This window comes from Tripterygium wilfordii, chromosome 8 (genome assembly GCF_013401445.1).
Source record: "Tripterygium wilfordii isolate XIE 37 chromosome 8, ASM1340144v1, whole genome shotgun sequence".
Taxonomy (NCBI): Eukaryota; Viridiplantae; Streptophyta; class Magnoliopsida; order Celastrales; family Celastraceae; genus Tripterygium; species Tripterygium wilfordii.
In genome coordinates this window covers 3,526,660-3,646,382 of record NC_052239.1, presented here as the reverse complement: position 1 = coordinate 3,646,382, position 119,723 = coordinate 3,526,660, and the positions used below count along the sequence as shown (strand labels likewise).

Here is a 119,723-nt window from a genome sequence, read left to right as displayed (position 1 = left end):
GCATCTAACTGCATGAGGTAAAGAAAATGGAATGGTTGTACTTGTCATCCTAACTCATAGTAAGTTGTGCTCATCTTTGAGTTTGGGAAATGTATACAAGTTCAGGAATCATAGAAAGACCGTGCGAGGTGGCGCAACCAGAGCTCATATATTATCATATGGAAGACATCATATGGTCTATGTCCTTCAAAAGCTGGACTTGCATGGAAGTGCCTTTGAACCTGAAAAATATCAGAACAAAAAATAAAACTGAGAATAGAGAACCTTTATGATCTTGCAATGTTTCAAAGTCTCTCTTTTTTATTTTCCTAGCTAAATTGTTGTACAACACTTATTCACCTTGCGTGTGTTGTTATGCAGTTCACTGAATTTTGAATCCGATATGGCTTCAAGGATCTGTTCAACCCGATCTGCATCATCCTTATTGATTATTACAGAAAATTTAGTCCAGTCAAGGATGTCTTCGAATGGCAATTCGTAGTCCTCATACAAGATCACTGTAGAAAGGTGGTGCGCGCCCAAGTAGTTACTAAGTTGATTGAAGACACACTCCAGAAACTAAAAATCAGGGGAAAACCAAAAATAGTTCTACTTAGGAGGAGTTTAGGGTTCCTCTCACCTGGAACACATCCAAAATGGATTGAGTCTGTTATGCAGTTTCTTGTGATATAGGAAGATCCATCACAAATGCAATACTTAGATGCTTTGAATTTCTCTTCGTCTGAGTATTTGTCCCAATCACTTGCACTTGCTCCGGCTGGATAATTTTTGTGACAAGCCCAGAAAGCGAGTTTTGTCCTGCAATATAACCAAGGTAAATTTTTTGTATAGCCCAGATTTGAGTTCCATCCATGGGATGCACGGTTGCTTGCTTTTACTAAAAAAACCATATGAGAGTCTTAGTCCATCAAATGATTTTCTTCATACCTTACCAAGATCAATGAAATTTCCAATTAGTACATGGCAGGCAACTCTGTCTAACAGATATGTCAAGTTTTAAAATGCAAGAAAAACAAAACTCACAGAAAAAAAACATATATCAGCCAAAGAAAATGAATCGTACTGGCTACACAACATTTCAGTCACAATACGAAATTTGTTTTCCCGGAAAACCAAGAATATTAAACCTCTATTATGTTGAAGAAGTTGCACCAGTTAAATTGTAGATAAGAATTTCTACTGAAGATGATAAAAGGAAATCTTAAAGTAAGTCAATCAAGAAGAGGTGGAAAGTTCTGAATAGATGGAGGTACCTGTGGTGTATGTCATTACCACGCACTGGAGGAACATATGGATGTGTGGTCTGGGGGAGGGTAATATGGTGGTACTTGTGGTGTATGTCATGTCCGGAATCATTACGTGCCAAACACGAGACTCTTATTGAATTATTCAGTGGAACTCTCTCAGAGAATATTGCCCCAGCATCAGAGCATGTCACAAAAATGTGATCAACACCTTTACTCCGGTTCCAGTGAGGGTACTCGTTAATCATGTGCCGAACATAATTCTCAGCATTAGCATAACTTCCCTGCATACAAGGAGGGTGAAATTCAGAAATCAATCATGTTGCTGCATTATGTGAACCATTTCTGCAATCTTGAAAGTTTTTCAAAAATGAGGTCTTCATTTCTCTCATCTTCATGACTTAGTTCCGGTAAACCATTCTTGACCAGACAAAGAAAGACAGGAAAGAAATCATTTCCTTCATCTGCATCTGGATTACAAGAATTACTAGAGAAAATGTTTGTCATAGGAATCTACTTAGGATACACAAAGATGTATATAAACACAATCCAAAGAAGAGTAGTCAGGATCAGATATATTAATTTCTTGAACTATCATAATCATAATCATAATCATAATTAGTTAGCATAGCAGAAGAAAAATAAATTTCTTGAAGCAAAGGATGTCATACCGTTTTGTGAATGTGGAACCAAGTAAGTGGAATGAAAAACATATGAGCCTGAGTGTCATGACTTGTATAAAATTCGGAGGACATGAGACGGAGGGAAAAGAGCACTTCAGTATAAAACTCCTTGGGTATGTACCTCTCATTGTAAAAAAAATCCTCGCCATCTTTGTTTAGATATATGAAGATTTTGAAACCCCTCTCCATCAGAGCGTAATTTCTCAAGAAGACATCGGGGTACTGGAAGACTTCCTCAAAAATGCCGAAATCATGAAGTGGGTTGTACACCTTCGTTGACCAGAAAGAATTTTTGAATCAATGAATGATTGAATGAACATGAAAGAAAGTGAAACAGACAAAAAAGAAAAAAGGAAAAAAAAAAAAAAGGCAAACCTGATCATTAGTGGTAGTGGAGGCAATGCGACGTTGAAGAGAAGGGTAGAAGAAAATTGCAGAGATAGCAACAGCAACAGAGAGGATGATGACGAAGAAATTCACACGGGACGGCATTTTCTCGGGAAATTGGGTTTCTCGGAAAACTGGGTTTTGCAGAGGAGAATATTTATGATGCAGATTAGTCCACTGCATCAATTTATGTGTGAGAGGAGTCAAAAGCACTACACATATACACGAGTACTTCCACTCTTTTCCACTCTTATCAAGAGTGAGTTTTTTGATCTTTATCAAGAGTGAGTTGTAAGTTGTTTGTTGGTGAAAAATCAGGATAAAGTGTAGTCTTAACTGTTAAGGATAAACACCATTATTATTATTTGTTGATCTGCAAGTAATCCTATTCCTGATGAGCCCCGGTTGAACTATAGTATCACATATCGTGAGGAAGTCTCACTTGAACCAACATCATTAGAGGATGACTTGGTTGGTTAAGGAAACATGACAATCACATTATGGAACATAAGCTTTCTTACGTTGTCAAAAAAATTATGTCAAAATGAACAAAGAATGGAACAAATTCTATCTACTAACTGAATGGTACAGTTGTACTTGTCATCCTAACTGATACTAAGTTGTGTTCATCTTTGTGTTTGGGAAATGTATACAAGTTCAGGAATCAGAAAGACCGTGCGAAGTGGCGCAACCAGAGCTCATACATTATCATATCGATGACATCATATGGCTTATGTCCTCGTAAATCTCCATGGAAGTGCCTTTGAACCTGAAAATATCAAAAAATAAACTAAGAATAGAGAACATTTATCATCTTGCAATGTTTGAAAGTCTCTCTCTCTTTTTTAATAGCCAAATTTCTGTACAACACCTACTCACCTTGCGTATGTTGTTATGCAGTTCACTGAATTTTGAATCCGAAACGTCTTCAAGGATTTGTTCAACCCGATCTGCATCATCCTTATTGATTATTACAGAAAATTTTGTCCAATCAAGGATGTCACCGAAGGGCAATTCGTAGCCTTCATACAAGATCACTGCAGAAAGGTGCACCAAAGTAGTTACTAAGTTGATTGAAAACATACTCCAGAAACTAAAAATCTGGGGAAAACCTGAAATAGATCCAATTAGGAGGAATCCTCTCTCACCTGGAACACATCCATAATGGATTGAGTCTGTTATACAGATTCTTGTGATATAGGATGCTCCATCACAAATGCAATACTTAGATGCCATGAATTTCTTATGGTCTGCGAATTTTTCAAAAACAATTTCACTTGCTCTAGAATTTTTGTGACAAGCCCAGAAAGCGAGTATTGTCCTGCAATATAACCAAGGTAAATTTAGTGTACCCCAGATTCTAGTGACATGGGATGCACTGTTGCTTGTTTCTTCTAAAACATGGCAGGCAACTCTGTCTATTAGATATGCCATCTCAAAAATGCAAGAAAAACAGAACTCACAGAAAACAAAACTGGCTACACAACATTCAGTCATAATACAAAAAAACTTTCCCAGAAAACCAAGAATATTAAACCCACATTAGATTGAAGACCCCGTTGAAGTGAAAAGGAAAAAAAAAGTTACAGATGTTACATTAGATTAGTCGATCAAGAAGAGGTGGAAAATTTTGATTTTATGGAGGTACCTGTGGTGTATGTAATTACCATGCGGTGGAGGAAAAAATGCCTGTCTCAGCTGGGGAATGGTTATATGGTGGTGCTTGTGGCGTATGTGATGCCTGGCATCATTTCTTGCCTGACACGAGGCTTTTATTGAATTATTCAGTGGAACTCTTTCAGAGAATATTGCTCCATCGTCACAGCAAGTTATAAGAAAGTGATCAAACCCTTTACTCCGATTCCAGTGAGGGTACTCGTTAATTATGCGCCGAACATAATTCTCAGCATAATTATGTTGAGCATTAGAGTCATTTCCCTGCATACAAGGAGGGTGAAAGTCAGAAATCAATCATGATGCATTATGTGAAATTAAAGAAGACTGGGGCACATCCATTTCTCTAATCTTGAAAGTTTTTCATAGGTGACTTGGTTTCGGTAAACCATTCTTGACCGGACAAAGAAAGACAGGAAGGAAATCATTTCCTTCATCTGCATCTGGATTACAAGAATTCTGACAGAACATTCCCTTTTTTCTTTTTGCTTTTTTTTTATCTCTTTTTGTTTGTCATAGGAATCTACTTAGGATACACAAAGATGTATATAAACACAATCCAAAGAAGAGTAGTCAGGATCATACCATTCTGCCAATCTCGAACCAAGTAAGTGGAATGAAAAACATATGAGCCTCAGTGTCATCATTTGTATGAAATCTTTCGGATAAGTTGAGACGGAGGGAGAAGAACACTTCAAAAGTAGTCCCCTGGGGAAGGTACTCACTGTAAAACTGATCCAGTACATCTTTTGGGTATATGAAGATTTTGAAACCCTTCTCCATTAGAGCATAATTTCTCAAGAAGACATCGGGGTACCGGAAGACTTCCTCAAAAATACCAGAATCTTGAACTGGGTAGTGCACCTTCGTTGACCAGAAAGAAAATTCGAATCAATGAATGATTGAATGAAAATGAAAGAAAGGGAAACAGAGAAAAAAAAAGACACCTGAGTATTGGCAATGCGAGGCAGAGGAGAAGGGCAAAAGAAAATTGCAAATATAGCAATAGCACCAGTGAGGATGATGAGGTAGAAGAATAATTTCATACGGGAAGGCATTTTCTCGGGAAATTGGATTTCTTGGAAAACTGGGTTTTGCAGAGGCGGGAAAAGCAGAGAATGTGTGAGAGGAGTCTAAAGCAGGTCAGGGAGTGTGCTGGCGGTTTCGGGGAGAAGAGCACAAATAACGGCTTTTTTGTTAGTTATTTCTGGTATGGAACGCCACGTCACCGTATACTTATACGTACTGTACTGATGTTTGTATATATACGCCCGGCCAAACGCGTCGTATTAGTGATATTTAAATTGTAAACACCTGAATGGAAGAGCAGTTTCCTATCTCTCTTAACATAATCGTTCAAGATTGGAGGAAAAAATTAATAGAAAGAAAAAGAACCTATAGACTATAGTACTTGCCAATAGTAGACGGGAATAATAGTAACACTAAACAACTATGTTTTATACCTCTTTGCACGCTTCAGATCCTTGATGTGCCGAGAATTTACATAACTTTGCGTACCCATTTGCACTATTTTTTGCCTCATTTAAGTTTGATTGAGACTTATCAACTAGAGGTGGTTCGGTTGACAATCAGTTGGGTTAGGTATATGTGTGTTCAAGGTTCAATTCCAACCGCAAACATATTTTTCTGTGCTATTTCAAAAAAAAAAGAAGTTTGATTGAGACTTGATCTTGCCTAATTAGTGCGTAATTACAATTTCATGTATAAAAGGCACAAAGTGGAGAAAAGAGGACAAAAATCATCAAAATCAAGACAAAGAGATTTTTGATCAATAGGCCATTAGCCCAAAATTGAAGTCAAGACCAGAAAGATTTTCGATCGATCGGCCACTATTTTCAACAGTACAATTTCTTGAAAAAGCTCCCAAACTCAAGTGAGCCCAGTCCAAAACGACATCAACTTGTTGTCTAGATGGCATAAGGGTTTAGGGGATATAAAAGGTGTGAGATGGGTTTTATTATAACTTTTGGACCTAGGATTTTGTCGTTCTCATTGGGGTAGTCATTGGAGCTTAGAGAAAATGGGGGTTTCAGGAGTTCACTCTATCTCTCTTTTTCTTGTATTCATGGTTGCTTTTCGTTGTGTTGGTATGTCTTTGAACTCCATGAGTGACTAGATACTCTTACTAGGATCTTAATATAACCCAAATTTGATGATTCAATGAACTTATTTTTCCTTTTCTTTTTTTTATTCCCTATTGAGTATTTATGGCTATGTTTAATGCTTTTGGGTGCTTGATCACCATCTAGATGATATGTTGCCTAGGTTGAGACCGGAAGGGGATTTTAGGGTTTGCTTCTCACCATAGATACCATAAGTTGCATGATACATGGGAATATAGGAGTATGACCTATGCAATTGTTCCATGGTTAGTCCATATATAAATCGTAATGGGTCTATGTTTCTTCAACTCAAATGTTAGGAATAACAGGGGTTAGGGATAGAGACACTTTTCGTGTAACCAAGAATGGAGCATCGAAGAGGTTAGGGAAACCGATTGTCAATAAGAGATAGTAATTAGGGGATTAAAGAGTCAAGGGAGTTGAATCGAATAATTAAAGGACGGTGAAATCAGGTACCTAGTGTTTTTAATACTTGATTTATCTTTTTGTTTGCATTCAATTATCTTGTTTTAATTCACTTGTTTTATGTTAGTTGTTAATCAAATTACCAAACTTAAATAGCGTAGGCCTTAACCATAATCGGTACTCAATTGTTTGTCAATACGTCATCATGGAAACGATACTCAACTCATCACTTTATTACTTATGTGATTTCCATTGGTCTCCATTATCACTACCAGAAACAACGAATTTAGCGACGGAATATTCCGTTGCTAACCGTGGAAATTCCGTCGCTAAATTCTTTTGTGACGGAAAATATTCTGTTGTAAAAACCTTCGTCGAAAAAATTTACTATGAAATTTAGCAGCGGAATGGGCGATGGAAGTTTTGTGACGGAATCTATTATGTAGAATCCATCTCTCCAGGTCCTAAGTTACTCCACATGGAACCTTCCTCAAGGCACATAATTAAGAGAGCTCATGAACTATGTAGGAGATATTCTAGGATATACATCACAAATTCAAAGGAGGGGCTCAAAGAAAAGGGCAGGAGGTCTAAAACCAAGAGAAAGAAAACAAGGAGAGGAACACAAGAAAAGGATGAGGAGGGAGGGAGGAGAGAACAGAACCACCTAAGCAAGAAGCAGAAGCAAAGAAAGCCAAAGCTCGAACAACAGAGAGAGAAGAAAAAAGAATGCCACAAAACAAGAAGAAGGTAGAGCAAGAAACCAACAAAAAAATGGTACTTTTCATCCCTCAATTATTGACCAGGTTTCATTTTCGTCCCTTAACTTTTTTTTCTCCCATTTTCATACCGCAAGTCCGCAACTATGGGAAAGTTCCCAGTTTGTCCCTCGAATAAATTCGACGTTCCCAGTTTGTCCAACGTGACATCCTATTGTTCATCAGATTAGATTTCTCCGCTTGTCATATAGCTGTCACGTAAACATTTTTCGACCCCAATCTCACTTGAAGGACAAAAATGAAACTCGCCTCATAGTTGAGGGACAAAAAGTACCTTTTTGCCCAAAAAAGGGGGAGAAGCCAAAAACACTCCAAAATATAGTAGAGATGGAATTGCGATATATAACTGAGATGTCATTTTAGACCTTGGGCGAGCCCACATTACATGAGCCTACAATTAGGCTTACAAGACAAGTGGATGGGTGACCCATGCTTTCTCAAAAGTCATGACTTATGAGTTGGGTCAATCACTTGCCTTATAAGCCACTTAACACTTGCATGTTTTTCCAATGTGGGACTTCTTGTGTGGGTTCCAACACTCCCCCTCACACAAGAGCCCATCAATATCGGACCTCTCATTAGACTCTTCACCATACGACCACATTGGGCCTTCACCATATGGGTCACATTGAACCCTTCACTATACGACCACTTTAGGCCTTTCACCATACGGGCCACTTTGGGCCTCTCATCCATAGTTTTCAAAACCGACTCGTGCATTGAACTGTCAAGGTTGGTTCAAGGTTTTCGAGATTCAATTATTACGATAAAGGTTGAATTGTAGGTTTTTAATAAATAATAAATATTTAGCTATATAGTATATAGTAATTAGTAATTTAGTATGTACTATATATTATATAAGTTTATAAGTTATATACTACCAGCACCACACACACACATATATATAACATAAGAAAATTGATAACTCTTTTAATAAAATAACATGAGTTTAAAAATGATAAATCACGGGGTCCCACACACCCCAACCAAAGTGTTCTTGCCAAAATTTGCAAAACATGGCAATCCCACATCAGAAAGATAACTTTTCTATAAAACCAGTGAACGGAGGTTAAGCCACTACTGTGTCTTATTGTATGAAACCTTAAATGAGAGAGGCTCATTAACCCGTGCGGGCCTCCCAAATCAATAACACCGGTGTCTCAAAAGGGCCGTGTCTAGGGCCTCTTATTTTTAAAAGAGTCGAGCCTGACCCAGGATTTTTGAAAACAGCGTGTTTGTAGCAAACCGGGCGATTCACGATTCGGCTATTTTTACGAAAATCGTAAATTTCTCAGTTCAATGCTTAAATGGTTAGATACATGAAACAAATCAACAGACCGGTCTAGGTTTAAAAACTATGCTCTCACCATACCCTTTAACCTCGGCTTCGATACAACATCAAAATTAATTGACAAAAATAAAGTCCAAATGAACAAAGAATGGAACAAATTCTATCTACTAATTGATATTCCTTGGCATCCAACTTCATCAGGTAAAGAAAATTATACATTTGTACTTGTCATCCTAACTAATACTAGGTTGTGCTCATCTTTATGTTTGGAAAATGTATACAAGTTTAGGAATCAAAATAATTTTGTGCGAGGTAGCGCAACCAGAGCTCATATATTATCATATGGAAGACATCATATTCATATGGTTTAAGTCCTTCCAAAGCTGAATCCGCATGGAAGTGCCTTTGAACCTGAAAAATATCAGAACAAAAAATAAAACTGAGAACAGACAACCTTCATCATCTTGCAATGTTTGAAAGTTTCTCCTTTTATTTTACCTTGAGTACGTTGTTATGCAATTCTCTGAATTTCGATTTTGATATGGCTTCAAGGATCTGTTCAACCTGATGTGCTTTATCCTTGTTGATTATTACAGAAAATTTTGTCCAGTCGAGAATGTCTGCGAATGGCAATTCGTAGTCCTCATACAAGATCACTGCAAAAGGGCTCACAAAAGTAGTTACAAACTTGATTTGAAGACACACTCCATAAACTGAAAATCTGGGGAAAACCGGAAGTAGTTCCAATTAGGAGGAACCCTCTCTCACCTGGAACACATCCAAAATGGATTGAGTCGGTTATACAGATTCTTGTGATATAGGATGCTCCATCACAAATGCAATACTTGGATGCTTTGAATTTCTCATTGTCCCAAGAACTTTCACTTGTCGTATTTTTTTGACAAGCCCAGAAAGCGAGTATTTTCCTGCAATATAACCAAGGTGAATTAGTGTAGCCCAGATTCTAGTGACATGAGATGCACTGTTGTTTAGTCCATCAGATGATTTTCATACATGGCAAGAAAAACAAAACTCACAGAAAACAAAAAGGAAGCCGATGAATTTTTATTAGCCAAAGAAAATGAACTTTACTTTCATGGCACAAACTGGCTACACAACATTCAGTCATAGACTCATAATACAAGAAAACTTTCTCGGAAAACCAAGAATATTAAACCTACATTAGATTGAAGACCCCGTTAAAGTGAAAAGGACTAAAAAAAAAAAAAGGGTTACCGAAGTTAACTGAAGATGATAAAAGGAATTCTCAAAGTAAGTCAATCAAGAAGAGGTGGAAAGTTTTGAATATACGGAGGTACCTTTGGTGTATGTCATTACCACGAACCGGAGGAAAAAATGGCCGTCTCATCTGGGGAATGGTTATATCGTTGTGCTTGTGGTGTATGTCATGTCTGGAATCATTTCTTGCAGAACACGAGACTTTTATTGAATTATTCAGTGGAACTCTTTCAGAGAATATTGCTCCAGCATCACAGCAAGTCACAAGAAAGCGATCAGCACCTTCACTCCGATTCCAGTGAGGGAACTTGTTAATTATTTTCCGAACATATTTCTCATCATAAGCATAACTTCCCTGCATACAAGGAGGGTGAAATTCAGAAATCAATCATTCTTGACCAGACAAAGAAAGACAGAAAGGAAATCAAGAATTACTACAGAAAATTGTTTTCTTGAAATAAAGAATATATCATACCGTACTGCAAATGTCGAACCAAGTAAGTGGAATGAAAAACATATGAGCTTCAGTGTCATCTTCTGTATAAAATCTTTCGGAGGACAAGAGACGGTAGTAGAAGAAAGCTTCAGTAGAAAACCTCCCGCTAATGCACCTCTCATTGTAAACAAAAACCTCCTCATTTTTATTTGGATATATGAAGATCTTGAAACCCTTCTCCATCAGAGCGGAATTTCTCAAGAAGAAATCGGGGTGTTGGAAGACTTCCTCAAAAATACCAGTATCTTGAACTGGGTTGCTCACCTTCGTTGACCAGAAAGAAAATTCGAATCAATGAATGTTTGAATGAACATGAAAGAAACTGAAACAGAAAAAAAAAACGAAAGAAAAAAGAAGGCACCTGATCATTAGTTGTAGTGAAGCCAATGCGATGAAGACGAGAAGGGTGGAAGAAAATTGCAGAGATAGCAACAGCAACAACGAGGATGAAGAGGAAGAAATACGCGCGGGACGACATTTTCTCGGGAAATTGGGTTTCTTGGAAAATGGGTTTTGCAGAGGGGAGAAAAAAAAACAGAGAAAGTGCAAGTCAAAAGCAGGTCAGAGAGTGTGTGTTTCGTTGGTTAAATAACGGTTTGTGTTAGTTATTTCTGGTCCTTGTGCCACGTCAGCGAATGGACTTCTATTCCCACCTTGAATTTCAATGCTTATACTTTTCCTTCAATAAGGCTAGAAAGAAGTATCTCCTCTTTGCGAAAGATGTAGATATGTAAATCGGGTATATCGTGCCTTGGGGGACAATGTTACTAAAATAACTCGGGCAATTACACATGGCCTTGTGGCACCCCCAAGCCAACTAGGCACAAGTAAAAAATGCACCTCGGGTCCGATCGAGGTAACTTCCTCAATATTGGTTGAACTGTATAAGCGTCACCTAACCAAGGTGTGGGTTCTCATCACCTAGCCGAGGTGGAACTTAATCACCCAACCGAGGTGGGCTTACTCTCATTCGACCGAGGTAGGTTATACACATCTGTGATTCGTCCGAGGTAGGAACACCTTGAACGAATTAGTATCTTGGTAAGATACCAACTCCCAACAAGAGTCTAACTCCCCTTTGAAAAAGAATACTGATAGGATTTATTCTCGAGAATTCCTCTAAGAAACCAATGAGAGAGTCCAACTCCTACTACAAGAAAGACACTTCAACACATATAAAAGAGGAATCTCAAGTGCCAAGTAAGAATTTTGACTTCTGCACGCAAAATTACTTACTAAGTACTAAGTAAGTACTAAACACGAGGCAGAGAACTCCGAGTAACGAGCCACTCTCAGGGCCCTACCATAACTTAGTGTCTGATAGGTCCCCTAGTACACCCTCGGGGCCCTACCGTAGCTTAATTATGTTGGTTCCTTGATTAGGACAGATGAAGGACCGTAGCTTAATTATGTTGGTTCCTTGATTAGGACAGATGAAGGAAGATACTCACTAGCTAGGAAGGCAATCACCAGTTCCAGCTTGGTTTGACTTGACTGATTCGTCTGATAAAGCAGATATATTTACGACATGATGAGGGGCTTATCAAGAAATGCTAAGTATATGTAAAACCCTCTTACCAGGAACAAGTCCAAATGGATTGATTCTGTTACACATAGTCTATTGACTTGAGATATGCCATCGCATATGCAACACCTGGGGGAAAGGAATTTATCTTCATACAATGAATTATTTAGAAAGACGAACATGTGACTTAGTGGTAAGACTAAAATGTCTGGTGCAAAAGTTATAAACAAGTAAATCAGCAGCGGAAATGAATGAGAAAGATCAGAAAATGAAATAACAGATAAAAAAACAACTTATTTAAGGATCTTTATCTAATGAATATTACGGAACAAATAGCCTTATATTGACAAATTAGAGCAAATGTTGTAAGAACTGCCAATCCATACACATACAATTCTGTTTGGAGTTTGGACAGCCTACGTGGAGTTCAATATCGATTCACACAACCCAGGAAGTAACATACCCATTAGAGTAAGAAATCAAATTACTAGTTCCAACAGCAGCAGACGCAAAATGGCTGAATCACTAAAGGGATGGACCCATTCTCATGTGGGTTATATCCAGTATCGAATTGGATTTGTTACCCGAAGATGAACTCCTTCTGGTCATGGAAAAGCAATCGGCAACAGAAGTCCTGACTCCTGTTCCAATTAGGGGTCTAGAACTATAATCTTTAACCTCTGAGTTCATCATTCACCACAACTAATCAAGAGAAAAAACAGCGGGTATCAATGCAAGCCCCAATACAAAAAAACCCAACCCCCGTTCGATTGCAAAGAAATTTAGGAATGAGAAAAAAAAAAAAAAAGAACTAGGTGTTCTTTTCTAAGAGAGTATTGCCGCCTATCAAATACACCAAAAACCCATAATCCAATAGAGGTCAAAATCACACCAGAAATCCAAATCCAAGAACAAAATTTGTTTTTCTGCACATACCAAGTCAACCTTCCCATGTTTGAAATGCGCAAAAATAAACAAGCAACCAGAGAATTCATTTCAAACCCAGAAATTATAAAGAGTTGAAAAAAGAGAGACACTGACCGTTTGTCGAGGGTTTAAAATGGCTTGAAACTAAATTTAAGAAAACAAGAAACCAGAGCCCTAAAATGGCCGAATGGGTCGGTAAGTCATATGGGCCAATACGACGCCCTTTGCAGGGCGTATATATACAAACATCAATTCATATGATGACGTGGCGTTAAATACCAGAAATAACTAACATAAAAACCGTCATTTGGGCTATCCACGAGCACACTCTCTGACCTGCTTTTGACTCTCTCTCACAGTCTCTGCTTTTCCCTCCTCTGCAAAGCCCAGTTTTCCAAGAAATCCAATTTCCCGAGAAAATGCCGTCCTGTGTGAATTTCTTCTTCATCATCTCTGTTTCTGTTGCTATCTCTGCAGTTTTCTTATACTCTTCTCCTCTGTCTGGCATTGCCTCAACTACCACTAATGATCAGGTGTGTCTTCTTTTTTCTCTGTTTCACTTTCTTTCATTTTCATTAAATCATTCATTGATTCGAATTTTCTTTCTGGTCAATCAAGGTGAACACCCCAGTTCAAGATTCTGGAATTTTTGAGGAAGTCTTCCAATACCCCGATGTCTTCTTGAGAAATTACGCTCTAATGGAGAAGGGTTTCAAAATCTTCATATACGAAAAAACCGAAGATGAGGCTTTCGTTTATAATGAGAAGTACATGCCCAAGGGGGTTCCTACTGAAGTTGTCTTCACCCACCTTCTCAGTGTATCCAAAAGATTTCGTACATATGATGACACTCAGGCTCATATGTTTTTCATTCAACTTACTTGGTTGGATCTTCGCAGCAGTATGGTAAGATATCCATTATTTTGAGAAATTGATTTTTCTTTTGTTATGGTAACTAATTACGATAGTTCAAGAAGTGAATGTATCTGATCCTGAGTACTCTTGTTTGGATTGTGCTTTCATCCATCTTTGTGTATCCTAAGTAGATTCCTATCAAAAACAAAAGAGAAAAAAAGAGGAATGTTCTGTCATCTGTGCTCGTTACGGTTGAAAAAATTACTTCTTCAAACATTTTCTGTAGTAATTCTTGCAATAGAGATGCAAGAATTACAATGTTTACTGTAAAAGAATCTGGAAAACTAGATATCCACACAAGAAATATTTAGAGGATCATGAATTATGAAGACGTCGTGCTTGACAAAATGTCAAGGTGAAGGAAATGATTTCCTGTCTTTTTTTTGTCTGGTCAAGAATGGTGTACCATGATATAGGGTAGGAACTAAGTAATCAAGATGAGAGAAATGACGACCTCATATTTGAAAAAATTTCAAGATTAGAGAAATGAATCTTTAATTTCACATAATGCAACATGATTGATTTCTGATATGCAGGGAAGTTATGCTAGTGCTGAGAATTTTATTCGGCAAATAATGAACGAGTACCCTCACTGGAATCGGAGTAAAGGTGTTGATCACTTTCTTGTGACTTGCTGTTACGCTGGGGCAAAATTCTCAGAAATAGTTCCACTAAATAATTCAATAAGAGTCTCTTGTTTGGCAAGAAATGATTCCAGACATGACATACACCACAAGCACCACCATATAACCATCCCCCAGATGAGACGGCCACATGCTCCTCCAGCGCTTGGTATTGACATTGACGACAGGTACCTCCATGTATTCAAAACTTTCCACATATTTTTGATTGACATATCATAAGCATTCCTTTTATCAACTTCAGTACAAATTCTTATCTACAATTTAACTTCTGCAACTTCTTCTTTTTTCCTTTTCATTTCAACGGCGTCTTCAACATGATATAGGTTTAATATTCTTGGTTTTCCAAGAAAAAAATTCATATTATGACTTGAATGTTGTGTAGGCAGTTTTTGCCATGAAAGTAAGGTTGATTTTCTTTGTCTGACATGTTTTATCTGTAACATGATTTCCTCACCCAAACAATAAAAATTCATCGGCTTACTTTTTGTTTACTGTGAGTTTTGTTTTTCTTGCATTTTGACTTGGCATATATATTAGACAGAGTTGCCTGCCATGTTTTTCTTGCCATGTATGAAAATTATCTGATGGACTAAGACTCTCTTATCATTTTTTTTTTGCAGGACAATACTCGCTTTCTGGGCTGGTCCCAAAATTTCTCCAGCAAGTGAAAGTGATTGGTACGAATACATTAATAAATTCATGACATCTAAGTATTGCATTTGTGATGGAGCATCATATGTCACAAGAATCTGTATAACAGACTCAATCCATTTTGGATGTGTTCCAGGTGAGAGGGTTCCTCCTAAGGGGAACTATTTCTTGTTTTCTTCAAATTTTTAGTTTCTGGAGTGCGTCTTCAATCAACTTTGTACTTACTTTGGTGCGCCTTTCTGCAGTTATCTTGAATGAGGACTACGAATTGCCATTCGGTGACATCCTTCATTGGAGAAAATTTTCTGTAATAATCAATAAGGATAACGCACATCAGGTTGAACAGATCCTTGAAGCCATATCGGATTCAAAATTCAGTGAACTGCATAGCAACTTACTCAAGGTGAATATGTGTTGTGTAGTAAAATAAAAAGAGAAAGACTATCAAACATTGCAAGATGATAAAAGTTCTCTATTCTCAGTTTTATTTTTATTTTTTGTTGGATATTTCAGGTTCAAAGGCATTTCTATTCGGATTTAAAAGGACATAAGCCATATGATGCCTTCCATATGATAATGTATGAGCTCTGGTTGCGTCACCTTGCACGGTCTTTTTCTGATTCCTGAAATTGTATACATTTTCCAAATATAAAGACGAGCAAAACTTAGAATTAGTTAGGATGACAAGTACAAATGTACCATTTTCTTGACCTGATGAAGTTGGATGCCAAGGAATATCAGTTGGTATAGATAGAATTTGTTCCATTCTTTGTTCATTTTGACATTATTTTTTTTGATAGCTTAAGAAAGCTTATGTTCCATAACGTGATTGTCATTTTTCCTTAACCAACCAAGTCTCCTTTTTTCCATTAGTTTTTGTTTTTACCGGTGAAAGCTCTCCATTGCGTTAATTAGACATATACGTGCTTAATGGAAGAAGATGTACAGTTAATAGGCCAACCTCATTGCTTTGTAATCTAATTTTGACCTTGATGTATGAGTAAATTAGTAGATGTTTATAGATAAACCCACATATTATCAAGGTTCATGGACTAAAAAATCCCTTTACTCAAAAACGAGTTCATCTTGACTAGTTTCAGAATTAACCGCAATGTTAAATCACTCAAGACCGACTAATTAAGTGATCACAGTCACAGATCAAGCATATTGGCCAACTGCCATATAGACCAATATAAACCTTCTTGTTGTTCTTCAATGGTCCCTTGGGAATCTTGCTGAGAAGCTTTGCACCAAGGACTGCATACTGCTTCTTGATCTGGGCCATAAGTTTCTCATTAACTCATTCATTGATTCGAATTTTCTTTCTGGCCAACGAAGGTGAACTACCCAGTTCAAGATTCTGGTATTTTTGAGGAAGTCTTCCTGTACCCAGATGTCTTCTTGAGAAATTACGCTCTAATGGAGAAAGGTTTCAAAATCTTCGGCTACCCAGTAACCGCTGCTGATATTTTGTTTACAATAAGACGTACATTCCCGGGTACATACAGGCTTAATTCCTCCTCATATCGTTTCCAAGTTTTTGGCAGTTTGAAACCATGTCCCACATCAGATTTTCTGGGATCACTTGTCTTCTGCAGACCTGAGTCCGGTCATGGAAAAGCAATGAGCACCAGAAGTAGTTGTGTTCCAATAACAGTCATCCTCTAATATACTAGATAATGATGTTATTATGGAGAGATAAGGTCAGGTCAGCTAGAATATAGTTAGTGGATAATTAATGATGTTGGTTCAAGTGAGGCTTCCTCACTCTTGATAAGAGTAGTGGAAGAAGTAAATAGATGTCTGCTTTTCTCTCCTCTGCAAAACCACCCAGTTTCCGAGAAAACCCCAATTTCCAGAGAAAATGCCGTCCCGTGTGAAATTCTCTCTCATTATCATCTTCTCCGTTGCTGTTGCTATCTCTACAATTTTCTTCTACACTACTACTAATGGTCAGGTGCCTTCTTTTTTTCTTTCTCTGTTTCAATTTCATTCAATCATTCATTGATTCGAATTTTCTTTCCGGTCAATGAAGGTGAACAGCCCAGTTGAAGATTCTGGTACTTTTGAGGAAGTCTTCCAGTACCCAGATGTCTTCTTGAGAAATTATGCTCTAATGGAGAAGGGTTTCAAGATCTTCATGTACCCAAACAAAGATGTTGACGCTTTTTTTTTTCAATGACAAGCACATTCACAGGGGGTTTTCTACTGAAGCGTTCTTCACCCGCCGTCTCATGTTCTCCGAAGGATTTATTACAAATGATCCCACTCAGGCTCATATGTTTTTCATTTCAATTACTTGGTTACAACTTGAGGAAAAGGTATGATATGCTTTGCCTCAAGAAATTTATTTTTCTAAATATCCACACACAAGAAAGATTCATGAGTTATGAAGACCTCGTGCTTGACAAAATGTCAACATGAAAGAAATGATTTACGATATAGGGTAGGAACTAAGTCATCAAGATGAGAGAAATGAATGTGCCAGTCTCCTTTAATTTCACATAATGCAACATGATAGGTTTATATATGACTTTCCCCCTCCTTGTATGCCAGGGAATTTTTGCTAATGCTGATGATTATGTTCGGAGTATAATTAAGGAGTACCCTCACTGGAATCGGAGTAAAGGTGTCACGCCCGTCCCAGAAACTTGACTTATTGGCAACACATGTGTGCACCCACGTGTCGCCACTTAAAACGGAGACTCAAATACCATTAACTCACCATTATACCAACACAATTTTAAACAAAAATTCGGCAACACCTCCCCGTATATCGGAGAATGTCTCATGCATAAAATATAGCAATTAAAATCAACCAATTCTCATACCACCAAACTAATCATCCAGGACCTCAGGCCATATCCATCATCAAACTGATACACATATATATACTAAGGCCTTCGGCCAAACCTTCCCAAATTATCGTTCATTCATAACAACATGTACCTATGCGTATCACAATACACAACTAAGCCTAAGCCAAAGACTAGTCGAACGTCAAAACATAAACACTACACAAAAATAATAAAAAAAAAAACCATCACACCAACACTAGTCCAGGCCATCCACATCACGCGTCTCCCCCTTCTGATCTGTAGTCGGAGCACTAGCGCTAGTACCTATATCACTTGAGGAGGGGAAAAAATAAAACAGTGAGTAGGAGGCCCAGTAGGGATATCGAATAGGAGTCTAAAACAAGGAATAAGGCCGGAATATTATAAAGAAATAACGCAATGCAACAATATGTCATGTCATCAAACCAATGCAATCTGCACATCTAACCGAGCCATGTCGCTAGAGCCAATTAACCGGAATCACTAGCACATACTCTCACAAATATTTCATACCATGCCACTAGAGCCAATTAACCGGAACCACTAGTGCATGTTCATACAAGTACCATCAACCATGTCACTAGAGCCAAATAACCGGAACCACTAGTACACGTTGACGTACGTACCAAAATCCAATCCACCACTTCTACCATGCAATAAATGCAATATCACACATGAATGTTATGCAATTAAATTTATTGCGCGAAAATTTATTAAAACATATGATCAAGAGCATCGACTACTCGATAGATGACCGAGTGTCCAAGGGTAATGCATACAACATCAAACACACCATATAATAAATTGAGTTCACAATAGCACACAATCCAAGATTTGTTTCCCCTTGAACAAAGAGCCGGAAATGAATGAATAGAACACAATTCGGGTAGTCAATAGTGTTTTGAGATTGAGGGTTAAGAAAATCCCTACCTCGTTTAGTCCAAACAACCCGACTCTTCCAAGCTCAATCAACCTAAACCATACACACATTTACAATTCAATTTCCATCCCAAAATTGTTATTTTTCAAACCAATTACTTGCATTTATCTCATAATTTCAAGGTAAATTACTCACCTTGCCCAAATCCTCAAACTCTAGCTCAACCACCTCTCCTCCAACCTCCACACTTCAATCCAAGCTCAAATCTAACAACAATGTGCATAAACTTTGGTTAATCAACAAACTTTTACCCGTTTCTTGCGGAACAAGAGAGTCATATTGAATTATTCAATGGAACATTTTCCGAGAACATTGCTCCAGCGTAACAGCAAGTCACAAGAAAGTGATCAACACCTTTTGTGATAACTCAACCAATTGTGAAAGTGTCCGGACACTTTCAATAGGTGTCCGGACACCTAGAGCAGATATACAATCTGTCTCATTTTCTTCACAAAGTGTCCGGACACTTTTTGAGCCGTCCGGACACTCGACGATAAATTTCGTTTAAAAATACATTGAGACAGTTCTGGGTTTATTATTTTCACTGATTTGACAGAGAAATAGCAGAGAGAGAGAATGACAGAGAAATAGCAGAGAGAGAACCAGAGAGAGAAGAAGGATTTTGGTGTGAATCAAGGAGGAAGGAGCTTGAATTGAAAAGAATGTCAAAATGAACAAAGAATGGAATAAATTCAATTTAGTAACTGATATTCCTTGGCATCCAACTTCATCAAGTGACGAAAATGGTAAAGTTGGTTCTTGTCATCCTAACTGATTCTAAGTTGTGCTCATCTTAATGTTTGGTAAATGTATACAAGTTCAGGAATCAGAAAAAGAACGTGCGAGGTTACGCAACCAGAGCTCATACATTATCATATGGAAGACATCATAAGGCTTATCATGTCCTCTAAAAGCTGAATTTGCATGCAAGTGCCATTGGTGTAAGACATCATATTGTTTATGTCGTCCTCCAAAAGATGAATTTCCATGGAAGTGTCTTTGAACCTGAAAATATCAGAACAAAAAATAAAACTGAGAATAGAGAACCTTTATAATCTTGCATGTGTTTGAAAGTCTTCTCTTTTTTATTTTACGAGCTAAATTTAAATTGCTACACAACACTTATTCACCTTGAAGTCTTTCTCTCGTTTTTAATAGCCAAATTTTTGTACAACACCTACTCACCTTTTTTTTTGAATTGAAAACTTTTATTAAAAGAAGCAACACAGGGGAGCAACCCCCAAATCACAAAGAAGAACAGTTTAAAAGATCAAATACACTTCCAGGGAGATAATGAGTCCAGAACTTAAGACAATCAAACCAGGTATCAATGAAACAATCTAAGGAGGATTCCTTGTTGTTGAATATTCTGTTGTTTCTTTCCTTCCAGATCTGCCACATCACTGACAAAGGAATAAGCTGGATGAATTTCCTTTGTTGCTTGTCTTTGCCAATCGAGCCCCAAGAAAGCAACTCTTTGCCTACTGTATAGTTTGTGACCCAGGATATGCCCATCATCTTCCACGCCGTCTCCCAGACCTTTTTGGACCAAAAACAGTGCAAAAATAGATGATTAATAGACTCTGGAGCAACTTTACACAAATAGCATCTATTCACAAGAGAAAAGCCTCTCCTTTGTAGGTTATCCAGAGTTAATATTCTCTCCCAAACTACCTCCCAGCAGAAGAACGCAACTTTAGGGGGAGCCATAGTCTTCCATATCCAAAGCCACGGAAAATTAGTGTTTCCCAAGTATAGCTTGTCCCTTAGCAGCTCTTTATAGAAGGAGCTCACTGAGAACAAGTTGTTATTTTCTAGCTTCCAGCAGATTTTGTCCTCTTTGGTGGGATTACTTTTTGAGCCATAAACCAGGCACCAAAATTCTGCAAACATATCCACTTCCCAATCTTGAGCTTCCCGAATAAAAGAGATGTTCCAAGTGATGCCTCCCTCATAAACCTGAAGCACCTGCTGAATGGATGCCTCCTTTTGAGAAGCTATGCTATATAAGTTTGGGAAAGAAACCCTAATTGGTGTGTCTCCCGTCCAGACATCATTCCAGAAACTTATTGAATTGCCTCTACCAGCTTGGTAATTAGTTAAGTCGAACCAGGCATCCCAACCCTTTCTGATGAATCTCCAAAGACTGCACCCATAAGTATCTCTATTCTGCTTGGTACACCAACCATTCTTCTCTGTGCCATATTTGCAAGCAATGATTTTCCTCCATAGATGATCTTTACTGATGGCAAATCTCCATAACCATTTCCCAAGTAAGGCTTTGTTAAAAGTGGTCAGGCATTTAATTCCTAGGCCTCCAGCTTCTCTAGGCAGCTTGACACAATTCCAGTTAACCAGATGCACCTTCTTGTTCTCTAGAGAGTCACCCCATAAAAACCTACACATGATCTTCTCGATTCTGCTAGCAATGGGGGGTGGTAAGGGAAGGATAGACATCATATAAACAGGGAGGTTTGAGAGAGTACTTTTAATTAGCATTAGCCTCCCTGCCTTTGATAAGCTATTTCTTTTCCACCCTGACAGCTTCTTGTCAAAACTAGCAACCAGTGGACTCCACGTATTATGGTCTTTGTGCTTAGCGCCTAGGGGGAGCCCAAGATTACTTGTAGGTAAGCTGCAAACATTGCACCCGAGAGCTTCTGCTAAGACTTCAATACTCTCTACATTTCCCAGGGGGATGATGTAACTTTTACTTAGGTTGACCTTCAGTCCTGAGATAGCTTCAAAGCCTAAGAGGGTGGCCCGAAGATTGATAACTTGCTCAACACTTCCTCCACAAAAGCATAAAGCATCATCTGCATACAATAGGTTAGAAATGGTGACAGAATCAGATCTATTGTTGATTTTGGCTCCTTCGAGGATGTCATGAGAGACTGCTCTATCCAACATGCAGCTCAGGATATCCATTCCTAGAATGAAAAGGAGAGGCGACAAAGGATCACCCTGCCTAACTCCTTTATAAGAATGAAAGAATTCTGTCGCAGCCCCATTCACCAAGATCGAGAAGGAAGCCGAAGAAACACACTTTTTGATCCAAGAGATCCATTTCCTCCCAAAACCCTTTCTTTCTAGAACTTTGTACAAGAAGTTCCAGCTTACATTATCAAAAGCTTTCTCCATATCAAGCTTGCACATGAGGCCAGATTTCTTGTGCCTTGTGTAATGGTCCACAATCTCATTTGCTGCCATAGAAGCGTCGATAATCTGCCTACCTTCTACGTAAGCATGCTGCGCCTCATTGATAACACTTCCCAAAACTCTCCTTAATCTCTTCGCGAGAAGCTTTGCCAACCATTTGTAGATGCTACCTACTCACCTTGCGTATGTTGTTATGCAGTTCACTGAATTTTGAATCCGGTATGGCTTCAAGGATCTGTTCAACCCGATATGCATCATCCTTATTGATTATTACAGAAAATTTTGTCCAGTCAAGGATGTCACCGAATGGCAATTCGTAGTCCTCATACAAGATCACTGCAGAAAGGTGCACCCAAGTAGTTACTAAGTTGATTGAAAACACACTCCAGAAAGTAAAAATCAGGGGAAAACCATAAATATATAGTTCCACATAGGAGGAACCGTCTCACCTGGAACACATCCAAAATGGATGGACTCTGTTATGCACATTCTTGTGATATGGGATGATCCATCACAAATGCAATACTTAGATGCTTTGAATTTCTCTTGGCCTGGGCATTCATCCCAAAAGTCCCAATCATTTAAACTTGCTGGATAATTTTCGTGACAAGCCCAGAAAGCAAGTATTGTCCTGCAATATAACCAAGGTAAATTTCGTATAGCCCAGATTTGAGTTCCATGGGATGCACTGTTGCTTGTTTCTACTGAAAAATTATATGAGTCTTAGTCCCTCAGATGATTTTCATACCTTACCAAGATCAATGAAATTTCCAATTAGCACATGGCAGGCAACTCTGCCTAATAGGTATGTCAAGAATTTCATAGCTTACCAAGATCAATGAAATTTCCAAAGAAAAAGTTGCAGAAGTTGAATTGTAGATACGAATTTGTACTGAAGATGATAAAAGGAATGCTTATAGTAAGACAACCAAGAAGATGTGGAAAGTTTTGAATAAATGGAGGCACCGTACCGGTTTTGTATCTCATAACCACCACGCACTGGAGGAAAAAATGGCAGTCTCATCTGGGGGATGCTTATAAGGTGGTGCTTGTGGTGCATGTCATCATTTCTTGCAGAACACGAGAGTCTCATATAATTATTCAGTGGAACTCTTTCCGAGAACATTTTCCCAGCGTCACAGCAAGTCACAAGAAAGTGATCAACACCTTTACTCCGATTCCAGTGAGGGTACTCCTTAATTATATGCCGAACATAATCATCAGCATTAGCATAAATTCCCTGGCATACAAGGAGGGGGAAAGTCATAAACCAATCATGTTGCATTAAGTGAAATTAAAGGAGACTGGCACATTCATTTCTCTGATCTTGATGACTTAGTTCCTACCCTATATGGTAAACCATTCGTGACCAGACTATGAAAGACAGGAAATCATTTCTTTCATTTTGACATTTTGTCAAGCACGAGGTCTTCATAACTCATGACACTCCCTCTAAATCTTTCTTGTGTGTGGAACTGTGGATATTTAGAAAAATAAATTTCTTGAAGCAAAGGATATCATACCATTTCCTCAAGTTGTAACCAAGTAATTGGAATGAAAAACATATGAGCCTGAGTGGGATCATTTGTAATAAATCTTTCGGAGAACATGAGACAGCGGGAGAAGAACACTTCAGTAGAAAACCCCCGGGAATGTCCATGTCATTGTAAAAAAAAGCCTCAACATCTTTGTTTGGATACATGAAGATTTTGAAACCCTTCTCCATTAGAGCGTAATTTCTCAAGAAGACATCTGGGTACTGGAAGACTTCCTCAAAAATACCATAATCTTGAACTGGGCTGTTCACCTTCATTGACGAGAAAGAAAATTCTACTCAATGAATGATTTAATGAAAATGAAAGAAAGTGAAACAGAGAAAAAAGAAGCACCTGATCATTAGTGGTAGTGTAGAAGGAAATTGCAGGGATAGCAACAGCAACAGAGAGGATGATGATGAGGAAGAAATTCACACGGGACGGCATTTTCTCGAGAAATTGGGTTTCTCGGAAAACTGGGTGGTTTTGCAGCGGAGAGAAAAGCAGAGATTTATTTATATAGAAACAAGGCCTTAACTATTTTGAACTATACACGACTTCTTCCACTACTATTATCAAGAGAGTGAGGAAGTCTCACTTGAACCAACATCATTAATTATCCACTAACTATATTCTAGCTGACACCTTCTCTCCACAACAACTCCATCTCCAACTCCTTGTGCAACCTTATCTCTCCATAACAACATCATTATCATTATCTAGCAGTATATTACAGGATGACTATTACTGCCAACAAGATTATATATAGTTAAAGATCCCTAATTGGAACACAACTTCTTCTGGTGCTCATTGCTTTTCCATGACCGGACTGGACCTGATGTTGGTATCAGGTCTACAGAAGGAGTTCCTCTTCCGGTAATGAATCCAATTTAGTTAAACTGGGTGAAGCTAGTGGCCTGAAAATAAAAGAAACAATCCACCATCTCTAAGTCCTCAACCAAAGCTGAATACAGGGCCATGGCGTCTGCAACCACTGAACTGGCTTGGATGCATAGTCTTTTCAAAGAATTGCGGATCAAACCTCATTATCCAGTGATCCTTCATTGTGATAATCAGGCTGCAATTCATATAGCTTCAAACCCAGTTTTTCACTAAAGAACAAACACTCCTGCTCCCCTATCCCGGCATGTTGAGAGCAAACAATCCTGCTCTGTACCATACTTCAAGAGCTGTTATTCCAGTGATGTGGGAATTGCAAAAACAAATATATGATACTACAATATAGCCAATGAGAAAGTATGTGCAGCAGAGGATAATATCTCTGCCATCAACACAACAATACACCCACCAACTAATGTTACCAACATGGGTATCAGGGGAAGTAATTCAAACATCAAATATATATACATATTCTTTTTAAGAAAAGGCATTAGAAGAAAAGTAGTTACCAATAAAGTGTTGATGTATTATTGAAAGCTTGTTACCTGCACTATTATTGACTTTTTCACTGAATCAAAGTCATTTTTTATTCAAATAATTGAGCACCAAAAATATTTACTACATAAACAAAAGTCGTTAGTCAAACCAATCAGCCAAGCAAAAATAACCAACAGAACCTTAATATCAAAGAATTGATTACATAATACCTGTATCGCAACCAAACAATAGTCCTCCAAGGGTTGCAGTGAGTGCAAGCTTCATGATATAAGGACTCTTCCATACTGTCTTAGTGAATTGTGTCTTGTCAAATATTGAAATTACAACAGAGTTAGTGGCTTAGTGCCAATTGCATGAAAAGTATTTTGCGTAAAGATAGTTTTTTGATTAGAAATAGTATAATTCTTATTCATGGTAGCTTGCTGAGGTGAAGAAGATGTTCACATGATAAGATGAACAGAAGATACTCAGATGTGTAGAGGCCGGAGAAAAACCGTCAAGGGAACTTTAAAACACAGATGAATATATTATTTGACTCTACAAATTACTATAGGAATGTGAAAATTAGACTTATCAAAGTTGCACATGTTAAAAGATTTGAGAAAAGAGAGAGTAATGGTACCTGATTGGAGTGACTATTCCCCATCCTTTCATTCTTCAGTTCTCTAACTGTCTATATAGTAACCATTATCCACGAATGCAAATCTAAGGTATTTCTGTTAATGCTTAGTTCCCAAATCCCAAGTTACATAATTAAGGAACCCCGCAAGCACTAAAGAGTAACATATGTAGACATTCAAGTTCACATACATCCATTAATAGAAATTCTTGACGATGACAGATACAAAGCAACAATCAAATTGCCACAGTATGAGTACAAGTGATCAATAAAAGACAGCATCAACGCACTTGGACACCGCTGTGAGGCAATAAAGGAAACAGAAGAGAGAGTAGCACAATATATGCTAAACTATTGGACAAATCTTGTAAAGAAAGATTGAGGTAAATGACTAACTATAATATTTATTGTCAGTACAAGAACTTAATTGGCAATGGAAATGAAGGATACTTATGAGAAGGGAAAAAATAAAAAACAAAGAGATGGAGAAAGATAGCATATAGAGAACATGCCAAAAGGATGAGGATTAACTCTAATGTAAGCAGTCAAGAAATAAAAGAATAGAGAATTACGGAACAGAGAATCTTATATTGACATATCAAAGAAAATATTTGCAAGAACTGCTAAACCATACACATACAAATGCAATTATGTTTGGAACTCCTTCTGTAGACTTGATACCAACCATCAGGCCCAGTCCGGTCATGCAAAAGCAATCAGCACCAGAAGAAGTTGTGTTCCAAATAGGGATCTTGAAGTATAATCTTGTTGGCAGTAACAGTCATCCTCTAATGAGAAATCCCCTTCTACAGCTACAATACAAATCCCAGCAGTCAAACCACTGGTAGCCCCATTCCCAGTGCATTCTCTATATCTTTTTCTTTCCCTCTTTAACTTCTGAATTCATCATTTACCATAACTAATCAAGAGAAAGAAAGAAAAAACAGCGGATATCAATTCAAAACCCCAATACTAAAAATAATTGAAACCCCCGTTTGGTTGCAAATAAATTCAGGAATGTGTAAGAAAAATAAATGAGATTGGACTCTAATTGATAAAATAAGCACCAACGATGTGAAACCATTACCAGGAAAAAGAAAGCATCAACCATCTGAAGTTTCAATCACCTAATAAGCAGCATGTTCATGATACCTTGGCCATATGAGTAATAGGGTTACAACATCCTTTTTTCTTCTCTACCGTTTTTTTTCACCTAAACCATCTCTGCAAATGGCATAAACACTTATAAATCTCACCATATAAAGGCCAAAAAAACCATAATCCAATAGAGGCAAAACAAACACCAGAAATCCTCATTCAGGAACAAAATTTGTTTGGCTGCAGGTACCCAGTCAACCTTCCAATTTTTGAAATGCGCACAAACAAACAAGAAAAAGTAGAATTCATTTCGATCCCAGAAATTACAATACTCGAATCTATCAGAAAAAATCCGTAACCAATCAAATTAAGCGTTGCAAAAAGAGAGACACTGACCGTTTGCCGAGGGTTGATGGATGCTCATATACAAAGAAGTCGAAGAGAAGAAGAAATCAGAGCCCTAATTATCGCAACAATTGAGTCGGTGAGTGAGAGAACCCGAGGATCAGTAAGTAAAGCCACGGAGGGAGAGGTCAGTCAGTTACAGAGGACAATACGACGCGTTTCGCGGGGCGTATATATACGAACATCAATACACTATATAAGTATACGATGATGTGGCACTTAATACCAGAAATAACTAACATAAAAACCGTCATTTGTGCTCTTCACCACCAAACTGCAAGCACACTCCCTGACCTGCTTTTGACTCCTCTCACACATTCTCCGCTTTCCCCTCCTCTGCAAAACCCAGTTTTCTGAGAAACCCAATTTCCCGAGAAAATGCCGTCTTTCGTCATCATCCTGTCTGTTGCTGTTGCTATCTCTGTGATTTTCTTCTACCCTTCTCTTCTGCCTCGCATTGCCTTCACTACCACTAATGATCAGGTGCCTTCTTTTTGTCACTTTCTTTCATTTTAATTCAATCATTCATTGATTCGAATTTTCTTTATGGTCAACGAAGGTGAACAACCCAGTTCAAGATTCTGGTATTTTTGAGGAAGTCTTCCAGTACCCAGATGTCTTCTTGAGAAATTACGCTCTAATGGAGAAAGGTTTCAAAATCTTCATGTACCCAATAACCGCTGATGATTTTTTGTTTTACAATGAGACGTACATTCCCGGGGACCATACTACTGAACTGATCTTCTACTACAGTTTCATTTCATCCGAAAGATTTCATACAAATGATGGCACTAAGGCTCATATGTTTTTCATTCCAATTAATTGGTCCCAAATTCGCAAAACGGTATGACATCCTTTATTTCAAAATTTTTTTTTTTTTTTGTTATGGTAATTAATTATGATAGTTCAGGAAATGAATGTATTTGATCCTGTGTATTGTTCTTTGGATTGTGTTTTCATACATGTTTGTGTATCCTAAGTCGATTCAGATGAAAAACAAAAGACAAAAGAAAAAAGGAATGTTCTTGTCACGCCCCATTCTGGGTGGGGTCGTGGGATAGAAACTACACATACAAAAATTCGATAAACATGGCGCAACATTGTAGTACAATGAGCACCAACCTGCACACAAATTAACAATTGTCCTAAAGAGGACTCAATTGCCACTAAGCCTCCAGAAAACTACGTTTTCATACTATCAAATAATTAAAGACCTCAATGGTCAATCTCAAATAAAGTAGCAAAACATTCAACAGAATCAGAATACCAGACCTCAGTGGTCGATATCGCGGCGGAACCCAAATAGCTCAAGTCAAAAAGGGTGACTGAGAAATTATGTCAAAATTTCAATAGTTTAACTAGACTAAATTCTAATACGAATAATAAATGTAAATCTAATAGACCCGGACTACACTGCACTGTCACGCCTCCGGCAGCCGACCCTGAACATTCTCCTGACCTGGGGGGGGAAAAAGAAGGAAAAGAAAAGAAAGGGATGAGCAGAAGGCCCAGTAGAGAAATAAAATTAGAATGATAAACAACGAGAAATAGAACTACAATACCAGAAGGAACCGTACTAGATTCGGGCCCCTATAAAGATTCACAGCGCTCAAAGTGCCAAGAGAGTATAAACATGACACATAACAACAATGAATATGGATAATTGGTTACAAGATACAATATCCAATATGCATCAATGAATGCAATTTACAACATATATATACATTTAAAATATTGTATATACTTAAAACAACAAGTGGAACAATTGAGGCACACCGAATGCCGAAGCACTCGTTGACCAAGTGTATACAAGTACACTTAAGGTCACAATCACACACAAGGGAGGATCCATTTAAGGAAAGTGTACTCCCAAACAACAAGGATATCCGGACACCTAAACCGGTAGTGGGTTGTACACCCCACACCGAACAATGTGATACAACAATACAACCAACAATTGTCCACAAAACTTGGCTCAATATATGCCACATTTAAATACAATTCAAAACTTTTATAATTCAACAAATGATATAGTTTCTATATCATTACAATAACTTACTTTAACCACAAATTATATCTCAAACACTTTACTATAAATTAGTGACTTTGAATGAAATCACAATTTCCTCTTTAATGCATCAAAAGAATTTAATACAATTAAAATCCTTTATGCAATATCTTTGTTTCAAAAACTCATTGTAAAATATGATAAGTGCAAGATGGTCTAGAGCCACAATAACGGACTAGGCCACAAAAACACATCCATGGAGGAAGACAAAGAATAATAGAGGCCAACAATTATCCATGGGCAACAATCAAACAATTGTAGGAACAAGGAATTTAAGAATTTAGGAGGTTCCTACAATGATTCAAACAAGCATGAAAGGAAATTATCAATGAGGATAAAAGTTTTTCCTACAATGAATTAACACAAGTCATAGAAGGAATTATCAAGGAGGGTAGAAATTCCCCTACCTCTTGTAGATACCAACTTAATGTCAAGTAATATCCAATGAGCCAACCTAATGACAAGTAACATATCTTAACTTAATTTATCAACCCTAGTATCAATTTGAGAAAAACCCCAAATTGGTTCAAATACCCTAAAATTGTAATCTAATAAATTTTCAATTAAACTTGTATCTAATGGGATCATAGCTCTTACCAACTTGTAGAGACCTTCAAAGATAGTTCCTAATAGACAAAAAGAAAGAGATTTAAGTGTCAAATTAGCCTCTTGTTGTAAACCCAAAACATATCAAAGAAAGTCTCTTGGTTTGGAATCATTGAAATAAACAAGGTTTATGGGTGGCTTTCTTACCGGAAGAAGTGGTTGCTGGTGACTAGAGGTAGCTGTAAGAGGTGATTGGTGATGGAAGCAAGTTTTGATGCTAGTGGAAAGAATAGGACACGGCAGAGGTAGTAAAGAAGAAAGCAATATTGAGGGAGGGAAGGGTCTCTTTCGTGGTTTTTAGTTTAGGGTTTTTATTTATATATTTATTTTTATTATTATTTTTTTAATTACTTTGTCCCTACCGATTGCAGAATTCATTATTTTGCCATATTTACCTCTTTGCCACCATACATCTAATTGAATATTCTTATGATATATATTTCCTTTATGATATTTTTTTAACTTCATGTAACTCTAAAATTCCATACGGCTCAATGAACAATATAATACTACTAACCAAAATACGGGATATTACAGTTCTGTCCTCTGTGCTTTTTAGGGTTGAAAAAAAATACTACTTGAAACATTTTCTGTAGTAATTCTTGTAATAGATATGCAAGAATTACACTGTAACTGCAGTTACTGTAAAAGCGTCTGAAAAACTAAATATCCACACGAAAGATTTAGAGGGTCATGAATTATGAAGACCTCGTGCTTGACAAAATGTCAAGCACGAACGGTGTACCATGATAGGGTAGGAACTAAGTAATCAAGATGAGAGAAATGAAGACCTCATATTCGAAAAAATTTCAAGATTAGAGAAATGGATGTGCCAGTCTCCTTTTCACATAATGAAACATTATGGATTTCTGACTTTCACCCTTCTTGTATGCAGGGAAATTATTCTTATGCTGAGAATTATGTTCGGCGCATAATTAACAAGTACCCTTACTGGAATCGGAGTGAAGGTGTTGATCACTTTCTTGTGACTTCCTGTGACGCTGGAGCAATATTCTCTGAAAGAGTTCCACTGAATAATTCAATAAAAGTCTCGTGTTCCGCAAGTAACGATTCCAGACACCACAAGCACCACCATATAACCCTCCCCCAGCTTAGATATCCATTTGTTTCTCCTTTGAGTGGTTATGACATACACCACAGGTAACTCCATATATTCAAAACTTTCCACATCTTCTTGATTGACTTCCTATAAGCATTCCTTTTATCATCTTCAGTACAAATTTTTATCTACAATTCAACTTCTGTGACTTTTTTTTTTCCCCCTTTTCACTTCAACGGGATCTTCAATCTAAAGTAGGTTTAATATTCTTGGTTTTCCGGGTAAGTTTTTTTGTATTATGACTGAATGTTGTGTAGCCAGCTTGTGCCAGGAAAGTAAAGTTCATTTTCTTTGGCTGATATAAGTTTTGTCTGTAACATATACAAAAAAATTCATCAGCTTCCTTTTTGTTTTCTGTGAGTTTTGTTTTTATTGCATTTTGACTTGGCATATATATTAGACAGAGTTGCCTGCCATGTTTTTCTTGCCATGTATGAAAATTATCTGATGGACTAAGACTCTCATATCATTTTTTTAGAAGAAACAACAACAGTGCATCCCATGTCACTAGAATCTGGGCTACACTAAATTTACCTTGGTTATATTACAGGACAATACTCATTTTCTGGGCTTGTAAAAATTCTCCAGCAAGTGAAAGTGATTGGGTCGAATACTTTGAGAAATTCAAAGAATCTAAGTATTGTATTTGTGATGGAGCATCCTATGTCACAAGAATCTGCATAACAGACTCAATCCATTTTGGATGTGTTCCAGGTGAGAGAAAGTTTCTGGAGTTTGTTTTCAATCAACTTAGTAACTACTTTGGTGCACCTTTCTGCAGTGATCTTGTGTGAGGACTATGAATTGCCATTCGGTGATATCCTTGACTGGACAAAATTTTCTGTAATAATCAATAAGGATGATGCAGATCGGGTTGAACAGATCCTTGAAGCCATATCGGATTCAAAATTCAGTGAACTGCATAACAACATACTCAAGGTGAATAAGTGTTGCAAAGCAATTTACCTAGTAAAAAAAACACAGAGAAAGACTTTCAGACATTGCAAGAAGATAAAAGTTCTCTATTCTCATTTTTTTGTTGCTGATATTTTCAGGTTGAAAGGCACTTCCATGGAGATTTAGATTTAGAAGAGCCATATGATGTCTTCCATATGATAATGTATGAGCTCTGGTTGCGCCACCTTGAACAGTTAGTAGATAGAATTTGTTTACCATACACAAAGATGAGCACAACTTTACCATTTTCTTTACCTGATGAAGAAAATGGTATCAGTTAGGATGACAAGTATAATTGTACAATTTTCTTTACCTAATGAAGTTTGATGCCAAGGTATATCAGTTAGCAGATAGAATTTGTTCCATTCTTTGTTCATTTTGACATTATTATTTTTGACAGGTTAAGAAAGCTTATGTTCCACAACGTGATTGTCATGTTTCCTTAACCAACCAAGTCTTAACGCAGAACAGAAAACAGATAAACGGCAAGATCTTTGTCGATGCCGTACGACACAAGATGGTCCAGAGAAATAACTCTGCAAACGGCGTGTTTGTTTTATTATAAAAAAAAACTACTCCACCTAGGAGGTTACAAAGACTTATATAGTAGATCCAACCCTAATTGCAACACACTAACTTAAAGGAAATAATAGAGAGTAATAAAGTTCCAAACTTCTAAATACGTCAAACACCCTTACGTAAACCAAAATAATTAAGTAAACAAATTACGACTAAACACACGCCAAAGATTCCTGCTTGTGGTCCCACATCTCATAGAAATCATCTACTGCTTGTTCGGCTGCTTGTGCTTGTTCTACATCAAGTCTCTAGTTCCATTATGTTTCATTTTTACCGGTGAAAGCTCTCCACTGCATTAATAGGCACATACATGCTTAATGGAAGTAATGCACTGTTAGTAGGCAAAAATCCAACAGCATCTCCCCGTATATCGGAGAATGCCCCCTGCATCAAAATAGGAATTTAAACCAAACAATTCCCATACCACAAAGCCAATCAATCAGGGCCTCAGGCCATATCCATCATCACACCGATACGCATATATATATATATATACTAAGGTCTCTGGCCAAACCATCCAAAATCATCGCTCATTTATAACAATATGTACTCGTATGTATCCCAATACACAACTAAGCCAAAGACTAATCAAACACCCCAACATTAACACTACACAAAAATAATAATAAAAAAAACCATCACACCAACATTATTCCAGGCCATCCACATCACACGCCTCCCTGCTGATCCGCAGTCGGAGCACTAGCGCTAGTACCTATATCACCTGAGGAGAGGGAAAAAATAAAACAGTGAGCAGGAGGGCCCAGTAGGGATATCGAATAGGAGTCTAAAATAAGGAATAAGGCGGGAATAGTATAAAGAAATAACGCGATGCAACAATATGCCATGTTGTCAAACAAATGCAATCCATACATCTCACCGAGCCATGTCGCTAGAGTCAATTATCCGGAACCACTAGCACATGCTCTCACAAATATTTCATACCATGCCACTCGAGCCAATTAACCGGAACCACTAGTGCATGTTCATACAAGTATCATCAACCATGTCACTAGAGCCAAATAACCGGAACCACTAGTGCACGTTGACGTACATACCAAAATCCAACCCACTACTTCCACCATGCAATAAATGCAACATCACACATGAATGTTATTGTCACGCCCCGTCCCAGGAACGTGACTTATTGGCAAGACATGTGTGCGCCCACATGCCGCCACCTAAAACAGAGACTCAAATCCCATTAACTCACAATTAAACCCAATAAATTTAAGTAAAAATCGGGCAGCACCTCCCCTTATATCGGAGAATGCCCCCTGCATCAATACAACAATTTAAACCAACCAAATCAAATACCACCAAGCCACTCAGCCAGGGCCTCAGGCCACATCCACCAACAATTTCATATGCATATACATACCAAGGCTTCAGGCCAAACCTGTATCCCAATATACAATTAAGCCAAAGACTAATCAAACACCACACAAAAATAAAAACAACAAACCATCACTTCAACACTAGTCCAGGCCATCCACATCACGCGCCTCTCTGCTGATCCGTAATCGGAGCACTAGCGCTAGTACCTTTATCACCTGAGGAGGGAAAAATATAACACGGTGAGCAGGAGGCTCAATAGGGATATCAAATAGGAGTCTAAAATAAGGAATAAGGCCGGAATAGTATAAAGAAATAATGCAATGCAACAATATGCCATGTCGTCAAACAAATATAATCCGTACATCTAACCGAGCCATGTCGCCAGAGCCAATTATCCGGAACCACTAGCACACGCTCTCACAAATATTTCATACCATGCCACTAGAGTCAATTAACCAGAACCACTAGTGCATGTTCACATAAGTACCATCAACCGTGTCACTAGAGCCAAATAACCGGAACCACTAGTACACGTTGACGTACATACCAAAATCCAATCCACCCCTTCCACCATGCAACAAATGCAATATCACACATTAATGTTATGCACTAAATTTATTGCGCACAATTTCATTCAACCATATGATCAAGAGCATCGACTACTCGATAGGTGATCGAGTGTCCAAGGGTAATGCATCAAACACAACCATCTAACAACAAGGGTATTTCACACACAATAGTATACATACAAAGGTTTGTTTCCCCTTGAACAATAAGGCGAAAACGAATGAATTTAATCACATTCCGGGTAGTCAAGAGTGTTTCGAAATTGAGGGTTAACGAAAATCCCTACCTCGTTTGAGCATAACCTCACCAACTCCTCCAAGTTTAATCAACCTTGCTCAACTCTTCAATCTTCAATCCAATCCCTTCTTGTCAACCCCACCTCTCCAATTCAAGTTCAAATCTTAATCCATTCTCTTTGTAGGCAAATGAAGTATGGGTGTAGGTAGCACCCTTGCTGGCCGGAAATCTCTCTCGAAACTGGGTTTTATTCAACGCAATTTGAGTGGGTGGCTTGACTGGCTTCTCTTGTTTTTATTTTTCTTTTTACAATTGGTTTTCGGGTGAAGGCTGCAACTCCTTCACCCTTTCAAATTTTATTTTTTTAATTTTATTCTACTCCTTTTTGTTTTTGTTTTTGTTTTTAAAAAAATATTTAATTTTTTTGTTCTTTTACTTATTTGACCCCCAACTTCATTTCGAATATTCTTTAAACCCTTATAACATTTTCACTTCATCCCCCAACTTTTATTTTTCCCGACTAAGTACCACTTATTCATTTTATTTTATTATTTTATATTTTTCTTTCATTTTCATTAGGACGCAGTATTACAGTTATGCAACTATATTGCGCGCAAATTCATTAAAACATATGATCAAGAGCATCGACCACTCGATAGATGATCGAGTGTCCAAGAGTAATGCATCCAACATCACACACACCATATAACAAATTGAGTTCACAATAGCACACAATTTAAGGTTTCCCCTTGAACAAAGAGGCGGAAACGAATGAATTTAACACAATTCGGGTAGCCAATAGTGTTTTGAGGTTAAGGGTTAAGAAAATCCCTTCCTCGTTTGAGCAAAACCTCACAACAATTCTAGCCACCAATCCTCCAAGTTCCAAATAACCTAATTCATAGCATTTACAACTCATTTCCCTTCCAACAATATCAATTCAACACACGAATTCATAATAAGGCACTTACCTTAGCCAATTCGTCAAACTCTTGCTTAATCAATTCTTAGCCAACACCCAACCTCCAACCAAGCTCAAATCTAACAACAACGTGTATAAACTTTGGTTAATCAACAAACTTTTACCCCAAAACCTCCAATTTCACGAAATCAACTCAAACCCATAAACTGTAGTTTCAAATCCATGGAAATCTTACCTCAATCTTGAAGAAAAATCTTGAGGACCAAGATTTACAAGTTCCAAACTCTTGATTCAAGCTTTCTTCTCCTTGATCTCCTTCAAAATCGTCATTCTCTCTCTATCTCTCTCGGCCTTTCTTCTGTCAAACAAACGAGAATAAATCAAAATTTTGCCCATTCGTGTCTTTTTAAAAACCTAGTTTCCCGATAGGTGTCCAGACGGCTCCAAAGGGTGTAACGGCCCATCCCGCAGGATCCAGCCGGGCCCATGGGCCGCTACCCCCAACCCTTCACCACACTGGGCCGAACGCATCGCCACCCAGTACCATGGCTTAGCTGGTAGCAGAGTGTGCCTGCGGGACTCTATTAAAGGGTGGGGGAGGTCGTGTGGTCGACTCTCACCAACAACCTACCAGGTACTGGGTGGCGATGCGTTCGGCCCAGTGTGGTGATGGGTTGGGCTGTCTGGACCATGGATCCTGGTGAGTACCCTGAGGCCCGTGTCTGGCAGGGGAAAATTATAAAAAGGCAGTTTTTATGTAACGGCCCATCCCGCAGGATCCAGCCGGGCCCTTGGGCCGCTACCCCCAACCCTTCACCACACTGGGCCGAACGCATCGCCACCCAGTACCTGGTAGGTTGTTGGTGAGAGTCGACCACACGACCTCCCCCACCCTTTAACAGAGTCCCGCAGGCACACTCTGCTACCAGCTAAGCCATGGCTTAGCTGGTAGCAGAGTGTGGTGAAGGGTTGGGGGTAGCGGCCCATGGGCCCGGCTGGATCCTGCGGGATGGGCCGTTACAAAGGGTGTCCGGACACTTTGTGAAGAAAATGTGACAGAGTGTAAAACTGCTCAAAAATTGCTCGAGGTGTCCGGACGCTTCATTTTTTATTTTATTTTTTTCAATTGCGTTTTCACAGCTTTTGTAATCTAATTTTCTCCATATCATATGATGTAAGAGTAAATTAGTAGATTGTATAGATAGATATATATCTGCATACAACATTTCAGGTTATATGGAAGTCAGAAATGAATCAGTAAAATACAACCAACCAATCCGTGATCACGCAAAGAAAATTAGAAAAATAATTCATTCTTATGCTTCTTACTCAAGCACCTAATGCTACGCACACAAACGTCTGTTTTCAACACATAAAATCCCTTACCTTTAACTGAAAATTGGCATGGAAAGTTATATCGCCGACTAGCGTTCTTCAAGTGCTGAGGGGAAGAAAAATATGTGGGGTGTGTAGCTGCCCCTGGATTTCTGATCTTCATCTTCCAACTCTGAGAGAGGGGGTTTGTTCTGCTGGTACAACTAAACACATCTTGTCAATAACCATTATAGATGGCATTATATATTTTGCAGGAGATATATTTTATCAGTTCATTCAAAAAAGCAAAGTAAGCCCAAAAAAAAAACACACCAGCACACTCGAACAACAATATGACAAAATTCGCAAGGAAGCATATTAACTATAGACATGACAAAGCAATTAATGGTTTCTAAGCTCACAAAAACCAACAGTGATGCCAAAATTGAGGCACACATGCAACAGCAGGGAAAAAAAATAGCAAGGAAACACAAAAATTGGAAGGAAGCATACAACTTACAGAGAGTATCGAAGATGGACTACAGAAGTCCAGCAGCAGCTGCAGAAGAAAGACAGGAAGAAAGCTCAATCAATACTACCTCCAGTGATACGACGTCCAGTTTGAGAAAAACTTTGGCTTCGAGAAAGAAAATCAGTATTTTCGACGATGAAAACAATGCTGTAGACCGATGATTTCGGCACCGAGTTCTGATTGTAGAATGGCAGGGAATAGCATCTTAAATAATTTTTGTGTTAACAAAAAATAGACAAACACGCAAGAAGCACATACCTTAAGAGTGTTAAAATTATGATATTGATCAAACCTAATCGAACACATTGTCAATTCAAAGAGCAAATGAGCCGGTTAATTTGGAACATGGTCGTCATCGGAAGGTCATACTAATATTGAGGAAGATTACCTATATCTGCTGGTATGGACCTATTGAGAGGAACTTGCAACACGGCAGCACGCATCCAACGCCACACACTCAATCGTCGATAGAAGCTACAAAACGTAACAGACCCAAATAAAAAATAAAACTCACAGGGAAAGGATTATTTGCTTCTTCTTCGTCAAAGGGATTCTTGTCAGAATACCCAGCCATTAGAAGCAAAGCTCATACCAAAGTCAGTTGCCGAATCTGAGATTTCATGGGTGCATAGAAAGAGAGAGCTTGTCGGGGACAGAGCTTGAAGACCAACATATAAAATGGCATTTGGGGCCAGATAACAAAATGAAATCATAACCTCAAAGAGAAACACAAATATAAGAAAACAAATCTAAAATCACAACCTGAAAGATCACGGTCACCTCTCTGGATTTTTGTTTGCCGATCGGCCGAGAAGCGACGTTGGTCAGAGAAGACAGAGAGATGGGGAAGGAGAGGATAGAGGTTGAAGAAAAGTGGAAACCACGACGAACACAATTTAGAACCCGCCTAACACCCGCAACCAAATCCCGCAGAAACAACCAAAACACGGCTCTATCAACACGGCCGTAATAGGGTTTATGAACCCAGCACTTTGTCGCCTTCCAACGCTGTCTGAAACAGCCTCTCACAACACCACAGTTGTCCCCAGAACAGGACAAATGGAAGTCTCTAGTGAGAACGACGAAAGATTTCCTATTACAGGCACTCAACAGACAAATCCCAGCAATCAAACCACTGGTTCATGAATGATACTTGGGCCCATGGGAAAAAGCCCCATTCCCAGTGCATTCTCCAACTCTTTTTCTTGCCCTCTTTAACTTCTGAGTTCATCATTTACCATAACTAATCAAGAGGAGAGAAAAAAAAACAGCAAATATCAATTCAAAACCCCAATACTAAAAATCGAAACACCCGTTTGATTGCAAATAAATTCAGGAATGTGTAAGGAAAATAAATGAGATTGGACTGCTGTGAAGCACGGACACGGGTGTCGGACATTGTACGGATAAGTCGACATGCAATTCTCAAAATGGGGGTTTCGATTAAGAACCAACTATGTGAAACCATTATCGGGAAAAAGAAAGCATCAACCATCTGAAGTTTTAATCACCTAATAAGCCATGTTCATGATACCTTGGCCATAGGAGTAATAGGGTTACTACATCCTTTTTTCTTCTCTGCCATTTTTTTTTCACCTAAACCATCTCTGCAAATGGCATAAACACATATAAATCTCACCATATAACCAGAAATCCTGGTCCAGGAACAAAATTTGTTTGGCAGCAGGTACCCAGTCAACCTTACAATTTTTGAAATGCGCACAAACAAACAAGCAACAGTAGAATTCATTTCGAACCCAAAAATTACAATACTCGAATCTATCAGAAAAAATCCGTAACCAATCAAATTAAGCGTTGAAAAAAAAGAGACACTAACCGTTTGTCGAGGATTGATGGATGCTCTCATGCTCATATACAAAGTCGAAGAGGACAAGAAACCAGAACCATAGTTACCGGGAACGGTCATTACCCCCTCGTTCCCCGAATTGGGACGAACGTCCCAATTCGGGGTACACTAGCAACTTGGGACGCTCGGGAACGTGACCTGGGACGCCTAAAGTAGCGTCCCAAAATTCTGCCATGAAAAGACCCAAAAATCAATTGAGATGTGAGAATAAAGAAGAGTACTAGAAGACAGCGTACAGACTGACAGTTCCCAAACCAGAAAAGACCCAAAAATCATACTTGGTAGATGCTTCACGATGTTGGAGAGAAGCGAAAGGCGTGGGAGAGGAGTACTCAAACAAGAGAGAAGTCTTCACGGCGTTGGGATTGGGAAAGAAGTATCTGAACCCTAAATTTGTAATTATTAAAGCCCACAACTAAAGCCTAGAAAATTGACCTAAAAATAGCAAAGCCCTTTAAAATTTATTACCTGTCTCCAAAAATAATAGAGAAGCATTGAAATTGTTCTTTTCTTATACTTTAGATTGTAAAACATGTTATATTTAATTTTGTATTTCATTCAATATTTAGAAGTGACCCCAATAACTCTTCAAACCGTATCACGTTCCCAACTAGCGTACCAATTAAGTCTACCCCCAAACGTACCACAAATTAATCAAGTGGCGTACCCCGTTCCCGTACCCATACCACAACTCGGAGTGTACCGAGTTCCTGGTAACTATGACCAGAACCCTAATTATCGCAACAATTGAGTCGGTGAGTAAGAGAAGCCGAGGGTCAGTGAGTAAAGCCACGGAGGGAGAAGTCAAGTCAGTCACAGAGGACAATATGACGCGTTTCGCAGGGCATATATATACAAACATCAATACAGTATATAAGTATACGATGACGTGGCGCTCAATAACAGAAATAACGAACATAAAAACCCTCATTTGTGCTCTTCACCAGCAAACCACACGCAAACTCTCTGACTTGCTTTTGACTCCTCTCACATACACATTCCTCTGCTTTTCCCTCCACTGAAAACCCAGTTTTCCAAGAAATCCAATTTCCCGAGAAAATGCCGTCCCGTGTGAAATTCTTCCTCATCCTCTCTGTTGCTGTTGCTATCTCCGCAATTTTCTTATACCCTTATCTTCTTCCTCGCATTGCCAATGATCAGGTGCCTTCTTTTTTCTCTGTTTCACTTTCTTTCATTTTCATTCAATCATTCATTGATTCGAATTTTCTTTCTGGTCAACGAAGGTGAACAATCCAGTTCAAGATTCTGGTATTTTTGAGCAAGTCTTCCAGAACCCAGATGTCTTCTTGAGAAATTACGCTCTAATGGAGAAGGATTTCAAAATCTTCATGTACCCAAAAAGCGATCAAGTGGTTCCGTTTTACAGGGAGCCCATTCCCCAGGGGATTAATATTGAAGTGATCTTCTCCCACCATCTCAGATTTTCCGAAAGATTTCATACATATGATGACACTAAGGCTCATATGTTTTTCATTCCACTTACTTGGTTTCAAATTCGCGCAATGGTATGATATCCCTTATTTCAAGAAACTGATTTTTTTTTTCTTTTGTGGTGGTAGCTAATTATGATAGTTCAAGAAATTAATGTATCTGATCCTGCGTACTCTTCTTTCGATTGTGTTTATATACATCTTTATGTATCCTAAGTAGATTCCTATGAAAAACAAAAGAGAAAAAAAAAATGGAATGTTCTGTCATCTGTGCTTTTTGGGGTTGAAAAAAATTATTTCTTGAAAAACATTTTCTGTAGTAATTCTTGTAATAGAGGTGCATGAATTACAGTGTAACTGCAGTTACTGTAAAAGCCGTCTGAAAAACTAAATATCCACAGAAGAAATATTTAGAGGGTCACGAGTTATGAAGACCTCGTGCTTGACAAAATGTCAAGATAATATCAGGAATGATTGATTAACATTGTTTGGACATATTTTATGCAGGGAAGTCATGCTAATTCTGAGAATTATGTTCGGCACATAATTGACAAGTACCCTTATTGGAATCGGAGTAAAGGTTTTGATCACTTTCTTCTGACTTGCTGTGACGTTGGAGCAATATTCTCTGAAAGAGTTCCCCTGAATAATTCAATAAAAGTCTCGTGTTCCGTAAGAAATGATTCCAGAAATAAAATACACCACAAGCACCACCACATAACCCTCCCCCAGATTAGACATCCACATGATCCTCCATCGCGTGGTAATGACATACATCTCAGGTATCTCCATATATTCAAAACTTTCCACCTCTTCTTGATTGACTTACTTTAAGAATTCCTTTTATCATCTTCAGTACAAATTCTTATATACAATTTAACTTCTGTAACTTCTTTTTGTTCCTTTTCACGTCATCGGGATCTTCAATCTAATGTAGGTTTCATATTCTTGATTTTCCGGGAAAGTTTTTTTTTGTATTATGACTGAATGTTGTGTACCCAGTTTGTGCCGGGAAAGTAAATCTTTGCTGATATATGTTTTGCCTGTACCATGTTTTCCACACCCAAATAATAAAAATTCATCGGCTTCCTTTTTGTTTTCTTTGAGTTTTGTTTTTGTTGCATTTTGACTTGGCATATCTATTAGACAGAGTTGCCTGCCATGTTTTTCTTGCCATGTATGAAAATCATCTGATGGACTAAGACTCTCATAGCATTTGTTATATTGCAGGACAATACCCGCTTTCTGGGCTTGTCACAAACATCCAGTAAGTGTCAGTGATTGGGACAGATACTTTAAGAAATTTAAAGCATCTAAGTATTGCATTTGTGATGGAGCATCCTATGTCACAAGAATCTGTATAACAGACTCAATCCATTTTGGATGTGTTCCAGGTGAGAGAATGTTACTCCTAATTAGTTTCTGGAGTGTGTTTTTTCAAACAACTTAGTAACTGCTTTGGTGCACCTTTCTGCAGTGATTTTGTATGAAGGCTACGAATTGCCATTCGGTGACATCCTTGATTGGACAAAATTTTCTGTAATAATCAATAAGGATAATGCACTTCGGGTTAAAAAGATTCTTGAAGCCATATCGGATTCAAAATTCAGTGGACTGCACAACAACATACTCAAGGCGAATAAGTGTTGCATAGCAATTTAGCCGGTGAAAAAAAAAACACAGAGAGACTTTCAAACATTACAAGATGATAAAAGTTTTCTATTCTCAGCTTTTTTTTTTTTTTTTTTTGATATTTTCAGGTTCAAAGGCACTTCTATGTGGATGAACCTGCAGAAGGAGATAACCCATATGATCTCTTTCATATGATAATGTATGAGCTCTGGTTGCGTCACCATGAACGGTTTTCTGATTCCTAAACTTGTATACGTTTTCCAAACACAAAGATGAACACAACTTAGTATCAGTTAGGATGACAAGTACAAATGTACCATTTTCTTTACCTGATGAAGTTGGATGCCAAGGAATATCAGTTAGTAGATAGATTTTGTTCCATTCTTTGTTCATTTTGACAACAATTTTTTGACAGCTTAAGAAAGCTTCTGTTCCATAACGTGATAATCATGTTTCCTTAACCAACCAAGTCTCCAGTTCTGTTATATTTCATTTTTACCGGTGAAAGCTCTCCATTGCGTTAATAGGCACATACATGCTTAATGGAAGTAAATGTACAGTTAGTAGTGCATGTTTAGGTGCAAGAAAACTGCATATCTTATAGTGAATAGAAGGATGGTTCTGTTGGTTTAAGTTAAGAAAAGAAAAAATTAGAAAAGACATAAGGTTTTCAAACTATCAAACATCATGTGAAATTACAAATGAATCAAAGAAATTGAGTCCAGCAATAATAGTCCTGAATGCCTAACGTTTTCTGTCAAGAAACTGATCCTTTTCTTCATAGGAAGTGGTTTAGCAGTTTCTGACATGGCGCTGCAAGAGATAGAGATAGGAATTATGTTCAGATTCAAATCTCTTCCTAGGTACTCTACCGGAAGCACTTGGTTCTGAACATAATTCCTTTGATGCCTATCCAGGGGAAGATTGCATGCTGATATCATTTTGTGTATTTCTTATGTTCTTCATATAAACATATCAGCTTTAATTCCTTCTGATATCGTTTCCAAGTTTTTGGCAGTTTGGAACCATGCCTTCAATACCTGCAATGCTGCTTTTGGGTTTCTATAATATGACTTAATATGGCCGGTGGGAACTATTTACACTCCCCATTTTCCCATTCACACCCCCTTTCCTCCAACCACCAAACACGTCCTTAACAAACCCATTCACACCCCATTTCCCTCTCTCCTCTCACGCTCACCATCACCGGCCACCACTGCCATTGCCTATTCCGGCCACCGTTTCAAGCCACTGACATACCGAAAAGCTTCTCTCTACCCTCACGAGCATAACCCAACCAACCTCATCTCAAACCATCGCCTGTAGCCTCCGGAATCATCCTTGGAAGCTCGCGGCCATCGTGAAGAAAAAGCTCCGATTTGGCTGAATCCGACAACAAAACGACGAACCACCACCACCAACGAGTTCACCGACTAGAGACGAACCCGACCCAGCTCTTGGCCGACTGAAACTGACACCGTAATGGTCGACTGGAGTTCACCGGCTAGATACTCAGGTGGCTAAGGGGCGTGTTTGGTGGTTGGGGGAAAGGGGGTGTGAATGGGAAAATGGGGAGTGCAAATACTCCCCACCAATATGGCCAGCCTCATTGCATTCTAAGTTAATTTTTACCATGACGTATGAGTAAATTTTAGTAGATGATTTTGATAAATTTTCTGCTATGGCGTTATATTGAACAAAAACATACTATAGCAAGCTTAAGGAACATTTAGATCCGTTGAAAGTGCAAGTCGAATCCCACCCGAAAGGCTGACAAATGTATTGATGTACCATTTTCTTTGCCTGATGTAGTTGGATGTCAAGGAAAATCATTTAGTAGATAGAATTTGTTCCATTCTTTGTTCATTTTGACATTATTTTTTATTTTTTTTCACATCATATTTTTTTTAATAGAAAGAGAATATTATTAAACTGAACAAAATCTGGGGTGGTATATCCCTACAATATCATCCCCTAAAAAGGAAATAGCTACAGCAGGAGGACAAGAAAAGGAATGAACTCCCTAGGCCAAGTCGAACCCAAGGTTGGTTAAACTATCCACACAGAAATTAAGCTCACGATAAACATGCCTCACATGAATGATCCAATCTTGACAAAGAAGACGTTTAATGCGTATGAGCAAATGAGAGTGAGCATTTGTAGTGACAATCTCTTTATTTAAAAGAGTAACCACTACTTGAGAATCCACCTCCAACATGATCTTGCGAAACCCGAGCTCCCAAGCTTTTTGCAGGTCAACTAGAACAACCCATAGCTCCGCACGCAGAACCGAACAACTCCCAATATTAACTGAGAACCCACTTAGCCACTTCCCAGCAGAATCTCTAATAACACCACCAGTCGCTACCCAGCCTTCATTAGAACGCACTGCTCCATCTGTATTAAGTTTAGTCCAAGAGCTATCAGGTGGCACCCAATGAATAAACTGTTTGACTTTATCAGGTGGCACCCAAGGAATAAATTGTTCAGCTTTATCTCTTGCCTTCCTTTTCATTCTAGAAATAATCGGCCCTGTCTGATGAATAAGCTGAAGAGGACATGAAGGAAAAATAAAATCTTCATCAAACAAAAGTTTATTACGCCAATGCCATAGCATCCAACAAGTAGTTCCAAAGATAGTACTCCATTTCTCTCCATCTTGCGGCTTATACAACACAGAAATATTATGGCCTAACCAATCATGGAGATTCAGAGTAAAAAACTCAGCAACATGTTGTGTAGCCCCCAAAGAACTCCAGATAATACAAGCCTCAACACAATCCTGAAGAGTATGCAAGGCAGTTTCCTCCATATTTGTGCTTCGAAAACAACCAGCTGAAGTTGACATCTTTCTCTTAACTCGAAATGAGTTAGTAAGTAAACTGTCATGAGCCGCCAACCACAAGAAACTTCTCAATCTCTCAGGACCATCCCAACTCCAGATTTTAGACCACAGCGTACGGGTCCTCCATATGGCTAGTAGAATTAGATAACATAGTGTATCCTGACTTGCAAGAATAGATACCATGTTGTTCAAGACTCCAAAAAATAGTGTCTCCACCAGCTTCCACACTTGGAGGGCTGATTGCAGCAACTTTACTACACATTGCTGGAGATAGGTATTGCATAAAATATATATGCAATAGACAAAATCGAAGTCAGGAGTGTATTATTTAACAATGCAGTCGAATATCTAAAGCTACATATATAATATAACCAACTTTCTTGGCTATTTTAGTTCTAAATCTTTGAAGCATGTTTTGATATATATAAGAAAACACAGTTGCTCATTCCCTGGCTAACCAGATTTCCTTGCTTGGTTTTTTAATGTCCAACTCAAGCTGAGCTGTTGTATTGCAAAGGAAAGTGAGACACCAACCTCAACTACATATCCATTTCTGACTTCCATAGATATAACCTGAAAAGTTGTATGCAGATATATCTATACATACACATCTACTAATTTACTCTTACATCATATGATATGGTCAAAATTAGATTACAAAAGCAGTGAGGCTGCCCTAGTAACAGTACATCTCACTTCCCATTAGGCATGTATACGCCTAATTAACGCAAGCAATGAAGAGCTTTCAGCATCCATCGCATAAAAAACGAAAAAATAATGGAACAGGAGACTTGGTTGGTTAAGGAAAAATGACAATCACTTATTACTTATGGAACATACGCTGTCAAAAATTAAAGAATGTAAAAAATGAACAAAGAATGGAACAAATTCAATTTACTAACTGATATTCCTTGGCATCCAACTTTATCAAGTAACGAAAATGGTAAACTTGTACTTGCCATCCTAACTGATACTAAGTTGTGCTCATCTTCATGTTTGGGAAATGTATACAAGTTCAGGAATCAGAAAAAGATCGTGCGAGGTGGCGCATCCAGAGCTCATACATTATCATATGGAAGACATCATATGGCTTATCATGTCCTCTAAAAGCTGAATTTCCATGCAAGTGCCATTGGCGTAAGACATCATATGGTTTATAATGTCCTCCAAAAGATGGATTTCCATGGAAGTGCCTTTGAACCTGGAAAATATCAGAACAAAAAAATAAAACTGAGAATAGAGAACCTTTATAATCTTGCAATGTTTCAAAGTCTTCTCTCTTTTTATTTTACTAGCTAAATTTAAATTGCTACACAACACTTATTCACCTTGAGTATGTTGTTATGCAGTTCACTGAGTTTTGAATCCGATATGGCCTCAAGGATCTGTTCAACCCGATCTGCATCATCCTTATTGATTATTACAGAAAATTTTGTCCAGTCAAGGATGTCACCGAATGGCAATTCGTAGTCCTCATACAAGATCACTGCAGAAAGGTGCACCCAAGTAGTTACTAAGTTGATTGAAAACACACTCCAGAAACTAAAAAATCAGGGGGAAACCAAAAATATATAGTTCCACTTAGGAGGAATCGTCTCACCTGGAACACATCCAAAATGGATCGACTCTGTTATGCACATTCTTGTGATATGGGATGATCCATCACAAATGCAATACTTAGATGCTTTGAATTTCTCTTGGTCTGGATATTTGTCCCAATCCTTTAAACTTGCTGGAGAATTTTCGTGACAAGCCCAGAAAGCGAGTATTGTCCTGCAATATAACCAAGGTCAATTTTGTATAGCCCAGATTCTAGTGACATGAGATGCACTGTTGCTTGTTTCTACTGAAAAATCATATGAGAGTCTTAGTCCATCAGATGAGATGATTTTCATACCTTACCAAGATCAATGAAATTTCCAATTAACATGCAACTCTGTCTAATCGATATGTCAAGTTAAATTACAAGAAACAACAAAACTCACAGTAAAAACAAAAAAAGGAAAGCGATGAATTTTTATTGTTTGGGTGAGGAAAACATGTTACAGACAAAACATATATCAGCCAAAGAAAATGAATTCTACTTTCACGGCACAAGACTATTAAACCTATGTTATGTTGCAATGAAAAGGAAAAAAGAATATTAAACTTATGTTATGTTGCGGAAGTTGAATTGTAGATACGAATTTATATTGAAGATGATAAAAGGAATGCTTATAGTAAGTCAATCAAGAAGATGTGGAAAGTTTTGAATATATGGTGTACCGTACCTGTTGTGTATGTCATAATCACCACGCACTGGAGGAAAAAATGGCAGTCTCATCTGGGGATGCTTATAAGGTGGTGCTTGTGGTGTAAGTCATCATTTCTTGCGGAACACGAGAGTCTTATTGAATTATTCAATGGAACGCTTTCCGTGAACATTGCTCCAGCGTAACAGCAAGTCACAAGAAAGTGATCAACACCTTTACTCCGATTCCAGTGAGGGTACTCGTTAATTATACGCCCAACATAATCATCAGCATTAGCAAAAATTCCCTGGCCGGCATACAAGGCATACAAGGAGGGGGAAAGTCACAAAACTATCATGTTGCATTATGTGAAATTAAAGGAGACTGGCACATTCATTCCTCTCATCTTGATGACTTAGTTCCTACCCTATGTGGTAAATCATTTCTTTCAATGTTGACATTTTGTCAAGCACGAGGTCTGAATCTTTCTTGTGTGTGGATATTTAGAAAAATAAATTTCTTGAGGCAAAGGATATCATACCGTTCCCTCAAGTTGTAACCAAGTAATTGGAATGAAAAACATATGAGCCTGAGTGGGATCATTTGTAATAAATCTTTCCGAGAACATGAGACGGCGGCTGAAGAACACTTCAGTAGAAAACCCCCTGTGAATGTGCTCGTCATTGAAAAAAAAAGCGTCAGCATCTTTGTTTGGGTACATGAAGATTTTGAAACCCTTCTCCATTAGAGCGTAATTTCTCAAGAAGACATCTGGGCACTGGAAGACTTCCTCAAAAATACCAGAATCTTCAACTGGGCTGTTCACCTACATTGACCAGAAAGAAAATTCGAATCAATGAATGATTGAATGAAATTGAAAAAAAAAAGAAAAAAAAGAGACACCTGATCATTAGTAGTAGTGTAGAAGAAAATTGCACAGATAGCAACAGCAACAGAGAAGATGATAATGAGGAAGAAATTCACACGGGACGGCATTTTCTCGAGAAATTGGGGTTTCTCGGAAAACTGGGTGGTTTTGCAGAGGAGAGAAAAGCAGACATCTATTTATATAGAAACAAGGCTTTGAACTATACACGACTTCTTCCACTACTCTTATCAAGAGTGAGGAAGTCTCACTTGAACCAACTTCTTTAATTATCCACTAACAATATTCTAGCTGACACCGTATCTCACCATAACAACATCATTATGTAGTATATTAGAGGATGACTGTTATTGCCAAGATTATAGTTGAAGATCCCTAATTGGAACACAACTTCTTCTGGTGCTCATTAAAGAGAAATCTCTCCATTACAACATTATCTAGTATATTAGAGGATGACTGTTGTTGGAACACAACTTCCTTTGGTAAAAATTAGCTTAGAAAGCAATGAGGCTGGCTGATGTGGGGCATGGTTTGAAACTGCCAAAAACTTGGAAACGATATGAGGAGGAATTAAGCATGTATGTCCCTATTAGCGCAGTGGAGAGCTTTCACCAATGTAAATGAAAAATAACGGAACTGGAGACTTGGTTGGTTAAGGAAACATGACAATCACCACAAGCTTTCTTAAGCTGTCAAAAATATAATGTCAAAATGAACAAAGAATGGAACAAATTCTATCTACTAACTGATATTCCTTGGCATCCAACTTCATCAGGTAAAGCAAATTGTACATTTGTACTTTTAACCCTAACTGATACTAAGTTCAGAAATCAGAAAGACCGTGCAAGGTGGCGCAACCAAAGCTCGTACATTATCATATGGAAGACATCATATGGCTTAGGTCTTGGTGCAGCCATATTGAAGTGCCTTTGAACCTGAAAATATCAACAACAAAAAAAAAAAAAAAACTGAGAATAGAGAACATTTATCATCTTGCAATGTTTGAAAGCATTTCTCTGTTTTTTTTACTAGCTAAATTGCTTTGCAACATTTATTAACCTTGCGTATGTTGTTATGTAGTTCACTGAATTTCGAATCCGATATGGCTTCAAGGATCTGTTCAACCCGATCTGCATCATCCTAATTGATTATTACAGAAAATTTTGTCCAGTCGAGGATGTCACCGAATGGCAATTCGTAGTCCTCATACAAGATCACTGCAGAGAGGTGCACCAAAGTAGTTACCAAGTTGATTGAAAACACACTCCATAAACTAAAAATATGGGGAAAACCAGAAATATTGCCAACAAGGAGTGACCTTGTCTCACCTGGAACACATCCAAAATAGATTGAGTCTGTTATACAGATTCTTGTGACATAGGATGCTCCATCACAAATGCAATACTTAGATGCTAGGAATTTCTCAATGTAATCGTTCCAATCACTTTCACTTGCGCTTGCTGGAGAATTTTTGGGACAAGTAAGTATTGTCCTGCAGTATAACCAAGGTAGATTTAGTGTTTCTTCTAAAAAATGATATGAGAGTCTTAGGTCCGTCAGATAATTTTCATACATGGCAAGAAAAACATTGCAGGAAACTGTGTCTAATAGATATGCCAAGTCAAAATGCAATAAAAACAAAACTCACAGAAAACAAAAAGGAAGCTGATGAATTTTTTATTATTTGGGTGAGGAAAACATGTTACAGACAAAACATATATCAGCCAAAGAAAATGAACTCTACTTTCCTGGCACAAACTGGCTACACAACATTCAGTCATAATAGAAAAAAACTTACCCGGAAAACCAAGAATATTAAACCTACATTAGATTGAAGATCCCGTTGAAGTGAAAAGGAAAAAAAAAGAAAAGAAAAATTACAGAAGTTGAATTGTAGATAAAAATTTCTACTGAAGATGATAAAAGGAATGCTTATAGGAAGTCAATCAAGAAGATGTGGAAAGTTTTGAATACATGGAGGTACCTGTGGTGTATGTCATAACCACGCATTGGAGGAAGAGTTGGATGTCTCATCTGGGGGAGGGTTATATGATGGTACTTGTTGTGTCTGGAATCTTTACTTGCGGAACACGAGACTTTTATTGAATTATTCAGTGGAAATCTTTCAGAGAATATTGCTCCAGCGTCACTGCAAGCCACAACAAAGTGATCAACTCCTTCACTCGGATTCCAGTGAGGGTACTCGTTAATCATGCGCCAAACATAATTCTCAGCAGTAGCATAATTTCCCTGCATACAAGGCGGGTGACAGTCAGAAATCAATCATGTCGCATTATGTGAAATTAAAGGAGACTGGCACATCCATTTCTCTGATCTTGAAATTTTCTTCAAATATGGAGTCTTCATTTCTCTCATCTTGATCACTTAGTTCCCACCCTATATGTCATAACCATAAAAGACTTGTTGAGATTGTTTGTATTTTGTCTTTTTATTGACTTGTGCTAAAACTTTACAGAGACATTTATATATATATACACAAGCTATATGACCGTTGAACTAACGGTAACATTGTAACAATTATAGAGAAAGGTTTGCTTTGACCATTGAACTAACGGTAACATTGTAATAATTATAGAGCAATGGTTGTACATCAGAGATAGACTAAGTAGATAGAGATACGTGTCATGAGAGCTTGGACTTGTCATTGTCTGAGTTAGGTTTGCTTTGACCATTGGTTTTTATACGCCCCTGCAAGATCAGGGTCCCATCGTGGAGATTGATCTTGGCACGTAAATCAAGAAAGCGTTGACGAGGTAATGATTTGGTGAGAATATCAGCAAGTTGATGCACAGTGGAGAGGTGACGAACTGCAAGGATACCTTTTTGAACAAGGTCTCTAATAAAGTGTATATCAATGGCGATATGCTTCATTTTGGAGTGAAGAACAGGATTGTGACTTAAATGAGTTGCACCCAAATTATCACAAAGCAGCAGCGGTCTGTGAATAAGAGAGATATGCAATTCACGCAGAAGATGAGTGATCCATACAACCTCAGAAGCAGTGGCGGCAAGTGAGCGATATTCAGCCTCAGTGGAAGACCTGGCTATGGCTTTTTGTTTTCGAGATCTCCAAGAAATGGGATTGCAACCTAGAAAGATAATGTAGGAAGTGACAGATGATCGATCGTCGGGGTTCCCAGCCCAATCAGAGTCGGAGTAGCCACGTAGACTGTGGGAAGTATTGGCACGAAGAAGAATGCCGTGATGAATGGTTCCTTTGAGATAGCGAAGTAGACGTTTGAGAGTGTGCCAATGGCTTGTTGTGGGATGCTGAAGATACTGAGCTAAACGATTGACAGCGAAACTGAGGTCTGGACGTGTAAGAGATAGATACTGGAGACTGCCCACAAGTTGACGGTAGAGAGTGATGTCAGAGAGCTTAGAGCCACTGTGCTGAGACAGATTGAACGAGGATGGAAGAGGAGTATCAACAGGTTTAGAGGCAGCCATAGTCGCACGTTCTAGAAGTTCCCGAATATACTTATGTTGACAGAGAAATAAGGTGTCTTTGGTGCGGATAGCTTCTATACCAAGGAAATAGGAGAGGTCACATAAGTCTTTAAGTGAAAACTTGGACCCCAAGGCAGCGGTGATCCTGTGTATAAAGGAGAGATCAGAGCCAGTTAATATAAGATCATCAACATATACAAGAACATAAGCAATTACAGTAGGGGATTTGTAAATAAACAAAGAAGTGTCAGCTCTAGAGTTAATAAACCCAAGGTGAAGAAGAGCAGCGCGAAGGGTGGTGAACCATGCCCGAGGGGCTTGCTTGAGCCCATATATAGATTTGTGAAGCAGACACAAGTGTTTAGGATGTTGTTGATCAATGAAGCCAGGGGGCTGTTTCATAAGAACTGTTTCAGCGAGAGAACCATGTAGAAAGGCATTGTTAACGTCGAGTTGCTTCAGCGGCCAGTAATGCATGACAGCCAAGGAGAGAACAAGCCTAATGGTGGTAGGTTTTACTACCGGACTAAATGTTTGTTGGTAGTCTAAGCCAGGCTTTTGAAGATAACCTTGAGCGACAAGACGGGCTTTGTAGCGGTGGATAGTGCCATCAGGATTGCGTTTGATTCGAAAGATCCATTTAGAACCAATGGGTTTGTGAGATGGAGAGGGTGGTACGAGTGTCCAGGTGGAGTGATGGTGAAGAGCATTGAGTTCTTCGACCATGGCTTGATGCCAATGAGGAGACTTAAGGGCTTCATAAACTGTGTGAGGTGCAGGGGAAGCAAGTAGCGGATGTAAAGTAGTGTGATTAAGGGTTTTTAGGCTTGTAAATATTGTTCATAGACCTTGTGACCATTTTGTGTGTGCGAGGAGGAGTGTCCGAGGAAAGAGAGGGTGTAAGCGAAGGGAGTTGTGAGGAATCTGATATGTTGGAATTGGGAGATATGGGAGTTGGACACATGTCATGTTGAGGTGAAGGATTGGTGGAATGAGATGGGTGAGACGCAACAGGTAAGTCAAGGGTAGGTGAAATAGAGACGTTAGGAGTAGAAAAAGAGACATTGGGAGGAGTAGGTAAAGGACCTTGCACTGGGTCAGAATTGGTGGCTGTAGGGATGGGCTGGTCAAAAGTAGGATAAGACAATCCAGGAAAAAGATGTTCTCTAAAAAACACATGTCTAGAAAGATAGAGTTTGCCAGTACTTGGGTCATAACATTTAAAGGAACTTTGGGAGGTTGTGTATCCAAGAAAGATGCAAGGAGAGGATTTGGGATCAAGTTTACTATTGGTATAAGGTTTTAACCAAGGATAGCATAGGCAACCAAAAGGCCTAAGTTTTAAATAGTTAGGTGGGGTTTGAAAAAGTAACTGAAAAGGAGAGTATGGTTTGGTAGTAGTTAAAGGAAGACGGTTTAAGAGATACACAGCTGTCTCAAAGGCAAAAGACCAAAATTGGGGAGGAAGGTGGGCATGTGCAAGTAAGGTCTTCCCAGTCTCCACAATATGTCGGTGCTTCCTCTCTGCCAGGCCTACATGTTGCGGAGTATAGGGTGGTGATTGTTTCCAGGAGATGCCTAGCTGGTTCAAAGTTGTTTGAAGTTTGACGTATTCTCCTCCATTGTCTGTATATAATGTTTTGATCTTTGCATCAAATTGTCTTTCAACTAGTCTTTGGAACTGTAAAAATATATTCAGAACATCAGACTTATGGAACAAAGGATAGAACCAGGTGTAACGTGTAAAGTGGTCTATAAATATCACATAATATTTGTGTCCTAATATGGATGCTGGAGAACTAGGCCCCCATACATCTGAATATATAACTTGTAGTGGATGAGTGGTATGAACTGAAGACATACCAAATGGAAATTTGTGAACTTTATTAATGTCACAAGAGTTGCATAAAACAGGAGTAGAAGTAGAAACAAGAGGGCATAAGTTTGCAGATTTTAACAAATAAGATAGTAGTACTGAGTTGGGATGGCCCAATCGTTGATGCCAAGTATCAAGACTGGACTTGTGAGCCACCATGGCTGACTTGTGCTGCACTGAACCAAACTGATAGGTGCCTTCAACGCATGGACCCCGAGCCAGAACATTTCCCGACTTCAAATCCTTAATGACAAAACAGTTAGGATGAAATTCAATTAACACATTGTTAGTTTTAGTAAACTGATGAACAGAGAGCAGATTACGTTGAATATGAGGAACACATAATGTATTTTCAAGAGTGAATGTCTTAGTGGGTGTGTGTAAGTGACAAGTGCCGTGATGTGTGACTTGCAAACCTGAGCCATCTCCTATCTTGACTTCATCTGTGCCTCCATATTCAGAGTTGAGGGAGAGATTGCCAAGATCTGAGGTCATATGATGACTGGCTCCTGAGTCAACAAGCCAAGGTTGAACATTGGTGTTGTTGGATCCGTGGTGACTGGAAGCATAGTTGGCTTGGGGTGGATTTTCAGATGCATAAGCCTTGAGCTTCCTGCATGTACGGGCTGAGTGTCCTGGCTTTTCACAGATTTGACAGAAAATCCTTGGCCTTGGACTGTTGCCAGCATAGTTGGAGTATCCAGATGGTCCATTGGTTGAGTAATGGTTGTTCTGATATGAGGAAGAAGGTGGACGATTTCCTCTATTACTGAATCTGTAGTGACCTTGAGACCTGGAGTTGGGCCCTCTTTGATTGTTTCCATAGTTCCTATACTGTTGAGGAGTTTGGTTTTGAGCAAAGTTAGCAGTGGCTAGCAGTTGTGATTGTTGTTGTTCAAGTCGCTGCTGATAAGCTTCTTGACTTAGGAGCAACGATCTGAGGGCCTCATAGGAAATGGGATTTTCTCTCCCATTTACAGATTCAACTGTTCCTTTGTATTCAGCTCCTAGGCCATTGAGGATGAAAATGACGAGATCTTCCTCCTCGATTGGATTTCCAGTTAAGGCAAGCTCATCAGCTATTTGTTTTACCTCACTTAAGTATTCTTCAATCTTCTTGCTACCTCTGTGCATATTGACCAGATTTTGTTTGAGTTGAATGATTCTAGATCTTGACTTGTTAGCAAAAAGACTATGAAGTTTTGTCCATGCTTGATGACTGGACGTAACATCCCCCAATAGTGGAAGAGTAGTTTCATGTAGTGAAGCAACTATTGCATTCACCAACATGCTGTCTTGGCATTTCCAGTGTTCCTTTTGTTCATCTTCAGTGTCGGGTGGACAGGTAAGACTTCCATCCACATATCCCAAGAGCTTGTATCCTCTCAGAACACTTACAAGCTGCAATCGCCAGGCTGTGAAGTTAGTAGTCTTGAGCTTCACCGCTAGTTGTGAGCTCGCATTAATGGCGATGATTGGTTTCTCTGTAGCTACCTGAGCTGTAGATGCACCATCCCCATTAAGCCCAGATGTGACTGTAGCCATGGAGGTAGAAGATGATTCAGTTGTTTGGAGTAGTTCTCGAACCTGCTCCGATACCATAAAAGACTTGTTGAGATTGTTTGTATTTTGTCTTTTTATTGACTTGTGATAAAACTTTACAGAGACATTTATATATATATACACAAGCTATATGACCGTTGAACTAACGGTAACATTGTAACAATTATAGAGAAAGGTTTGCTTTGACCATTGAACTAACGGTAACATTGTAATAATTATAGAGCAATGGTTGTACATCAGAGATAGACTAAGTAGATAGAGATACGTGTCATGAGAGCTTGGACTTGTCATTGTCTGAGTTAGGTTTGCTTTGACCATTGGTTTTTATAAACCACGCATTGGAGGAGGGAAAAGCAGAGAATGTGTGAGAGAGAGAGAGAGAGAGAGAGAGAGAGAGAGAGAGAGAGAGAGAGAGAGTCAAAAGCAGGTCAGAGAGTGTGCGTGTTGAAGAGCCCAAATGACGGTTTTTATGTTAGTTATTTCTGGTATTTAACGCCACGTCATCGTATACTCATACATGAGAAGAGTTGAGCTTGGGGTCTTGAATTTGGCGGCTAAATCAGTTATTTCTGGTACTTCTGCAACGTTATTTGCTATCATGCCACTATGGCCCAATATTTGTCTTTATTTACCTGATTACCCAGAAATTTTGAAACCTTTTAACAGTCTTCCGGTAAGATATTATGCTTGGACTTCATTAGGCCCAGTACCATGAACTGACGTGGGCTTTAGAGTTTGGACAGCTACAAGATAGGCCCAATACAAAAGGCCCAGAAAAATAAAGCCCAATTTTCTATAGTCTAAGCTAATTTTCAATAATCATCTGAACATATATAACAAAATTAACAGCTGTACGTGAATTGTCATTCTAAATAAAGAATCGTAGACAACAGTGCTTGCACTGAACATTTGATAAGAAATTTAAGCTGCAATTATAGCATAAACTAAGAAGGATTTTAAGGTGAAAAAGTATTAATAAGCTGTAAGTAGTGTATTAAAAAAAATTCATTTAGGGTGGTCGAGTTGATTGGAAATGAATTCTTCCAATTATGGAAATCCAAGTTTAACGCTATCTACACCCTACAACTTAGATCACTCAAATTGATATATGTAAAAGAGATCTGATAGGTATAATAGAGAACTTATTGTACAAATTGGCTTGAAAACCGCACTACAATGGTATCTTAACGTTCTCTACCTTTGATACTGTTCAAGTGAGTATCTACTGGTAGATAACCAAAAAAATAAGTATGTAAAAGTTTAAAATATTAAAATAATGAATAGTTTTTTTTAATACTAAATAAATGTTGTAAATGTTTGCTCTTTACCTCATATTTTTATTTATCATTAATTAATATTAACTAATAACTATCATATAAAATATTCATTATTTATTATGTTTAACAATTTAATAATTTAATAATTTTTTAGTAATTATTTTTATTTATAATTAATGCTAATTATTTTTTCTAAAGTTAATATATAATCAAACATCTTAGGCTCCGTTTGGTACGTCGGATAAGACTCCGTATAGTATAAAATTATCCTTTAATGAAGTTATCGGGTGTTTGGATGTTTTTTAAAAATCTCTGGATAGTATAATTTTATACAAAAGTGGCTCTTATACGATGCAGACCGTATAATATTAAAACGCTTCCAACTCGTTTTTATTTTATACGGAGCGCTTAGTATAAGAGATAACATGTCAAAAGACAAAAAAGACCTTCACCCTCACTTTTTATCGGAAGAGAGAAAAAGTAAACCCTAAAACTATAATTTTTTCTTGAAATCAGATAATATAGACAAGTAATAAAATAAGAATAAACTAAATTAATATTTTAATGCGGTAGATATTTAGAATAGAGATACTGATGCAGTTGGTACTGAATAGAGAATTTGTAAACCATCAAAAAGTGGTGTTTGAGCAGATAAAATAGAAAAAATTTTAAGAGACCAATGTGAATGCTCTTATTAGGTATCTAGAGAATAAATGATAGAAGTATCCGTGATATACATGGGCCAAAGGCTCATAATTCTTCATTTAAAATAAAAAAAAAAGGATTTCAAAAAGGTAATAATTTAACTACAATCACAACCAGTACTAGGAGTTGTAGTACTAGGAGCAGTACGTTTAACTAGAGTAGTAGCACTAGCTAGAAGCACTATGCTTAACCAACCCACCCTGGGATCGATCGGAGCCTGAAACCTGACCCATGCCCAACTCGGGATCTATCCGGGCTCGTGGATCAGCTCGAGGCCGACCCAAGCCCAAAGCAGGCTTTGGACCGATCTGAGCCCGAAGCAGGCACGGGACCAACCTGAGCCCGAAGTTTGACCCGGGACTGATCTACGCGCAAGCCCTAATCGGACCCAATTCAAAAAAGAGAGAAAATGGTCGACACGCCTATCAATGCGAGAGTGAAAAGGGGGTTGTCGTGTGTGTTATGTTTTAAAAACTTTTGAAAACCTCTTTTTTTTGTTTTTAAAGATTTCGAAAATCTATTATAGGTTTTCATAAAAACGAAAACAGAAAAATACGAACGCTATTTTTTATTTTTTTATTTTGAAAATCAAAAACTAAAAATTAAAAACAATAGTGTTAGCAAACAGGGCCCAAGCCCTCCTCTTTCTGTCAATAACTTGCATAAAAAATTCTGAGCCATCCTTAATCCACATTTACAGTTCCTCCATCTTCAAAGTTTCCTTGGCCAAACAATGGGCGAATATGAGAATTGAGATACATGCCGCCGTGCCAGGAAGTAAAAAAGAGTAATCTCCGCTTGATCTCCTTAATAACTAACATAAAAACCGTCAAGGACGAACATCAATACTGTGTGTATATATATATATATATATATATATATATATATATATGTAAACATACGATGACGTGGCGCTCAATACCAGAAATAACTAACGTAAAAACAGTCATTTGGGCTCTTCACCACCGAACCACACGCTGACCTGCTTTTGACTCCTCTCACACACACATCATCTGCTTTTCTCTCCTCTGCAAAACCCAGTTTTCCCAGAAACCCACTTTCCCGAGAAAATGCAGTCCCGTGTGAAATTCGTCGTCGTCATCCTCTATGCCGTTGTTGCTATCTCTGCAATTTTCTTATTCCCTTCTCTTCTGCCTCGCAATCCCTCAACTACGGCTAATGATCAGGTGCCTTCTTTTTTCTCTGTTTCACTTTCTTTCATTTTCATTCAATCATTCATTGATTCTAATTTTCTTTCTGGTTAACGAAGGTGAACAACCGAGTTCAAGGTTCTGGTATTTTTGAGGAAGTCTTCCAGTACCCAGACGTCTTCTTGAGAAATTACGCTCTGATGGAGAAGGGTTTCAAGATCTTCATATATCCAAATAAACTTGATGATGAGGCTATGTATTACAATGATGAGACTGAGGGGTTTTCTACTGAAATGTTCTTCTACTACCATCTCAATTTCTCCGAAAGATTTTATACAGATGATGACGCTGAGGCTCATATGTTTTTCATTCCACTTACTTGCTTCCAAATTGGCAGAACGGTATGATATCCTTTACTTCAAGAAATTGATTTTCCTTTTGTGATCCTGAGTACTCTTCTTTGGATTGTGTCTTTTGTGTATCCTAAGTATATTCCTATGAAAAACAAAAGAGAAGAAAAGGATTTTAGTGTAACTGAAGTTACAGTAAAAGCAAATGAAAAATCCACACAAGAAAGATTCATGAAGACCTCATGCTTGACAAAATGTCAAGATGAAAGAAATGATTTCCTAGCCTTCTTTGTCTGGTCAAGAATGGTTTACCATATCGGGTAGGAACTAAGTATTCTATATGAGAGAAATGAAGACCTTAAATTTGAAAAAATTTCGAGATTAGAGAAATAGATGTACCAGTCTCCTTTTCACATAATGCAGCAACATGATTGATTTCTGACTTTCACCCTTCTTGTATGCAGAGAAATTATACTAATGCTGAGAATTATGTTCGGCACATAATTAACGAGTACCCTCACTGGAATCGGAGTAAAGGTGTTGATCACTTTCTTCTGACTTGCTGTGACGCTGGGGAAAAATTCTCTGAAAGAGTTCCACTGAATAATTCAATAAGAGTCTCGTGTTTCACAAGTAATGATTCCAGACATGACATACACCACAAGCACCATCATACAACCATCCCACAGATGGGACTGACATTTGGGCCTCCAGTGCGTGGTAATGACATACACCAAAGGTACCTCCATATATTCAAAACTTTCCACCTCTTCTTGATTGACTGACTTTAAGAATTCATTTTATCATCTTCAGTACAAATTCTTATCTACAATTTAACTTCTGTAACTCTTTTTTTTTTTCCTTTTCACTTCAACCGTGCATCCCATGTCACTAGAATCTGGGCTATATTGCAGGACAAAACTCGCTTTCTGGGCTTGTCACAAAAATTATCCAGCAAGAGCAAGTGCAAGTGATTGGGACAAATACTCAGACGAAGAGAAATTCAAAGCATCTAAGTATTGCATTTGTGATGGAGCATCCTATGTCACAAGAATATGTATAACAGACTCAATCCATTTTGGATGTGTTCCAGGTGAGAGGATTCCTCCGAATTGGAACTATTTCCAGTTTTCCCCAGAGTCTTAGTTTTTGGAGTGTGTCTTCAATCAAGTTTGTAATTACTTTGGTGTGCCTTTCTTCAGTGATCTTGTATGAGGACTATGAATTGCCATTCAGTGACATTCTTGACTGGGCAAAATTTTCTGTGATAATCACTAAGGATGATCCACTTCGAGTCGAACAGATCCTTGAAGCCATGTCACATTCGAAATTCAGTGAACTGCATAACAACGTACTCAAGGTAAATAAATGTTGTTTAGCCATTTAAAAGTTCTCTTTTCTCTTTTTTTTTTATTTTTTTTGATATTTTCAGGTTCAAAGGCACTTCCATGCAAATTCTGCTTTAGAAGGAGATAAGCCATATGATATCTTCCATATGATAATGTATGAGCTCTGGTTGCGCCACCTTGCACGGTCTTTTTTTGATTTCTGAACTTGTATACATTTCCCAAACACAAAGATGAGCAGAACTTAGTATCAGTTAGGATGACCAGTACAACTGTACAATTTTCTTTACCTGATGAAGTTTGATGCTAAGTAATATCAGTTAGCAGATAGAATTTGTTCCATTCTTTGTTCATTTTGACATTATTATTTTTGACAGCTAAAGAAAGCTTATGTTCCATAACGTGATTGTTATTTTTCCTTAACCAACCAAGTCTCCAGATCCGTTATTTTTTGTTTTTACCGGCGAAAGCTCTTCATTGTATTAATAGGCACATACCTGCTTAATGGAAGTTGAAGCACTGTTAATCAGCCAACCTCATTGCTTTGTAATCTAATTTTGAGCATGATGTATGAGTAAATTAGTACATGTTTAGGTTCAAGAAAAACTGCATACTACTACTCTGTGTGATAAGTCAGATGGAGACCCTTATATACCAGTTGCCTTCTATCAAGGATCACCACAGGAACCTTAATAGTATTATTATTTTTTTGATGAGTAAAAAATGTAATATCTTATAGTATACAAAAAATTAAGGATACATAAAGCTTCTCAAACAATCAAACATCATGTGAAATTACAAATGAATAGAACAAACTGAGTCCAGCAATAATAGTCCTGAACGCCTAAGGTTTTCTGCCAAGAAACTGATCCTTTTCTTCATAGGAAGTGATGGAAGTGAGAGATGAAGCAGGATCATAGTGCTGCCAGAGATAGAGATCCATGCATTACCTCATGTAATGCATCAAATCTCTTCCTCGGTATTTCACTGGAAGCGGTTGGTTCTGAACATATTTCCTTCGATGCTTTTCCAGAGGAAGATTGCATGCTGATATCGCTTTTGGGTATTTCTCATGTTCTTCATATAAACATACCAGCTTTAATTCCTCCTGATATAGTTTCCAAGTTTTTGGCACCTCCAATGCTGCTTTTGGGTATGTCTATATATATATGACATACCCCACATCAGATTTTCTAAGGCCAGCCTCATTGTATGAGTAAATTAGTAGATAATTTTGATAAATTTTCTGCACAGGCATTATATTGAACAAAAATAGGAATGCTCAAAAATCTTGCTGACATACAATTAATCTCTCTCGTGAAGTCGCAAAGAGCTTCACATTCAACTCATAAATGGCAAATCTATATATCTTCAAAAGTCAGTAACAACAAGTGAGTTTTATTGGCTGAGGAAAGAAAACAACTAGTAAATGAGACATAAGCTTCCCAAGGCTTTATCAAACATCATGTCAAATTGCACATGAATGGAACAAATTTAGTCCGGCACTAATACTCCTAAACTTCTAAAAGGTTTTCTGTCAAGAAAATCATCCTCTTCTTCTTAAGCAGGTAAGGGAACTGAGAGCTGAAGCAGGATCATATTCGCCTACTTCTCACTGTGACGCTGCCAGATACCGTACATTATCTTATGAAACTTCCCGGGGGATTCAACTGGGAGTGCTTGCTTCTGAACCTAATTCACAGAAATTAAGACAAACATCACCACAACTTTAAAGTTTAAACATTTCAGGAAGTTTAAATTTTTTAATACAGCATCACATTTTTTTCATGGTAAGAATGTAAATTTACCTCAGCTGTGTTCTCCTGCAGTCCTTCAGATGCAGTAGCCATGCCTGATATAAGTGCTGAAAATAAAGAGAAAAAATTGTTACTGATTTTCAGCTTACCATTCTGGATAATATGTTAGTATCATGTTAACAGATAGAAAATGTATTTACCTGGAACAGGTCGATGGTGCATCGATTCTTCTCCGCGAGGGTCAATGGTTTCTGTTCCAGTAGGAATGCTTCCATAGATACCATACTTGGACATATAGGATTTCTCTTGATATTCTTCTATTTCAGTTGTCTGGATGTTATAGATCAAATTAAAGTATCACAAAAAAAATCCAATACTTGAATTTTGCCTAATAGAAAGCAAAAGCATTATTTGTAACAAGAATTATGATATAACGAAGAGATGAACCTTATCACGGGTTTTTCCTGGGTCGATCAGATTGGCTTGCCAGTAAAGAAGGTTTTGAAGGAAACCAGAATCTCTGTGCCGGACACAAATATTAAAACCAAGTAAAATTAGGAAGAATCAGAAAGTGAAATAGTGGATAGAAACAACTTTTATCTAGCAATATAGAGTTCATTATGAAATACTGGGAACAATGAATGAAGTGATCAAATTTATGAACTTACCTAATATCAGTGTCGCGAGTTCCAACAGCAGCAGAAGACGATGATTTTGACACTTTAGGGATGGAGAAGTAATCAGCACCAGAAATTCTGCTCGCATAATCTTTTGGGCTTACTGAATTAAGGAGCTGAAAACATCAAGATTTCATGGAATTTTTAATCCTCAGAACAAACAATCGAATGAAACCCGATTCTTGAATTAATGTTAAAAATGCATAAAGAAGAGGTGAACCTTATTAGCAGGATGAGCAGTCTCAAAATGAGATTGTTTCTTGAGACTCTCAAAAGGGGAAGTTCCCTGTATCAAATTTGTATGAGAAATCCGATTGAATTGATAAATCTATACATTCAATGGACATGATTTAGAAGCTGACTAGTTCAAGAATTCATGGAACTTCCAATCTTCAGAACAAACAATCTCATTACTGAACAAAAATAGATTAACAAAAATCCCAAAGAACATGACCATTGAATCTTTACATATATAGATCAAATGAAACAATCACCAAAAACCCAGTTCTTGAATTATGCCAGAAAGACAACAAATAACAATCACCAAAAACCCAGTTCTTGAATTATGCCAGAAACACAGCAAATAACAATCACCAAAAACCCAGTTCTTGAACTATGCCAAAAAACGCAGCAAAGGCATTTTGTGTAACAAGAAAACAGGGTATAGAGAAGAGATGAACCTTGTCAGCAGTTACAAATTCAGAACTCTGAGTATCAGGGAGTTTTTCTTGAACTTTGTTAGCAGTTACAGATTCAGAACTCTGAGTATCAGGGAGTTTTTCTTGAACCTTATCAGCAATCACAGATTCAGAACTCTGAGTATCAGGGAGTTTTTCTTGAACTTTGTCAGCAGTTACAGATTCAGAACTCTGAGTATCAGGGAGTTTCTCTTGAACCTTATCAGCAATCACAGATTCAGAACTCTGAGTATCAGGGAGTTTCTCTTGTTGAACTTTCTTATTAGGGTCTTTCTCTGGATTGATCATAATGTCATCAAAGAAACCATCATTGATTGCTTCCCTAAGGTCTTTAAAGAAACCAGGCCAATCATGATACTCATTCCAGTCCACATAATAAGTCTTTTCTTCTTCAGTCACTACTTCTTGCTGGTCAAACAGAACAGGAGGGGGAGGAGAAGGAAGAGGAGGAGGAGGAGGAGGAGGAGTTGAAGTAGAACTATTTGGGTCGTTGTGGGTTGTAAACAAATCTTGGAATCGTTCCACCCGAGTGGTCTTGGTCCTTCTGGTGTAGAACTTGGATATTGTTCTTGAATCCCTGTGAATGCCCATGGATGGTGACGATGGTGTCGACTTGGGCACCCCTTCTTCTTTCTTGCCAACATTTTCCATTGCAAATAGTTTCACCGAGAGAGAGAGAGAGAGAGAGAGAGAGTTGAAAATTGATGAATGAGAATAGCAGAGAAGAGTCGAGCTTTGGGTCTTGAATTTGGAAGTTATAAGTCAGTTATTTCTGGTACTTCTGCAAGTCTGCAAAATTACATATAGAGTGAGAATATTTTCTTTTATGACACTATGGCCCAATACTTGTCTGTATTTACTTGATAAAAAAATTTACCTAGAAATTGTTAAACCTTTTTTACAGAACAGTCTTCCAGTAAGAAATTATGCTTGGACTTCATTAGGCCCAGTGACATGAACTGATGTGGCCTTTGGAGTTTGGATAGCTACAAGATAGGCCCTAACACATAAGGCCCAAATCAATAAAGCCCAACTTTCTATAGTCCAAACTAATTTTCAATAATCTCAAAATCTCAAGTTAAATGAGGAATAGAAGAGAATTTAATCAACTGAACATATATATAACAAATTAACAGTTGTAAATAAATTGGTATTTTAATTGGTGAGAAATTTAAGGTAAAAAAGTATTTAATGAGTCGTAAATAGTGTTTCAAAAGAACCATTCAGGGGTGATCGAGTTGATTGGGAATGAATCTTTTCAATTGAGAGATTCAAGTTGAACTCTCCACATCAACATTCTACGACTTATTAGGTCCTGGGGAACTCGAAATATGTGAGATTTACATGAGTCAAAAAAGCTCATGGTTTCTCTTTTCCTTTTTCTTTGTTATAAAAAAAAGTTAGTGTTTCAAGAAGTAATAATTAGTTAGAAGTTACAACCACAACCAATATTAGAAATGGTGACACCAAAAGCACTACGCTTAACTGCTGCAGCCTCAAGCTTTCTTGCTTTAACGTCATTGGGTACATCTCTTGCCCATTTAGAAAGGAAAAAAAAAAAAAAAAAACTCTCATTGAATCCAATTCCGTCACTTTTGTATATCCATATGCATTGGCGATCAATATGAATAATATTATATCCTTCCAAAATAATACTCCCATTTTAACCCTAAATTTATGTGACATATAAAATAATCATTGATTATAAATACACATGTAAAACTCATTTAACATCCAACACTCCATATTAATTGAGGGTTAAATGAGAATCACATTTTGTGATCTCAAATATTATTCTTTTTATAAATTATTAGATTTTTATTTATATAAATTAAATAAAATATTATTTGGAATTGCTACTTTCGAGTAGGAGTATTCACGATCAATTTTGGTCTTTTTTTTTTATTTTTTGACATAAATTTTACCGACCATTCGAGTGGTTATTGTTGATTCTCACTAACATATATTTAACTGATAATACCAAAATACCCCTACACTAAGACATCAACACGTGTCTATTCTACAAAGTTCTAAGTCAGGGATCACCTCAGTAAACGATAGCCTGGTAATAGGTCGATCGATAGGAATAGGTCAGTAAATCATCCTACCATAAATACCAAGCGTAATTTTAGCTCCCACATTCATGAAAGAATGGCTATAACCACAAAAGAGCGGTTACATCATAGGCACATAAAAAAGTGGACCTCTACTCAGGTAAAACACTCACTTTTCACCTTCTACTATCAACTAAGGAGAAAGCTCTTGTTATCGAGCAGTCTTCTTAGCCTTTCCACATTACTAAACTAACCCCCGTAGTTCACGTCTGTTACCTGTGCATCGAAGAACACCGACCAAAGATTCCTTGTTTGATCAATTGAGACATACGCAGACTCCGAGAAATAAACTACCAATCAGTCATCCAATTTTGTACGTCATCATCAACAATAACCGATCAATCAGTCGTTTTAACGATCGATTCGATTTGGTACGGGTTTTTTTAGATAGCCCTACTTTCAAGTTTAACCTGCCAAAATACTTCAAGGAGGCGAAAAAAAAAAGATTTCTTTGCCCTACTTCCAAGTTTATCCATTCTAGAATTCGTATTAGAAATACGTCATGTGAGATTTCTTTGCCACAAGACAACAAAAGGCGAGAACAAATCAGGTGATTATATTATTAATTTTTTGAAAAGAAAAAAAAAACAATCGAAAGTTGCACCTGATACAAATTACACAAGCTCACAACAGCCCTCCTCAATTAATCATATACTAAGATCAGCTAGTTTATTGTTTCTTGCTTTACCAACAACCTAAAAAAAACACATGCACTCTCACTATTAACATTTCCTTGCTCATAAAAATTTGAGCAGAGATCAAACCAAGGAGGGTGACTCTTACCTGTCTGCCTATCCCCATAAGGCTACTGCATAATGTATTCCCACCAGTTCATTCTGGAGATCGATGATTCTTCTTTCTCTAGGATCTAGCTGTAAAAGTATGAAATGAAGCCCAACAGAGATAAAGCAAGAGCAATCCCTTTTCCTACTTGACATTTTTCATGGAAGATCAACACAGCTAAAATCTCTGTTACGGGCGGGCAGCGAAGCAGCAATTAGAACACCAGAGAGTAGTGAGGATGCACAGGAAATGACACCAACTGCACCCATAAAGAAACATATAATAACGTGCAGCCTACAATCACCCCATAATAATTTAATTCCCCAAGCTGGACCTCATTTGCTTCACTCAGATTTTCTATAACAAGAAAGCAGAATTTTTTCATCGTTATATGTCAATAGGACAAACCAGAAAAATTCCATAATGCTAAGCAATCCCCTGAGTAGTCAGAGTTAACAGATTCAAAGGTAACTGGAATGCTAAGCAATCATACACCATGTGAGCGAGTTTGGTGCTGCTCATTTCTACCAGTATAGATTTCACACCACTTTGCAAAAAGACGTGCACAACTATGTACACATAAGCAACCCCAACCTCAGCCGTTGTGGATTTGTGTGCATGAATGCATGTAGTGCATAATATAGCGAGAGGAACAGACCGGGAATTCATGGTTTGCAAGCATCCCATCCGCACAGAAAGCAGTGGCAAAAAACGACATAATCATCTGCATCTCCATAACTAAAATATAAGTAATTGTCTGCTTCGCTTTCTTATGTGTTAGCTCAATTGCTGGTAGCACAAATTCATAAAGAGCTGAAGCTCTCAGTGTCAAAAAAACCCCATGAAATACCATGTTTTGGACACGTTATTAGGGTGATCACTGATCACTACTAGTATGAAGTGCTGGCACTATTCCTCCAAGTGTCATCAAGAAAAATTCATTGATCCCGAAAGAAAAACTTTTGCCTGACCAAGAGAAAGGCAAATCCAGCAGTGAAGGCCATTGGGTATAAATCAAGCGAGCTGAGGTAGTCAGGTAGAGACAGGAAGGCGAGCAACACCAAACGCATACAGATAATCATCCAAGCCAGTGAGAATACCAAGAATGGCACAAGGCAGGTTGTATATAAAATATAATGGTCCCTGCACCTTTCTTGCTTCAGCGATACAAAAAGGAAACAAAGAGAGGAAATAATATAAATGGCCAATCAGCAGTTTTCAGAAAGCTTGATAACCAAACTCGTTTACTACCTTAGTACCTTCCAATAAGTAGAGCCGTGACATCAGTGGAACACAACAATCGCCCAGTCCCAACAATCTGCAGTTCAGTAAGAGCAGGGATCTCTTCATGGTTTTCCGCATCTACTGCTCTTCCCATGGTACCTGGTTCTTACTGGTAGCAGTTTCCATCCTTGTGAAACTAATGTCTACCCTCTCACAAGAACTGCAAATAAAAAAAATGAAACTTTGAGGCTTTTAATGTATCATGAATTCTGCAGAATTAAACACATTGATTTAAGGTGTCCAACTCCAAACACATAAGTTACTAAGTTAGTCAAAATGTCAAATAATAAAAAGACATCACCAAAGCTACAGGAAAAACTTCAATGCAGAAAATCTTCTTCCTACTTACCTTTTCCTGTCCTTTCTTGAGTATCTCTTCCATCCACCAGGTGAACCAATAAATGTGCAATTAAATGTTAACCTCAAACCAACAAAAATGATATTTGCTTATAGATTATTATTGCTATGGTATTCAAATCTAGTTTTGCTGCAAAAGTCATGATGGTTGAAGCCTTGAAGGAGTCTTACTCAATGGATAAGTTGAATTTTTTGAATTTTGGCATCAACAGATTCTCAACTCGCTCTAGGTTGAACTTTGTTGCCTTGAACAATGTAAGATATCTTGTTTTTCCTCTTACAGGCAAGTTTTTGGGGGAAGACGGATTTGAACTTATGTCCTCACGGTCATGTTGATGGAAGACCAACCACTTAGACTAATTGTGGTTCCACTAATACAAAATATCTAGTATCCAGCTCTTCTGCTCAACTAAATGAGGAAAATATCCTCAAATGAAGTGTTACAAGGGTGGTGCCTATACTAATTTCGGCTGTGTGCCAAGAACCATGGATGCTAAATTGACTGTTGTGGTTATCAAGGTTTTCAAAGACAAAGATGCTGACATAGCAAGGAGTCTAGCACTGAAATAAGGCTTGCTGGCGCTCCACTACAGGTTCTGCAGCCTACTATTTATTCACAAGGAAAAGAAAAATGCCATGGTGCTGCCCTATGTAGCACGGATACTGACATGGGACACGGATACGACACGACACGGATACGCGGATACGTGATTTTTCAAAAAAGTAGGATACGGATACGTTAGGGACACGTTGAATAAATAAATAAATAAATATATATATATATATTATATAACAATACTGTTAAAATAATTAGGTTCGGCCCAAGTCAGACTTGTTCAACCCATTCCAAGAAAAGCCCAGCCCCACACTGTAGAAGAGGAGTCCTATGTGGGGAAAAAAATAAAAAAACAATGAGTGAAAAGAGAGAGAAGGCTCTAGAGCATAGATCTCCAGACCGAAGAGACTTCATTCTCCTCTTTCTATCAAAATGGAATGTTCTGATCAAGTAAATAGAATCAAAGTTTTCTCCCTTCACTTGTTCTTCTTCCTCCAGCTTCTTCTTTTCTCACTCTATTTCTAATCTCTGCTTAAAGTTCTTCCCTTTTCTTCGAAAATAGGCAAAATCTTACCTTTAATGGGTTGATCAATCTTTGTATATCAAATCATCCTTGTTCTATGGTCGTCAATCTCTGTAGAACAACAATCCTTGGTCGTCTTTGTGGTTGTCATCTATGTGGTTGTTGATCTCTGTGGTTGTTGATCTCTATGGTCGAAGTCGAACGAAGCAAGAGACTCAAATCGAGGCCTTACCAGAGGAAGCCGATGTCGAAGTCGCAGCAAGAAGTCAATGTCACAATTTATAAAATAAAAAAAAATTGTGAATAAAAAAATACGTCTTGTAGACGTATGTTAAACGTATTTTGACATATCCGTATCCAATAAGTATCGGATACATATACTGCAACCTCACAGCCGTATCCATGCTTTCTAGGTGCTGCCAGGCTTTGTCTTATTGCTGCAAAATGCGTCAACTAAAGCTAGGTGTCTTTCTCTCCACCTTTCCTACAAATGTCAAGAAGTAATATGTCCATTGCTGTCGCCATTAATGTGGTTCTTCTAACAGAATATTTGTTTCCATGTAAACACTTTTAACTCATGCAGAATCAGGGGATTTGTAAATATGAATGTCCCCTTTGTTTGTACTTCTTTTAACAATTAATGAAATCTTACCAGCCTTATCCAGAGAAGAAACCTACAAGAAAATTATGTAAACTTGTACTTGAAATATCTAATCAAACTTGAAAATAAATTATGAAAACAAAAAATGTGGAGAATCTCGCCTTTTAAAATGTGAAAATACTTTTCCTTAAATAAATCCTCAAGTTAGAGACAAACCTTCTAAGGCCACTAGAAGAAAATATACCCATCTCAAACCACTTCCACAACGCACTGGTAAACAAAGAACATAACAATTCAAAAAAAAATTCTGCAACACAACCAGATTGGCGTGCTCACATTCATTGGTTTAGTACTTCTGAGATCAATCGATAACCACTCCAAGAAAATATTTAAATAACATTGCATTTTAGTCTAATGTAACCAGCATTCTGTAGTGCAAATTGCATATTGTAGGTCAAACAATAAAAAAATCTGAGCTTGAATTTTGGCTTAATTAAAAATCTTTCTGTTACAGATAAATTTATATTAGTGTAATTTAATAAAAGTGAAAAATATCAAAACAATAATTATAAGATTTCTCATCCTAGATTAACATGTTAGTTTCAGATGCAGGAAATCTATTCATACAAGATAATATACTAAACAAAACTCAGTAATGTATATATAATTATGATACAAAAATAATGTAAACGTAAGAAATTTCAAGTAGAATATAACTATATAATATATTTGAGATTAGTATGCAATAAAGCATAGGTATCGTAACCAAATCCAACATTGAACTTGTGAGCCTCTCAGTTAAAAGAAAACCTAAATATTTCAATAAAATAAATAATACTTAATTTTCAGAATGTTTCACCAATTTGTTGGTTTTTAAAATTCGGCCGGTTTTTTAAAAAATTTTCTAATTTCTTACATATTCAGAATTTTTTCATACCAAACCGAAACCATGGGCTGTTTACAACCAATCCGTACAGATTGGAATGTTGTATCAGGCCGAAACTATGACTGGTTTACCACCGATCTGAGCTGATTTTAGTAACAATTCCATAAAAGGAGTGCTATTGAATTTCCCAAATTAAACTTTCATTTAATCTTTCTTATCCTCAATGACATTTTCATGTCATTTTTTCCTTAAGGAACAAAATATGATCAAATGCAGTACATAATTAAAAAAAGTTGCTTATCTTAAGTAAGACATTTAACATTTTTTGGTAGGTGAGTTTTCCAAACAATTCTCTATAAGAAATTTCCTTTAAAGAATTTATAATAAATTTTATTGCCGTTTATTATACTCTCCTTAATTTTATTGGAGCATATAACTATATACTTTAGATTGATTTCTAATTATATTTTGATTCCTACAACTGAATCTCTACATCTATAAATTAAGAATACCAAAATGAACCAAATGTACCTCTCAAGAAGCTTCTATTGATCTTTCATATCATCCTCTCACCATGCCAATGAACTACAATTCTTCCAATACTAATCTCTCTCCTAGTTCTGGTTTCAGTTCATCTCTGATGCATGGCGACACCATTAATCGTCTAAACTCAAATTTAATGTTGAACCCTATGAATCAAATGAGGCACACATCTCCTCCGGTTCAGGCCACTGTTCCAACCATGTGGCTTAACCAACAAGTCATCATTCCCCAAAGACACAACCTATCTTTTGGCACTCTTGGCCCAACAATGACAGAGGTGAGAAGTCATGTTACTCCTCCTATAGTGCAAATGCAGAGTATGGCAAACTATTTTCCATGTCAAAACCTGCTTGATCCTTTCTCTGAAACTGAGGTTAGAGTTGTTAAGGTCAAAACAACTCAATTTCTGACCACAACATCAACTAGAGGGCTTCTTGACCATCTAAATCATAGAGCCTATGCACAAGGACAACCAAGCTACTACCCAAACCAAGCAATCACTACATCTAGCCAAGTGAACGACATCTTCACCAACATCATACCCTTTGATGGTCAATCAGGACCTGCAACAGAAGATGATGGTATGATTCACAGTATTCAAACCTGGGCTGGTTCCTATATGTGTCCTATATGCATGCATGTGTTTCAAAAGCCACAATCGTTTGCAGCTCATGCGAGATCTCATTACAAGTATGAAACTGAAGAAGAAAGGAATGAAAGGTATGCCAAGCATAAAAGGAAAAAGCCAAGCATTTCAGTGTCAGGTGATGGGGTACCTACAATGCTCGAGTCTTCCATGACACCGATCAACCTTTTTTCAACTGTAAGGAATGGGAAGATAGCACAACTTGGGAACACAATTGAAGAGATCAGTAAGGCCAAGGAGAAAGGCTTTATAAACTTTCTCTAGATAATTACTAAGGATATAGGTATGCTTATGTTACTAATGATATAATTTGGGAGATGAACTAAACAATCCTGTTTTGCAGCTATTCAAATATTCAATAAATGGTTTATTTTGTATCTTTTCAAGTAATTCTATCCTTAAATTGCAAAAGAGCAAATGAGAACCAGCAAGGAGGTGTCATCCTTTATAACAGAGAAAAAGAAAACACACATTATAAAAAACAAAACCAAAATCATATAACGTCTCATTTAAGTCAATATGTCATTATCTCTAAAGGGCAAATTGTTAATCATCTTTGCATCAGATGATTCTCCATCAAAGATGTGTATTCTTCTCTATCATCAAATACATAACAGTTCTCTTTTCTCCAAGCATTATTTATAAAACTCAAACAACTATTTGCACACACACCATGTCCAAAGATCTTATTAAGATGTCATGTACTTACATTAGCATTTGGTATGCGACAGGATCAGCATAGAGAAACAGTCTCTTCCCTAAACTTTCATATCAAATTCTTTGACAGTCCAAGTTGGATTTCCCATCAGATTTCCCTCTGCTGCAGTTGAAAGTAATCCTTATATTTCATCCCAATGTAAGCTGGCTGCAGATTTTCTGCATTCAATAGCAACTTTGTCACTGGGCTAACGACTGCATCAAGACATGGTCCATATGTCAGCTTTGTACTGTTGTCATTCACAAATGCTCAATGCAGAACACTTTTGTATTTTCCATTACTGAGGATCTTGCAAGATCAATGAACAAAATACTAATAGTTATACATCCCAAGTTCATACATCCAAATGAAGCGGGAAAAAAAAGAAAAAAAAAAAGAAAGAAGCAATCCTGAAGGTTAAACAATAAAGTAACGTAGGCAAAAGTAATACTGCAAAGGAAATAAATGAATTGCACCTCAAGATGATCGCCAGTGTTAAAAGAAAAGGTTGGGAACACCATTCACATTAATCCACCTTTCCTTGTGTTTCACTTGAAGGCCATCAATTTTATTCTGTACTAAGAGGATCAAGAGACCATGGTCAGAATGAGGTACCAAGCCCATTGCAAGTTCAGGTTGTTGAGAAGGTGGATAAAAATTTGCTGCAATGACTTGTGAACCTGATTCCAATTTCAGGGCCTCATCTATTTTATTCTTTTCTGGCCTAAGCTCTCTGGTATTCCTCTCACTAACTCTCTTGCTACTCTCGGACTCTTTTCTTCATCATCTCATCCGAGCCTTTATCCCAAAAGAAATAAATTTCTCATGTAATCTAAATAAATTTCTCAGCAATAAGAAATTTAAAAGCAACTCCTTAGCTTTTCAGTTTGTTGATATAGCTAGTAGAGCTTGTAAAAGTACCCTGGGGAAAAATGAAGGAAAGTAACAAAACAAGCCCCATCCATTGTGTCCCTCACTAAGAACAAAACAAATTAAGTGATTTGTCTTGAACAAGTAAACACTAGGTTTCTAGTTTGTTTTTGTATCCACAATTCCCTGTCTCTAAAACTGATTAATACAATGAGAATCTGACAAGAATTCAAGTATGCTTTCCATCTTATATTTAGAAACAGTGAAACATCACATATAACAATGGGGTGGTTCCGAAGCACTTGCATATTTCATCTTATACCAGGTTAAATACAATACTCATACGTACGACGGTACAAGTCCAATGCTTCCGCTTAATGCAAACCAAAGGAATATATAGTCCAAATACTTTGAAATACTGAGTATATATTTGGAAACACATTCATGAGTCATGACATATATCCAACTTCCTTGACCCGTGTTAATTCTATATGATACACTATCCTGTGTCCATAATTGTTCTTTATAGCTTACTAATCATTGTAACTTCATATATTCAGAAAGAGAAAGTTATAAACATGCTTTTGTGAGCTTGTCCTTACGGTATATTTAAAGAAAGGGGCAATACCTGAACTCTGGGGGGTTTGTTGGGTGAGTGAAGTTCCGGATGTACAACCACCTTAAGGAAATCTCTCCAAAACAAGACTTTGTCCATGGATGCGTTAAAGCTGGTTCCACACCTGATTGGATCCAATCCAACACATGCTTATTTGTGAACTCCTGTTTTTCTTCCTTCGTCAGGTTGAAAAACTATCCACACACATCAATCATCCTCCTCATCAAGCTACCTCGCAGTCCAGGAATTGTATTTTCATGGTCAGAAGCCACTTGATCACTAAAATTGTAAGTGTCGATATATGGAGTGACAATTAAGTGTTTATAAATGTAAAGATGAGCAAACACTATGAATTTAAATTCCAAAACAAACCCTCATTGGTATGATTCCTCGGCCATCACGGACACCGGAATAATGAGCACCCAGAATTGTTGCAGGCCAGAGTGATCGAGAGAGCAAAGATTGCGGTGCCAGATCGTGTTTTGTCAATCTATCTATGTACACGTACATTGCGTAAACTAACAATCAAAGAAAGAATGGAAAAATGAATTTATTTAACAGGAATGCCAAGTTCAAAGAAACGAATTTGAAGAAAACCTTGGAGCATTGAGAGTACCGTTGCTGGATTTCGGGTTATAGGGGGAGAAACCCCACGAACTGGAATGATTTTCTCTTCCATTTTTCGTCGCCGATTTTCCCGAGAAAAAAAAAAATGCTTGGGGTTTGGGGCTAGTGGAACGAGGGGTGAAGGCTAAAAGGCTTTGGGTTTCGGGGCTAGAATACGACGGCGTATGCCATATGTATTTTCTCTCTCAAATGTGTTACCAAATATATCAATCATGCTTACGGTGGCATCATACCATGTTGGAAAAAGAATATGGACACTTTGTTAGAGAGGAGAGTTATGGATTTTTTTTTATTAGCAAGAAGAGTTATAGATAGGGGTGGTAAAAAATTAGTTCCAAATTCGTTTTGAGTCTAATAACATCACGTATTTATGAAAGTTTTACATGTCTGGACTTCAACCTCCATTGGATTTTAGACATACTTAAATGACTAAACCCGGATTATTTTTTAAATTCGGACAAATAAACCAGACAATAACCTAATCTGGCTTAAAATCCGAGCATATAAATCGGACAAGATTTCTCAGCTTGGATCGGGACACGATTTTAAACCGAACAAAAATTTTGTGTTTAAATCCAGATTTCAGACATATAACTTATGTTTAAAACTTATTTTAATATGGATCGGACAAATTCAAACATCAAGATCAGATAGAATTTTGCTACTCCTAGTTGTAAACAAACAGGAATTTATTAGTCCTAGTGAGCTTTCATACTTCATAGATGATGAAAAACCTATCAGCTACTTTAAAGGCATGAAAAGCAAAAACAGATATAAAAGATCACTTCATTAGAACAAAAGTCTTACAATTGCATTGTATTATTTAGCATTTCTGCAACTATATGAAATCTTGAAGACTTATTATGCATTTCTGTAACCATATGTAATCTTGAAGACTTTCAGTGGAATAAGCAAAATGTAACTCTCAGCTTGTAGAGAGTTCACAGGCTGTATCAAGCTTTGCAGACATGTAACCTCAAAGTATAGGACAGAAAATTTATGAAGGAAGAATCGAATTCTGGTTCTGGTTCCGGTTCCGGCTCCGGCTACCTGTAGGTAACAAGAGCTTCCCATAGCAAGAAAGTGACCTTTGCATCAAACTAGACCCATCTTGACAAGACCTCACACTAGAAGAAGCACCCATCACTCTGAATAAGCTCAGATCTCCAACGATCCTCTGAGAGAAACTACCCCTACCAGATTTATTCGCTTTCACCATTCTTGCATCTGAATTGCCATTACTTTCCATTGAATGAACATTAGCAAGAATTTGAGTGATCTTCAAGGCTGATAAGGAATCCATAGAAAATGATCTTCTTATTGGCTGTAACTCTTCTCCCACATCTTCCTCCAAAATTTCACCTCTTTTTCTTCCATTCTCAACAGCTAACTCATTTTCTAAAGTCTCATCTTCCATTTCTGTATTGGTTTCTTCGTTGGCTTCCAAGATTCTGTTATCTAAAGCATCATCTTCTCCGGTGCTAGAATTATCGACGTTTGCAATCGATGATGATGATGATGCTTCAGCCGCGTTATTGACAATCGGGGCACGACACATGGGGCAATTAGTATGAGATCTTAGCCAAGTATCAATACAAGGGATGTGAAAAGCATGGCTGCACTTAGGTAAAAGCCTAAGAGTCTCATCTTCTTCAAACTCATTCAAGCAAACAGAGCAATCTGTTCCTTCAACAAGTCCTTCACCTCTCTTATACTTACAAACCGCGATCGAGCTGATGACGGATGGCTGCAACCCGATTGTGTTTATATACCAAACATGATGATCAACCACAGGGCCATGATCTTCGTCAAGAAACTCATCATGGGTCTGTTGATTCCCCTCAGGTGGTTGCAATCTCCTCCGATTAGTACCAAAGTACCTTACATAGACAGTATAACAGAAAACACAAAGAAAAGCAGCAGATATCACAACAATCAACGCGATCAAGAACTTGTTTAAAGGCAGTGATCTATGAAACTCTTTACGGCAGATGTCTGGACAGAAAGTTTCACATGAAGAGAGACAATATCCAGACTTATTTAATTTGTCACAAGATGATTCACAGACTTCTGGTATGGGATTGGTATCGGTGGCGTTGACTGCTTTTGCCATTAACTTTCTATGCCTAAACTCCATTAGAGAGTTAGCAATACGTCAAACAGAGACAAGAGAGAGAGGCAAAGACAGAGATCAGGGGTGTTACCTGGTTGTTGGTGAACAGGAGAAGGCCAAGGGAGAGGGTAAGTCGAAGATCTCCATTCATTTGGACAAAGAAGAGAGTTTGACAAGAAAGATGATTTGAAGCTATTGTTTGGTTTATGGGTTTGGTCAAAGCAGCAATTGATTTTAGTGGACAGGCTAATTGTGTTTTCAAATATAATTTTTGACAAAAGTTTATATTTTATTATTCCACCATTTTCTAACAAAGATAAGAAGCAAATCTGTTTAAATGTAGATTTCTAAGACTTTGCAAAAAAATTACATGAAGGAAGTTTCATGCCTATAGCATGGCTAAAATATTATATATATCCTTAGACTATCATATTTTTCTCTATTATGTCCTTAAACTATTTTTTTTCTTTATTCTATCCTCGAATTATTATTTGGCACATCGTTTCTATCCTGAGTCAACTTTCAGGTGTTGACTCCGGCGAAAAAGCTGACATGGCATTCAAACTCCAACGGAAATTACACATAGATCGCTGATGTGGAAAAAAAAAATTAAATCAAATTATTTACAACTATGAAATTAACAAAGGAAAAAAAAACAAAAAAACTTCCTATCATCTTCTTCCCAGATCTCCCTTCAAGAAAGAAAAGTAATTGTTATCCATCGAACTTGAGTGGATGCATCAGAGCGGCGAAGATTCATGCAAAGGGATGGAAATTGCTAAGCTTTAAGCGGCCCTCTCTCGTCTCTTGCTTAACAACATTATTTAAGACTCTTGATTGCAGTGGTCCGTTTTTTTTCTCCATTGATTTGTAGTTGAAACTTACCCTGTTCTTCTTTTCTATTTGAAGCTTTTCATTTAGACGAACTCAGAAATCAAAGCAAAAACCTGAAACCCAAAAAGGGAACAAAAGAAATCCCTAACCTCTGAGCCAAAAAGGGTAAGGATATGAACTGGAGCAGTGGAGCCTAAGCCAAAATCCCATCTGAGACGAAAACGAAATGGCCTCTAGACCCATAACCTCATGAAAGACGTCCTCCTCTTTAGCCAAAAACAATTGCAGCATGCTCTTTCACTGCGAGATCGGGATTCTTTTGGCTATATTATAGGATTTACGAGATCGGAATGTATAGGATTGCGAGATCGGGTTTTCATTTTGAATTTAATTTTGGTTGGTTTTTTTTTTTTAAATTTCATATCACATGTGGAATTAAATCAATTAAAAAAATTGATCCACATCAGCATTTACGTCAGAGTCAACACTGAAAAATTGACTCGGGATATAAACAATGTGCAAAACAATAGTTTGAGGATAGTATAAAGAAAAAAAATAGTTTAAGGACATAATAGAGAAAAATGTGATAGTCTAAGGATATATATAATATTTTAGCCGCCTATACCATAGTATCATTATCAAAGACTCTGAGACATGGCAACTTAGAATAGGATTCGGCATTGGGCCGGGCTGGCCAGAAAATATGAGGTTTAGGCCCAGACCCTATTTTGATAATCGGGCTTTGCGTCGGGCTTGACTCTCAAAATGAGGCCCAGGTTTGGGTCTTCTTGGGCCCGACTTTTCGACTATATAATATTTATATATATATTTTTTTAGGAAAATGTATTATATATATGTATATATTACATTTACATTTACACATACATATATATACACACAATTAATGTATGTTGCCTAGTCGAACTTGGGTCGGGCTTGGACTGGGTCAAAATTGGCTCAAGGTGTCGAGCTTGGGCTTTGGCCCGACCTCAAAAATGAAGCTCAGACCCACAGGCTAAATGGTAACCCCTAATTAAGAAGAAAAAAAGACGCCTATTTCATAGAAAATGAAGTGCCTGACTACTTTGCCCACTTGGGAATTCATGGCACCTGATGATACAGAAAAATATCTCATATTCCAGACCTAAAGTTAACTTCAAAGTTTAAACCAATTGCATTATCCTACTTAAAATTAACTATAAGCAAAGAGTATAAAAGTATACCTTTTAATTCCAATTTCTACCTTCAATCGCTAGTTTTGCCGTGCCCTCGGACAAAGTTGCAGGAGGAACCATTAAATCTGTCAAACAAGTTAAGAAGATCTCACCATAATAATGGTGGCGGGGTGAAGGGGAAGGCGTGTATGACTGACCTGCAGAAGTCAGTTTCTTTATTTAGATGAAAAACGACGTCGTAGGATTGCCCATATTAAAAGGTTAAAATAACGCAGGTGAGGATAGTGGGTGACGGTCAGGTGAAAGTAATACTCAGGGAACATCAAATAAATCGGCGGCGGCCTTCTTCTTTATTGGCAGGAAGCTACCAGAAACCCTAATTTTTGGTCTTTGATTTTACTCCTTTCAGGTAACGTGATTGCGACCTAATTCTCTCTCTCACTTCACTTGCACAATCATAGCGTCCTCTCTACGATTATTAATTTTTTCCGTTTACTCGTTTCCTTGTCATGAGTTGAACGAGTTTTTGGGTTATCTCTACCAAGCATTGCCGCTCTTTGAGCCTTTACTTTTTGTGGAAACAATTGCTTTGGTTCCGATCTGATTCGAGGAAACTAGTGGAAATTTGGCTATTGATTCGGCGTTTATGTTTAGATATTTCTGATTTCACTCCAAGTGGATTGAGGAGATTATTTTATGTTAATTTGGATTCTCTGATTGTTTCTACCCTTACCCGATTTCTTAGAGGTTTCTGTTTGAGTCCATAAGTAATATGAAAACTTGATTGACGCTGACTTTGGGTGTTGATATGTAATTTTTTCCCCAGGTCCATCCTGCAAACTGCTTTGCGCATTAGTTGTTTGACTGGTCTCTGGAGTGCAATGTGAGCATCTGTTTACTTCTTCTTTGTTTTTATGTTAGTTTTCTCTTGAAGGGTATATTTTTGAACCTAGTCCTGTGCATTAATATATACATGTCTGGCGTTTCTCTGCCTGCTTGTAATAGTCTTTGTGTATTATCTACCCTGCTAATGGACAATACTAAATAGACTACACTATGGTAGAACCCAACAAATGTAATTACCCAGTTGAGAAGTAAATCAATTGCATACTTGTATCTAATATTAGGATGACAACTTCTAAAATCTAAATTTTAATTTCAATAGGACACTTATTTTCTCATGTCAAATCAAGTATTTAATATTCATAACTTACATAGAGAACACATATACTAGTGGAAAAAAATTATGTGCTTGTGAAAGTACGCAATATACCACTCCACTACCATATAGCAATTATTGAGGTGAATATTTAGCCATGCTGATAATATAGAAGAGAACCAATCTTCATTACTATCAAAACCTTATTCCCAAGCAGTTTAGGGTCAGGTACATAAATCCATAAGAAAATTTTGTTGGAATCCTATTGTTTCTTGTATTGCCAATTTGCCATGCGCAACAGTCTCATTCCTTCTGCATTAACTTTTTATGCATGTTTTCACTTGACAACCCAACTCTTCATTGTACTTCATTAGTTCATTTCAAGTCATGCAGACCTATACACATTCCAACCTTTAGCTTCAAAGGTATTTTTGGCCACTCAAAACACCAGATGCACTCTTCCAGTTTATCTGATGAGCTTTAATCTTGCGGGACACATCCTCATATCTCCACTCTTTTGAATTATTGGCTCATGATAATGTATTTTATTTTCACTGATCTGGAGCTTCTCTTTGTCTGAAGTTTTTTAATTAGAATTGTTTCCCTTTCTGAATTTAGGGCAGATGAGGAACCTGTTGACCCGAAGAAGCATCTTGAAGAGGCTTGCAAGCCTAAGTGTGTGAAACCATTGCTTGAATATAAGGTTCGTACTGCGTAGTAGTATAGTATTTATTGAAGTTGACTTGACAAATATGGGAAAGTATAGATAGAATTTTGCTTAAAAATCCATATCGTATGTTAGCATTGTTATACTTTCTGCACCATCACATATAATACAGAAACAATGGAGCAAGGTCACATTCATTGTATGACCACTGACAACAATTATTAATGAAGCTAATTTAACTATTGAGTTGGTCTTTTGTAGTTTTTAGACAGCATGGATTGATAATTATTGCTGAGAGAATTCAATATTTTTGTCGTAATTCAATGCTACAACTTGTTGAGAACACAATATCTTTGAATCTCTCTTGTCAAGAGGGCAATTTTGATGATCTGCCATGCTGCCTTTGGATTAATAATTTGACTTTTGAAGTATTTTATTGTTGACTATCCAAATTACCTGTTTGCTGCATTTGGATTTGCTTGTCATGTGCCATAGAGAAGTCAGGGCCTCTTTCCCTTGTTTTGGTTGGTCCATTGGTAAAAAAAGGATTTCAGGAAATTGCAGCTGTTGGATTCTGATTATGTCCCACTAGTGACCAGCTGACCGCTCCCTGTTGGCATTTAGTTTATTATATTTTACATTTATTTTTTAAAGAGAGAAGGGAAATTATTTGCTAATAGTGACCCCTCTAATATACTTCTTTTCCTTTTCAGTTTTGGGTATAAGATATAACATGGCAACATGAATGGTTCCTATATGGAACACTGTTTCCATCTTTATCCTCTGTCATTTGGCACTCCTTTTTCTGTTCCAGTTTGCTTTCCTCTCAGGCCTTTCATCCTACCAGATTGAAGTGGCATTCTAGTTCTTCATCATGTTTTTGATATTTTTGAATGGAAAAGATAAATATTAAAAAGGAGATTTTTGCAGGAGTCAGGACTACGTTATGAGGTCTTGTGTTTTAATTTGTTTCCTGAATTGACTTTAAAGAATTCGTTGCAATACAAGATACCTCACCCTTACCCAGAAAGCAAGATGTTTCTGGAATATGACAGGACTTTTTCTATAGAGCCAAGATTCTAGAAACAATGGATTCTTAATCTTGTTGTAAAATGCATAACGACAGCCTAAACATCCTTGCAAGTTGTAAATTCTATTGATAAAGTCTTTAAGAATTTGTGACTGACTGCCTGATAAGCTATAATTACTGGACTTGAAGTAGGCATTTACATTTTTAAGGGTCTCATCAATGTTGACTGGTATTTTGCTCCATCAAACAATTTCTTTGGGTCTTAGATTGACTGTGTATTCAGTACATCTGACGAATAGTGTGGCAAGTGATTGCTTGATGTTGGTCTTGAGTAGCTTTAGTGTGGAACCTGGTTCTCCTCTACGTTTGACAAGGAGATCATCTGCAAAATGTGAAACCCTCCCCGTTCTGCATCTTGAATGAAATTTAAACTCGCTGATGCAATCGTAGAAGGCCCAAGAAAGCAGAGTGAAACTTACCTTCAGTTATATTGCTATCTAGAAAAGCAGTGTTCAACACTGGTGTGGTGTTAAATAAATAGACATTTCCTGTGTTCTGTAAGATTTGAAGTTCGCAGCTCTCTCCATTCATTGTTATACTTGGATATTTGCAGAACATCAAGTTTTCTTTCAAAAGATATTTTTTGAAGTATTATGTAGAATTCAAGCAGTCACCAGTAATTCCAGTTTATCATATTAAGTATTTCTAGTTTTGTCACAGGCTTGCGTCAAGAGGATCCAAGGAGATGAGTCAGGGAACAAGCATTGCACGGGACAGTATTTTGATTATTGGTCTTGTATCGACAAATGCGTAAGTATTATACATTAATCCTCCATACCTCATATTGAATTATTTTTATATCATATGCTGAAAGTTATGCTGTATTATTAGGTTGCACCGAAGCTATTTTCAAAAGTGCAGTGACGGGGCATAAATTTTCGTGGTACTTGAAGTGAGAAAACTGTTTCTGATTTTGTTAAACCTTGTACACCAGACTGGTAATGTGTTGTGGTTTCTTGTTTTGAAGCATGATGGAATTTTTGTTTTGTGGAATATTGGGAATAAAAGAGCATCCAGTTATTCTTTTGCTCCAGTTATTACATACAGCTTTTGATGATAAGCTCCAAAAATTCTCATGTTGATGTACATGAAGAAAATTGAAACGGTGCCGGCTAATATGGGTAATGATCCGAATTCAGTCTATGTGGAGTCTTAACTCACAACAAGAGATATCTTCGAGACTTCAAACTCTAAAACTCAAGTAGGTCATGCGCTAATGCAAGCAATATGGCCGACGAGACAACTCAAATTTGTATGCGTGTGCGGTGTGTGCCTATATGTAGATCAAAGTTTGTTGTTTTTCTTCAAACAGAAGTTGTTGCCTTTGTCCGGTTTGGAGGATTGAATTTGTTCGATTTGGATTAAATTAAGTTTAGACATAAATTATAAGTTCAAAATTCGGATATTGTACGATTAAAAACCGGGTATGTTTCATACACATAAATCTCGTCTATTTTACTTGTTCAGATTCTAATTCAAATTAGGTTATTGTCCGATTTAATTGATCCACTTGAAATCAATTTTTTTTTGTCACCTCTGGGTAGGGGCTAGGATCTTATTACTGGACTAGCTAAAACATGGGCCCAAAAAAAAAATCACTGTTCACATCTCTAAAAATAAAATACTCTCTCCGTCCCATTTTAATTGTCCTCTATTCCTTTGTGGGATGTCCCAAAATGAATTGTCCATTTCCATTAATTAAAATTAATTTCATCCATTTTTCTTATTTTACCCTTATTTAGAAGAACTCAACAATCAACTCAATAAATGAGGATATAAATGTCAAATTGAAGAGGAGTAATACATTTTCTTAAACTGTGTGTAAAATTGAAGGTAACAATCAAAACGGGATGGAGGAAGTAATATTTTTTGTTAATTTTATCTGACTCTCTCCTCTCTCTTCAACATATCTCTCAGATTACCGTCATCTTGTTCACCGCTGTGCGTCGATCTTGTTGCAGCTGGTCACCGATTTCACAGCTTTGCGGATTGGTCATCACGGCTTCACAGATTTCAAGCTTCTACTGATTTCATTCTCCAAAACCCACAAAGTAAACAGTCCTCTCTTCTAAATTTGCAAAGAACAATGGTCTGGACTTGAACCAGCTGATAAGATTCTCTTCTGCGTGATGCTCTTCTATGTATTGCTTCCGTCGTGCTGCTTCCGTCTCTTGTCTGTCTTGCAGATATGAGGAAGAAGAAGATCTGAAGTTGTTGGGCTTGAGCCCTATTGTTATTATTAGCTCTCTTGTTCTTTAGTTTGTAAACCCACTGGACTAATTCCACTGGGCTGAATTGATTGGGCCATTGGCCTATTGTTCTCTTTTGTAGTTTCATAACCGTTGGTAGTCTAATCAGACACCAACGGCTATATTTTGTTTGTAAGAGGTTGCTTATTTTAGCTTCCTTTGCATCTGTGTATGGTTTTTCAAGTCAATCAATTTATTGATTGCTAAGCTTCTTCTTTCTTCTTCTTCTTCTGGCAAATTACTTCTATTGCTTTCAGTCAAGGCTTTATATACAAATTATATCATGGTATCGAGCGGTATTGATCCTTCTGCCCTAACAGGGTTAATGAATTCTTCCATCTCAACTGATTCTTCAGCTCAATTTGCCGAGCTCATTCGTAGTGCACAAGCACTTCTCTCAGGCCAAGGCCAAGCACCACCTCCACCGCCATTATCATCACCACCACCCACACCACCTCCACCAACTTCAGTCCCACTACTAAATGATCCTAATACTCTTCTGTCTACTCTTGCTCAACTGCAGAGTCTTCTACAAGGCAGTCATAATACTGCTTCAAATGTGGCAAGCAACCCTTATGTGGTTACAAATGGTGATTTATCCATTCAGAAACTCATCCCCATGGAATTCACAGGAGTTTGCTATCATAGTTGGAGTAATGACTTCAAGGATGCTCTCGAAGCAAGAAATAAAATTGGTTTTATTGATGGCACTCTCTCTATTCCAGATCCACTTGATCCTATTTATCCTCAATGGAAACAAGCAAATGGTTTAGTTAAAACCTGGATTAAATATTCAGTCTCTCTTTCTATTCAAAAGTCCATCTCAGGTGCCAAAACTGCAAGGGAAGTCTAGCTTGATCTTCAGCACAGGTTCTCTGCAACTAATGAAACTAGAGTGTTTGATCTCTTGAAGCAACTATCTTCAATTAAACAAGGTACACTTTCAGTGACAGATTACTATTCTAAGCTCAAGATGATTTGGGATGAGTTACAAGATTGTGAGGGTTCCTGTAAATGTCCTAGTTTAGAGAAACAAAAGCTCATGCAATTCCTCATGGGATTGAATGAGGCTTACAGCAATGTTAGTGGTCAGATTCTACTCATGAAACCTTTTCCAAAAACTGAAGAAGGCTACAATATCATCATTCAAGAGGAATTAAGACAACAGGTTCTGCAAACTGAAAATTCACAAGAGGCTGCTGCAATGTCATTCAAAAGAAAATTTCCTCCTTCCAATCAAGGTGCATACAAGCCTCCCTTTCAGAGAAATAACTCAACCAAAAGCAATGAAAGTTCCAAGAAAGAGGGATTGTATTGCACTTACTGTCATCTAACTAATCACTCAAGGGACAAATGTTGGAGGTTACATGGATTACCAGCAAACTTCACCAAGAAACCAAGACCAGGAAATTCATCTACAGCTTCTTTTCAACCTCAGAACCAGTCTTTTGCTGCAGCTAACATGATACAAGTTGACATACCTCAACAACAATCAACTACTCTTGACCTATCTAGCAATCAGTGTGAGCAGATCATAAATTTTCTAAAATCCAAAGTGACTGCTCCTCAAACTAGTACAGAAAATCATGTTGTGGCATCTACTGCAGCAGGGACAGGTATAAATTTTCTTCTTAACAAGCAAAATTTACATAAATGGATTTTGGATAGTGGAGCCACAGATCATGTAGTGTGTAATACTGCATTATTCACTTCATATCATGTTGTTCATAATGCATTTGTCATCCTGCCTAATGGTCAGCAACATAAAATTACTCATGTAGGAGAAGTTAGGCTCACAGATAAGGTCATCCTTAGGAATGTTTTATGTGTCCCTACGTTTGCTTTTAGTCTAATATCCATTGGTAAACTGACTAGAACAAATAAGTATGATGTGATATTCACAAAGGACAAATGTCTACTGCAGGAAGTAGCCACCTTGAAGAAGATTGGATTGGGTGATTTGCAAAAGGGTTTATACTGGTTTACCAAGAATGAGGCTGCAGAGTCAACCAAGCTAGGACATGTTAATCTGATTATGAACACTAGGGTTTGGCATCAAAGGCTAGGACATCCTTCTGATAATGTATCTAAGTTTTTACCTCAATCTATTTCTTCTAAGATTGGTGAATGTAATGAATGTGTGTTAGGTAAAATGAAAATAAAATCTTTTGTACTGAGCAACACTAGATCCACAGCTTGTTTTGATTTACTACATTTAGATATTTGGGGACCAAATGGTGTTGTTTCCATAGATAGCTATAAATACTTCCTCACCATAGTGGATGACCATTCAAGGATGACATGGACTTTTCTAATGACATCTAAGGCATAGACCAGAGATCACATTAAAAATTTCATAAAATATGTTCACACCCAGTTTAACAAAGTTGTCAAAATTGTGAGAACTGATAATGGTGTGGAATTTGACATGGCTACATTTTACTTATCACAAGGCATCCAGCATCAAAAATCATGCATTTTCACACCCCAACAAAATGGGGTTGTTGAAAGAAAGCATCAGCACATTGTTAGTACTGCAAGAACTCTGAGAATTACTTCTGGTCTACCAGAGGAATTCTGGTCTTACTGCATTTTAACTGCTACTTATCTCATAAATAGGATGCCAAGTAGAATTACTGACAAGAAATCTCCTTACTCTATTGTTTTTGATAAGTCAGTAGATTATAGCTACTTAAAAGTCTTTGGTTGCTACTGCTTAGCTAAGACTAATAGACCAGTTCACAATAAATTTGATCCAAAAGCCAGAGCTTGTATTTTTCTTGGTTATCCTAATGAAGTTAAAGGATACAGACTTCTTGACTTAAAGTCACATGAGATTTTTATTTCTAGAGATGTAATATTTAGGGAACAAGAATTCCCTTTCAGAAATAATGACAAGCCCTTACAAACAACTAGCAGCATTAGTCAAGGACTACTACCACAAAATAGCATATCTAATCAACACATCACAAATACCATACCTATAAAACCACCAGCTTATTTAGCAGATTATGAATGTGCAAATGTTAGTCATGAACATTTTATTGCCAATATATGTCACATCCAAGAACCTAAGACTTATAAACAAGCTTCTGTTAATCCAGAATGGTGTCAAGCAATGGAGACAGAGATGAAGGCACTTATAGAAAACAATACTTGGAGTTTAGTAGAATTACCCCCAGGCAGGAAACCGATAGGTTCAAAATGGATTTACAAAATAAAGTATAATCCAGATGGTACTGTGGAAAGGTTTAAGGCTAGACTTGTTGCTCAAGGGTATAGCCAAACTGAGGGATTTGATTATCAACAAACATTTGCACCAGTGGTTAAAATGACCACTGTTAGGATATTTTTTGCATTGGCTACTATGTATAGATGGTCAATTCATCACTTAGATGTTCACAATGCCTTCCTAAATGGTGATCTAGATGAGGAGGTTTACATGAAACCTCCACCAGGTTATAAATTACAGAATAATAAACATGTTTGCAAATTAAATAAATCACTTTATGGCCTTAAACAGGCCTCTAGACAGTGGAACAAGAAATGCACAGAAGCCTTATTGTATTTTGGTTTCAAACAGAGTAAGGCTGACTATTCTTTATTTCATTATAAGAAAAATGATAGTATTGTGTTTCTTTTGTTATATGTAGATGATATGGCTATAGGAGGAAATGATCACTGTTTAATTCAACAACTTAAAACTTATATAGCTTCATGTTTTAAAATAAAAGATCTAGGTTTATTAAAATATTTCTTAGGTCTTGAAATTGAGCATACTAATATGGGTTTATCCATCACACAAAGAAAGTATACCTTAGATATACTTAAGGACTCAGGATATATGACCTGTAAGGTAAATAATTCTCCTATGGACATCAATACAAAACTAACATTGACAACAGGTACAAAACTTGAAGATCCTTTACAATATAGAAGACTGTTAGGTAAATTAATGTACCTAACCATTACTAGACCAGATATTACCTTTCCAGTTAATACTTTAAGTCAATTTATGCATGCTCCTACAGATTCACATATGTTTGCTGCTCAAAGAATTTTGAAATATCTAAGAGGGACCTATAGCCAAGGTCTCTTCTATCCTATCACTAACACATTGCAGGTAAAAGCATACTGTGATGCTGATTGGGCTGCATGTCAAGATTCTAGACGTTCTGTAACAGGTTTTTGCATCAAACTTGGAGAGGCTCTTATTGCTTGGAAATCCAAGAAACAACCAACCGTCTCCAAGTCTTCTGCCGAAGCTGAATACAGAGCTATAACATCAACAACCAGTGAATTAACATGGATTGATCATTTATTCAAGGAATTGAAGATCAATCTCATGAACCCTATGATACTTCATTGCGACAATCAGGCAGCTATGCACATAGCAAACAATCCAGTGTTTCATGAACGAACTAAACACATTGAACTAGACCTCTACTTTGTTCGTGAAAAGCTGACACAAGGGATGTTGAAGTTGACTTACCTGAAATCTACAGATCAACCAGCTGATTTGTTGACCAAGCCACTCACTGTCCAGCGTCTAAATCACCTACTCGTCAAGCTGAACATGACAAATTGTTAATTCCTCCTGTTCAGCTTGAGGGGGGATGATAAGATTCTCTTCTGCGTGATGCTCTTCTATGTATTGCTTCCGTCGTGCTGCTTCCGTCTCTTGTCTGTCTTGCAGATATGAGGAAGAAGAAGATCTGAAGTTGTTGGGCTTGAGCCCTATTGTTATTATTAGCTCTCTTGTTCTTTAGTTTGTAAACCCATTGGACTAATTCCACTGGGCTGAATTGATTGGGCCATTGGCCTATTGTTCTCTTTTGTAGTTTCGTAACCATTGGTAGTCTAATCAGACACCAACGACTATATTTTGTTTGTAAGAGGTTGCTTATTTTAGCTTCCTCTGCATCTGTGTATGGTTTTTCAAGTCAATCAATTTATTGATCGCTAAGCTTCTTCTTTCTTCTTCTTCTTCTGGCAAATTACTTCTATTGCTTTCAATCAAGGCTTTATATACAAATTATATCACCAGCACTCTAAATTTACATATTCACAATCGAAACTTCTGTTTATATTTGTGAGAATCCATATCATTAGTTTACTTGTTCCTGTATCATTAATTCAGAAATGCCATGTTTACCCAGGTTTATAAATACACTGATACTATGAATTACCATTTGGAGCTAAATGTATGTTTCATCCATTAGAATTTAAACATGGGTCTATGTTCTTGATTTCATCCACTAGAATTTTGGAGGCATATTCTGGGTACATGTTCTTAATTTTGCAAAACAAAACGTTATTTTAGATTTTTTCAATAAAATTAATTTATATTTATAAAATAATAAATGAAAGAGAGAAGTATTATTTTAATGGGATAAAGAACATGATGATAAGTAATATGATGTAGTGATGATTGGATAGAAATTTTGTAAGGAAAAGTGATATTTTGTTTGTATTTTAAGAATTTATAGAAAATCTTATTTTATCTGTATTTTAAAAATTTGTTAAAAGAAACTTATGCAGATGCTGTTAGGGTTTTGGACCATCTGCACCAGCCGGAACTGACGAGCAACTCGAGACGGGCGGCCACTCCACTCTTTTCAGGAAAGTACGTAAATACGATACCTAAATGGAGGTCCCTGGGAACTAGGAAGCTTGCCCATATCTCCCTGAGAAGAGGAAGAGAGGCAAACCAAGTGGGACCCCCGACTGAGCTTCCTATCTCAATCTGCAAACCAGGGGCTCTTGAACATAAAAAAAAAATCTATGATTGCCTTTCTCCTGCTCCAAGTACCGGTTCTGCTCATCCATTTAGGAGTTTGAGACGCCCGTATTCCAGAATCCCAACTTATCTGGTGCGAAACTTTCTGCTTTTTTTTTTTTGTTACTCTTGTTCTGATTTCTGAAGATGTTGTCTTTGTGCTTCCTGCTGCTATTTTCATGGATGGTTTTTGCTTTCTGGACTTGGGTATATATATTTTTGCCCTGCTTGAATAAATTGAATATGCATCTATATGGTATTTTCATCTTACTGTTTCAAAGGGGGCTCCATCCATATGATTGTGTATAGCCTGCTTATGTTGTTGGAGTGCCTTGTATGCTACCTGTTCGATCAAATGCTCAACAAAGGACATGAAGTAAACGCGCGCACGTGTGTGTATACACGTATTCATGATTTTGTTTCTTTTTTGTATTTTGATGTTTAGCATATGTTGAAGCAGCTTGCTGGGATTGTTTTTGTGATTGCAGTCAGTTATAAAAGGGTTGCATAGAAGCAAAAGAGGAGGAATATTAGTAGGTCTGACTAATGCTGCGTGGGAGCTTTGTAGTGCCTTCACTTACCAGAACTTGTCCTTTCTTGTCACTGTTTGTCAAAATCCACTCGAGTCCATGCCACACCAGTCGTGCCCTCCTTGGTTATCGTACTTGCTTCCCTGGAAAACCCATCAACGTTATTAACTGTAACTTCTTGATGAATGGAAGAGCCCATTTATGCAGCTTACCTCTATCTGCAAAATCACCAATTCGGGAATCCTCACCACGTGCTCATGTTTCCAACAAGTCAAAGAAGAAAGAACGCAGGGAAGCCCCTGAGGCTGTGTTGAAATTCAAGTTGGACATGTGCTCCAGGCATCGCAAACTTATTGAAGCCCTTCAACTCTATGATGAGGCGAGGGGTAATGGTGTCCAACTTAATGTACATCATTACAATGTAGTCCTCTATTTGTGCTCTTGTCATGATTCTTCTGCTGAATTGAGTGAAGATCCTTCGGATTTGGGTTTGAAAAGGGGCTTCAAGATTTTCCAGCAAATGCTTAGTGAGAAAGTTGCTCCAAATGAGGCCACGTTTACAAGTGTGGCGAGGCTGGCTGCTGCGATGAATGACCCAGAAATGGCTTTTGATTTGGTGAAGCAAATGAAGCAATGTGGTATTCCACCAAAGTTGAGATCATATGAACCAGCGTTGCTTGGATTCTGTGAGAAGGGAGAGGCGGATAAAGCTTATGCAGTTGATGCGCACATGGCTGGATCTGGTTTAATGGCAGAAGAACCTGAGCTTTGTGCTCTTTTGAAAGTAAGTGTTGAAACAAAGAAGGCAGATAAGGTTTATGAGTTGCTGCATCGGTTGCGTGCTACAGTGAGACAAGTTACAGAATCAACCGTTGGAATTATTGAAGACTGGTTTAAATCTGGGACTGCTTCAGAAATAGGGATGGAAAAATGGGATGTGAACTTGGTAAAAGAAGGAGTTATTAAAGGAGGAGGAGGGTGGCATGGGCAAGGGTGGCTAGGAAGTGGGAGAATGAGGGTCGAAAAGACTGTAATGAATGAGAAGGGTGTGTGTCAATCATGTGGAGAGAAGCTTGTCTGTATTGATATCGATCCAAAAGAAACAGAGAACTTTGCTAGCTCATTAATAAGCTTGGCTTGCAAGAGAGAAGTTAAAGGGGATTTCATTCAGTTCCAGGTTAGACCAACTACCTTATCTCCTCCACATTTAGGCACATTTTCCGCGTAGAAAACAGTTAACATTATTTTATGCAGCACATTTCTAATGACCATTGCACTTCGGACTTTCATAAGAAATGTGTGTTCTCATTATATCAGTTTCACACTCTAAACACAACAATGGCGCCTCTTATTGGCACTAAATTGACTATTTTGTATAAAGTTCGTAATAGCAAAATCCTTGTCGACGTAAAAGTCGATGCCAAATATTCAAGTAATAATATTTTGAGCCGTTGATAATAAAAGGCATATTTGAGGTATGCCATTTTTTTTAAAATAATTCTCACGTGTTAAATGGTGTTTGGAAAATTATGATTTTGGTCAGATTAGCTTATACATTGGCCACTGTCATGTATGCGGTATGCCATATGGCATCCCTTGGAATCGTATGTACAATCTACCTTATGCATTAGTAAATTTACAAACCAGCTTCAACAGAATTAACATTAATTATAAATACAGGTTATAGAGGTCGTGCATTCAAATTATTGATTGTAATAAATGATTCAATGTCTTTTTGTTACCATGGCTAACTTTAATATTGTTGGTACTTAATGATTAAAAATTTCTCCGATTAATAAGTACTTGACAGTGTCACAAATGATACCATCACATGAGCTGCTTTATAAACTTAAATATTCTACTTTGGTTCACTTCCTTGCATATTCATTTTGTTTCTAGAATAATTAAATTGAGTTTTGGCTGTCTTGTGTCAAAGACCATGGCCTAAGGCTAAGGGTTTTTCTATTTTAAGTGAATGATTTATTAAACAGTTAACGGATGATATTTGCAAATGTCACCTGTAAGGTTAGTTTTGCATTAGATTGTTGTTAGTGAGTACCTGACTAACTTGAAAGGAACTCAAACAGAAATGGCTCCAGCAGCATGGTCCATTTGATGCAGTCATAGATGGTGCAAATGTGGGACTAGCTAACCAGAGCACATTCAGTTTTAACCAGGTAAGAGAATGCTGAGGATAACTCCTTTGCCCCAATCACTTAGCTTTTGAAATGAGATATACTGATGCATGCTTAAGGAACCTTGCGATTGTAGATTGAAAATGTAGTAAATCTGATACGTGAAATGATTCCATCAAAGAGATCCCCACTTATTATTTTGCATAGAAGCCGTGTGACTGGTGGTCCTGCTCAGCATCCTAAAAACCAGAGGAGGTTAGAAACTTGGACACGGGCTGGTGCTCTTTATTCTACTCCTCTCGGTTCCAATGATGATTGGTAAGTATGACTTTTTGAAAACTTAAATGCGTAAGATTAAGTTTTCTTATGCAACATGTATTATTTGCTATGCCTCTTGTTGTTTGTTAAGGCACTAGTGGTAGGGGAAGAAAACTTGGATCATTTGTAAATTCGAAGATGTTGGGTTCAACTCCCACCTGCTCAATAACCTTCAGTGTTGCTTTTGCCTGAAAATTTGTTTCCATGTAAATTTGCAGGTATTGGTTGTACGCTGCTGTTAGCTGCAATTGTTTACTGGTGACAAACGATGAGATGCGGGACCACTTGTTTCAGCTTCTGGGGAGTACCATTTTTCCAAGGTGGAAAGAAAAGCATCAGGTATTATCTATTTTTAATGCATATCTTTATTTTTCAGCTTTTTATTGCACTGTGTGGGTGAATTATTGGATTACCCTACTCTAATGTGTGTCCCTGGGATTTGTGTTATATTATGCTTGTAGCAAGAAAACCTTCCTTGTTGATAGTGTTATGTATGGAGGCGTCCTTACTCCTTTACTAGGTTTTTCTCAATATGAACCAAAATTTTATACAATATACCTGAGTGTTTGTAAAGTATAGCACTGAGCATAGTGGATAGTGTACCAAGCAGAGTAGAGACCCTCATGGATGCAGTCCTTGGAAATTCATTAGAAAGGGTTGGGAGGTCTGGTTTGCTTTGACTTATTATCAAGCTGGTAAGGGAAACTCTATAAGCTTCTGGAATGACGTCTGGACTGGAGACACTTCTTTAAGGGATTTGTTCCCAAATCTTTACAGTCTAGCTAGTCAAAAGGGGGCCTCCATTTTTCAATTGCTTCAAACTCATGATAGAGATACCTCTTGGAACATCACCTTTACTCGTGAGGCTCAAGATTGGGAAGTGGAAATGTTTACTAGTTTCTGGCTGTTGGTTTATGGCGCAAAAACCTATCCCACAAAAGAAGACAAAATCTGCTGGAAGTTGGAAAACAGTAAATTGTTCTCGGTGAGTTCCTTTTATAAAGAGCTTCTAAAGGACTACATGCACCTTGGTAACAATCTTTTCCCTTGGCTCTGGTTATGGAAGTCTAAGGCTTCTCCTAGAGTTATTTTCTTTTGCTGGGAGGTTGTTTGGCAGAGAATCTTAACTCAAGACAACCTATAAAGGAGGGGCTTCTCTCTTGTGAATAGATGCTATTTGTGTAAAGCAGATTCGGAGTCTATTAATCACCTGTTCCTGCGCTGCCCCTGGTCCAGAAAGGTCTGGGAAAATGTTTGGAAGATGTTGGGTCTCTGGTGGGTCTCTCACAATACTGTAGACAAAGAGCTGCTCGCTTGGCCTTCTATTGGAAAAGACAAGGACCAAAAGAATTTCTTTCAGCTCATTCCTATGTCAGTTATGTGGCTGATTTGGAAAGAAAGGAACAGCAGAATTTTCGAAAACAAGGATTCCTCCCTAGACTTTTTTTATTGTAAATTGGTTTGATTGCTAAAATTCTGGAGTCTGTCTTTCCCTAGAAATGTTTTTGATCTTATTAACTGCTCGTCCTTGGTGTAGTTGTGGGTTGCGCCCCTTCGGTGCTTGAATAAATTTTTTCTATTCAAAAAAAAAACGTCTATTATAATCAAAAGGCTCAGTTATAAATATTAAAGAACTTTGTGTGGTAAAGTGAATTTCTCTGAACCAACCATGTTTAGGGGTCAATAACAATAATTTAAACCAAAATGCAGAAACCGAAGTTGCCCTGCTCCTGTTAAGTAACTAGTTCGAGGAATGGCAAATAAGTTACAATAGCACAGTGTCTATGATACCACAATGACGCTTTTGTTGTCCAGTGGTGATGGTGATGTTTTAGATTTTCTACTTTCTATATTTATGTGCGTTTCAACTTTGCAATTCTACTATACTTTGTGTAGTCGTAGAAATATGTGAGTTTGATGAATAGGTATTTTGCAAGGAATTGAAAAATGATGGTTTAGGTTAAATTGCACAGTATGTCTTAAAAACTTTAAAATGTTAAGCATAACTATTTTGATTGCTCCACTTCTATTGTTCATACATGTTGACCCTCTGTCAAGAGCAAGAGTTTTCTCTTTTTCTGAACCTTTAACTTTATCTTGTGCAAATATTTGCTTCACAACCTTCATAGCCAGAATAATTGCTATATCTATTGAATCTCCCTTGAATACAAGGCTTTCTGTATCTTCAAACTTCATTTTATGCTATGTACACAGATTTGATTTACTTTGGCTCTCAAAAGCACCCAAGGGACCTGAACTTGGGTTGTCCAAGTTAAAAAACAAAACTGAAAGTGCCTCGGCTACTTAGCTTAACACATTAACTTTTGGCATAGAGAAAAACGGTGGACAATGTAAAAGCGATAATTATGGTATACATTGTCTGTTTCCCTTTCTCAACTTTATGTTCCCAATAATGGGATGTAACACTGACATGCAGTTTTATGGAACTACTGAGTACTGATAGGATTAGCTCATCTTCTCCAAGGGGAAAACTTCTTTGAACGTTTTGTTTTTGTTTGTTAAATCATATTAGCTTTATAAGAATGGATAGGGCATTCATAGCATGGGAACTTTAATGTTTTCGAGAGATGGGTTAAGTATTGATAAAATTGATACCATTACGTTTTCAATACAATCAGGGTTGGTGCTATCTATTTTCATGTTTATATTTCTCTCCTTTTTCTAAACTGAGTTTATTTTCCGGCATATTTGCCTCAGTTCCTTTGACTTGGATAGTTGGATTTTAGTCGGTACAAGCCAATTTTTAGGCACCATATTAACCTTTAGATGAATTTAGATATAAAGGTTTATCTTCTGATTAAAGCACTGTATTGCTCGGTTGCTCGATTTTTTGACGCAGGTTAGACTGTTAAGAGTAAATAAATGATAAACTTTATCCTGCTGTTGGGAATTTTTGCAGGTTCACATGTCTGTCTCAAGAATGGGAGTTTCCCTTCACATGCCGCCCCCATATTCAATTGTTATTCAGGTGAGTTGATCAGCCAGTTGTTTAGACTTAAGGCTTCATTGAACCAACCTAATACAACCACAAGACCTTTTGCTTTCATTAATTAAAGGGTTTTAAGCTATCATTTTATCCCCTGTGCTATCAATTGCAGGAGTCAGAGAACGGCAGTTGGCATGTGCCAACAACAACAGGTGATGATATAGAGAACCCAAGACAATGGCTGTGTGCCAGAAGAACCAGGTCATCGTGACATCCGACTCTAAAGTAGCCATTATTCTTATATATGTAATTGTGCTTGTGTTAGAGAGGGAGAGGAAGAGTCTCCATGTCTCTCCAGATGTAACTTTCATTGTTAACCTTAACCATTCATTAATTTAAACCTATCAATAAAAACTTTGTTCTATTTCTTTCGGTCTTGAGGCTTGTTGGAGCATTGTTCATAAGAAGTGATTTCATTTTAAAGTCCTCTGATTATGTAGAAAGGTTGTCCTTGTCCCAATATGATTAGAATACTGGATGGCTCAATTTATGCAGGATGAAAGAGGGTAGAAGGCTAAAGCCCTTTCCATCAACTTTCATTAATTACAAAAAAGAGAAAGGACAGAGTGTAAAAGGCTATTATTATTCCCAGAATATATGCATTGGGGCCTAAGGGGGCTGAATTTTCCAAATTACAACTTCTTGCTTGCAAATTAATCGACTTCATTGTTCGAGCTCTCAAGTCCCTTAGCATCTGCAATAGAATGCCCACAAATTAGATGTGATGAGGTTTCTTGACATGTAAGTTATAAAGTTAGATCCTAAATTGCACTAATATGCAGAACTTCAGCAGGATGGTTATTAGGGTTCCTGAATCTGACACCTGATGGCGCGCCCATTGCTCCCGCTAAAGTTTGCTAATCCCTATTCTCTCCTACTTAATACATTCTATAGAATTTGAAAATGAAAATTGTGTTGGATATTTCTGCTTGGAATACTTATACCACCAGCATAATGAACAAGCTCAAATAGCACTTTTAGAGTCACCAGAACAATGATTCTACAATAAGATAGCTCTACCTGTGCACCAATGCCATTTTCTCATGAATCTACAGGCCATCCCAACTCCTCACTGGCTTCCACCGTATCACGCCCGGCATCCTGTATGGTATAAGCATGAAGCTTATGGCCTAAACCAATTCCTCTTCCTTCATGCCCGCGGAGATATACCACCACATCCCTTCCTGCAGCCTCAATTTTCTTCATTGCAAGTGCAAGTCGGCTCCCACTGTCACATCAGGCAGTGGCAGATCGAAAAATGTCTCCAGTAAGACATTAATTCTGAATGTACCCTCACTAGAATATCTTGCCCATCTCCAAGATCACCATAGGATTCCCAAATGTGGTCTTCAGCTTTTGGCACTTAATCATGGCAACCACAATTATCATTCTATACATCAATCATGGAAAGAAAACTTCCATAAAAACCAGAAGAAGGAGAATTCAGATGTCCATGATGCTTCTCTCTTAAAAAATAAGGCATGTTTTACCTGATCAAATCTGCAATTGATATAATCTTCAAGTTCTCCCTTTGAGCAAATTCACGAAGCTTTGGTGATCTAGCCATGGAGCATTGGAGCCGCCATCACCATCCACAATTTCACACACAACTCCAACAGGCTTTAAACCAGCTAGTAGGGCAAGATCTGTTAGAAACCAAGTCCCACATCCAAGGATTGTGGGCAAACAAGTTCAACTAGCTTGTAAGCATAGGCCCATTATTTTCTCACCAAAAATGCGTTTGTTCTAATAAAAAGATCAACAGAAGCTTTAGTTTTGAAACAAAATCCTTACCAGTTAAGTGATTTTTGAGATGTAGAAGACATGATAATAAAACAATAACCTTCTCAGTTTTGTTAATATCAAATAATCCCTGAGAAACAAAGTTTATGGGCTTGGTTGTGCATTATGGTTTATGGCCCTGCAAAAGCTCTAAAATGGACTTTTCTCTGAGTCTAGGCCTTGTATTTTCATGGGCTACTGCCTGACCCATGAAGCCCACGAGTCCCTAGATGTTATTAAGGGCCCAATTATCTTGCCCATGTAGAGTGTCTAGTCTGAGATCACAATGACACAGACAACTGTCTTCGGAATTTCCGCTTGGCCGCGAACAACTGTCTCATGTACCGATCTCATTCACTTCCCTCTGTGTCTCTCAACTCTCTCCCTCCCTCCTAACACACACACAGAGTAAAAAACATGGAGAGCTTCGCACTTCACTCTCTCTCCGCCACATCCACAACTTCTTTCCCTCTCTCATCCACAAGCGCCGCCTTCCTCCGCCACAGATCACTACAACCCGTCTCTAAATTCTCTCCATCTCTTTCAATTTCAATCTCGACTCAACGATCATTCTCTTCAAGCTTAATCCCCAAACCCCTTGTCTTCTCTCCCCTCACCAGAAAAACCCACTTCCCAATCCGCGCTTCCTCCTCTTCTCTGCCACCAGCAGAGGTCACCCCACCGACACCGATCTCATCTCCACCGCAAGGAGCTAAAGTTATCCCCTTCATCATCTCAATCGCAATTGGACTCCTTGTCCGATTCTTTGTCCCTAAGCCCGTCGATGTGACTCCGCAAGGATGGCAGTTGCTATCAATTTTCGTGTCAACGATTGCTGGGCTCGTCTTGAGCCCTCTGCCTGTTGGGGCGTGGGCTTTCTTAGGGCTAACAACTTCAATTGTGACCAGGACACTAACCTTCTCCACTGCGTTCAGTGCCTTCACTAACGAGGTCATCTGGTTGATTGTCATTTCTTTCTTTTTTGCTCGTGGGTTTGTGAAAACAGGGCTTGGAGACAGAATTGCCACTTATTTCGTGAAGTGGCTGGGGAAGAGCACTCTCGGGTTGTCCTATGGGCTCACTATCAGTGAGGCCTTGATTGCTCCAGCAATGCCGAGCACCACTGCAAGGGCCGGTGGGGTTTTCCTGCCGATTATCAAGTCGTTGTCGCTGTCTGCTGGGAGTAGACCCGGTGACTCTTCTTCGAGGAAGCTTGGTGCTTACCTCGTTCAATCCCAATTTCAGGTAACTTTTCATTCAGCCATTGCTATCAATCATAGAACTTTAAACGTTTGATCACCCTACTTTGAACACAAATTACTTATATTTCGGAAATTCTTAAAAGAAGATAAATTTTGGATTCTGTTTTATTACCTTCTGAGAAGTTTGTATTAACGAAATAAAAGAGGAAAATGAGATGTACTCTGTTAATTCATGATCTTCACTTTTGCTCCCTGAATGATTAAACCTATTAAGCATCTTATAATGTTAGCCAGCTTCAGCATTTCACGCTTCTGCAACTAGTAATCCCTCCATTTCCTTGGATTTATCGGCAAACCAAAAACTGTGCCAACTATTGAACAACAAAATGGTAGAGTGCAACTGTTGTAAGATGCCATTAGAGAACTGGAATTTGTTTAATAGCAATCAAGTGCGAGACTACCATTTCCCATACACTTTGTGTAGTCTCTTTATAACCCTAAAAAAGCCTTCCACTGTTCTATTGTCACAAAACTGTTCTATTGTTACCATGTGAACAATCAAGGAAGACAATAGATGGCTATCCTTTAGTTGCAATTTTGGCTCTCATAGATGCACGGATGTACCCAATTGTGAAAGCACCACAAGGTTACTTGTGCCTTCCAGCAACAAGTGGAACAGCTTTTGGGTTACTGTCATTCTAGAATGCTTCTTCTTCCGATCTCGAGTATCTTCATTCTTCCTCCTTTTTTTCCTTTTCTTGTGCTTCAATATTATTGTAAATTTTTTAGCAGGTTAGTAAATGTAGAATGAAGCATTTCTTGCTTCCTCACGGGATTACTTATCAGTTTTTCTTATCGGATTGCCATATTGGAGATTCCCAATTTTTTGCTTATTTATGTCTACTGGCCCAGAATGCAGAGTGCCGTTTAAAAGTTCTTTCTCGCATTGACTTGACCGAAAATTTATAGTTGGATTGTGCAAGGTTTATTATTTGTAATTTTGGCATTACATAATGTCCTTCTTGGATGTATCATGATGTATCTATTGTTGACTTTGCCTCAATTTTTCGTGGTACTGCAATTTATGTGTTCGTTGTTTGATGTGTGACAGTCTGCTGGTAACTCCAGTGCCCTTTTCTTAACTGCTGCAGCACAAAATTTGTTATGCCTCAAATTAGCTGAGGAACTTGGGGTGATTATTTCAAGTCCGTGGGTTTCTTGGTTCAAGGCTGCTAGTCTACCTGCAATTGTTTCTCTTCTGCTTACTCCACTTGTCTTGTATAAGCTTTATCCTCCCGAAACCAAAGACACACCAGATGCTCCTGCAATGGCTACAAAGAAGCTGGAGCAAATGGGTCCTGTTACTGGAAATGAATGGGTCATGGTTGGTACAATGCTTCTTGCAGTGTCTTTGTGGGTCTTTGGGTAAGTAAAATCTTAATTTACTGTAAATTGTTTTTTAATAGATGAACTTTGAAATAAGGATATCTAGTGAATTCATGTGTTTTCTCTTGGTAATAAGCTTGTAGATTGTTAAGATGGAGAGAGAGAGAGGGGAGGGAGTGATTTTCCTTTATGCATCCTATTGCTGTTCACTTGTGCTTGTGTTTCTAAGAAGTCGTATGCTCCTCTTAATAAAATTTCTTTTGCATTCAGAAAAAAATTAGGTCATATGCAGTTTGGTGCAGGCTAATCTGGAGCTTTTGTGCTATGCACATATATTTGACTCACAGATATTGAGGATTCCTCGTGTATACCTTAGATTACTTGAATGCTATGAAAATTTCTTCACCAATTCAATTGTTGCAAAATATTGATTAGATACATTCTTGCTTCAATTCCCATGTGTTGCTGACTATGGACTTTTTTCTCTTAGGACTAACAAATCCCACAAGTTCAGAGGTTTAAATTCTACCACTCAAAAACTCTTAGGATTCCTGTTGTGGTGGTATTTATATTTCCAATTTAACATTGCCCCTCAAAATTGATAAATATGTCTCGACTCTTTTGTATTCATTTGCTTGGACCAGTGCAGCTGGTGGGTCTGTAACATTCACTAGATGCTTATCAAAAAAAATCACTAGATTGATGCACTTGATATTATTTGGGTCAATACGATGCGACATTTATAGGCCTCAAAAGAGAGGGCTGAACTTATCGGTCATCATGATTTCTCTCTTAATGCATTCCTGTCTGAGTTTGCTGACTGATATTTCTTGGTCTTTCTGCAGAGAAACTCTTGGCATACCTAGTGTTGTGACTGCAATGATTGGCTTGTCGATTCTCCTTTTGTTGGGAGTCCTTGATTGGGACGATTGCTTAAGTGAAAAATCAGCTTGGGATACTTTGGCTTGGTTTGCTGTTTTAGTGGGCATGGCAGGCCAATTAACAAACCTTGGCATTGTGACCTGGATGTCTGATAGTGTTGCTACGGGTCTTCAATCTCTCTCTTTGAGCTGGCCTGCTGCGTTTGGTGTTCTTCAAGCTGCCTACTTTTTCATCCACTACCTATTTGCTAGCCAAACTGGTCATGTAGGAGCCTTATACTCTGCATTTCTTGCCATGCATTTAGCTGCTGGAGTGCCTGGTGTGTTGGCAGCGCTCACTTTAGCTTACAACACAAATCTCTTTGGTGCTCTTACACATTATAGTAGTGGTCAGGCTGCGGTATACTATGGAGGTATGCACTTCCCCCACCATAATGCAGCCTTTTGTTAAGTCATGTTTATTTATTAGTATTTTCTCTCTTTTAATCTTCATGCAAATGTTGTACATGACCGATCATTTCAACTCGTTCAGACAAAGATAGTTGCTGACAAAGCTCAGCTTTACACTTTACAGATGACCAAGCACACACACAACCCCCGCGATCACACACACACATTGAATCATACATATTTTTAGTTTTTTGTAACCATTAAAAATAAATTTGTGCTTCAGAATTGCACTGTCTACACAACAGTAATGAATAATTGTATAAAATAGAAAATCATTGTAGGAGGGTTAAAATGTAAGTAGTATCTCTGGTTCGCTCCCATAAACTTGTTGGCAGCCATGTATTTTACTGTCTTTTTGTTTACATGTTTATTATCTGTTGCATTACTATGGCTGACATTAGGATTTAAATTCCATCTTTTGACAGCTGGTTATGTAGACCTTCCCGATGTATTCAAAATGGGATTTGTAATGGCAGTGATTAATGCTATCATCTGGGGAGTAGTGGGAACATTCTGGTGGAAATTTCTGGGCCTCTATTGATTTTTGATGTCCTTCTATCTAAATTTTGCGACTCCATTTTGTATGATGTCCTGTTTCAGGAAACAGCAAGCCCATTGATTTAATTTAAAGAAAGGTACAATTTTCTTTTTTTTCTTTTTTTTTGGATTTTCATTTTAATTCATAGGTCTCCATTTTGCGGTTGAAATATGGATACTAGATGTATACTGACTCGGTCACTAATTTTTGGGAAAAGTACGAGTGAAGGAGATAGTTTTAAACATGCCCATTTTATACAATACTCATGTATGTGTGGAAATTTTATTTTATCATTTGTGCCATGAGATGAGTGCGTTGCAGCCGCAGGTTTGTCCTCTATATTGTTCGACAATAAAATATAGTTTATCTTCCTTTTTTATTTTTTTATTTTTCTAAAATGAATAGAATAGATAGAAGAAAGAAATAGTAGGAATTCTGTTAAAAGTCCAATATCTGGAGAATAGGTCTGAAGCAGAGCGAGCTAAACTAGCTGCTTGTGGAAGAATGGCCGTCATTCATATTTAAGGCATATTAATAGTTTCTGGTGAACAAGTCAAAACCAAGCCTGCTGAAGTTGTGGTTGTGGAAGGTCAAGGCCCCAAGAAAAATCTAATTTATGGCAAGATGGTGACCACCCTTGAGAACACTATTCAGAAGAGAATCTATGGTGAAGAATAGTTAAACTACTTGTCAAATGCATGAAGACAAAACATAATAGATCTTGTGAAAAATTCTTCCCACAATGTTTCTATGTGAAAGGGATTATTATATATATTGTCAGCTGGCCCAGTAAGATAAAACACAATTCAAAGAAAGGACTTGACACCATTAGGATAATAATGTCATGGATCACATCCGCTTGCACTCCTTCCTGTCAGTTCCATGGACTTCAGGGGGCCTCTAAACTGCTTGCACTCTTTTAATGTTCTGTTTCCACACATCAATCCTGCCATCTAAATGTAATTCGAATGACCTGAGAGCCTTGAATGGTTTCTCCAGTTGTTTTATTTCCATGCACTATGTCGAGCAATCCTATTCCAGTTATCCAGAAATTACAGTTTCAATGCTGGCTAAATGCCGTTTTCAATGTCAAGTGTTTTGCTAACATTGAAATCACCTATCATGTGGAATAACATGCCCGCCAACTTCATGGCCTCGCTGTAGTGAAAGTCCTGATTAATAATGCAAAAGCTCAGATAACAATAAGCAGTACCCAAAGAATATTAGCCTAATAGGCAGACAGTTTCTGAACAATACTAACAATACCACGGAAACAAAAGACTGAAGATTACCTAATATATCTGCTACTGTGATGTGATGGTATCTTAAACATCAATTCAGATGAACATCATCAGCTCAGGCCTACTATATGAGTTACTCTGCTCATCCTCCAAGATAGGATAAGCCGCCACAAGGGCATCCTGAGCTCCAATGTACAGTGAGTTATAGATCTTCCAGTAAACTTCCCTAACCTTCCGAGCCGGATGGAACAACCCCTGAAGGCAGTAGTTCAGCACAACAGAAGCACCCAAGGCCACTCTCATCCCTTCAATAGCTTCCATAACAGCATTTATGACATGAGGAGATGTCTCAAATATGTTAGGCCACACATAGTTCATTAAGTGGACAAGCGCATCCTCACAACCCAACCCAGCAACCCCCAATGCCATGTGCTTCACTGCAGAAGCTGCAGTCTGCCTGTGAACCAAATCTCTGTCCATAAGAGCGTCCTCCAGTAATGGAGTAACTGCATATATGTAGTCTTTACCCATCTCACCAATGTACTCGAACAAGAAGGAAAGAGATTTCAGAACACCATTCTGCACATTAAGCTCTGGGACACGATACTCATTCATCAGAGCTGGTAAGACGGTGAAAGGAGAACAGGTTTCTGCAACTATAGCAATTGCAACAGTTGTGCAAACACGGTTCTGACGTTCCTGCACCTTCAGGTTATTCAACAGGGTAGCTAAGACATCTTGTGGTCCAATGGCTTTGGCAATATATCCAAAAGTGTTCACTGTTGCTCGTCTAATACCCTTCTTGTGAGCTTTAAGCATCTCAAGAAGCTCAAAACAAATCCTCATCCACTCTCTAGCCGGAACAAACTCAGCACCACGATCTGCAATACGACCAACAAGATCTATACAGTTCTCCTGCACTTTCTCATGCCTGTTCTTCAATATTGGGGTCAACCTAGGAAGCAAGTCTTTTATGGGAGGAGTCATTTTCGTCATACCAATAACATTCACAATTGCCTTGAGAGCTCCCAGAATTGATCCAAGAACTTCTGGGTATTCTTCTCCCAAGTACTCGTACAAGACAACGCCGAGATGACCCATGAGTTGTTCCTCTCCACACTGTTTCATGACAACAGCAATCCTCGAAATAAGGTCTGCAGCCTGCTGCCTCACCTTCGCACTCTTGTTATTCAAGCGCCACTTAATAGTACCACAAATCTGTGGAAGGTAAGGTTTCACTCTCTGCCCAAGAGAATTTACAACAGCGCCAAACCCATTAAGCATCACATTGGCATCATCACTGGTCTGCTCTTGGAAGGCATAAAGGATACCATCAATCAGAAGCTCCTCCAACCTGGCATCAATATCGGATGCACCTAAGTTTGTCACCACCTTCTCAATTGTCTCCATAACCATTCGTCTATAAGGTTCACTCTCATCCTTGAGATCCTCAACTATCCGCCCTACTATGTCAGCTACTCCTACCTTGTTTGCTATCTCCACAGTTGTTTCCACAAGCTGCCTGTAGTTCCTCCGGTCCAAAGCCATCCTTCTGACCCAGAAATTCCTGAAAAATTCAGGAAGGATATCACTACGAATATATGCAGCTTCTACACCCTCCGTACTAACACACTGTTTCACCACTTTGAGCACAATCTTTTTCATTTCTTCATCAGGCGACTGGAACTCTCTAATCAAAATGACCATAACTTCCTTTGTATAGTAGCTTGCATAAATTGCATCCATGAGAGGAATGATAAAACCTATTGCCTTTAAGAAAGCAGCCAAGACCTTTCCACGGTGTGACCTAATACCCTTCCACAATGGTTTCAATACAGAGTCAAAGCTCTCAATACCGTAAGGGGCAGCCGCCTCTGCAAGAGCAGCCAGGGACAAAGCAGTGATCGTCCTCACCTTCTGGTTCTCATCATTTAGACCATGTTCAATTATTTCAACAAGAGACCTTAGATGAGGAAGAACAGCACAACCTATTAAAATTGCAATCTGCTGAACAATCTTGATACCTGTATGACGTGCTTGCCATGATTTCTTACTCTGACACACAGCTTTCAAGAATGGCAACAATGCAGGAATACCAAGGGCAGAAGCAACAACACTGAAAGCTCTAGCAGTTGTGTTCCTAACATACTCATCGATGTTATCAATATCAGGACGCATAGCAGCAATCATAGTAGCCAAACCTGCAGCTTTGCTCAAATTAGAAATGATCTCTCTACCTTCAACACGTGCATAATAATCCTCATCAATCAGCAAAGGCTCAATCACCACAAGAATCTTGTGCACATAAGGCCTAACCAACTCATCCAATTTGTACAGAACCCTATCAATTACCTTCACCAGAAGATGTCTCTCTTGGTCTTCCAAAGTGGGTTGCATGAGCAAAGGCAAAATCCGGTTAAACAAAGGCCCAGCACCAAATTCTCGGGCTTTATCAGTAAGCTGCCTCAAAGCAGTCTTCCTCTGTGAAGGAGTCCCATTCTTAACCTTCAACAAAAGCTTCATGATTTTCCGCTCCTTTTGCTCCTCAGGAGACAATTCCTCTTCATCATCCTCATTCAAAAGTGCCCCAAAATACTGATAATCCTCTGGCTTCATAAACGGCAGCCCACCAGGCGCCTCTTTCGGCACATCAAACTGCTGGCCACGATTTTCCTCTGGAATCGAATAAAGGGGCGTTCCTAAAGGCGTTGGTGTGGCCAGTAGCTTTCTAGCTGGTGTCCTAATTGGCACATAGGAGGCTGGAGGTTCCAGAATCTTGTATCCCTCTTGTGGAAATATTGCATCAAGCTCCTCATCAGTCAAGGGTCTGTTCCTGTCTTCAATATCCTTCTCCCACCTCAATAAATTGTACTGCTCAGGTGTCATAGGACCACGCAGATTAATTGCCCCTGGAGTAGGAGTCGCCAACTCAACTCCCCCGACAGGAGTAACTCCAGGTGTATAAGCAGCAGCTGGTGTAGCACCTGCCATTGGGGTTGCACTTCCCATGGTAGCTGGAGTCTCGTCCCATCTTGATCGCTGTCTTTTTGGTGTTGGAGTCACAAGCCCCTTTGGAGTGGCATCCCAGGTAGTCCCGGCAGGAGTCGCCCCTGGTGTAGCACCACCAGCAGGGGTGGCATCTGAATCTGCCAACCTCCCAGGAGTAGGAGTTTCGTCCCATCTATTCCTCCTGGACAAAGAAGGAGTCGCATCACCTATCCTCCCTGGTGTCGGGGTCGCATCCCATCGCCCAATCCCTGGAGTAGCGTCAGGCAAATCCCAATCAGATTGGGTCTTAGCTTTCTTTGCCGCAGCACCACCCTCATCCTGCGACTGGTCCCACCGATTCCTCCTCTTAGGAACTGGAGCCGCAGCAGCAGTTCCTCCACCTTCCTTAGCCGCTTCCTCCTCTTCCTTCTTCTTCTTCGCAATTGCTCTTATAGTATCTTCTTTCTCCCTCTTCAACGCCTCCTCCCTCATCACCTCCGCATACGTCCTCACCGAGGGGTCAGGAGTCTTCTCCCCAGCAGCAAAGGCATCGTGCCTCTCGGGTGAAATCACTCGCTGCAGCCTTCTCCTTCGATATTCATCCTCTCGATCGATAATCTTGGCCGGCTTCTGAAACCCCAAGTTATTATCATCCTCATCACCGCCACGAGGCATCTCTTTCAGCAACGACCTAGGGGCAGTGTATGAGGCCATTTTGCGAACAACCTCGTTATCCATGGCGTCATTGGCTTCCTCATCATCGTTGACGGCAATCGAAGTGACATAGCCATCGCGGTCACCGCCACCATAGAGGTCGCGGTCAAATGTAAGGGAGGTAAGAGAGGCAAGCTCTTCCTCCATCTTCTTACGCTCCTCCTGTGTCTTTGCAATCTCCGGATCCATGGTTGATGAACTTAGATTCGACAAATAAAAACCCTAGAGAGAATGAAATTAGGGTTTATGATGATTAGATAATCAGAATCAGACTTGAGAAGTAAAAGATAATGACGAATCGAAACAAGAAACAGACCTGAATAGGGTTACTGAATTCTGATGGTTTGGGTTTGGGGAGAGACTGAGATTTGGAGAAAAATCGGCCAAGAAGAAAGGAGTGGTTTCTTTATAGGATTAATGAAAGGTCGGTTTGGGATATGGGCTTGGCCCGGTTAGATCGGTCCACTTAGATTTGGGTTGGCCCAATGAGCTACATTATAAAAAAAAATGAAGCTGCTAATTGATTGAAAAAATTTGGGAGAAGTTTTCAAATGACCCTTGTACTTTAATGAAAGGATTATTTTGGCCCCTGAAGTTTATTTAGGGTCAATTTAAACCCTCAACTTCCACTAATGTAGTTAGTTAGCCCCTGAGCCCATTTTCCATCAACTTTTGCTGATGTAGCAGTTGTTTTCCGTTACTAACATGACATGTGGCTTTCAGACTTGCTGCCACATCAGCTAAATAGATGGAAATTGTAACGAAATACAGTTTTGAAAGTTCATGGGCTAAATTGATTCTAAATGAAGTTCAGGGGTTAAATTGATTCATTCATGAAAGTTCAGGGGTCATGTCAATGTTTATCCCAAAAATTTATATTGGTAATTAATATACTCGTGCCTTGGTGTAAAAAATTGTATTTACTAGTTATACTTTTTTGGATATTAGCCCGCAAACTACACATGTCAGGCAAGCCCATGAAAATCTATATATGTTGAGCCTAAGGCCGAGTTTGCGGGCCTCATGCACCCCAGACACATGTTGTATTGTGTTGAATTCACTGTGTTATATATTTTATGTTCTAGATTATGGTGTTTTTTTCATGATTTCTCATAGCCTAGAACTTCCATGTCAAGGGTGATTGACCATGGAAGTGAAAGTACAAAGAAGAAGGAGAAAGCCTCTCAACTCTCAAGAATAAGCATTTGGTGGATAAAAATGATGTTTTTATAATTTGCATTATGCATTGATTACATCTTTGTGTTTGTGTTATGCATTGATGATGGTGTTTTTTTTTGGGTGTTGTATTGGGTTTGTAATTTCCTAAGCTACTAACGTAGCGTCAGGTATAACTTTTGCTTTCGTGTAATGAATTGTTGGGGTTTATATCATTTTCCGTTCTCCTTATGTAAAGTATAAGGACTTCTTTAATCTTAAAATGACTAGTTCAAGAAATTAAAAAAAAAAATTATCACATATATTTAACTAATGTCAAAGTCACATCTGGGTCATTATAACGGATTCATTATTCATTACAAGGGGCTTGTTTAGCCCGAACACAAAGTAGATGGACGTCTTTAGCCCGAAGAATAGTACAAAGACTTGTTTCGATTTTTTCTGAAAATACATAGGTTTATTCAATACTTATCCCAAAATATTGATATTTGACTTGTTTGTCTTTCATTAGAAATAAAATATTTACCTTTATCATAACTAATAAATGTGATTTCCATTTTTATAAAATAAATCAAATTACAACCAAATCTGGATTTTGGATTTGGATTTTGACTACCCAAATTTCGACCCCTATGCAATTAATTAACACCCTCTATAAATTAAGAGTAGCACACTAAACCCAAATGTGTGTGCAAGAGTTAATTGAAGTTCCTAAAATCTTTCCCTCATACCATTCCTTCTTCCTCCACAATGCAATCCAACACCAACACCAACACCAACACCAACACCCCTTCCAATTCCAATGAAAATATGAACCAAAATGTAACCAAAACTGTTAGGATTTTTGGGAAGGACATCGACCTCCCTCCCCAAAACCAAAACCAGGCTGAGGTAATTATTATTAGGGTAACTATTTTTATTAATTCCTCATAACATGCAATATATATATATATATACACATGTATGTATGTATATATGTATGTATGTATGAGTTTTGTTATTAATTTGAATTGATGTGCAGGGGATGAATAGTGTGGAAGGAAGTTCAAGGAGTGTGTTATATGTATGTCCCAAGTGTGGGGACGGCTTCACTACATCTACACAGTTTGCCTCCCATGTGAGGGGACATTACAAGGACGAAAGTCCAGAAGAAAGGCAGAAGAGGAGGGAGACCAAAACCAAAACCAAAGCCCTAGTAAGGAAGGAAGAAGAGGAGGGAGACAAAAACCAAAACTAAAGCCTTTAGTGATGGATCAATGACTGAATGAATGCATTTTCTGTTTTATTATGTTATTTGCAATGCATGGAATGAGAATGAGGTCTTCAGATTTGCTGGAAATTTCACTATTCCTAATTTTCCATGGATAAAAATTAGGGCAAAAACATGAAGTGGATTGATTAATTATATGATTCAAAATCGAACACCATTGGAAAGAGTTTTGTCTTGAGTAAAATATGTCAAGCTTTATTACATTTTTTTAATACATTAATGCCTAAATAGACGACCCGAGATTTAGAATGATACAACCTAAAAATCACATGTTTAATCCTGAACCAACGCGTTCAAATCCTACAAGAGTCTAGAAGTCACATGAAAGAGTTTATTGGTCTTGTTGATGAATGCCCTGAGGATAATGGTTAAGAATTTCATGTTATATGATGAATACTCCGTCACCTGATTTTTAAACCCTAAAACCATTTTTTTTAATAAAAAAATAAAAATAAAAAATTCAAATACATTTTCTGGTAAATCGACTAATTGATGACAGGCACTTAACTCGCTCTTCCTACATACCCTCGATTCTTCTTCCGCAATCGGAGATCAAATTTCCGATTTCAGCTGCAGTGGTGATACAAATTTTGACTGTAAATCGGGGACCAGCGTGGTGAAAGCCATTGATGTTGTGATTCTGGGAAACCTCTGCGTTTATATTGTTCTCGATGTACCCGACCTTCCTCCGCCTTCCATGGACGCTCGCAAAGCCTACTTGCAGCAGCTTTTCGCTTTCCCTTCTGATAAGGTTTATTTAATTACCTTTCCATTATATGGATACATGTCTCTGTAGGAGTATCTTGCGTTTTGGTTTTGGTTTTAGGGTAGTCGAATGTGACTTGAGTTTTATATTACTAGTTTATATTTGATATCGGCGATAGTCCTAGAGATAAGGTGGGGTAATGCTTAAATGCCCTTTCGCGTCTGTAGATATATCTAGTTTGCAAGAACTTGTTTTGTATAATACAATTTTTGAATTTTGATATGCTTGATAGGCAGTAAAACCATGGAACAAGCAAGGCTTTGCTCTTTGGTTCTTTGATAAGGGTAATCAAGTTTAAAAAAGTCTGAAGTTATGGAAACTGATGTTGGTTGAGAATGGAAGCAAGACAGCGGATTGCCTGTTGGCTTTTTTTGTCTGCGTGAAATTAATCATGAAATCTTGGCTCAGGCTTTGATTTTCCATTTCAAAAATCACTGAATGGAAGCTAGATGGTTGAAGCTGTTAAATACTTGTTTGATTATTCTTTGTTAGTTCTTGATGAGTCAAGTTAGATTAATTGCTCATTTAGAAGATGAACACTAATTCTTAGCAAATGAACATGAATACGTCGCAGAATTTGAAAGAGGAAAAGGAGACCAAAATTAAGGTTTTTGAACTAGGTAAAAATGATATGGTACCTTTTAATTGTAGGATAATATATCCCTTAAATTCATGGAAAAGGACTCTTGGCTGAGCAGAACTAGTTGAGTTTGATCTGATAGACGCTCGAAGATAGAGATTAGGCTCTTAGTTGCTTTAGCTTTGGACACTTGTTTAAAAATGCCTTATATATTCTCTTATCAACCAAGCATCACCATTCAAAGCTGTTCTGAGAGCTTTGGTTGTATTACAGGGGTTTTAACTCTAGTAAGTTATTTATTGAAAGTAGGTTATGTCTAATGGGTGATATCACAATTGCTTTATTGAACTTCTCAAATCTTTGGTGGTCTCGCTTCTGAACGTGCAAATGGCATGGTTATGCATTTTCTTTATTCGTTGTCCTATCTTTTTTGGTAGAACTAATATATTGCCTTTAACAGTTGGTAATTTATACTATATTAATTGTTTGCAACTTTTATTATATTGTTTTGCATGTAGCGATATTGGGAAGCCGGTGGCATTTGCAATATGGCCATAGCAGCTGCAGGATTGGGGCTTCATTACATTGCCACAAGTCACGTGGCTAACGACATTTACGAGCAGTTCCTCCTAGATGTGCTTCGCGATGAGAGAATCAGAATGGTTGGGACGAGTGAAGGCACTGATGTTGTTGACAGTTCTAGTACCCAATATGAAACACTTCTATGCTGGGTTCTAGTAGACCCTTTGCATAGACATGATTTCTTCAGGTAAATTTATTGAACTTACTAATTGTATCTTCCAAGCTGCTCAGAAAATAGTTTCCATCTTACTTCTCCGAAATGTTTGTTACTGTTTTTTTCCCTGTCACTAGCATTTGTGATGGATCTCATAACAAATCGGCTGTGCCTTATATAGCTGTGGGCCACAGGGCCAGTTCGTACAATGTCAATAAAGAAATTACATAATCATGGGGATATATCAATCCCTAGATTAGGACATATATTACGGAAACTAAATCATAAATAACTAACCCGAATAAGACTATCCGGGGGTTTCCTTATTCAACCAAAAATAATGTAGTTAAAGTAGTCCATTCTTTAGCTGACTGCCAGCTACTAGCTTTCTACTCCACTTGGTTGATCTTATTTAGTTATTTCCATAAAAGCCTTCTTCTTTCATTCGTGCCACACACGTCCACTAGACTACCCCACTACTCATTTCATGCATGCCATGCACGTCCATTGCACTACCCTTGTAACATTTATTTCATTTTCCTCAATCGTTTAGTCCACCTTGCGAGGGATGGTGATCTTTTATATGGTTGTTTTGTCTTCTAGTCGAACTGATTTTAGTAAGGAGACTGCATTCATGTGGATGAGCAATCTATCCGAAGACGTAAAAATGGAAATAAAACAGTAAAATATCCTAATATGTGATGGATATGGTTTCGGTGAGTTATCCACTGGATTGATAACCTCAGCCTCAGAGTATGCTGTTGAATATGGGACATTTGTTTTCTTTGATCCTGGACCACATGGAAAGACTTTCTATTGGCTCACCTGAGAACAGAGAGCTTTAAGCCATCTCCTGAGGATGAGTGATTTTTTTTTCCTTCTAACATCTGACGAGGTTTGGCATATGGCTTTTTCACAGAATGTGTGATTACTTATTCGTTGTTGTGGTCCATTATCTCCAAGGGTATGTTTTCCTTGGGGGGTTTGTGTCTTTGCTTTTTTCTTTGTTTGATCATGTTTTGGCTTCTTTTGCTGTGTTGAAGCATTGTACTTGTTTCAATCATCTGCTGTGCTTCATGAATACTCTTTAGAAGGCCAGTGTTCGTGTTTCATAGTTTTCTTAGTCTCTCTTGACTACTTTGACCTGCACCGTCATTGGCTTTCTGATGACCTGCAAGCTCTTTGTTGTGTACAGCCTTCTTATTAGTTCATGGATGGTAGTTATTGCTTTGCAATGTCAAACTCTGAGCAATCTCACGATTTCCAATGTTAGCAACTTTTATTATATTGTTTTGCATGTAGTGATATTGGGAAACCGGTGGCATTTGCATTTGCAATATCACCATAGCAGCTGCAAGATTGGGGCTTCATTGCGTTGTCATAGGCCACGTGGTTAATGACATTTACGGGCAGTTCCTCCTAGATGTGATTCACGATGAGAGAATCGGAATGATTGGGACAAGTGAAGGCACTAATGTTGTTGGCACTTCTAGTACCCCATATGAAACACTTCTATGCTGGGTTCTAGTTGACCCTTTGTATAGACATGATTTCTGCAGGTAAATTTATTGTACTTATTAATTTTATCTTCCAAGTTCCAAGCTGCTCGGAAAATAGTTTCTATCTTGCTTCTCTGAAATTTCTGTTACTGTTTTCGTTTTTTTGTTTTTTTTTATTTTTTTTTCTGTTATTAGCCTTTGCGATGGATCTCATAAAGGATCGGCAGTGCCTTATATGGCTGTGGGCCAGTTCGTACAATGTCAATAAAGAAATTACATAATCATGGGGATATATCAATCCCTAGACTAGGGCATATATTACGGAAAGCAAATCATAAATAACTAACCCGAATAAGACTATCCGGGGGTTTCCTTATTCAACCAAAAATAACGTAATTAAAGTAGTCCATTCTTTAGCTGACTGCCAGCTACTAGCCTACTACTCCACTTAGTTGATCTTATTTCCATAAAAGCCTTCTTCTTTCATGCATGCCACAGCCACACACATCCATTGGACTACCCCATTACTCATTTCATGCATGCCATGCAAGTCCATTATGCATGATTTTCTGAGGATGAGTGATTTTCTTATTCTGACATTTGACGAGGTTTGGCATATGGCTTTTCACAATATGTGTTAGATTACTTATTCATTGATGTAGTCCATTATGCTCTCCAAGGGTATGTTTTCCTTTGGGGATTTGTGTCTTTGTTTGATCATGTTTTGGCTTCTTTTGTTCTGTTGAAGCATTGTAATTGTTTCAATCATCTGTTATTGCTTCATGAGTGCTCTCTAGAAGGTCAATGTTCGTGTTTCATAGTTTGCTTAGTCTCTCTTGACTACTTTGACCTGCACTTTTTTTGGTTTTCTGATGACCTGCAAGCTCTTTGTTGTGTACGGCCTTATTACTTCATGGGTTGTAGTTATTGCTTTGAACACTTGTTTAAAAATGCCTTATGTATTTTCTTATCAACCAAGCAATGCGCATTCAAAACTCTTCTGAGAGCTTCTGTTATATATTACAGGGGTTTTAACTCAGTAAGTTATTTATTGAAAGTAGGTTATGTCAAATGGGTGCTATCACAATTGCTTTATTGAACTTCTCAAATCTTTGGTGGTCTGGCTTTTGAACGTGTGAATGGCATAGTATATGCATTTTCTTTTTTCATTGTCCTATCTTTTTGTGGGCAGAATTAATAGATTTCCTTTAACAAGTTGTAATTCATACCGACTCTTAAGTATTTGCAACTTTTATTATAGTGCTTTGCATAAAGCGAAATTGGAAAGCCAATGGCATTTGTAATATGGCCATAGCAGCTGGAAGATTGGGGCGTCATTGCGTTGTCATTGGTCACGTGGCTAATGACATTTACGGCCAGTTCCTCCTAGATGTGCTTCACGATGAGAGAATCAGAATGGTTCGATGAGTGAAGGCACTGATGTTATTGGCTGTTCTAGTACTCCATATGAAACACTTCTATGCTGGGTACTAGTAGACCCTTTGTATAGACATGATTTCTGCAGGTAAATTTATTGTTCTTATTAATTTTATCTTCCAAGTTCCAAGCTGCTCAGAAAATGGTTTCCATCTTGCTTCTCTGAAATTTCTGTTACTGTTTTTTTCCTTCTGTCACTAGCCTTTGTGATGGATCTCATGACGGATCTGCGGTACCTTATATGGCTGTGGACAATGTCAATAAAGAAATTACATAATCATGGGGATATATCAATCCCTAGATTAGGACATATCTAACGGAAAGTAAATCATAAATAACTAACCCGAATAACACTATCCGGGGGTTTCCTTATTCAACCAAAAATAGTGTAATCAAAGTAGTCCATTCTTTAGCTGACTGCCAGCTACTAGCGTACTACTCCACTTAGTTGATCTTATTTCCATAAAAGCCGCCTTCTTTCATGCATGCCACACACGTCCACTAGACTATCCACTACTCATTTCATGCATGCCATGCACGTCCATTGCACTGCCCTTGTTACATTTATTTCCTTTTCCTCAATAGTTAGGCGACCCTGCGAGGGATGGTGATCTTTTATACGGTTGGTTTGTTTTCCAGTCGAACTGATTTTAATAAGGAGCCTTCATTCATGCAGATGAGCAATCTATCTGAAGATGTAAAAATGGAAATATAACAGTCAAAAATCCTGATGTGATGGATATGGTTTTGATGAGCTATCCCCCAGATTGATAACCTCAGCCTTAGAGTATGCTATTGAATATGGGACATTTGTTTTCTTTGATCCTGGAACATGTGGAAAGACTCTTTCTATTGGCTCACCTGAAAAACAGAGAGCTTTAAGCCATCTCCTGGGGATGAGTGATTATCTTCTTTTAACATCTGATGAGGTTTGGCATATGGCTTTTCACAGAATGTGTGAGATTACTGTTTTCTTTTAATGGAAAAAAGATTTTATTCAAGCGCCAAGGGGCGCAACCCAAACAGATTACAAAGGAGGAGAATAGATGCTCAAACAAGTTCCCAGAAAAGGAGTAACCCCAAAATCTAATTTAATCCAACCAGTTGACTAGGAAAGTGTCTATGGTGGATTCTCTATCGTTGAACACTCTGTTATTCCTTTCCAACCACGGCATCCACATGACAGATATAGGAACCTACCGAAAGAAACACCTTTGCTGTTTGTCATTGCCCATAGCCTTCCAAGCCACTAATTCCTTGTCCACTGAAGAACTAGAGGCCCAAGAAGTGCCCTTCATCATGAAAATATTAGCCCAGATTGTAGAAGACTAAGGGCAGTGCAAGAAGAGATGACTGATAGATTCTATGTCTGCTTTACAGAGGCAGCATCTATTCACAAGGGAAATGCCTCTCCTTTGCAGATTATCGATTGTGAGGATTCTACCCCAAACAGCCTCCCAACAGAAGAAGACACACTTCGGAGGGTTCTTACTTCTTAGACTTCCAAATCCAAAGCCAAGGGAAATGAGAACTCCCTAGGTGAGCCTTATCTTTCATAAGCTCCTTGTAATAAGAGCTCACCAAGAACAACTTGTCTTTGGCACCCTTCCACCAAATTTTATCATCAACTGCAGGACTGATCCTTGCACCGTAGACCATTATTCGTTGTTGTGGTCCATTATGCTCTCAAAGGGTATATTTTCCTTGGGGGGTTTGTGTCTTTGCTTTTGTCTTTGTTTGATCATGTTTTGGCTTCTTTTGTTGCGTTGAAGCATTGTCCTTGTTTCAATCATCTGCTGTTGCTTCATGAGTACTCTTTAGAAGGCCAATGTTTGTGTTTCATAGTTTGCTTAGTCTCTCTTGACTACTTTGACTTGCACTATGTTTGGCTTTCTGATGACCTGTAAACTCTTTGTTGTGTATGGCCTTCTTATTACTTCACGGGTTGTAGTTACCGCTTTGCATGTCAAACTCTGAGCAATCTCGTGATTTGAGATGGAAATGTTAGATTTTTTCAATGCAGCCTTTTTATTACTTCATGGGTTGTAGCTATCCTAGTTTTTTTCAACTATCTAATCTTGTCATATTTACTTAGTTTCTGTTTTATCATATGGAAATGTTGGTTTTTGATATCCAATATTTCATGAACTTAATAATTTGCCACTCTTCTTATTAAAATTGTCATGTGCCGTAATATATGGTTCAGCTCCCCCTTTTGTAGTGTCTACTAGTTGATATTATCTACGATTCTCTTAGTTTAATGTGTCAGGGTTGAACTTCATGCAGGCTGAGTCACTTACAGGCATAGGAAATCCAGTACTGGCTGGGCAGGAGTTGCTTAAAAAAGGGGTCCGCACAAAATGGGTGATTATTAAAATGGGTGGTAGAGGTTCCTTGCTAATCACACTATCCATTATATCTTGGGCTCCTTCTTTCATGATGAAAAATCCACAATCCGATATTCTTCTTGCCTAGAATTAAGTCATTGTTCAAGTGGTTGGTATTGATATTTTTCTTTATCAGCTTGACTCAGTCGATGTAGGACTTTTCAAAAGAAAGGAAAAGGAAAAATTGGACATTTTTTTACATGATGCTATGATGCTACTTTCCATTATTATAATGATGTCCATTAAGTACTAGAATGCCTACTCTGGCATTGTTTTTGGAGATGGTTCATTCCGATGTTTCTAAAAGAATTTAATGTACACTTTCTTGACTTTTTTTCATTCTAAAATTTTGCTTCAATGAATTAAAATTAGCAAAACCCTAAACCATCAAATTCATTAGTACTTTTTTCTAGGAAATTCATTAGTACTTTTTTTAGGAAATTCATTAATACTTACTTTCTCTTTCTTCAACTTATATTTTTAATGAAGTTTAGAGGACCAGATATTCTTTAAACAGTTGAAGAAAGAAGACATTGAGATGGGAGGGAAACTACTTAACTTCTTTTAGCATAACCTTTGTGGTATCTTTTCATTAGTATATCTTAAATCATGTAACGTGGTGTTCTTTTGATATGTGATCAGGTGAAAGTCATTGACACCATTGGTTGTGGGGATACTTTTGTAGCTGCAATTGCATTTGGTTTTATACATGACATTGGTAAACAACACCCACCCGTGCACAAGATTTCTACAGTGGACTGGGTCGAGGACAAGCAGGATATACGCAAACTTACTCCACATAATATGTGGAGAGGTTGTTTCCAAGATTGAACTTGTTGTGACCTCGAGGTTTTATACATAATATTCCTGCAGTGAATACACGTAGTGGATTTCTAACTTTCTGTTAATTTTCTTATAGACTCGTGTAGCCGATCCCATACTTTTAGAATAAAGAATCGGATGATAATGAACCTTGGAGCAAGTGGTAGAAATCATGAGAGCATCAAACCTGAGTGAGGATGACGACGACTTTTGGAACGAACTGCTCAGGGAAACAAGTACTCTGGAAATTAATTTCATTTGATTTGAAAAAGGGTACTAAATGGACTCAGTAGTCAGCTGAACCATATGCTGCCCTGCTCCTGCTCCTGAGTATACAGGTTTATGTTTTTCTTTTCTTTTCTTTCTTCTTTTGAGTTTACTAGCTTAGTGGCAGTAATGAATTCAGAATGAGGTAAGAAACTTGTAAATAACATTCACATTCGCCATTATATATTTTGCATGAGATAAAGATTGGAGTCTCCTCTGAAAGGAGACACTTGAATGTGGGAGTAGGACTTGTATCTCTGGTATTAAAGGGAAAACTTCTTGTTATTTCTTTACACCCTTGACTGGTCTTCTGATGTTCTATACTGATGAAATTCTTCACATTTTCGTCTTCTCTTACATCTGATTATGTTATTTCATTTAAGGTTGTCTGAAGTAGTTTGTTAAAAATACATGCTAATATTCTTTTTCTCTCAACTTGAAGCAAGACGTAACTTGTGTTGTTTGGTAAGTGAAACAAGCTATAATTTGCACTAAGTTAGGTATTAATATTGCAGGCCATTTCATGTATTTTTAGCCATTGTCTTTGCAATTTTGCATGAAACTTAGGTTTGAATGCGAGTTAGCCTTGTGTCTGCGTCCACTATTTCTGTCAATAAGTGTAGAATTTTTTTTTCCAAAATGATATGTATTCATAATTTCGGTGTCCATAAGTGTCCATAATCTAGGTGGCATGAGGAGAAATGTGGGGATCATTTTGTATTAGATGGTCCCCTCTCCTCATGCCACCTAGATTATGGACACTTATGGACATCAAAATTATAGACATGTAGTACTTCCGTTTTCTTTTAATCAACTCATCTAAATCCATTGCACACATGCATTCACCGCTTTATTATTTACCACTTATCATATACTTTCTGTTTTCATGATAATACACATTTTTGTCTTAAGAAAGAGAATAAGAGTGATTTTCACAAGACGAATAATTTCCCAACTTTTTGTTCATTCATACAATAATTTCTCAACTTGTTCCTTGTGGGGCTAATTTTACAATCAAGGATTATCTTCCAGATGACTATCAATGATTTGCGAAGTAAAAAGACAAAGTGATTGTCAGGGAACCAGGACACCGGTGGGGTGTCAGCCAAAGGTTCTCCAACAATCAAATCAGTAAGGATCTACAAGATGATAATCACAAATGGGGGGTCCCTGCAGTAGAAAATCTACTGCAGGACTGCAGTAGGCTCATTTGAGCCATCAATTGTTTTTAAAAAAAATCTAAAAATAATAAATGTAATGTTTTTAGTGTTTAGATCATAATGATGTAAGTTTTTAGGGGAAAAAAATTAAGTTGGTTGACTAAAGATTGATACAAACGTGAAGCATTTTCTACCGTTTGATCAAATACTTATTTAATTTGTTATCATTTCTCAATGAATTTAGTTTTTTTGCCTTGAAAAAAAAACATGATCTTAATCTATACACTAAATACTTTACATTTATAATTTTTTGATAATTTTTAAAAAATTATTAAGGCCTCTAATGGCCTTAATGCAGGCCGTGCAGTAGAACATCTACTGCAGGGCCCCGTAACTCATGATAATCAAGGAATAAAGCGGATATGAAAACAAATAATAAATGCAAGTAAATGTGGAACTGATTGAAGATTATTTGAACACTGGGATTCTCAAGAAATGGAGGATACTGTTTGAAGATGATCTCTTCCAGAGAGTCCTTGGTCCTTTTATAGCCTTCTCTCCAGGGACACGTGCTCTTAGTGCAATTGTAATGGTAACATTTTGTTGGTCAGCAAAAATCAATAATGGATCTCACCTTTATTACATAAAAAGTCAAGTTAAACACTTTTCTCAATACAGTCACATCAACAAAACACACCTCTCAATATAATCACATTAGCAAAATACAAATTCCTATACATTGTTCCTTCCCACCCAATATGGAGACCAATAAATTCTCATACCCTCTATATTGTCCACAATAAAACTACACCAAAACACAATTTTTCAATACAGCCACATCAGCAAAACACATCTCCCAATACAGTCACATCAGCAAAACACAAAACTCAATACAATCACATCAACAAAACATAAAACCCCATACATATTTATTGATCCAAACAAAATAACAACATTACAAATGCTCTTAGATCCACGAGGGATATTTGGTTCAAGTTTTCGTTAGAGAGACCTATCTACCTTTTGGTTGGCAGATGTGAATATGGAGGCATGTTCTGTAAAATTTGACACAACGGCATTTAGAGAGTTTTTTTTTAATTTTAATTTTTATATATGACATTTCTGTAGCTTTTTATGATGCATCTAACACCAAAATTTAATTTTTTTAGAGGTTTGACACCATATTATTGCATTGTCACTAAAATAATTTGATGGATGAACATGCATTACATTTGTGAGTAGTAGTAGCTGCTACCACACAGTC

At 37.9% G+C, this 119,723-nt stretch overlaps 16 protein-coding genes, 1 long non-coding RNA gene and 1 pseudogene across 44 annotated transcripts; 8 read left to right on the top strand and 10 right to left on the bottom strand.

Moving 5' to 3' along the window:
- Nucleotides 1-2,978: 2,978 nt before the first annotated feature.
- LOC120003547 (probable glycosyltransferase At3g42180) lies at nucleotides 2,979-5,046 on the bottom strand. The gene is made up of 8 exons (XM_038852565.1): nucleotides 4,936-5,046; nucleotides 4,574-4,852; nucleotides 4,378-4,431; nucleotides 3,982-4,252; nucleotides 3,667-3,792; nucleotides 3,400-3,462; nucleotides 3,194-3,351; nucleotides 2,979-3,083 (listed from the first exon to the last, which is right to left on the bottom strand). The coding sequence occupies exons 1-8, from the start codon at nucleotides 5,044-5,046 to the stop codon at nucleotides 2,979-2,981; spliced, it is 1,167 nt and encodes a 388-aa protein (XP_038708493.1).
- Nucleotides 5,047-8,703: 3,657 nt separating this feature from the next.
- LOC120003546 (probable glycosyltransferase At5g03795) lies at nucleotides 8,704-10,820 on the bottom strand. The gene is made up of 6 exons (XM_038852564.1): nucleotides 10,704-10,820; nucleotides 10,322-10,606; nucleotides 9,927-10,201; nucleotides 9,376-9,533; nucleotides 9,106-9,263; nucleotides 8,704-9,018 (listed from the first exon to the last, which is right to left on the bottom strand). Exons 1-6 carry the CDS (start codon nucleotides 10,818-10,820, stop codon nucleotides 8,893-8,895), a joined length of 1,119 nt encoding a protein of 372 aa, XP_038708492.1. The 3' UTR covers nucleotides 8,704-8,892.
- Nucleotides 10,821-13,196: 2,376 nt separating this feature from the next.
- LOC120003545 (probable glycosyltransferase At5g03795) lies at nucleotides 13,197-15,631 on the top strand. The gene is made up of 6 exons (XM_038852562.1): nucleotides 13,197-13,327; nucleotides 13,413-13,700; nucleotides 14,246-14,520; nucleotides 14,974-15,140; nucleotides 15,250-15,407; nucleotides 15,518-15,631. Exons 1-6 carry the CDS (start codon nucleotides 13,214-13,216, stop codon nucleotides 15,629-15,631), a joined length of 1,116 nt encoding a protein of 371 aa, XP_038708490.1. The 5' UTR covers nucleotides 13,197-13,213.
- Nucleotides 15,632-17,872: 2,241 nt separating this feature from the next.
- LOC120004250 (probable glycosyltransferase At3g42180) lies at nucleotides 17,873-27,129 on the bottom strand. Of its 9 annotated transcripts, none has more exons than XR_005469471.1 (12): nucleotides 26,987-27,129; nucleotides 26,580-26,716; nucleotides 25,083-26,411; nucleotides 23,830-24,646; nucleotides 23,464-23,747; nucleotides 22,912-23,180; nucleotides 22,390-22,571; nucleotides 22,119-22,276; nucleotides 19,650-19,786; nucleotides 18,917-18,987; nucleotides 18,772-18,814; nucleotides 17,873-18,134 (listed from the first exon to the last, which is right to left on the bottom strand). XR_005469471.1 is itself a non-coding variant. In XM_038853541.1 (11 exons), exons 5-10 carry the CDS (start codon nucleotides 23,548-23,550, stop codon nucleotides 18,942-18,944), a joined length of 879 nt encoding a protein of 292 aa, XP_038709469.1. In that variant the 5' UTR covers nucleotides 23,551-23,747; nucleotides 23,830-24,646; nucleotides 25,083-26,411; nucleotides 26,580-26,716; nucleotides 26,987-27,129; the 3' UTR covers nucleotides 17,873-18,814; nucleotides 18,917-18,941. The 9 variants fall into 9 exon arrangements, 7 of the variants coding, with proteins under 7 accessions (XP_038709469.1, XP_038709464.1, XP_038709463.1 ...); XR_005469472.1 differs by having other exon boundaries at nucleotides 17,873-18,126; XM_038853541.1 differs by having other exon boundaries at nucleotides 17,873-18,814.
- A 63-nt stretch (nucleotides 27,130-27,192) lies between these two features.
- Nucleotides 27,193-42,601, top strand: LOC120004249 (probable glycosyltransferase At5g03795). Of its 2 annotated transcripts, none has more exons than XM_038853534.1 (5): nucleotides 27,193-27,478; nucleotides 27,555-27,839; nucleotides 30,565-30,830; nucleotides 31,340-31,728; nucleotides 42,314-42,601. In XM_038853534.1, the coding sequence occupies exons 1-4, from the start codon at nucleotides 27,374-27,376 to the stop codon at nucleotides 31,581-31,583; spliced, it is 900 nt and encodes a 299-aa protein (XP_038709462.1). In that variant the 5' UTR covers nucleotides 27,193-27,373; the 3' UTR covers nucleotides 31,584-31,728; nucleotides 42,314-42,601. The 2 variants fall into 2 exon arrangements, with proteins under 2 accessions (XP_038709462.1, XP_038709461.1); XM_038853533.1 differs by lacking the exon at nucleotides 42,314-42,601 and adding an exon at nucleotides 31,845-32,091.
- LOC120004253 lies at nucleotides 32,517-37,540 on the bottom strand. Of its 2 annotated transcripts, XR_005469474.1 has the most exons (5): nucleotides 37,494-37,540; nucleotides 37,224-37,262; nucleotides 36,776-36,927; nucleotides 33,791-33,878; nucleotides 32,517-33,049 (listed from the first exon to the last, which is right to left on the bottom strand). It is a non-coding gene; the product is annotated as an uncharacterized LOC120004253 (long non-coding RNA). The 2 variants fall into 2 exon arrangements; XR_005469473.1 differs by lacking the exons at nucleotides 36,776-36,927; nucleotides 37,224-37,262; nucleotides 37,494-37,540 and adding exons at nucleotides 35,439-35,508; nucleotides 35,625-35,737 and having other exon boundaries at nucleotides 32,522-33,049.
- On the top strand, nucleotides 40,074-42,430 carry LOC120003544 (probable glycosyltransferase At5g03795). The gene is made up of 6 exons (XM_038852561.1): nucleotides 40,074-40,263; nucleotides 40,347-40,628; nucleotides 41,061-41,335; nucleotides 41,784-41,947; nucleotides 42,031-42,188; nucleotides 42,314-42,430. Exons 1-6 carry the CDS (start codon nucleotides 40,162-40,164, stop codon nucleotides 42,428-42,430), a joined length of 1,098 nt encoding a protein of 365 aa, XP_038708489.1. The 5' UTR covers nucleotides 40,074-40,161.
- Nucleotides 42,602-46,041: 3,440 nt separating the features above from the next.
- On the bottom strand, nucleotides 46,042-46,743 carry LOC120004252 (probable glycosyltransferase At3g42180). Its single transcript, XM_038853542.1, has 3 exons — nucleotides 46,631-46,743; nucleotides 46,359-46,516; nucleotides 46,042-46,231 (listed from the first exon to the last, which is right to left on the bottom strand). The coding sequence occupies exons 1-3, from the start codon at nucleotides 46,668-46,670 to the stop codon at nucleotides 46,046-46,048; spliced, it is 384 nt and encodes a 127-aa protein (XP_038709470.1). The 5' UTR covers nucleotides 46,671-46,743; the 3' UTR covers nucleotides 46,042-46,045.
- Nucleotides 46,744-47,349: 606 nt separating this feature from the next.
- Nucleotides 47,350-48,257, bottom strand: LOC120003543 (probable glycosyltransferase At5g03795). The gene is made up of 3 exons (XM_038852560.1): nucleotides 48,165-48,257; nucleotides 47,803-48,087; nucleotides 47,350-47,568 (listed from the first exon to the last, which is right to left on the bottom strand). The coding sequence occupies exons 1-3, from the start codon at nucleotides 48,255-48,257 to the stop codon at nucleotides 47,350-47,352; spliced, it is 597 nt and encodes a 198-aa protein (XP_038708488.1).
- Nucleotides 48,258-58,020: 9,763 nt separating this feature from the next.
- LOC120004595 (probable glycosyltransferase At5g03795) lies at nucleotides 58,021-60,228 on the top strand. The gene is made up of 6 exons (XM_038853961.1): nucleotides 58,021-58,226; nucleotides 58,310-58,591; nucleotides 59,005-59,279; nucleotides 59,455-59,633; nucleotides 59,743-59,900; nucleotides 59,973-60,228. Exons 1-6 carry the CDS (start codon nucleotides 58,110-58,112, stop codon nucleotides 60,090-60,092), a joined length of 1,131 nt encoding a protein of 376 aa, XP_038709889.1. The 5' UTR covers nucleotides 58,021-58,109; the 3' UTR covers nucleotides 60,093-60,228.
- A 1,263-nt stretch (nucleotides 60,229-61,491) lies between these two features.
- On the bottom strand, nucleotides 61,492-66,042 carry LOC120003542. The gene is made up of 9 exons (XM_038852559.1): nucleotides 65,916-66,042; nucleotides 63,896-64,018; nucleotides 63,001-63,807; nucleotides 62,541-62,606; nucleotides 62,312-62,436; nucleotides 62,091-62,163; nucleotides 61,844-61,973; nucleotides 61,695-61,750; nucleotides 61,492-61,578 (listed from the first exon to the last, which is right to left on the bottom strand). Exons 3-9 carry the CDS (start codon nucleotides 63,667-63,669, stop codon nucleotides 61,492-61,494), a joined length of 1,206 nt encoding a protein of 401 aa, XP_038708487.1. The 5' UTR covers nucleotides 63,670-63,807; nucleotides 63,896-64,018; nucleotides 65,916-66,042.
- On the bottom strand, nucleotides 65,671-67,293 carry LOC120003541 (annotated as a pseudogene).
- A 7,598-nt stretch (nucleotides 67,294-74,891) lies between these two features.
- On the bottom strand, nucleotides 74,892-76,449 carry LOC120004587 (RING-H2 finger protein ATL52-like). The gene has a single exon (XM_038853955.1). The coding sequence runs from the start codon at nucleotides 76,256-76,258 to the stop codon at nucleotides 75,119-75,121; it is 1,140 nt and encodes a 379-aa protein (XP_038709883.1). The 5' UTR covers nucleotides 76,259-76,449; the 3' UTR covers nucleotides 74,892-75,118.
- Nucleotides 76,450-78,413: 1,964 nt separating this feature from the next.
- Nucleotides 78,414-82,197, top strand: LOC120003485 (cytochrome b-c1 complex subunit 6-like). The gene is made up of 5 exons (XM_038852488.1): nucleotides 78,414-78,652; nucleotides 79,070-79,127; nucleotides 80,022-80,105; nucleotides 81,820-81,909; nucleotides 81,991-82,197. The coding sequence occupies exons 2-5, from the start codon at nucleotides 79,125-79,127 to the stop codon at nucleotides 82,021-82,023; spliced, it is 210 nt and encodes a 69-aa protein (XP_038708416.1). The 5' UTR covers nucleotides 78,414-78,652; nucleotides 79,070-79,124; the 3' UTR covers nucleotides 82,024-82,197.
- An 848-nt stretch (nucleotides 82,198-83,045) lies between these two features.
- LOC120004409 (proteinaceous RNase P 1, chloroplastic/mitochondrial) lies at nucleotides 83,046-95,541 on the top strand. Of its 3 annotated transcripts, XR_005469528.1 has the most exons (9): nucleotides 83,046-83,210; nucleotides 88,950-89,281; nucleotides 89,676-90,894; nucleotides 91,805-91,894; nucleotides 91,989-92,170; nucleotides 92,389-92,509; nucleotides 94,385-94,539; nucleotides 95,091-95,159; nucleotides 95,290-95,323. XR_005469528.1 is itself a non-coding variant. In XM_038853761.1 (8 exons), exons 3-8 carry the CDS (start codon nucleotides 89,734-89,736, stop codon nucleotides 95,386-95,388), a joined length of 1,722 nt encoding a protein of 573 aa, XP_038709689.1. In that variant the 5' UTR covers nucleotides 83,048-83,210; nucleotides 88,960-89,281; nucleotides 89,676-89,733; the 3' UTR covers nucleotides 95,389-95,426. The 3 variants fall into 3 exon arrangements, 2 of the variants coding, with proteins under 2 accessions (XP_038709689.1, XP_038709690.1); XM_038853761.1 differs by lacking the exon at nucleotides 94,385-94,539 and having other exon boundaries at nucleotides 83,048-83,210; nucleotides 88,960-89,281; nucleotides 95,290-95,426; XM_038853762.1 differs by lacking the exon at nucleotides 94,385-94,539 and having other exon boundaries at nucleotides 83,049-83,210; nucleotides 95,290-95,541.
- Nucleotides 95,542-97,319: 1,778 nt separating this feature from the next.
- LOC120004585 (dicarboxylate transporter 2.1, chloroplastic-like) lies at nucleotides 97,320-101,527 on the top strand. The gene is made up of 4 exons (XM_038853953.1): nucleotides 97,320-98,204; nucleotides 99,273-99,586; nucleotides 100,393-100,841; nucleotides 101,304-101,527. Exons 1-4 carry the CDS (start codon nucleotides 97,377-97,379, stop codon nucleotides 101,417-101,419), a joined length of 1,707 nt encoding a protein of 568 aa, XP_038709881.1. The 5' UTR covers nucleotides 97,320-97,376; the 3' UTR covers nucleotides 101,420-101,527.
- Nucleotides 101,528-102,137: 610 nt separating this feature from the next.
- On the bottom strand, nucleotides 102,138-106,742 carry LOC120003684 (splicing factor 3B subunit 1-like). The gene is made up of 3 exons (XM_038852705.1): nucleotides 106,676-106,742; nucleotides 102,709-106,581; nucleotides 102,138-102,588 (listed from the first exon to the last, which is right to left on the bottom strand). The coding sequence occupies exon 2, from the start codon at nucleotides 106,546-106,548 to the stop codon at nucleotides 102,754-102,756; it is 3,795 nt and encodes a 1,264-aa protein (XP_038708633.1). The 5' UTR covers nucleotides 106,549-106,581; nucleotides 106,676-106,742; the 3' UTR covers nucleotides 102,138-102,588; nucleotides 102,709-102,753.
- A 2,400-nt stretch (nucleotides 106,743-109,142) lies between these two features.
- Nucleotides 109,143-117,638, top strand: LOC120004274. 16 transcript variants are annotated; one of them, XM_038853572.1, is made up of 5 exons: nucleotides 109,143-109,556; nucleotides 110,670-110,920; nucleotides 112,190-112,446; nucleotides 116,110-116,187; nucleotides 117,130-117,638. In XM_038853572.1, the coding sequence occupies exons 1-3, from the start codon at nucleotides 109,503-109,505 to the stop codon at nucleotides 112,233-112,235; spliced, it is 351 nt and encodes a 116-aa protein (XP_038709500.1). In that variant the 5' UTR covers nucleotides 109,143-109,502; the 3' UTR covers nucleotides 112,236-112,446; nucleotides 116,110-116,187; nucleotides 117,130-117,638. The 16 variants fall into 16 exon arrangements, with proteins under 16 accessions (XP_038709500.1, XP_038709497.1, XP_038709498.1 ...); XM_038853569.1 differs by having other exon boundaries at nucleotides 116,853-117,638; XM_038853570.1 differs by having other exon boundaries at nucleotides 116,110-116,206; nucleotides 116,853-117,638.
- The last annotated feature ends 2,085 nt before the right edge of the window (nucleotides 117,639-119,723 follow it).

What these genes read in the sequence shown, in the direction of transcription:
- LOC120003543 (XM_038852560.1), bottom strand. Translation starts at nt 48,257, where the DNA reads ATGCCGTCCCGTGTGAATTTCTTCCTCATTATCATCTTCTCTGTTGCT. An exon ending in ACACTACTACTAATGATCAG is followed by an intron (nt 48,088 to 48,164) that starts GTGTCTCTTTTT and finishes TGGTCAATGTAG; the next exon opens with GTGAACAGCCCAGTTGAAGA. An exon ending in GGTTACAACTTGAGGGAACG is followed by an intron (nt 47,569 to 47,802) that starts GTATGATATCCT and finishes TATGCCGGCCAG; the next exon opens with GGAATTTTTGCTAATGCTGA.
- LOC120004252 (XM_038853542.1), bottom strand. Translation starts at nt 46,670, where the DNA reads ATGTGCATAACAGAGTCGATCCATTTTGGATGTGTTCCAG. An exon ending in CCATTTTGGATGTGTTCCAG is followed by an intron (nt 46,517 to 46,630) that starts GTGAGACGATTC and finishes ACCTTTCTGCAG; the next exon opens with TGATCTTGTATGAGGACTAC. An exon ending in TGCATAACAACATACTCAAG is followed by an intron (nt 46,232 to 46,358) that starts GTGAATAAGTGT and finishes GATATTTTCCAG; the next exon opens with GTTCAAAGGCACTTCCATGG.
- LOC120004274 (XM_038853564.1), top strand. An exon ending in AAGGGGTCCGCACAAAATGG is followed by an intron (nt 116,188 to 116,852) that starts GTGATTATTAAA and finishes ATATGTGATCAG; the next exon opens with GTGAAAGTCATTGACACCAT. An exon ending in TCCACATAATATGTGGAGAG is followed by an intron (nt 117,025 to 117,129) that starts GTTGTTTCCAAG and finishes ATTTTCTTATAG; the next exon opens with ACTCGTGTAGCCGATCCCAT.
- LOC120003684 (XM_038852705.1), bottom strand. Translation starts at nt 106,548, where the DNA reads ATGGATCCGGAGATTGCAAAGACACAGGAGGAGCGTAAGAAGATGGAG.
- LOC120004595 (XM_038853961.1), top strand. Translation starts at nt 58,110, where the DNA reads ATGCAGTCCCGTGTGAAATTCGTCGTCGTCATCCTCTATGCCGTTGTT. An exon ending in CAACTACGGCTAATGATCAG is followed by an intron (nt 58,227 to 58,309) that starts GTGCCTTCTTTT and finishes TGGTTAACGAAG; the next exon opens with GTGAACAACCGAGTTCAAGG. An exon ending in GCTTCCAAATTGGCAGAACG is followed by an intron (nt 58,592 to 59,004) that starts GTATGATATCCT and finishes TCTTGTATGCAG; the next exon opens with AGAAATTATACTAATGCTGA.
- LOC120004585 (XM_038853953.1), top strand. Translation starts at nt 97,377, where the DNA reads ATGGAGAGCTTCGCACTTCACTCTCTCTCCGCCACATCCACAACTTCT. An exon ending in TCGTTCAATCCCAATTTCAG is followed by an intron (nt 98,205 to 99,272) that starts GTAACTTTTCAT and finishes GATGTGTGACAG; the next exon opens with TCTGCTGGTAACTCCAGTGC. An exon ending in GTGTCTTTGTGGGTCTTTGG is followed by an intron (nt 99,587 to 100,392) that starts GTAAGTAAAATC and finishes GTCTTTCTGCAG; the next exon opens with AGAAACTCTTGGCATACCTA.
- LOC120004587 (XM_038853955.1), bottom strand. Translation starts at nt 76,258, where the DNA reads ATGGAGTTTAGGCATAGAAAGTTAATGGCAAAAGCAGTCAACGCCACC.
- LOC120003545 (XM_038852562.1), top strand. Translation starts at nt 13,214, where the DNA reads ATGCCGTCCTGTGTGAATTTCTTCTTCATCATCTCTGTTTCTGTTGCT. An exon ending in CAACTACCACTAATGATCAG is followed by an intron (nt 13,328 to 13,412) that starts GTGTGTCTTCTT and finishes TGGTCAATCAAG; the next exon opens with GTGAACACCCCAGTTCAAGA. An exon ending in CCATTTTGGATGTGTTCCAG is followed by an intron (nt 15,141 to 15,249) that starts GTGAGAGGGTTC and finishes GCCTTTCTGCAG; the next exon opens with TTATCTTGAATGAGGACTAC.
- LOC120003485 (XM_038852488.1), top strand. An exon ending in AACCATTGCTTGAATATAAG is followed by an intron (nt 80,106 to 81,819) that starts GTTCGTACTGCG and finishes GTTTTGTCACAG; the next exon opens with GCTTGCGTCAAGAGGATCCA. An exon ending in GGTCTTGTATCGACAAATGC is followed by an intron (nt 81,910 to 81,990) that starts GTAAGTATTATA and finishes CTGTATTATTAG; the next exon opens with GTTGCACCGAAGCTATTTTC.
- LOC120003542 (XM_038852559.1), bottom strand. Translation starts at nt 63,669, where the DNA reads ATGGAAAATGTTGGCAAGAAAGAAGAAGGGGTGCCCAAGTCGACACCA. An exon ending in AATTTGTAACTGCTGACAAG is followed by an intron (nt 62,607 to 63,000) that starts GTTCATCTCTTC and finishes AATTTGATACAG; the next exon opens with GGAACTTCCCCTTTTGAGAG. An exon ending in ACTCGCGACACTGATATTAG is followed by an intron (nt 62,164 to 62,311) that starts GTAAGTTCATAA and finishes TGTCCGGCACAG; the next exon opens with AGATTCTGGTTTCCTTCAAA.
- LOC120003547 (XM_038852565.1), bottom strand. Translation starts at nt 5,046, where the DNA reads ATGCCTTCCCGTATGAAATTATTCTTCTACCTCATCATCCTCACTGGT. An exon ending in CCATGTCACTAGAATCTGGG is followed by an intron (nt 3,463 to 3,666) that starts GTACACTAAATT and finishes GATGTGTTCCAG; the next exon opens with GTGAGAGAGGATTCCTCCTA. An exon ending in CCAGATTTTTAGTTTCTGGA is followed by an intron (nt 3,352 to 3,399) that starts GTATGTTTTCAA and finishes ACCTTTCTGCAG; the next exon opens with TGATCTTGTATGAAGGCTAC.
- LOC120003546 (XM_038852564.1), bottom strand. Translation starts at nt 10,820, where the DNA reads ATGTCGTCCCGCGCGTATTTCTTCCTCTTCATCCTCGTTGTTGCTGTT. An exon ending in GGTTCGACATTTGCAGTACG is followed by an intron (nt 10,202 to 10,321) that starts GTATGATATATT and finishes CCTTGTATGCAG; the next exon opens with GGAAGTTATGCTTATGATGA. An exon ending in CCATTTTGGATGTGTTCCAG is followed by an intron (nt 9,264 to 9,375) that starts GTGAGAGAGGGT and finishes GCCCTTTTGCAG; the next exon opens with TGATCTTGTATGAGGACTAC.
- LOC120004250 (XM_038853535.1), bottom strand. Translation starts at nt 23,550, where the DNA reads ATGTTCTCCGAAAGATTTATTACAAATGATCCCACTCAGGCTCATATG. An exon ending in GGTTACAACTTGAGGAAATG is followed by an intron (nt 23,181 to 23,463) that starts GTATGATATCCT and finishes CTTGTATGCCAG; the next exon opens with GGAATTTATGCTAATGCTGA. An exon ending in CCATTTTGGATGTGTTCCAG is followed by an intron (nt 22,277 to 22,389) that starts GTGAGACGGTTC and finishes ACCTTTCTGCAG; the next exon opens with TGATCTTGTATGAGGACTAC.
- LOC120003544 (XM_038852561.1), top strand. Translation starts at nt 40,162, where the DNA reads ATGCCGTCCCGTGTGAAATTCTTCCTCATCCTCTCTGTTGCTGTTGCT. An exon ending in GGTTTCAAATTCGCGCAATG is followed by an intron (nt 40,629 to 41,060) that starts GTATGATATCCC and finishes TATTTTATGCAG; the next exon opens with GGAAGTCATGCTAATTCTGA. An exon ending in GGTAATGACATACATCTCAG is followed by an intron (nt 41,336 to 41,783) that starts GTATCTCCATAT and finishes GTTATATTGCAG; the next exon opens with GACAATACCCGCTTTCTGGG.
- LOC120004409 (XM_038853762.1), top strand. Translation starts at nt 89,734, where the DNA reads ATGCTGCGTGGGAGCTTTGTAGTGCCTTCACTTACCAGAACTTGTCCT. An exon ending in GCACATTCAGTTTTAACCAG is followed by an intron (nt 91,895 to 91,988) that starts GTAAGAGAATGC and finishes TTGCGATTGTAG; the next exon opens with ATTGAAAATGTAGTAAATCT. An exon ending in CTCGGTTCCAATGATGATTG is followed by an intron (nt 92,171 to 92,388) that starts GTAAGTATGACT and finishes GTAAATTTGCAG; the next exon opens with GTATTGGTTGTACGCTGCTG.
- LOC120004249 (XM_038853534.1), top strand. Translation starts at nt 27,374, where the DNA reads ATGCCGTCTTTCGTCATCATCCTGTCTGTTGCTGTTGCTATCTCTGTG. An exon ending in GGTCCCAAATTCGCAAAACG is followed by an intron (nt 27,840 to 30,564) that starts GTATGACATCCT and finishes TCTTGTATGCAG; the next exon opens with GGAAATTATTCTTATGCTGA. An exon ending in GGTTATGACATACACCACAG is followed by an intron (nt 30,831 to 31,339) that starts GTAACTCCATAT and finishes GTTATATTACAG; the next exon opens with GACAATACTCATTTTCTGGG.